At 46.4% G+C, this 144,179-nt stretch overlaps 1 protein-coding gene, 1 long non-coding RNA gene and 1 pseudogene across 2 annotated transcripts; 1 reads left to right on the top strand and 2 right to left on the bottom strand.

Annotated features, from left to right (window-relative positions):
• The first annotated feature begins 23,620 nt into the window (after window positions 1-23,620).
• LOC126524797 (U2 spliceosomal RNA) lies at window positions 23,621-23,802 on the top strand (annotated as a pseudogene).
• A 16,454-nt stretch (window positions 23,803-40,256) lies between these two features.
• LOC126524105 (glutathione S-transferase 1-like) lies at window positions 40,257-116,537 on the bottom strand. Its single transcript, XM_050172466.2, has 6 exons — window positions 116,137-116,537; window positions 110,080-110,165; window positions 108,932-109,144; window positions 91,886-91,944; window positions 59,996-60,137; window positions 40,257-40,491 (listed from the first exon to the last, which is right to left on the bottom strand). The coding sequence occupies exons 1-6, from the start codon at window positions 116,186-116,188 to the stop codon at window positions 40,309-40,311; spliced, it is 735 nt and encodes a 244-aa protein (XP_050028423.2). The 5' UTR covers window positions 116,189-116,537; the 3' UTR covers window positions 40,257-40,308.
• Window positions 116,538-134,779: 18,242 nt separating this feature from the next.
• LOC126524403 (uncharacterized) lies at window positions 134,780-139,261 on the bottom strand. Its single transcript, XR_007597939.3, has 3 exons — window positions 139,106-139,261; window positions 137,558-137,593; window positions 134,780-134,910 (listed from the first exon to the last, which is right to left on the bottom strand). It is a non-coding gene; the product is annotated as an uncharacterized lncRNA (long non-coding RNA).
• Window positions 139,262-144,179: the final 4,918 nt, after the last annotated feature.

The following is a 144,179-nucleotide window of genomic DNA, read 5'->3' as shown; positions in this document are numbered from 1 at the left end:
CGTCGCGACGATTCAATCTGTTTTTTCTCTTCTAAATTCTTTGACCTTTCAATATTATTTCTCGAGTTGTGTCGCACTGTATATTTATCGATGTTCCCAGCGTGCAATTTCTCGCTGCCCCTTTTTTGTAATCCAGTGCATTAATTCATAACACAAACATGACCATATGCCATGCTTTGTTTAAATGTGCTTCTTACCGCTGCCTTTCCACTCCACTGAACTTGCCAGTATCTATAGCATCGACAAGTTCATAGACCAAACCGTCATGACATTAGTCGGGCAGCGGACTCGGGCGAGCGTCTCATTGCGCGTTTTCAGAACATCGCAGACCGGGCGCCGTAGCAGAAATCTTCCTCGCGTCTGTGCTTGCTGCATGCCCGAGTTGTAGCCGATGACTGTTTGCCAGTTTTATGTTTCGCGAGCCAAGCTTCACGCAGCTTCATGTCTTGCGGCTACGTGTGAATAAGGCTGACACCGGCCTCCGTTACGTGCGTCCGGCCCTGCGGCACCGAGCAGTAGCCTACCATGTTGCGCGCCTTCAAAGGCAGCCACTACCTATTGTAGTGCTTTCAAGCGTTGTAAAGGAGACACTCGAAGCGGGAAGATTTCACCACTAAATGAGGACCGCAGCGTACGAGGGAATTTAAACTCGTTTTCAGCTAGCTTCGGCGCTCCCGAAGCAGCCGACGCGGCCGCTATGTCCACGTGATCCCTCCTAGCACGTCACGCCGACGGTGGCGCCAGCTTTTCTAGTGGTGGAGCTCGAGGCCAATAGAGGGGATGGCATCTCGGCTGGCGCAGCGCAACCGACGTAGCGTGACTGACCGCGAACGACGCTCGCCCGCGCGCCGATAACGTCGGACTATAAACGGGCCTTAAAGGCGCTTCTACAGTACGACGTTATGTGCGCGCCTCTTTACTGTGGCGTCAAGATCGCCTAGCAACGTTATCAGCAGTTGCGCTCTGGCCATGCTATGGGTCATGCTATGCTACAGAGGAAGAGCAGCGTGCCCTCCAAAAGCGACGGCGTGAGCAGACGCGGGAATGGGAGCGAAAGCGGCGAGAAGCCGCTGACGCCTAGCACGCGTTCGTAGATGGGCCTGAGCTGTCGCGTAGCTGCCTTCCGTCCAACGAAGAACAGCAGCGTGCCCGTGAAGCTTGCCTTCTCGAATGGAAAGGAGAATGGGCACGGCGGCGGCGGAAGGACACCACCGACAATGAGCGGGCTGCCAAGGCAAAGCGTATGCGCGATGCCCGTCGGGACCCCGAATATCGCGAGGAGGATAGGTTCGGTGTTAAATTCTATACACATGTCAATCTACGAACTACGCGTCATCGGTCGTGTGTAGACTTGACGTCTGCTAAAATATTTTCAGCATCGTCGTTCAGCCCATGGCCGTCTACCATGTGGTGACTGTAAAGCGACGATCACTATGGTAACAAAATAAAATAGGAGACGGTAGTATCACGAAGTCACGTGTAGTGTCTTTATTTAGGCAATATAGTAATCACCATATAATAAATCATTATAGTCATCACTATGCACAGCTTCGTTGGTCATCAACTTTCACAGAGTAGAATGGCACTAAATTCTTTTTTAGTCCTTAACTCGGCCACTGTGCATCGTGTGGACATGACAGTGGTCTACGATAAGGCCTTCTCTGAGTTCCATTGGCTGCTTTGTCGATTTGCTCAACCACACGTTAAGAAGGCAGAACGATGTGGAGGACGAAGGCATCTCCATTCTCCACTTGCTTCCGCAATAATCGTCTCCAGGCATGGCCGGCAGGTAACTCTGTGGCAACGCCCCAAAGTCTACGTTTACTACCCTCCGTTTTTACATCCGAAGTTATCTTAAAAAGTTGTTGGCTACCATATCCGTGCCATACAATTGTCGCACTGGGCGAAGAAGACGATTTGCATGCCCTACATGGCATGGCTCGCGGCAAGAAATATTGAGAAACCTAATGAAATAGTGCTTCATGGGCATATAGTATTTTATTAAGGAAAATCAGTTGTTCACTCCCTGTCAAATTGGATTTAGATCTGGTTATTCAATATGGCACGCGCACGTAGACCTTGAATGTCGCATCAAGATCACCTGGCCCAAAAACAATATGCGGCTTTAGTTACCTTATATATATGTAAAACGTATGACAGTATCGAACAAGCAATTTTAATAAATCGGTTACAGTGCCACGGATTACCAGCTTATATTGTAGCATGGGTGATTTATATTTTTAAGGGCAGGGAATTATATTGCTTTAAAAGTGGCTTTTCTTCTCGTAAACACAAGCAAAGAATAGGTATGCCTCAGGGATCGGTGCTTTCACCAGTATTGTTTAATATTTTACTCAGCAGAATCTCCCTTTATCCAGGAGTCAGTAAGTGCGTACATGCCGACGACATTGCTTTTTTTTTTTAATGGCTAACGACATTTACTACCTTTACCAAATTTTGCAGTCGCATCTAAGACAACAGGAAGGCTGGCTGGATACCGTACACTTAAACTTGAATGCTAATAAGCATGCTACCCTTATTTTTCGCGTTAAGGAATCAGTACACATATAACCTATCGATCACCCAGAAGATATCCCACATGTGGTCACTCAAGTACCTTGGAGTTATTTATAGCGGATTTCGGATCTCTTAACTGGCTGACGCTTGAGTAATATATTGCTAGAAAAGCACCTCGTGTAATGGGCATTTTGCGCAAGTTGAGCAATCGAGGCTCAGATATTCGAAGAAAATTAATATTCATGGTATACAAAATCTACGATCGCCCGGTATTAGAATTTGGCTGTGTCTTATTCGCAGGTGTGCCACCATACAAGCTTCAGCCACTTATTTTATCAGAACGAGAGACACTATGTAGGTGCTTAAATACGTTGCAAATGCGTAATCAACTTGGAAGCAACAATCCAACTAATTTTATGCCGATTTCACCTTCCGACCCTTCAGACTTTCTTAAGACCTTATGAATCGCCATTAAGTTGTCCTCAAATAATTTTGATCTCCGATCGAGAAACATTTTTTCGCGTGCATTGACCCAGGTTTCATACACCACAGGTTATATATGTGGAAACATTACTTGAGCCACTTAATGTACAAATTCGCGATTTCATTCCCAGTAATACTCATTCCAATTCCCTTGAAATTAGGTTCGATGACATTTTCCCAAACCACGCGAAACTAGTTCCCTACGGCATCTGAAACGGCATATTGCAAGACCACGTAAGGACTCTAGAAACAAGCATTATCGTAGCGACAGATACATCGTACTGCGAGAAAAACTCAGGAATCGGAATATTTTGCCGTGCACTCGGCTGCTTGATTGCCTGATTGCGTGCCTGTTTTCTGGCTGAGTTTACAGCAATACTTTTACTTTTACATAAATGAGACCACAAGACTACAACAGCTGTTATTTTTACTGACTGACTCTCTATGTGCTCTTCAATTGTCTCTACAAGTGATTCGCCTATGACAGAACTATTTCACTTGCTAGTTCCTGCGCATATGCAATATCTTCATTTAATTTGGGTATCCGGCCATAAAGATTTGCTTTTTAATGAAACTACCGACACACTAGAAGATACATCACATTTCCGCCCGGTCCTTTATGTTGTACCACTGACAGCTAATTTCACGGGGGCTAGATTTAGGATGCGATCAATTATGAAAACCATATCAAACCCAATTCTTACAGCTTCTCCACGCTATACGCCATGGGCAAAACGCCGACAACGCCGCCTGTCGCCAAGGCTGCTAAGTATAGGAAGGCTCCGGTGAGCACTGTTCACGTCAGGCGTGCTGTCATGTTTGCGCTCTTGTATGGGATTTAAAGCTTCTGTGAGCCTTCAGCGATGTCTTCAAACAACTTCGCATAGTTGGGTGCTCGAAAACGTACAAAAAAAATCGCCAGGCACCCACTTAGTTGCCGGTGCTGCTTCACGAGCAAGAGCGACGGCGGCTGTGGATCGCGGCTGTTCTGCGGAGAAGGTAAGTTATCGCGCTTTGTTTAGAGTGATTACTGTTTTTTTATTTTGTTGCTTTATGTCGTTGCGCCTTTAGTGAATGCTTCCACGTTTAAACTTGGATTAGGTTATTACATTAGAGGGTTTTACGTGCCCAAACCACGATCTGATTATGAGGCACGCAGTAGTGGATGACTCCGAAAATTTCGACCACCTGGGGTGTGTAAGGTGCACCTAAATCTAAGTACATGGGTGTTTTCGCATTTCACCCCCATCGAAATGCGGCTGCCGTGGCCGGGATTCGATCCCGCGACCTCATGTTTGGCAGCCCAACACCGTAGCCATTCATCAACCACGGCGGGTCGTTTAAACTTGGTTGCGTCGTCTACAGTTCAGAGGATACAATAAATATTAGGTGGTTGTTACTGATGAAACGGGATGCCCACCCTCTGCAAAAAAAAAGAGAGAAGATACTTGAAGCCAAGTCAGCGAATGCGGAGCGAAGCTGTGGAGAGAGAGAGAGAGAGAAAGGAAAGGCAGGGACGTTAACCAGAGACGAGTTTCCGGTTTTCTACGCTGCACTTGGACTAGGCATAGAGGGTTTGTAAAGACGACAAAGAGTGAGAGTAGAAAGAAAAAAGCAAGAAATGAAGAAACAAAAAGAATACAGGTTACAGAAAAGGCGTTCCAATCACAGCCGTTCACAAAGGCCGGTCCATCACATGAAGCGCAGTAGCTCTTGCACAGCCTTTTGATGCGATATTGATGCGTGGAGATGTAAAATTCTTTCTTCCGACGGCGGCTGTTGGTCTAACTGGTTCAGCACCACGGAAAACGATTGTTTCTGCATACCGTACTGCGGGCATTGGCATAGAACCGGACGAATGGCGAACATGCCGAAGCTGCGAAGCGGTCATTGTGTTTAGACGCTCTGAACAAAGGGCTCCGTATTAAATATCAGGTGACAGCACCTTCAAGAAAACGTCATGCAATCTCCCATGCATCGCCCGCAATCGGGGTGCTGTTCTGCCTATCGATGGCACTGAAATGCGACCTGCGGCGTAGAACGTTCAGTGTACGCTCGCCTTAGCTATATGCATGCTGACTGTACACTCTGGCGTCTGTGAGCATTAAAGGCTTTTGACAGGGCATTCAACCTCGTTTTCAATGCCTCTTAATATGACATACGCGGTAGTGGGAAGCACCTGAACTTTGAAGTTCCGATGTCTGCAACTAATGCAGATTCACTTTGCCTCAGCTTTGTCATGCATTGTGCTCAATTCTGACACTTTATGTTTCTTTTTTTTTTGGCTTTCTTTACTTGCTAGTGGTGCTAGCGAGTGCTTGTTCTATTTTTGTTTTGCATGAAATGGGCCAATATATATTCAGGTAGCTTCACTGTAGTTGTTGTTGAAATGTCGTCCTGAAATTGCATGAAATGGGTCAATATATATTCAGGTTGCTTCACTGTAGTTGTTTCTGCTTTACAAATGATTTCAATGCCACGCGTGGTTTACAAGAATTATTGAATGTGAGGCTTTGTATTTGCTTTCACACTGTTAATCATGTGTCAACGTACTCTTTTGACTAATTAAAGAGCGCTTCATTGTCTAGTCTGCCTCGGGGCACTATAACAGGATATACATGTGATTCTGTATTTCGGTGCGAGGGGGATACTAGTAAAATTGGCGGTGAGAATGAAAATATCATAAAATATAAAAACAATATCCTCTTGAACGACCATGCAAGCAAATTTTCAGCTATGGCGTTTTCTGATATCTCACTTGCGTGCTGCCGTGAAATCATCGAAACACTCTGCTTGTTTAACGATGGAACATGTGAAATCCATGCTGTGCATGCAGTGGTGAGGTGAAAGCATAAAAACAATCAACCCTTTATTATTGCCGGAGTCGTATATGTGCTATTTTGCACATGCTCATCGCGCTGGTTGCCAAGCTTTACCGTCGCTGTCTTCTGACGTGGCCGCGCCTATGCAAACCATGCATTCGCAGGCGCGACGGCGCTCCATCAACTTACTATAAAAATGCACAGCATGCAAACGAAACAAGTGCGTTCATAAATAACGTTGGTTCACGGACCAACAAGTGAAGCCATTCGCGTCCGAGGCGTTGTAACGAAAGCGGCATATTGGCGATGGCCTCCACTTAGTAGGCATGCTTGTTGATGCTCGTCTGCGGCAAACACTTGGCGCGTAAGGAGACAAAGTCGTCCTAGGCAGCCGTGAAGTCGGACACATGTCCACTACTGTACAGTGGGATTTCCTTGCGCACACTGACACCGCAGAATTAGCTATGTGGGACGCGCACAAGTGGCAAATCGCACGCACATACTTCAGTCGTACCTGCAGTGAAAGCAGGTGTCTCCGGCGCGAGGCCCGGCTGTGGTTCCAACGGCCGCCACTATGCGGCTTTCAGTGGCGCCCCTATATAGGCGCTGCGCATCGCGGATAAGGACCTGGACTTTCCCTGGTGTAGTGAATCATGTAACACAAAGAGTCTTGAAGTCTCTGTCACAAAATTACGTTGCCGCATTCCCTTCCAGAATTTCTATTCACATAGGTCGGGTTTGGCTCCCTCTCCTGTCTTTGTTTTGTAATGATGAATAGACCATTCATCACTTCCTTATATGTTGTGACCGCTTTTCCGCGGCAAGAAAAAGAGTATTCAAAAAACCCTTCCGAAGACTTGGACTGAACTTAATTGAACCTCTTGTTCTTTCGTTTACAGCCTCCGCTTTGGGATTAAGCCACAGAGACGCCTGCCCCGCAGTGCAAAAATTTGTTACACTCCGAAATTTTGTTCTTATTTTCGTGTACTATTAAATTACCTGTTATTCATTCGATGTGGCTTTAGAGATCTTATATTACAAGTAAGTATTCATTATACAGAGCTAAATGCATACATCTTCGGAAAATTATTCATTTTAAATAGGAATAATACATCCCTTTCTTGGCCAATCCCCCATAGTGGGTAGGAGCCACATACGTGAAAGGAAGAAGCAGCAGAAGAAGAAACATAGATTGCGAAGGGTTCGGCGCTGTCGAAGCAATCGGCCGGCGAAAACTCTCGTCTCTTCCCAGGCATGCAATATCTGGGTAAACCAGCGACGTATCACGCACCTGGCCGTGCCGCGACACGTGAGAACGCTATGACAAGTGCTGCTTGGACGTCTCAGCAACGCTTCGACGCCCAAATACGAGTGGTACTGTCGTATGGACACTTTGTGAGAAGCCGTCAGACGCCGGGAGCTGCATCGCGTGTCCTCGACAGCACTACAGCGGCCAAAGCTTATTCGCCGTTCTCCATATGGTTTCTCGTCGGGCTGCTTAGCCATGCCGGGCTGTACCACATGAGCGGGTCATCATACAGAGAACATCATACATCATACCCGGGGCAGCCTCCGTTCCTGGACCAGCAAGACTCAGCCTGCTGCAGTTCAAGCCACAGCGGAGGTAGATTCGAAAGAACGGAAGATGCCAATCACCTGAGAACGCACTCGTCTACTGAGATTAACAGTGCAGATTCGCAAGCATCAGCAGCACGTGCGGCTCGTGGCGCAGCCGGCAATACAAGACTGTCGACTTTAGACCATTTCGTAAAAGGCGACCATGAACCACCGGCGTGGGACTGTCTCGCGACACCGCCGGCGCTACGATCGACGAGCACCAAATGGGACTTCGCCGCATCGCACATTTCTGCGCGCCATAGCGCGCCGCTTGGTCTCAACGCCGACAGCATGCGCATTCCGAGAGGCCGTTGCGATGTGCCGAACCCCGCAGTTGCGTGCAATATAGGAAGTCGCAGCCTCAAGAGTGCAGTCGAGGAATTATCCCAGAGTCAAGCAGAGGCCATCGGATTCTGCCGCTTGAAGTGGGTCAAGTTCGGACCGCCGAGCACACGGTCGTTGCAAGAAATTGAAAAACGAAGATGGAAGGATAACTGCCGTGAAAGCAACAGTTTCCTCGAGTGTACACGATCGTGTTATACTGAGAGCACCCATGGGATCGACCACGGGCCCAATACAGGACGCACGGCAGGATCAGACCTACGACATCTGAGCAGTACACGTCACCAAAACCTCAGTGCCCTGACCGAGATTAAAATCCCGCAGTTGGAACGCGCTAGAAACACTGATTGGTGTTCGTCGGCACTGAAGTTTGGTGACGATCAGCCAGGGCCTGAGTCCCTGGAGGAGAAATTCGCCGCGTGGGAACCATGTCAAGAAGGCAGCTATGCTCTGTCTTCGGCCGGCGAACTTAAGCTGTTTGAACTCGATATGTTCCATCGAAGGCGCGCAAGACGACCGAATGCAGCACCGCGTAAAGCGGCGCACTGTTCTGGGAGAACATCTTCGCGCCCTTGGTCACCGACCAGACCTCCGAAAAGCAAGAAGCTTCTGCCCGTAACAGCTGCCGATTCCAGCACGCACAAAGACCGGCACTGGTTCACGCAATCGTGTGAGAAATCGCCTACGTCGTCTCGGCGCTGTAATCGCGCGACCACAGCTGTCGCTTCGACGTCGAAAGCGGAAGTCCGACCTGCCTCCTGCTCCACTAAGGCCTCCGCTACTAAACACCAAGCTGACAATGCGGTTGTGCACATCGACAAAGCCAAGGTGTCATTAGACATTCCTGGTGTATCGCGTTCGCCTTGTCTGCCAAGAGAAGAACTGCAGCAAGAGCGAGCGCACATTCATAGTATGGTGGGCACGTCCAGAGCTCTTTTTGTAGGGGTGCAAATAAGCTGTATGTCCCCACAGCCCGCTACCGGCACTGCTCGTGGCGAGGACGTCTTGCCTTGTGCTCCAAATCTTTCGTTGTTAGACGGATTGGACGACCTCAACCGGGCGTCCGCAGTAGAACCTCGCCAGATCGTAGGACCGTTGGTGTCTGGAACTGAGGACGACAAGTGGAAGGGACGTGATGCGAGAAGCGATGACGACGGAGAGCAGGAAGCTGCACCCCGAAGGGAAACGAAGCGCCATCACAAGCACGAAAGAAAGAAGTTGGCCAAGCTGAAAAATAGCGGGCACCAGCTGCTCGGGGTACGCAAAATGAAACAGCCTTGCAGACATCGGAGCAGCAGGGATTTATAAATTTTACAGCGGCCTCATTCTTCAATTCCTCTGTGTTCCTTTTTGATGATGTGCAGAATAGGAGCTACGATTTTAATACCGCTGGAAATGCATTCGCTGAGTCTTTGTATGAGGCAGCGTTGTCTCGTGGCCAACCGTGAGCTTTATCAATGTGCTTTAGCAGAATATCAAGTTTCGATCTGTACTCGAGATCATCAAGGCGGCAATTCATCGTCACGTTCAAGTCCATATACGCAGCATTTCTTATACGCATTTCCCCTAAAACTAATTCATTCAATGCAAAATTAATTTTATGAATTTTTTTGGGAACACGAAAACCTTCCAGCGCACGCACTTAAAGGTGTCCTTCAGGATCATCTTTATCAATTTCCGTCTCACTTTGTTATTTCTACGGACACAAAACAAAGTTTAGATAATGCCGGCCTTGGAATCTTATAAAATCAAGTTAACTGGCCTTTTTCTCTCCGCCTCGCTGATTATGCCCCTATATTTCGTGCAGGATTCATGGCTATCAGAAATTTCAGTTAACAGAAATCAAAAATTTAACTACAGCGAGGCTGTCTGTGGTGAGGATCCCGGTATTTCGTCGTGGCGTATTGTCGACAGAAAACTATAATCTATGGCTCATTCTCCCAAATGTATATACCACGGCAAGGCAGAGGCTACAAGCACTAAAAGAAAGAGGCAGTGTACAGTGCACAGATTCTTTGGCATCGTGTATACAACATACAGAACAGCACACGCTTCAATAAAGAACAAGCTCAAAACAAGCATCCGATAATTAACGATAAAGAACTCCTGCGCCTAAAGCAATGCGAAGCACGAAGAGCCCCCGCATCGCGGCATACATTTCCCGGTAAACAGTACTGTTGCCCAAGCTGCCACGGTGACGGTGGCTTGGCAGTAGCATACGAAGCTACAAGGAGTGACGTAGCTGCATTTTTGTACGTAAAAGAAGAAGCCCCGTTGCAGCTTATTTCTGTTGCGACAGTGCTATGGGAAGGTCGCGTGTATTGAGAACTACTGAAGAGCAGCGTGCATAGGAGGTGCGGCGAATTTCTCTTTTCTCTTATTCGCTCTTTGTAGGTGCGCGAAATAATGGCGCAAGCCAAGTCGCAGGTCCTCAAAATATATTAGGCTGATAATTAGGTAAAGTACGTCCGACTTTCGCCACGTGAATAATTTAAACCTAGGTTGCAATGGGCACTTGCACTAGTTGTCGTTCACAGCTTCGCTGTCCAACCGCCTTTACAGAGTGAATTGGAGACACCATCTCCCTACATCTTTTTTGTAACCTGCGCGCTTACTCGGTACAGATTTAAATTATCATGAGCGGTCACACTTGTGGAGTATATTTTCGATTCGAGCCACGGCAATTTGTGTGAAGTCCGCTTCCTCTGGGTCCCCTAACAGAGTAGAATCTTCTTAAATGTATCCACTGACACGCTGACAACGTCGTCACTGTGTGATTGGATCTTGAAAGTTCTTCCTGATTTCGCTTTTATAACAGGAGCTACATTTAGAAGCATTTTATTTATAAATTGTAACCAATCATCCCTACTTTCCTATGATGATTTTCGACATCTAACATTGCCGTGGAACAAGAGCAAATGCCTTTCACGACATTGCGAGATGACATTGCCATGTTTCCGTTCTAGAATTCGCCGCTTAAATTTTTCCCTTCATAGATTTGGTTTATTCATAACTATCCTCTGCTCTTACTGTTAATGAAGCATAAACTATCGACAGTTTCTATTTTGTCGCCAGTTCTCCTCCCTCCCTATAGCGCTTGTCATATTTCCGACTGGTACTCTGGATGCACCCCTTACACCAGCAACGATTTTCTCCTTGTTGTCACTCAATTAGGCACGAGCCACGGGACTATGATTACTGTTCAACACAAGTTGATGGAAGGGTGCGGAAGATTACGCTGCTAGGGTACCGGCTATGGGGCACTTAATGTTTTTTTTTCTAAGTTTATGTATAGGCCCTGTAATGGAGTGTATTGAACAGTTCAGTTGGTAGCGTCTGTTCGTAATCGAGAAGGCAGGTCACGCAGAGCAGGAACAGCTGGTTGCCCGAACGGCTCGCGCTCGTGCTAAGCACTGGCGATCAGGCTGGCCCACTGCTTCCACTGCAGGCACGGAACAGACGATCTGGCTGGCCTTGTCCTTGTGCTCTTCTTCCTCATTACAATTACCCCCGGTGCAAAAGTGGAGCCATCCTGGCGACTTACGACGTGGAGACGAGCGAGTCATAGAATTGTTTCAGGAGGCGAACGTGAACAACATCCCGTCCACGGCGGCGCTTGCCGGATGTCGGTGTAAGCGGCTCTATGACATAGTTGACCGGGCAGGTGCGTTCGACGATGGCGTATGGTCCATCATACTGCGAGAGAAGTTTTGTCGAAAGTCCAGGCGTGGTAGAAGGCACGGACAACAAGACAAGTGTGCCGGGAGCGAAGTTCGGATTCGTAGCGTCGCCATCACAATTGGCTTTTTGTCGTTGTTGGTCGGTGGAAGGGAACTTTAGAGCTAATTGACGGCATTCCTCGGCGTGTCGGGCGACGGCTGAAACGGGAGCACACTCTGACGTGTCTGGTGTATAAGGCAAAACCGTATCGATGGTATGGGAAGGATCGCGACCGTAGAGAAGAAAGTACGGAGAAAATCCTGTAGTACTTTGTGTAGCCGTATTATATGCGTAAGTGACAAATGGGAGGATGATGTCCCAGTTTGTATGCTCCGATCGGAGCATACAACGTACATGGCAAGCATATCACCAAGGGTGTGACTGAAACGCTCCGTAAGCCCGTTAGTTTGAGGATGGTACGCCGTGGTGGTCCGGTGAACTATGCGGCATTGAGCAAGCAGATCTTCAATCATCTGCCACAAAAACACACGGCCTCTATCCCTCAGCAGCTCCCGAGGTGGGCCATGACGAAGAATGAAACGATGGAGCAGAAACGACGCAAGGTCACTGGCGGTCGCTGCAGGTAGAGCAGCGGTTTCAGGATAGCGTGTAAGGTGATCAACTGCGACAATGATCCATCGTTTGCCAGCGGGTGTTAGGTGTAGCGGCCCGTAAAGGTCAATTCCCACACGGTCGAAGGCACGAGCAGGGCACGGAAGCGGCTGTAATAAACCGTGGGCCGGATGAGGCGGAGATTTGCGGCGTTGGCATTGCGGGCACGAGCGGACAAACTTTTGGACAAAAGTAAACATTCCTCGCCAGTAGTAACGTTGCCGCAGGCGCTCATACGTCTTCAAAACGCCTGCGTGTGCACATTATGGGTCAGTATGGAAAGACGAGCACATGTCGGAACGCGAAGTCCTAGGGATAACCAGGAGCCACTTGCGACCATCGGGCTGGTAGTGGCGTCGATACAAGAGGTTATCAAACAGCAAAATGGGCAGCCTGGCGACGCAGGGAGCGGGAGATGGGAGATGCAGGCGAGCCAGAAAGGAGATCCAAAAGAGAGGCCACCCAAGTATCTTTGCGCTGTTCTGATGCGAAGGTGTCGATGTCGACCGAGGATACCGCCTTAATGGTGGAGAGGGAGGCCGTGTCGGCTGGCAGCGGAGAGCGGGACAGAGCGTCAGCGTTAGTGTGCTTGCGACCTGAGCGGTATATGACGTGTATGTCGTATTCTTGAATGCGCAGAGCCCAGCGGGCAAGGCGTCCAGACGGGTCGCTTAAAGAGGATAGCCAACTGAGGGCGTGATGGTCCGTAACCACATTGAAAGGCCTGCCGTATAAATAGGGGCGAAACTTCCCGAGTGCCCAAGCGATGGCCAGGCATTCTTTTTCTGTGACGCTGTAATGGCGTTCCGCTTTGGTCAGCGCACGACTGGCGTAAGCAACGACGTACTCGGAGTAGCCAGACTTGCGCTGCGCAAGGACAGCGCCAAAGCCAATACCACTGGTATCGGTATGCACTTCAGTTGGGGCGGTGTGGTCGTAGTGTCGCAGTATAGGCGGAGACGTCAGGCGACGGCGTAAGGTCACGAACGCGGTGTCGCAAGCAGGAGATCAGGAGGATAGGTCGTTGGCGCCACTTAAGAGTTGTGTCAAAGGTGATATAATTGAGGCTAAATTGCGAACAAAGTGTCTGAAGTAAGAACAGAGGCCGATGAAGGCGCGGAGTTCTTTGAGTGTCTTAAGTTTAGGAAACTCTGCCACAGCGCGAAGTTTTGATAGGTCGGGGCAAATGCCATCTTGTGATACGACGTGACCTAGAATCATGAGCTTGAGCGCGCCGAACTGACACTTTTTCAGGTTCATTTGCAGGCCTACGTTGGTCAAGGACGTCAACACTTGCCTAAGGCAAAGAAGATGCGTGCTGAAATCAGGGGCGAACACAGCGATGTCGTCGAGGTAGCATAAACACGTGCTCCATTTTAGACCGCGCAAGATATTGTCCATCATTCGTTCAAACGTAGCAGGCGCATTGCATAGACCAAATGGCATCACATTAAATTCGTATAAACCATCTGGAGTAATGAATGCAGTTTTAGGGCGATCAACTGCTGACATCGGGACCTGCCAGTAGCCCGAGCGTAAATCCAACGAAGAAAAGAATTCAGTGCTTTGCAAGCTGTCCAGAGCGTCGTCAATGCGTGTTAGAGGATAGACGTCTTTTCGCGCTATCTTATTAAGACGGCGATAATCGAAGCAGAACCGAATAGAACCATCTTTTTTGTGACGAGAACCACCGGTCATGCCCACGGGCTGTTGGAAGGTCGAATGACGCCGCGCTGAAGCATGTCGTCCACGTGCTCATTGATCACCTGACGCTCCTTGGCGGACACGCGGTACGGATGCTGCCGCAATGGCACGTTGGAGCCAGTGTCGATGTGGTGGCTGACGGTTGACGTGTGACCCAGAGTAGGCTGAGCGACATGAAAAGAAGAACGGAACTGGGCAAGAAGGTGAAGGAGCTGGGAGCGCTGCTCGGAAGTAAGGTCATCGGCAATGGAAAGTGGAAGTGCACAGAAGTCAGTGAGCTCTGCATACGAAGCATCCGGCACGTCGGTTATAAACATGTCATCAAGAGGCTGAACATGGCCAAGTGCTTCGCTGCAAAGAGCCGTCAGCGCTGTAGGAAGCGGATTGCAGACAACAATGGTGCTGAGACCGGCTGAAATGTCGTGTTGCGAAAGGGAGGGGAACATCTTTGCGGGTTATGAAGAGTTCCGAAGGAGTGAAGAGGACAGTGCCTTCAGAGACAGCAGCACAGAAGACGGGAACAACGGCAGAAGAGTACGGCGGTATGGCGATGTCTTCCCGAAGGACTAGCTTAGCGGGAAGAGAAGGGGCGCCGACGAGGGGCACGTCACACAGAGGCGATAATTCGGCTTACGAAATAGAGCGTCCCTAAGAGAATGAGGAGGAGGCTTCTGTTGAAACGAGAGCGCTTGCGAGAAAGATGACATTGGGCTCCCCTTCCGATTCTACGCACCGCGTAGGCAGCTAAACTTGGCTAAGATATTCAGAGAACTGTATCCCACCCGAGGACTATGCTATTTCACCAAGCCCGAAGGGCGGTTCAGGGCCCCGTAAAGCTTGCTCAGCTTTGCCCAGGCACGTTGGACCCAGAGAGTGCAGCAGCAGCAGCAGTGAGCGAAGCGATCTTCGTGCTGTCTGTCGCTCGAACGCAAACTTAGTGGCGAGAACACAGCGCATGCAAACCTACGAGCCGTCGGCCCACCAAGACTCTGCCCCCAAAGCAGATCGTTTTGTAGGTAAAGCCCGCGCGACTGCGCGCGGCCCAAGTACAATGACCTGCTCCCTCCCCTCCCCCGCTGTCATGCACGCAAAAGAATACGGTGCGCTTCCTGCCCTTGCGCACGGAAGATTGAGCCGCCATCGTCGGCTCACCGTCGCACGCGTTCACTCGCATAGGCAGCGTACGGAGCGCGAGGGCGGTGTTATTACGATACGAACCCGCTACGTATGCATCTCAAAGGAAACCTGTAGCAACTGCCAGAGGAGGTCAACCCAGCGCGCTTCCGCCTACCTTCCTCCTCTGCGGTGCTTTGACTCGTTCATCCGTTACCACTTCGCTCCACGTTACCTACACATTCCTCTAGGTGGGGCGATTTTTCCGCGCACTCGGTGCACTCATTTGTGCTTTGACCAGCGCGCGATTTACTTCAAATCCAGGCGCCTTCCTCGTTCTCTGGCTTCGCGGCTTCAGACAGACACCGCCGATTTCACAAACTGCCCAGTTAAACTAGCGCGCAAAGTTAAGTTGAAAATATGATTTTCTAATTAAAGTGACCCCGGATCGGTACTACTCACACCCGCTTCAATGTATTTAGGTGGCGGACGTATTTCAGGGCGAGGCCACATGTAACAAACACGTGTAACCAGCACTTCTCTCAAAGGTATAGATTTCGCTATAAACAATTTGGACTACATATTTAAAAGATGATACTATGGGCCCTAGGGAGTGCGCCCATGCGGGAAATGGTTGGGTGCACGACGACATTCCCTATATATAAGGAATGGCGGCCCGGCTCCCTACATCTAGGGAACGTGCCGGCTCAGTTGTTTGCGCAACTTGACCACGCGAAGCAAGGTCTTAGGCTGCGCCGTTCAAGCGCTGATGCTGACCAACCATAAAGAAAGTGAGCATAGTAAGGCCGGATATGCAATCGATTACCGGGGTCCGTGCCCGTTTGCATTCGTTGCGCTCTGGGCCGTATGCGCACAGGTGCCTCACGGCGATGCTGCACATCCCGTGTAAGGCTTCTGACTTCAGCCGTACAGTAGTTTATCAATCGAAACCTACACTCGACGGACATTCCGAGTCTGGTTTAGACCTAAAATTCGCCCACGAATTGCGGGAGTCTCAGTAACATTTGTTCTAACCGAATTAACCTCAACTTGCTTTTGGCGCAGCGACCTTGGTATACCGAACATCCAGAACGAACGTCATTCGGCGTTTCCTTGCGAAAGTTCTTTGATATGGCGTAACGTTTACCACGCGAAATAATTGGATGCGTTTGTTGTTATTGCATTCCATAATAACAACCTTGTGGGAAACGTTCGACGAACTTTTTCAGGCTCGCAGCAAGCCTAGGATATGTGCATTTGACTGAATTATTTGAATTAAATCGGATGTGTCGCCGTTGGTCATGTGCACTGCACAAATTGAGTGCAGATAAGCAAGCACTCAAGTAACACACATTGCTTCACAGCAAAGCTGGCGAGACTAAGTGCCATTCATCAATACAAATATTATTATGCCTTTACACAAAATGTGGCCGTTGTCTCTGCTTGGCCTGCAAAACCACTCTTTCTTTGCGTAAGCCTGCTTCACTGCAGCACAAGTCCTCCACAGAAGGAGGAAAAACGCGAAATCCATTGGAATACGAACATAAGCATATGTAATTCACACTAGTGAAACCATTGCAGGCTGTGGACAGAGCAAATTACTTTAATCTCTTTATTATCTTGTTCTTTGCTGAAATGGCGCAGCCACAGTTCTTTTTTTTTTTCTTGATGGAAATTGTAATGACAATAGGACACATTTTAGCTGGGCCGTGAGCGGAAACGTATTACAATGTGTTTGCTGGGAGAGGCAGCGCACTTGCATTCCCAAAAACCTGCAGAGGTCAGCATTGTTGTCAGATGTAAGCATTATTATCAGCATAGTTGTCAGCAGCCATGACTCTGAGGTTATAACACTTGATCCACCGTGGTATGACAAATTCAGCCAGGTAAGTCACAGTACCAGTTCTTTCACAAACAGCCAGAATGTGACGACAAATAAGCCTCATCCTGGAAGAAGTAGTGTACGTGCACGCGCAAGTTTTCTGTGGAACTACATGCCGCCTGCTACAAGAACTTGAGGCAGTATAAACAGCCGGCTCTAGTCGCTGTATTTCTGAACGTGTTTTTTAGCTTTATCTGCTTCTTTGTAGATTGCACAAAAACATCGGAGTTATCTCCTCGGCACATATGACTTAATATGCTTGGTGCTTCATACGAGCAAAATGTGCATGTTTGCATGAAACATGCACGATGTATGGCTTTTTGCGTTACTGCATTTGACAGCTTCACAACGCCCATCAGAGCCTCGTGCAATTTGTCAGACGATGACAAAATGTGCTTGATGTTGGCATTCTCAGATTCGACTCTTTTGTTGGTGTTGCCGCCTGCAGAGAACACCGTGTCAGAGAGGTGTCTTGCCCACATATTGACGGTGTTTCTAAATGTCGTTGAAAGTACATGACCGTTAGCCTGTCTTAAGTAGTCAGTATATACCTCATCAAATGTCTCTGGAGTTTGCACATACACCATTTCACTTTTTTCCACCAAATGTGCAAACAGTCTGGCAGCTGCTCGGAAAGCCTTCGAGAGAGAGAGAGAGAGAGAGAGAACAACTTTAAGGTTTGTTCGATTCAGAAAAAAGTGCATGGCACCACAAACGAAAAGGTGCAGGGGGTGCCGGCCTGCACCCACTCGCTGCAAGGTTCAAGGGTGCAGTGCACCGCGGCGGCACCTTGCCTTGCACCCCGTTCAATCGAGCACGGGGGTGCAGGGTGCACTGCTGCACCTCGGGGAATCGACGGTCTAGGTGCAGTGCACCGTGAGTAGGTGCAGAAGGTGCAGAGAAACTTGGCTGAATCGAATAGACCTTTAGTGAAAATGCCTGCAGAGTCGGTTAGGCTCCCTCCACGCAGGGAGGACAAGCTTTTACCGCGACGCGGCCACTACGTCAGTCTCGTGCATTGTGCTCCTCGAGGCCTTGGTTCCTTGCTACTTCCGCGGATCCGAGAGGGCCGCCACCCCCTTCCTGGGGGTGCTGCCCCCCTTCTCCTTGGTTTCGCGCGGTCGCTGCCTCTCTAGAGCTGCCGAGACCTGCTGGACGGCCTTGAGTTGTGTCTCTTGGTCATAGCTCCTCGTTGCAGCATCCAGCTGCGGCGGGATCGTCGTCTTCTCGCTGGCTTTTCGCTGATTTGTACTACAGTCCCAAAGGATGTGAGCCGCGGTGGCTCTCTCTTTAGCACAGTCTACACACGTCACTCGCGTGCACGCTCGGACACACGTGCTTAGCTAGCACCGGGGTGAGCAAGGACCCCGTCTGTAATTGCCTGCATAACACTGCCTCCTTCCGGGTAAGCCCCGGGTGAGGTGGCGGCATAGTCTGTCTGTTAAGTCTGTACCACTTCACTATTTCGTTGAAGGTGGGCATCTTGTCCTTGGCGCTGCACCGCGACCATTACTCCGAGTCGGCCGTGCTTGCAGCTGCGCGGTTGGTTAGTCCGCGCGCGGCCGAGTTGGCCGTCTCGTTGTGGTCCATGTTCCCGCGTTCCGACACGTCACTGCCCATGCGGGCCGGAAACCACTTGATCACCACAGCGCTTTTGCGTCCGATGTCTTCGGCCTTGCGCAGTATGCGCGCGGCCTCACTACATACCCTACCCTTGGCGTAGTCCTTCACTGCCGTTCTAGAATCACACAATACTGTAGTGCATCCGGGGTCGGAGACTGTTAAGGCTATGGCCACCTCCGCCCGGTGCGCCTCTCGAGTCCGGACGCTCGCCGCGGTCTTCGTTGCACCCGTCGATGCCCCGACAGCCACCACCGCGTATGCACCGCTGCTCCCTCGATACTCCGCCGCGACCACGTAGACGGCGCCTTCTTCTCTGGCGTGGAGGTCCACGAGAGCCCTGGCCCTCGCCAACCTCCGCTCCTTGTTGTGCTCGCGGTTCACGTTCCTCGGGATCGGACAGACCCTGAGCTCTCTGTTGATGCTATCCGGTATAGGTACGTCTTTCTGCTGCTTGCCTTCCCTCGGCTCGAGGCCAAGGTCCCGCAGTATCTGTCTTCCGGTTCTCGTTTCAGAGAGACGCTCGAGTTGCGCCGTTCTCTGTGCTTCGGATATTTCGTCCAGCGTGTTGTGGACTCCCAGCGCCATGAATTTTTCGGAGCTCGTGCTCCCGAGGAGGCCGAGTGCCGCCTTATACGCCTTGCGTATGGTGGCGTCTATCTTGTTACGTTCGCTCGGTCTCCAGTTGTGGAAGACGGCCACGTACGTTATGTGGCTAACTGCGAAGGATTGAACGAGCCTAGTCAGGCTCTCTTCCTTCATCCCCGCCCTTCTGTTGGACACCCTCTTGATGAGTCTCATTGCCGCGGCCGCTTTGCCCGCGAGCTTGTTGACCGTTTCACCGTTGACTCGGTTTCGCTGGATGAGCAGCCCGAGCACTTCAATCTTCTCGACCTCCGGTATTACTTGTCCTCCCGCTGTCTTGACCGTGATCTTGGACGCTCGTACTTGACTTCCATATTCTTTCTTTTCCTGCCCGCTCCTTTCGGTGGAATGACCAGCAGTTCTGACTTGGCCGGAGAGCAAATGAGTCCAGACCCGCCCAGTTGCTCCTCGGTGGCGTTGACCACTTCTTGTAGCGTTGTCTCGATGTGTCCGTCGCTTCGTCCCGGTACCCATAGCCTAACGTCGTCGGCGTAGATGGTGTGCCGGACTCCCGCTACTCTTTCTAGCCGGTTGGCCACCCCGATCATCACGAGGTTGAAAAGTAGCGCGGAGATCACCGAGCCATGCGGAGTTCCGACGCTGCCCAGCTTCTTCTCTTCGAGCTGCAGGTCTCCCGCGCTGATTTCGGTGGTCCGTTCCGTCAGGAAGTCTTTGATGTACTGGTATGTCCTTCTGCCCATGTTTAGCCTGGATACTTGGGCCAGGATAGCCGAGTGCCTCACTTTATCGAAGGCGCTCTGCAAGTCCAGCCCGAGTATGGCTCTGTTGTCCTTGGTGCCCGTCGTATCGTCGATGATCTCGTTCTTCAGTAAGATCATGGCGTCTTGCGTCCCGAGCTTCTTCCGAAACCCGATGATGGAATTTGGGTAAAGCTCCGATTCTTCCAGGTAACGCTGCCACCTGTTCATGAGAACGTGCTCGAGGACCTTTCCCACGCACGAAGTGAGTGAGATCGGCCTGAGGTTCTCTATGTTGGGCGGCTTGCCAGGCTTGGGGATGAGGAGCGTCTTGGCTGCTTTCCATTGCTTGGGCAGCCTTCCTTCTTGCCAGCTCTTGTTGTAGAAGTTCGTGAGCGTTTTGATGGCCGCTTCGTTGAGGTACTTGAGCGCTCTGTTGGTCACTCGATCGGGACCCGCGGCGGACCTGCCATTGAGATCCTGCAGGGCAACTCTGACTTCTCACGTCTGGATGTCTCGATCTAGCGTCTCGTTCTCGTTGCCTTGGTAATCCGGGTGTCTTTCCGTGGGGGTGGTCGGTAGGTACTTGGCGTCCAAGCGCCCCTTGACCTCTCGTCCTCCCCGTGTTCGCAGATTGCCTTGTGTAGGATCCTGGCCAGGTTGTTGTGTTGGTGGCCCTTGGTCTTGGTTTCGTCGAGGAGGTGCCGCAGCATGTTCCACATCTTGCCCTTGTGCATCTGTCCATCGGCTTCGTTGCAGGCCTCGTTTCACTGTTGGGTGCATAGCACCCTGCAGTGGACCTCGATCTGCCTGTTGAGCTCGGCGATCTTCTTCCTTAGACTTCGGTTGGTTCGTCGCTTCTACCACCTCGTCTTTATGGACTGCTTGGCTTATACCAGGTGGGCCAGCCGACTGTCCACCTTGTGTATCCGTTCGTCCGTCTCCAGCTCTTTGGTGGCTCCTTCCGTCGTCTCAACGACGTTGGCCGCCCATTGCTCGATGTCCGTAAGTCCAGTTGCACCGCGGGTAGCGCCTTTCGAAAGGCGTCCCAGTCAGTAATGCCATGCTTCCTTATGCCGCTGTTGCCTGGGTCTTCGAGCGGTACGACGACCTCCACGATGTAGTGATCGCTGCCCAGCTCTTGGCCCGTGTTTCTCCATTTTGCTTCTCTCGATCCTCCGTCGGTTTTGACGAAGGTAAGGTCCGGAGTGGTGTTTCCCGCTAGGATCGGCACATCGGAAAGCCTTCATGACAAGAAATTTGCGAAGCTGCATGATAGGTCGTCAATGAAACGTTTCTCGTATTGCAACTATTTCTCTAAGGTATTTGTCCTCAATGAGAAACTTAGTGCAAGGTGCGTTTGAATTTTCATGAACAACAGTTTCAAGCGGCTTAGTGACGACATGTTGTTGTTCGGATCCAAAGAAGGCATATGCGACGACATGACTAGAACATGCTCCGTCTTTAAGCATAAACACAAAACAAAGACGCATGTTATGGTGTCTAGGAGTAACATCTCGGGATATCCCTCAAAAATCCTGCGCATATCTGTCTCGTTTGCACGTAGAGAATCTGAAGCTCTTTGTCTTCATCTGTAATCGAAATAACTGTTGCCTTTTTCTTTTCACGGAAGTCGCAGGTCACTTGCATGAGATTTTCTACATCGTTTCCTCTATACTTGGTAGTTTGCATGCTTTGCATGTCGTTCACAGTGATTACTTTTCCTGTAAAACTATTAGGAAAAAGAGAAACAAGGCTTACTCATAATTACATCAAAGATATGAGAATGCTGCTACCTCCGACTTCCTTCGATGAGGCTGAGTCGCACGTTAATCTCAAGCAGTGGCTGCAAAAGCTTGGCTTTATTGTCGTTCAGCTTCCTGCAGTCCGCATGGGAAGCAAACATGTCAGATGTGTGGTCATGATTGTGTTCTAGCATCACACAGGTGTGTTCCAATGTTTGGCTTGCACGCCTGGCATCAATCATTATTCTAGTCGGGCAGTCATTTTTTCATTGTTCTAAAAAAATATATGTGGATCCCTCGAACTGTGGGAATCGATGTAAGCGAAACTTTGTGTGCTGTTTGCTTTGGCTGACGAAAAATAGTGGTGATTGACGGGGAATGTTTAATTACTTCAACGTATAGTACAATGCGAGAGTAGTGACTTGATGTTAAACATTAACTTGCGCGCGTACACCACTGCTGTTGCTATGCGTGGGGCACAGAGCACACAGGGAGACGTCCTTGCTTCGGGCGTTGTTATGCACTATAGTTGATAATCTCGCAGGAGGTTGAGCGTTATCATTGCCTCACATGGCACATCGCATCGTTGCAGAAGTAGTAAACTTCAGTTGAATTATAGAACGCTACGTGCCATAACCACAATCGCATTACGAAGCGCACCGTAGTGGCGGACTCCGGATTAATTTTGACACCCTGATCTTCTTTAACGCCACCCTACATCTAAGTGCATTCGCGCTTTTTTTTTAATTCGCGCTCATCAGAATGCGTCTGTCGGGATCGGGATCAAACACGTGACTTCGAGCAATGCCATAGCCCCATTGCTACCGGGTCGGACACAGAAGATTTGATTTGACGTGCGCTTTGATGCGGGTTTGCTTCTACACGCCCAGCGTTGTTCGCTTGACAAATTTGCAGGGTATTCATCTTTTAGAAATAATGTAAACGTACAGTGCCGTTCGTTGAAATTAAATTTATCCAGCTTGTGCGCAAGCGCTGTCGTGTCTAGCAGTAGCATTTCCTATCATTGTCGCGTCGCTTTCCTCCTCTCCCACCATCACCCCACCTATAGTAACTGCGAGCCAAGGGTGACACGGCTGTTATTCACTCGTTTCTCGACTACGCCGGTTATACCCACTATCTGCTTTCTCCCTTCCTCCTCTCTGCCATTCTATCTAGCTCTCCTCTGGACTTCCACGTTAGAAATAACTTCTCCGATGCGTTTGCGGAGAGGGGGGGGGGGGGCATGTATAATTACAGTTGTCAAGAGGTTGAGGTGGTGATGCCCAGGGAGCTCCAGAGGGCGTTGTGCACATTCGACGTGGTGCAAAGTTCCTGACGAGTTTCTCGCGTCACCTTTCCTCTCTGCCGCCTTCCTGTCATGTATACACACGCTCTGAACCACCCCCAACGCGGTGTGCCAGACAGTAGCAGCAGCAGCAGTGGGAAAGTCGAAGAAAGAGCCAAAGAAAGCTTTGCTTCAAAAATTCGTTGCCATTCCACTCTATGAAGGTGGATGACCAGCGAATCTGTGAATGTGTGTCCCTTAATGGAACACCGTTCATTGCCGTTTGTAAAACGCCGTATGCACATAAATGGCAGGCGAGGCGGGACTAGTCGATCGCCCACGATGTTGAGGCTCGGAAGATGATGAGGCACCGGGGGGTATACATACCCATGGATTGTTGCAAAACACGGCACGACGACTTTAGTAACAAATCACGTCACGTAGAACAGACACGCACCTGACCACACTCCGAGGGCACACATTGCTTCACCGTAGCCAAGACGATCGTGCGCTGATCGGCGTCCCGCAGTGCAGTGGTGTTCATGAGGTCACTCGAAAACTACAAGCGGTCACACGCCAACACAGGCCACACGAAATTAGTTCCCCACAAACTTCCTTTGAAACTTGGCCGTGGCTCCGGTAAAGCGTTCCAAGTTTGCGGGATCGGGTCCACATGGACGGTTCCCATTTCTTTCCGCCTCGCAGTCCAGGCGCGCCACACGTTTCCGGGACTGCCGCCACCGAAGAACGGAAGAAAATTGAAGGAGCTACGCAAGTGCTTGGAACGCCGAAAAGAGAGGGCGGTGCGAAGGTAGACATCGCCGACGCGGGTCAAAGTGTAGTATCTGTTCATATCAGCTTAGTATCTGACATGAGTTTTATTTGGACATAACATTCTAAACATATTTTTCCAAGTTGGCGGAGTGCGCATAGCCTGCTTCACCCCTGCAGCGGGTCGGCCAGGCATTGCACTGTCTTCGTTATTGGCATTCTAAATCTACAAGGCTCTAAAGACGCGCGCAATTTTTTTCCAGAACCCAGCCATATGCACGTTCGTTGTAGAAACATGGTTTTGTTTCACCATGCACACGCTGTCGAAAGTTACAGCACAGGAGACGACTTCGATTAAGGACCCGACTGATCTCCGGTCTGGGCGTATCCCTCCGCGCCTTATTCTGTGGTTACTCTCGTGGTTCCGCGTGAATGTTGCGTGGGCAAACTTTCATTTTATGTCCACATTGACAGGTCCGGAGGCTAGGTGTGCGTTGACAATCTCTACAGACTTTGCAGTCGTTTTGAGGTAAAATGCGTTTGTCCGCAGCTGCAACTTGCGCTAAGCTCTAACAAAGTCGCTATGCGATGAAAATGTTGCTCCACCCTAATCTCCATGCCAACACGTGAGTAAACAGCCACAGAGCGCTGCCACAGAGCGCATGTGACATCAACTGACAAAGAAGCGCTTTCACTGCGGTATTCTAGATGGCGCTAGCTAACACCTACGCCTGCTGAAACAAAAAATATGACGCATTCGGCAAGTGGAAACAGACCCTATATTTTCACAATACCTTGGTAGCGAAATAAAACGAACAACAACAGTGTCACCAATGCGAAAATTGGCGCAGCATCGTCATGCATCCAGTCATTTCCGGCAGGGGCGCAATCAGTAGTACGCATAGCATCATCCTACCTTAAGATATATGTATCAGTGGAATGCGCTTATGCTGATTTTAGCACCCGCTGTGAACTGTAATCATTGTTTTGTATTAATTATTAAATTGTATTAAGGGCACAAATTCCGCATCGGAACACTTTTCTTCGACCTTGCGTCTTGAGCTATTTAGCATTTTGTCCAGGAGACCACGCAGGTGGGAGGAGTTCTGTTACCCTACCAGTAATTCTGCCTTTTGCTCCGGCGCTCTGTGCTCATAGTGCGCAAAACATTAGCTAGGAAGAGACGATTTTCTGCGCTTTTTACGCCACCTGGCACAGCACATTTGACTCGAAGGTACAAGGCGCCGTTCATGCAGCCTTGTAACCGAAAACTTCTTAAGGTACTGGATGCAAGCTACCAGAAAGCGAGCAATAATTGTCTGACCTGTAACTTTTTCAAAGGAAACATCGAGCTAGATCAGGGAGCATGTATTGGTAGAGGCCTCCACGGATTTTTCAATCGTATGAACTGTGTTAGTTCTGCCAGAGCAGAATAGCTTGTTACACACTTGTCTGGATGCGCTCACTTAGGAGACACGAAGCCCATTGCATTTCACACTCTATATAAAGCATAAAACGACTCAACAATGCAGTGGAGAGCATGCCTTTATTTTATACCGTCATTGCATTCCAGCCATTTCAAGCAGCAAGTTTTGTATATAGAGCAAGGGGCGGTAATATATGCCTACAAACTATGGCTGTCATCGCGGTTGAAAAGTTTACCTGCAGCGCTTGTATAGGTATTGCGGCACACGTGGCGCTGTAATTTCTGTTGCGGTGAAGCCTTCTTTAGGGGCACCGTCCAAAATATCTGATGACGTTGCTTACTGCAATTGTTCATAAATTTCGCTATATCCTACAGCTAGTATACTTAGAGACAAGGCCTAAACAAGGAGCGTCCCTGTCCATAATCTGAGCGAGTCATCCTCGTTCTATGAGCGAAATTGCAGAACTGAGAAGCGCCTTCGTCGAAGCTTCCGCCATTGTCATTACTCTACTTGGAGTTGCTTTGGCTGCGAATGCCTCGCATTTGTTGCATTCCAAGGTCGTTGATTTCGTTGTAGTAAGGCAGCGAAGATTTCAGCCGCTCGTAGTAGTCCAGGACGACGGGAAAGCGGTTCAGTTCATAATCGGTGCACTGTAGACAAAACAAAAAGAAGATTAATTCGCTGCCAATCATTCGTGATACAATGCATGCTCGTTAGACTTCATGATATGCGTCCAATCGATGGCGGTTATGATCATGGCACGTGAAGGAGAAGTGTTTTCGGAAGTCATAATTGCTGTATTGCAAAATGGTTATAAAGTGAGTACGAAATGGTGGAAATACCAGGAAAGTCGAAGCGTGCTGACAGTTGCTCGTCCAGCTTTCCTGAGAATACTCCATGCTACAGTAAAATATCAAACAGCACAGCTGTCATGTCGTAAGAAGACGCGCATGCAGCAACCCTTAAGAAACTTGAAGTATGAGTCAAGCCAGACCCACTACATTTTCCATATATGGTCTTAAATGGACATACCAAGCCCGATAAAGCGTCATATATAAGGGTATCAGTGCGCATAGAAGACCACATATGTGAAGGTCTTATGCTGCGTCCAATAAAGCCCTATAGCGAAAATCCTTATACAACACGCCCCCCTCCCCCCCACACACCGGGTATTTCTACGAAAGCTTTGGGTAACATTAAAGGTATTCATTGTAAAAAAAGGAAGGCCTGTTCCTTAGGAGTCATGCCATCAGTGGTGCCGACCACGAGGTGACAAGCAATACGTGCTTTTTTGTCGGTATTAAAAAAGAACGAATTAGTTACGTTTACCTTACCAATGACATTGTTCATACTTATACTTGAGAAAGCCAGCGGGAAAAATTCGCCGACAATTAGGGTACTGGCTAGTGCGACATTTGGCCGATGCTCTGTACGTGTTTTATTTCGCGATATACTGAGGTGAAGAATTACAGAGAGACGTGGGTCAAGCGCGTCGGCTCTTAAATGACTCGTCGAAGGTTCCAGTCGAAGCCGGTGCCGCTTGGCTTCGAGAACGTACTACACAATTCGCGTCACGCATATAATCCGATTACAAAGCAATCGCAACCATGCCAATGTAAACTAGCGCGAACGAGGCTAAACCAAGCAAACCAAACAAGTACGGGCGAAAGCTGTCGCGAGTGAGAGTTTAGACCAGGTACGAGTACGCAGCTAGCGCATATATGGGTCATAAGCTTGCGAACCCGCCGTGGTTGCTTAGTGGCTATGGTGTTGGGCTGGGCTGCTGAGCACGAGATCACGGGATCGAATACCGGCCGCGGCGGCCGCATTTCGATGGGGGTGAAATGTCAGAATACCCGTGTACTTAGATTTAGGTGCATCTTAAGGAAGCCCGGGGGGGGTCGAAATTTCCGGCGTGCTCCACTACGGTGTGTCTCATCATCAGAAAGTAGTTTTGGCACGTTAAACCACATAATTTATTTAGATTTTTATAAGGTTGCCAATACAGCATAATTTGACGCCCTATATAGCAGGAGAACGTCGATAGCCTGTCAAGCAAAACAGAATTTGTGATCGCAGCTCAGCCTATACAGTGTGCGCAGGAACGCGGTTCTCAATGTCAATTACTCACATGGGCCCTAATCATGAGAATAAAAGTTAGAAAAGAATAAGAATCGGTTTGAGTGCATACGGAAGGCATTGCAAAATTCTGCCTGGGAGCTTACCACTTTCACTCAAACCAATGTGTACACTCATTGCATTCTACCGCTGGGACAGAAACTTAGACGTTAACAAGAAACATCAGAGTTACAGGATGGGTGCCAAGGGACGGTAAGGGCAATCGAGGGCAGCAGAAAATTAGGTGGGCTGACGAATCTAGGAAACTTTCAGGCACAGCTTGGAATGAGCTAGCACAAGAAATGGTTGACTGGAGATCGCATGGATAAGGCTTCGTCCTGCTGTGGACATAGATATAGGCTGCTGCTGCTGCTGATGATGATAGTACGTTCCCTTTATTATTTCCTATCTCTAAGCCCCATATCATACATGACGCTGCATAATAATAAGATTTCATTCCGTGGCGTTTTCCTGCTTATTTGTAATCTTGTTTTTCACAATCACCAAGGAGTAACGATGCCGCATTGATGAATTAGAGACACACACACAAAAACACACGCAGAAAGAACAGTCGTCTGTCCGCGGTCCTCAGCTTTAGAAAACTTGCAGTAATTCCTATTTGCCTGAATTAGGAAAAACTTTGAATTTTCTATCTATCTTACTGATCATATTTTCGCCATTACCCTAATTGGGCACACCTTACATGTCAAGTGCAGCTTACAGACACGCATTTCAAAGAATTCACAGTTACTTTAATTCCATTGGCGTAACTTTTCTACAGCACATGTTCTTCCTTCTGTCCTGACTATTATAAACTTAGTAAGCCGTGTCCACATTTTCTAACCGATTATGGGAAACGTCACTGACACGACAAAATACAGTGGCCAGATTTCATCCAGCGTTTTTCTTATTTTCAAACCTGAAAACAAGTTTTTCCGTTTATAGGTAGAGTACAAATAATTTGTATTAAGAAAAAATACATGACATAGACGCACAAAGTAGGGAGGCACACACGAGTGTCGAAGGTGAACTTTGGAAAACTGGTGACCATGTCGCGTATATGTTTCTATTACGTGCAACACTTTTGCTACGAAATGGTCGTGGTCTGTTATTGTTTACTAATACTTTCCCGCTGTTTATATGAAAGAATGGGAAATATCTGTCCATTCTTCTTTAACCCGCTGCGATAGCTTGTGGCTTTGAGCGGCTATGGCATTGCCCTGGTTGCCTCCATCGGTTACCTGGTTGCCTCCATCGTATTTCGATGAACGCGGCATGCGAAAACTCTCGTGTATTCGTATAAGTGCCCGTTAAAGATTCACTGGTAGTCAAAACTATTCCGGCGCCCTACAATGCGACGAGCCTCATAAACAGGTCAGGGTCATGACACGCAAAACGTCAGAATTCAATTTCAGTCCCTGCCCGACGAACATAAACATGTTGCCCGAAAAAAGCTGCTAATTTTCGTTGAAAATTCTTTTTTGCACCACGCATATTTTCGCCTTCCCTTGGCAGTAAAGGCGAAGGTAGGGGAAAAATCGATATAAGAAAATGAAAAAATGATGAAAAGCCAAAACGGCACGATTTCACCGGCTGCTCCCAGGACCACTGGCGCGCACTTTGGAAGGCTTTTTTCCCAACGGGCACGCCGCACTGACGAACGCCGGCTTTTAGCCGTGGATTCTTTTTTCTTATTTGTCCGTGGCCTTTCTCCTTGCCAATAGCGTCTTGTCTCCCAAGGCGAAGAGGAGTTGCAATTTGCTTCTTTCCTTAAAGAGTGGCGCACCCGGCCAGAAGATCCTGTCTCCCGCTACTCTGTTGCCGTTTACAGGCGTGGGAAAGCCACAAAAAGCGGATTTCATTCGTTTTGCTTATGGATCATCGACAAATTCGTTCCAGGTGTCTTTGTGCACTGGGCACTCGATGGCTCCATGTTTTTGCGCTTTGAACCACTGTCCTGTTACGAACGCATTCTGCATATTTCCGTGCTCTATTCAATTCTAGATGCTATACAGTTTTGTGAGCACCGAAAACGGAAGAAATGAAAAATAGACCAGCGAGTGCCCAAATTGGCCTCCTGATCATCTTTATCGGCGAAATTTCACTGACAGGCACAGGGTACATGAAAGGAACGGCTACGTACAATTCAGGTGAGCCTAATTTTGGTTTACTTATTCGCTTCATTATTTCTGACGTGCCAATTGATTCAGTTTGTTATTGCTAAAACGGCTATTCTTTCTTTGATATGGTTATGGGGCATGCTTAGCGGAAGTGAAGTCGCATCGCTCACAAACATTCTGCCACTCAAGGTGTACAATTTTACACATGCGTTCGCATACACCATAACCAAGCAGAGATGACAGCAGGATACATTCAAGGTTCTAAAGTGTCAATGCTGTAAACCTAGAATTCCGGGTGTTTCAACGACGACTGTCTTTCATTATTAGGAACAGCTGATTGGAGAGACAAAAACACTATTTTCGGGAGAATATTCGCCGCACAGGCGGACAGGCAAGAGCCCTCTCTCAATTAACTTATTATCCTTATGAACTGCTTTGTTATGAAAGTTTACAGTCATAGAGTTCCCATATTGAACGTTGGTAGCTAAGCACCAGGCCATAACAAATCGGCTTTCGGAATGGGCGAAAAGCTTTGATTCTGAGAAGAACCCCACGAATAATTCCGACTCATTTTCTCGGCGAAACCGAAGCAGAGTATGTCTGAAGAGAGCGAAATCACACCCTGAAGTTTCGTCACGTGGTGACATGGTCGTATCGTGGCGCGGCGGTTGGAGCACCAAGCTTTTCTAAGCGAGGTGATCTCGGGTGGCGGTGTGCGCTCAGTTTGTTCCCGCCCACGGAAAATTAAAGTGAACAGTCGTCATTGGTGATTGTCGACAGCATATTGACACGTGTACTTATCTTTATCGGGCGACCACGTTTCGCCACCTAACAAATGTAATCGCACAGCGCGGGACGCGCCTGCATGTATCCGAAGTTTCTGGAAAGTTATCGATGCTTCTACCCGGCTGTCTGTTGTCGCCGAACGTTGTGTTATCTGATTTCATCGCGTGACGCGAATGGTGTAGAACATTGTGGAAGGCGCGCGGGTCCGAACGATTAGTCTGGAACATTCGACGACTGCTGAATAAAAGCCGACGCGCTTGCCTCGCTGATCAGATTTTCGACGATCGCCGACTGTGTTCGCCGCTTTCGTTGTGCTATAAGTGTAGCCTGTTTTGTGGGCACAGGTTCGCCCAATAATATCTAGTTTTGCCTTTCGCAGTATTGCCACTGTGTTCTTAACGTCACCACCACGTGACATCTGGTGGAGGTGGTTGTGCGTTCATGTACCGAACGCCCCCGCAAAGCCGCGATCCAAGCCCGAAGCCCGAGGACAGAACCAACATCGCCCAAGACCAGCGTGCTAGCCGCAGACTGCAAGGACTGCCCCCAGAGCACGGACTTCTACCTGAGAGGACAAAGAAGATCGTGGTCAAGACAACCCCAATGGCTGCCCCAGCGTCCCCCGTTATCCTACAACAACCTCGGGACCCACCAACCTTCCATGGAGCAGCGACTGAAGACCCGGAATCATGGCTGGAGACTTACGAACGAATCGCAACATTCAACAACTGGGACTCCGACGAGAAGCTGCGGCATGTCTACTTCGCCTTAGAAGACACCGCCAGAACTTGGTTTGAGAACAGGGAATCGACCTTGACAACGTGGGACCTGTTCCGTACCGGCTTCCTACGCACCTTTACAAGCGTCGTGCGCAAGGAAAGGGCTGAAGCTATGCTGGACGCCCGAGTGCAGCTGCCAAACGAGAACGTCGCCATCTTTACGGAAGAAATGAGCCGTTTGTTCCGCCACGCCGACCCGGATATGGCCGAGGAGAAGAAAGTTCGCTTACTGATGCGTGGTGTAAAGGAAGAACTTTTCGCCGGGATGGTAAGAAGCCCACCGAAGACCGTCGAAGAGTTTCTTCGTGAGGCGACGAACATTGAGAGGACACTCGAGATCCGCAACCGGCAATTCGATCGCCGCGCGAACTATACAAACTACGTCGGGGTTCAATCACTGGCCACCGACGACCTACGCGAGACTATCCGAGCTGTCGTGCGGGAGGAGCTACAAAAGCTGTTCCCATCATCACAGCCTCAAGTGGCTTCGATTGCCGACGCCGTGCGTGAGGAGCTCCAACAAGAACTTCGAGTAGCCCCTGAATCGCCGCAGCCTGAGCCGCAAGCGATGACCTACGCCGCCGTCGCGCGCCGTCAAGGTCCCCCTCCGCGATCGCGCCAGGGCCCTGTCACGCCGCAGTCCCGTCGTCCGCCGCCGCCGCAGCCAGCACGACCACCCGTCGTACAGCGCACCTACGCGAGGAAGACGGACATTTGGCGCGCTCCTGACCACCGCCCGCTCTGCTACCACTGCGGAGAAGCGGGTCACGTCTACCGACGATGTCCATACCGGGAGATGGGACTGCGAGGTTTCGCCGTGAACGCTCCGCGCCCGCAGCAAGGTGAACGCCCCCGGGATATCGCCGACTACCTCGCCGCTACTCAGTGGAGCTCTCGACGACCGTCGCGTTCGCCATCACCGGGCCGCTACCTGTCGCCGCAGCGCCGACCATACACTGGCCCAGCCCGGGGCCGGTCAGCGAGCCCATATCCGGAAAACTAAAGGCAGCAACCGATGGAGGTGCGGTTGCTGTTCGTCGAACTGACGAAGATCCTCCGCCGCCGACGAAGACGCCGATGAAACCATCTCGACGACATAATAACGACACGCCGCCGTCCCGAGGAAGTCAGGAAGCCGAGACTACACCGACGAAAGACGACTTAACGACGCGACGTAACACCTTCAGTTCAACACGACGCAGCCGTGATCCGACGCCAAGACCCAACTGCAACGCAAGACAAAGAACCACCGACCTCGACGGGCTTCTAGACGGCCACGCAGTCACCGCCTTAGTCTACACAGGCGCCGATTACTCAGTCATGAGTGGACACATCGCCGTCCAGTTGAAGAAGGTTAAGACTGCATGGGAATGCCCTGAAATTCGGATCGCTGGAGGACACCTGATTACGCCGACAGGAATGTGCACGGCAAGAATTACCATTCACGACCGGACTTACCCTGTCACCTTCGTTATCCTCCAACAGTGTTCACGAGACGTCATCCTCGGCATGGACTTCCTCAACCAACACGGCGCAGTCATCGACCTGAAGTCGAAGTCAATAACGCTGTCGGAAGATCATGCGATACCGCCGGAGAGCCCTCGTAGTCACCACGCCTTGAGTGTGCTCGAACATCAAGTGAGCATCCCGCCTCGCTCCAGCATTGTTATTTCGGTCGGCACCGAAACACCCACTGACGTAGAAGGCGTCATCGAAGGTGACCAACGTCTACTGCTAGACCGTGAAATTTGCGTCGCAAGAGGGATCGCTCGACTGCACGGAGGAAACACGAAAGTGTTGCTGACAAACTTCAGCCAAGAGTTCAAGCACATCAACAAGGGCACGACGATCGCATACATCGAGGAAATTCTGGAAAACAGTAATGCGTTTGTCCTCTCGGATTCCGCCGCATCTACCCCGACGACCTTAGTTCCCGAGCCAGACTTCGACATAAATCCAAGTCTCCCCGCGATTAAGCAACAACAGCTCAGAAGTCTACTTCGACGATACAAAGAGTGCTTTTCGACGTCATCAAGGATTCGACGAACCCCAGTCGCAAAGCATCGCATAATAACCGAAGAGGGCGCTCGACCTCTCCGCCAGAGCCCATACCGAGTTTCGACGCGAGAACGCGAAGCTATAAGGCACCAAGTCGACGAAATGCTGCGCGACGACATCATCCAGCCGTCCAAAAGCCCCTGGGCATCTCCTGTAGCCTTGGTGAAAAAAAAGGACGGAACCCTGCGTTTCTGCGTCGATTATCGTCGTCTGAACAAGATCACGAAGAAGGACGTATACCCCCTGCCACGGATAGACGACGCACTGGATCGGCTCTGCAACGCTAAATATTTCTCGTCAATGGACCTCAAGTCTGGCTATTGGCAAATAGAAGTCGACGAAAGAGATCGCGAAAAGACGGCCTTCGTCACCCCAGACGGCCTCTACGAGTTCAAGGTTATGCCATTCGGACTGTGCTCGGCGCCTGCAACGTTCCAGCGCGTGATGGACACGGTTTTAGCAGGATTGAAGTGGCAGACCTGTCTCGTTTACTTGGATGACGTCGTCGTCTTCGCCGGAAATTTCGACGATCACCTGAGACGGCTTGCGACAGTACTAGAGGCCATCAAGTCATCAGGGCTCACTCTGAAGCCGGAAAAGTGCCGATTCGGTTACGATGAGCTTTTGTTTCTAGGCCACGTCATCAGCAAATCAGGAGTACGCCCCGACCCACAGAAGACAGCTGCCATCGCAAAGTTCCCGCAGCCAACCGACAAGAAGGCAGTGCGCAGATTCCTTGGCATGTCTGCCTACTATAGGCGCTTTGTCAAGGACTTTTCACGCATCGCGGAGCCGCTAACACATCTAACCAAACGTGATGTCGAGTTCAAGTGGGAAACGCCGCAGGCCAAGGCATTTCAAGAACTCAAACGACGCATGCAGTCGCCGCCGGTACTTGCACACTTCGACGAGGACGCCGATACCGAAATCCACACTGACGCCAGTAGCCTAGGCCTTGGTGCCGTCCTAGTTCAGAGGAAGGACTTTGAACGGGTGATATCGTATGCTAGCCGGTCGCTGTCAAAAGCGGAAAGCAATTATTCTACGACTGAAAAGGAATGCCTCGCCATCATTTGGGCTACAGCTAAATTCCGCCCTTACCTCTATGGCAGGTCATTCAAAGTCGTCAGCGACCACCACGCGTTGTGTTGGCTAGCTAACTTAAAGGACCCTTCAGGACGGCTGGCGCGGTGGAGCCTCAGACTACAAGAATATGACGTCACGGTAATATACAAGTCCGGAAGAAAACACTCCGACGAAACACGACGCGCCCCCATCGATCCCCCGCCGCAAGACGACGAGGACGACGACGCCTTCCTTGGGATAATAAGCGCGGAAGACTTCACTAAACAGCAACGAGCAGACCCGGAGCTAAAAGGCCTCGTCGAGTATTTGGAAGGGAACACCGACGTTGTCCCTAGGGCATTTAAGCGCGGGTTGTCTTCGTTCACGCTACAAAACAACCTGCTCGTGAAGAAGAACTTCTCACCAGTCCGCGCCAGCTACCTTCTTGTTGTACCGTCAGCGCTGCGTCCAGAAATACTGCACGCCCTACACGACGATACAACCGCTGGGCACCTCGGGTTCTCCCGGACGCTGTTGAGAATACAGGAAAGGTATTACTGGCCACGTCTGACCGCCGACGTCACCCGTTACGTCAAGACATGCCGAGACTGTCAACGACGCAAGACACCACCGACAAGGCCAGCAAGATTACTACAGCCGATCGAACCTCCTCGCCGACCATTCCAGCAGATTGGGATGGATTTGTTGGGGCCGTTTCCGATGTCAGCATCCGGGAATAAGTGGATCGTCGTGGCGACGGACTATCTCACCCGCTTTGCTGAAACTAAAGCTCTACCAAAAGGCAGCGCAGCCGAAGTGGCGAAATTTTTCGTCGAGAACATCCTGCTGCGACATGGTGCTCCAGAAGTCCTCATCACCGACAGAGGAACGGCTTTTACAGCAGAGCTCACCCAGGCCATTCTGCAGTATAGCCAGACAAGCCACAGGAGGACAACTGCCTACCATCCGCAGACGAATGGTCTCACGGAACGCCTGAACAAGACCCTCGCCGACATGCTAGCAATGTACGTCGACGTCGAGCACAAGACGTGGGACGCGGTCCTGCCGTATGTAACCTTCGCTTACAACACGGCAGTGCAAGAAACAACACAGATCACACCGTTTAAGCTGGTTTACGGCAGGAAACCCACAACGACGCTCGACGCCATGCTGCCCCAAGTCACTGACGAAGAGAATGTTGACGTCGCTAGCTATCTGCAGCGCGCCGAAGAAGCCCGACAGCTCGCCCGCCTACGGATCAAGAACCAACAGAGGACCGACAGCCGACACTACAACCTCCGACGACGCTTCGTCGAGTACCAGCCCGGCGACCGTGTTTGGGTTTGGACACCGATACGCCGACGAGGTCTGAGTGAGAAACTATTGTGCCGCTATTTCGGACCCTACAAGGTCATTCGACGTATTGGCGCACTGGACTATGAGGTCGTGCCAGACGGAATTTCGCATTCACAGCGGCGCCGCGCACGATCTGAAGTGGTCCACGTGGTGCGTCTGAAACCCTTTTACGGACGCTGACGAACTTCCTTATTTTATTGTTTTCTTTGCTACGGGTGTTTTTCTTTATTACTTTCGTTTGTATGCAGCATCGGGTCGATGCTTTTTAAGGGGGGGTTATTGACACGTGTACTTATCCTTATCGGGCGACCACGTTTCGCCACCTAACAAATGTAATCGCACAGCGCGGGACGCGCCTGCATGTATCCGAAGTTTCTGGAAAGTTATCGATGCTTCTACCCGGCTCTCTGTTGTCGCCGAACGTCGTGTTATCTGATTTCATCGCGTGACGCGAATGGTGTAGAACATTGTGGAAGGCGCGCGGGTCCGAACGATTAGTCTGGAACATTCGACGACTGCTGTATAAAAGCCGATGCGCTTGCCTCGCTGATCAGATTTTCGACGATCGCCGACTGTGTTCGCCGCTTTCGTTGTGCTATAAGTGTAGCCTGTTTTGTGGGCACGGGTTTGCCCAATAAAATCTAGTTTTGCCTTTCGCAGTATTGCCACTGTGTTCTTAACGTCACCACCACGTGACAATATTGACATAGCTATTCACATAGCACATTGACATGGCATTTAGTCACGGACACGTTTCTTCCATTTAGTCTCGCCACGTAGTTTTGATGTGACGTCCCATTGAGGATAAGTTAAGTTACTCACGCACTCGGTTTTGGTTGAGTCGGAGCTCATCCTCGGCAAATTTCTTTAAAGAAGTTTTAATTCGTTTTCGAATCTGACTACTCAGAAGCTGACAAATTACTAGGGATATGCTTTTAGTAAAAGCGGGAAAGCCAAAATGCGTTCGATGAACACAGTATGAGCGCTATTAACTGAAAAGATTTTTTTCAGACAATCGTATATACATATGTGCCGTCACAGTTTTTTCGAACCATGAAAGCATAACAACTCGCCCAGTTCGCCATTTTGCAGTATCCAGGGATGTAAAATCAGCATTGCAAACCTAACGTTCATAACAAAAAGTTTATTACCGAGTCTTAGTTAATTAAGCTGCTAATGATCGCACATGAGTTTTCTTTTGTACGCCCTTGTTGCGGGACTTTTGTCCCACAAAAGGGCTGTCTCAAATACCGTATTTCCCGTATTCGGTCTCAAATCCCGTATTTTAATTATTTAGAGACAGTCCTCGTTGAAACGCGTGGCATTTATTTCTCAACTACTGAGTTGGTGTCTTGAAAGTTAAAAATCAAGCCCACAGCAAATGCTAGACGAAAACTAAGCTCGACGAATTGTCACAACTACATCCTTAGCGCATCCAAAGGTTGTGGCGAATAAAACGGTAGTAAATTGTGGTTTGTGGTTCTTTTTCTGGGTAGTAAATAACCCATTTTTTTCAGGATGCATGCAACACTGTACAGATGTTTACACCTTGTAAGGGTGTTTTCTTGCCGCACTGGTAACACCTTTACCGTTAGTGCCTTACAAAAATTTACAGCGGCCAACAACGGAGCTCTAAGTAGACGTGCGATGACAAAAGACGTGGTTGAGGACTATGTAATAATTCTGACAACCTTAGGTGCACAAAAGTATCCGATAGGACAGTTTCATATCTCTAACTGTGAAATGATCTTCTCGGATATTTCTGTGCGTCCAAGGCTGTCAGAGTGATTACGCAGTTTTCAACTAGTTCTTGTGTCATCGCACGTCTAGTTGGTGCTCCGTTGTGGGCTTCTATGAATTTTTGTAAGGCCCTAGCGGTAAGGGTGCTACCAATGCGATAAGAAAACACCCTTAAGGGTGTAAACATTTTTACAGCCGAAAAACTCCTGAGATACTGCATATTTAAAGAAGACAACAGAACCGTATGGCTTTCATAGAAAGGTGTGGACGCTGCGTTCGGCCACCTGAGCAGCTGTCATCCAGCTAGTGTTAAGAGTAGCTCGGGTGCTCCTATCTAAATACACCTAAAAGGAGAATTCGTTTTTCTCTGCAATCACTGCACCAAATTTGACGAGGTTTGTTGCAAATTGTGACTGCATTTAGTGACTGTGAAATTTACTCACTGCTGGTTTCGAATTTTTTTATTTCAGTCGTGAATTTTTTTATAAAATTGGGCAAAAGTCGGAAATTTTCTGAAAACGAAACTATCAAGTTTGCAACTCTAACTCAGCAATGAAAAACGATATCACAATTCTGGGAACTGTACAGCTCAAGCGGATAAAATTGATATGACACATGAATGTGAAAAAATTTGGTAATATGAAAATGCAGCTTTTGCAGACCGCTTGTGCACAACGTAACGAATTCACGTAAGCTACAAATTTAGATATAGAATTTTTTCTGTTTTGAATGATCTAATGGATGCCTTGTTCTTGATGCAGATACATTAATTTGTAAATTTCCTGCTTCTATTTTTGTAAAACTTTCCAATTTCTGCAAATCTTTTTTAAAATATTCAAGCCCGAAATCGAAGTTCCCCTTTCAGCAGTCACTAGAAATTAACTGTCACTCTCAAATGGAACAAATTTGATTAAACTCGGTCAAGGGGTTATTTCAGAACAACTATTTTGCGTTTTACATGTATTTGAATACGCCGCGTCGGAGTTGGGACCGAGCTAAAGCTTATTCTTAGTACTTTTCCATGGCAAGTAAGCGTCGTTTACATATGCTGTGGATGGTCATTCTTGGCAATGAGCTTCTCCTTTATTTCACTTACAGCACGCACAAATGCTACGCAAACAGGGACAACGTGACTCAGAACAGCATGCCTACGTTTCGATACGTGGACTTACCGCTGTAAGAAGTTATATCCACCTGGTCAAAACGCAGGCCAGCCTTAATGACGCACGTTATCCTTTTTTATGTATTTTTTATACCATAGTATGCGACTCCGTATGTCGGCCCCTTCTTGATCTTTAGATTAGCACAAAGAAAGGTCATCTTGAAGTTCATATAAAGGAGTTACGGTGAAAAAATTAATTTCTGGGTCTTTTCATGTTAGGGGAACGATGCGATCTTAGTCACGACATAGTGGAGGAACACGCGAATATTTTTGACAAACTGGATATCTTTAACGTGCCCCAATGCACGGGACACAGGCGTTTTAGCCCTTCGCGCCATCGAAATGCCGCCGCCGCGGCCCGTATTTAATCTCGCGACCTCGTGCTTAGCAACGCAACACCATAGCCGCTAAGCCACCACGGCTGGTGAAGATAAACTGGTGAGATGTTTGCAAATATCCATGCACGTTCACTAGGGATATAAAGAAACCCTCCAGGAGGATGAATTAAATCTTGATGCAATGATGTCTGGCGGAAATGGTTCGCCCTTTAGTTTCGGCATGTACCAGTAAGATCTTGATGAGGGTTAGTTGTTCATATTTAGAACTTGATGTTGAACAGCGCGAATAAAACAAGGACACGAGGAAACAAGAAACAAGTGCCACAGACAAGCGCTTGCCTGTGGCATTTGGTTCCCCGTGTCCTTGTTTTATTCGCGCTGTTCAACCTGAAGTTCTCCATAAATGTCATTCGCTTTCCAGACAAAAAGCGATAGCACGATCAAGAAGTACTGTTCTGGAGTACTTGCATAGTTCTTGTCATATTACACTTTCGCAGATGTAGGCACATATATGTATTGTACAGATTTGTACTTACCTAAGGCATCACTGTATATAATGATAGATATAGCAGACATGTACGCAAATGTCAAATGAGGTTTGTGTAATATAACTGGCATATGACTCAAACAAATGCACATACCTCACTAGGTATGGCTGGAAAGCTACGACGCCACATATGGCTATAGTATGCGACCATATCTGCGAATTCTTTATGTAGTGAAATCTGTAATAATCTACATAAAACCAAATAGGCAAATTCTTTAACGGAAGCGCGCTTATCAAGCCATGACCTCACTTGTTTCATGTTCGCTGACTGCGAGGCATAACCTCATGGTCCTCTATTCCTGGGTCAACAGATGCGCTGTTCCGCAATTCTGTCAGAATTTTTGGTGTGCAATCAACGGATTTTGTTATGGTGGAGAAATTTAAACCATTAGCTTGTCGCACACCTGCAAGCGGTTAGGAAGTACTCGGAGGATGGGTTTTATCCAATATTGGTATCGACCGTCTCACTGTTCCGGTTATAAAGTTAATTAGTAATCTAATTTTTATATTGAGTTCTTCAATAAATACTTGGAAGCATTTCAAAACATTTAACCTCTGTAGTGGCATAAGTCCCCGCAGGTCGCCTAGTTATGGTATATGTCCTATATTTAACGAATTTCAAACGCATTTTCTGAAACATCTTGTATGTGCCATGCAAGAGTTTTCCTTTTCTGAACTTATCAGGTCTCATGTACTAAAAGCGTGCTCTTTTTCATCTCAGCTTATACATTTTTCTTCTCCCTGCAGGCACACTGTTACAAGGCCATGTCCTGGCAGTTTATTGCAAACAATTTAACACTTTACTGAGAGGCAAGTTTCTTTTGCCCGTAAATAATTTTGTTTTCCTGTTTTTATTCTTTATCGCCAGTGTTTCTTCATTCACAAATGTGCAAACATGCGCTGAGAAAACGAAGCAGTGATAGAGTAACTCAAACGAAGCGCTCAGTCAATCCTGATGCTTATCAAAAAAGAAAAAAAACGGCTTTTAAAGCTACTACAGGAAAGTGTTCAATAACGTTCTCAGGGAATCTTCCGATGGCAGCCAGCTTTTGAAAGTGCGTCTCTCTCTATTTGCTGCTGTCCCGTCGCTAGCGCGCTTCGGGAATACGGGGTTATGAAGTCCACAAACTCTGTGGTAAACTCCGGCCTCTTACGCCTTCACACGTCTTTCTCAAGCATCGGGGCCCCAATTCCATGGCGCTCCTTTAAACCTGGTATGAATAATGGCATGCACTATTATATGCACAAACTCGCCTCAGTGACAGTCAGTGTAGCCAGGATAGAAATATCCGCCAGGGTGACGTCGTCGCCCGACAGAAACTTGTTCTCGCCGAGAAACCCTCCGAGAAGGTCCAACGCACGCACCAGCGGCTTCTCCTGCTCGGAATCCGGCAGTGGTCCACCGAATATCACCGGGTACTGTTGAACAAGCAAGGTAGTTATCGCCACCGATGACGCAGCCGCAATTTGGACATGTTCGAAGTGCGGAATCTGAACCAAGCAAAACTTCACCTGGCTTAGTGAACTTTTTGGTGAACTTAGCTACACTGTTTTCTGTCACTTTACATGAAATTCTATTGTTCCCGTAAACACATAATTTCTGATGTTTATGTAGTTCAACTATCTGTTGCTCTCAGTACACAATGGCGAGATTCATCACACTTTAAAGAACTACGCCTAGATTCATCTTAGGCGCAGACATCTAAACATATTGAAACGTCTATAAAATTGACCATGGATGGTTTTTTAGTGGCGCAAGGGCCAGTTGTGCCAAAAGAGAGCTAGAGCAATTTTTTTAATACTGTGAGATACTGTTATATGAGGCTGTGGCGGTACCATGGCTGTAAATGGGCCTAAAATTACCGCAAGATGCCTAGAAACATTGCAGTAAAGATATGAGCGTGCGACGAGAGCCGTAAAATCTTTAAGATCTGACAGTGGTGGGAGATAAGCAAGATAAGAACAGTACCTGTGAATAATCATGGCATAGTATAAACTGCTGTCTATTTATAAAAGGCTGGAAGTTAGCGCTTCGCTTCACCTGTCGATGCAGGTGCAGTGAGACCAGCGACTATTATAAGGTGATGCCAATCCCTCCCTTCTATGTAAAGGAGAAGGCTGCAAACATGCCATAGTAGTTAGCGGCCGTGTGTAGCTGTAATTCGCAATGTGCCGACTTCATTCAGGAATGCAAACACCGTGCTTATTTTAAAAACATATTTTCCACGGAAGAAAGCAGGGTTTAGTAAATACGGTGCATATAAATTGGGGGAAAATATTGTTTTCTCTGTAGCTCTAAGTGATTGCATTCTATTAGGACATAAATGGAAAATCAGACATCCACCCATTCGTAGCAATTGCTACAAAGGAAACCCAACGGGTTCCTCGAAAGGAAAGCCTCACAGTTGAAGAAAAAATTGGAGGACGCTTAAGCTTCGCGACAACACCGAAGCAAAGGCAAGAGTTTGACTTAGAGTCAAACTCTATTAGGACATTTACTACACAGAGTATTTCTCCACACCTGCTGCAGGTGGGGGGGGGGGCTCTTTTTCAGTTCGAAGGTAAGAACGCGCCCGAAATGTGTGTCGTATTCTCAGTCGGTGGAGTTACCTATTTGCGGCTTTACCGAGTATATTTTATTGTGTGTCCCTTAATCCGCACTTGTTGCCAGTACTCTTGCAGTTCACACGAAGGAAATGTTTTAAATCGAGGACTGGCACGTAACGTTGCTTCCCGCGTCTCCAGAGGGGACGGATGTAGCATTTCGGCAAGCGAAGCGAGCACATTGCCTTCAAAGCATGTATGCCCAAGCACCCAACATACGCGATGTGCGTGTGCTCACAAGTGAACTGTGCAGAAGTGTGGCCGATCGCGTTTTCATATTTAGTACCCTTACAGATAAGCCATATCACACCGGCCTTTTCTGCTTCGTACATCTGTCGTTTCTTTCAAAAGTTGTTACTGCACGGTTGAAGATGCTTCTATCGGTGGGAGGAAATTACGGAACATCATAATAATTGCATACGTCCAGACGTTCAGCGCTGTCGTGAAATGTGGACGCGCCTGAGAGCACTAATGTCATGAATGCAAATTTCCGGCAGCCTTGATTTTCATAATGTGGACATTAGGGTGAAGAGCAAGAATTTCTGGACTTCACGAACTAAATTGCTTTATATTTTGTGATGCAAGCGGCTTACATAGCCAAAAATCTGAGCTGCTTGTTTTTGACTAGTGACTAAGCACAGAGTCTGTTTGTGAAGACACCAGTGGCGTGGTAGATAAATATGTTATAGGTAAGAACTGGATACTACCTTCTTATTAGGTAAACATTTTACGTTTGGTGACAAAAATCAATATGAATTTAAATATAAACACGTAGGACGAGTAGTAACAAGTAAGAAAGTGTCACAGGTATGGTGTTATATAATATTCTGCTATTGGTCACATATTGGACATATTGAGCATATTGGTCACAACCATCCAGCAGCACAAGTGGGAACACTTGTACTATCACAAGCGAAAACAAGTAGATTAGTACCACCATCTCAGCTGGTTTGTCGTGATTACCTTTCCTGCAAGATTCTTGTTTATATTGGATAGGATTCCTACTTTATGAATTAACAGCTTTCACTACATTTACTGCGCTAATAAAGGCACATCACAGATACCAGTACTGAAGGAAGTATATACACGTAGGGAGAGAACTTATGGGTAAGTTAAAAAATAAACAGGTAAAACTATGCCGAACTATTTTCACATTAGAAGATATACCATCGGCAATGAATGCACATTCAGAACATGCAATAAGTGCCCTGTATGGAAGATTGAGATCTGTGATGCCAAAAACCTGTTTGCCTATTAAATATTGACATAAAGAAAAAATTCCAGCCTGTACTGCTGTGTCGGAGGGTAGAATATCAAAGGAGAGGTGCAAAACGGATTTTGCATGTAGTAGTCCTTTATGAATGTGCTACTCAAGTTGTGCCAAGCATAGCTATCTGTGTGCAACGCATTGGACAAGGTACCATATGTATGTCTGACACCTTAAAAATCTTTTCCATTGAACATTCTGAGCTCTAAATGTGAAATGCATGCTGTTTTCAGCTACAAATAGCGTGTATACATATTTGACCTGTACCACAAAGAGCTGATGTGACAAAAACTGTGTACACATTAGTGTTATGTTGCTTTTCGTGGTCTCTTAGTTTACTTAATACAGTTTTGAATTTACAGATTGCTTGACATGTTTATAGCTAAAAACCACAGAAAACTACTTGCATTGTGACTGCGAGGTCACACCACGAGCATTTGTGTGGTATCCTTCCTGTCCATCGACGTGTCATTGCACTATAAATGTAAAATGTCACACCTGCAAAACTAAGCATCCACCCTTAAATTTCAAACGCTTTTTTGAATGCTCAGGAGTTATGCTTATAAGCACATTCTGAGAGCAAATCTACGCCACCTTAATTTAAGCGCAATGCAAAGGGATGTTTGTGCATAGCCAAGTTGTTCTAACATGCCTGCAGGAATACAGCATTGTCCAGTGGAACTGTATAGTGCAGGCATAACAGTGAACGACTAGTAAACAAAGCGGCTGATAATACTAAGCTGACCCATATGTAGCAGCATTATATTATCTAACCCACATACAAAGTTGCAGCCAGTGTACTGAATAACCACAGCTTTGATTTGCCAAGTTATATTACTGCACCCACACAACGCTGAGACAAGTTCTGTACAATGGTGAGCAATGCATCAAGGAATGAAACATTACTTGTGATGTGTGCATGTGAATAGTAGATGCGAATACATACCCAATTGTCCAGTATCCTTACTTTCTTCTGGAACAATCTTACATTTGGCACAGAGGCTGAGCCACCGCGGCCTCTTGACTGCCAATTTCTGTGCCCTCACAGTTCTAAAAGGGATATCATTCATTTGGCTACCCGAATAGTGAATAGGTAATGGAGCACAACAATCTTTCAGTTTTACGCACAACACCTTGTGCATTATTCACAAAACTGCACCTAAGGAACTATTCGCTGGTTTGTTATGCAAATAAATAAATGGGAATGAATGTTTCTTCTCTTTATGTGTGGCCCTGTCTTCCGCCCTATGTGCCTTCATTTCATTGTCATGTGCCTCTTAAAACAGCAACTAATTAAGAAAGACAAACACAAAACTACTAACTACATCAAACTTTTCATACCACAAGAGGTCACTGAACTCACTGCTAAGCTGCACTTGATAATCTCGGTTTGCTTTGAAATAAATACAGGCACTGGCCAGCTGTTTATGTTGTGCTATGCATTTTTCATTTTCCTAAAGTATGGCTGTGCATGAGCTAGCTTGGGTGTTACTGCATAAATTTCTAAATAACATGCAGCCCATGCCCAACTAACTCATATAACCTGAGTAGAGCTTATTTTTTATATGTAGAGCAATCAAAATAGAACACGCATGTATGATGCTGACAGTATCAAACAGTCTCAAGTCGAACATCCTTGTTTGGTGCCATGGGTGAGAGAGGGAGCATGCCTGTCAAGATACTGCTTAATTTTGTGCGCTTTGGTAATGTTTGTACATCATTGAAATGTTAAATTAGGTATGTTAAGTAGTAAGGTGGCAACATATTGGCCATCCAGGCTGGCAAGAAAGAATATAATTGTTCGATTTCACTCAAAATAAGTTTTCTTATCAGCAATGTAAATTATATCCTCCAAATAAGTACTCCCCTTGGAAACATCTCATGAGTATACATATATCTTCATAAGGTCACCGCTATACATACATATTGCTTTAAGCCAGCCATAATGAATTGTACACTGACTGCTTAACCTTCAAATCCTTGCTGCATAAAGTTCACCACTTATGCACAACCTTTTTGCACACGGTGAGAACTTCATTCATCGCTAAGCACATCATTTAAGGTTATGTTTTGTTTGGAAAGTTTACGAGCAGCAAGTATTAAATTTTTAAGGTGCATGTTTCATGCCTCATCTTTGGTGCCTTTATATGTGTAAAAAAAGGAAAAGGCATTCCATGCATCCAGCTGCCTTAAGCACTTTTTTAAAATTGGCAGAGTGAAAAAAGAAAAAAGAAAACCACGAGCAAGCGTATTAGCAAGCTGTGCTCGGAGCTTCACACGCGTGCTCAGTGGTAAAAAGGTGTGTCTTGGCGACTTACGCAAATGCATTCCGCGATAGATGTGCCTGTGTTCCGTATTCTTGCAAGCTGTCACTAGTACTACAGAAACCGCGCCACTGCGCTTCCCGCGACACTATCAGTTTTGCGTGACGCAGAACGCAGCACGTTGGATAATTAGAGAGGTTTTATTCAACCAGCCAAGGCAGCGCGCACTGATAGTAATCATCCGAGAATACGTCGCGTGCTGCGAAGTGATGCGATTGCAATACATCTGTAAAAGGTGGCGCAGATAAGACGACTGTGCAATGTTTCGAAGAAGGATGAGGGTGCCAATGCAACACATACGGCTGCAGAAGAGAATGTGGCAGCCTAGAGTCGCATTTTCACCGTGACGTGGAAACTTGAAATCACATCTGCAAAAATATGCCAGTGTCTTCTGCTGTCAAAGGTAGTTGCCAACCTTGAACACCTTTGCTCCGCCGAACGGTTGCCAGCTGTCAACAGGCCGCGTCGCCCAATAGGAGTGCGCGTGCGATCCGTTCGTGCGGATTGAGCGTGCACTGGATTTTGCGACACCACCCGCCTTTTGGTCGTCCGCACGCGGGCGGGCGAGGATGGAACGGACGGGCGGATTGACCATGGACAGGCCCTTACGGCGACGCCGCCGACGCTCGCCGCAGGAACGGACTATTAATAGTTGCGCTCTAAAAGCTTTGGTGACAACAGCGAACGGATAAAACTATTGATAGCATTCGAGAAACTTCTAATACGTGCAGGTGCATCGTGCGTGGAGGGATAACGTTTAATATTTATTAGCCGGTGAAACGCAGTAACCGAAGAACCGAAGAAATATAAAGAAGTGAACAGACGACGCGCAGTAGACTCGTGCCATCTCGTAGCGAATGTCGCAGGACACGTCCTGCGTGGCACTACGCTTTACTTCTCACGCTCTCCTCCTCGTCCTTTCTTCGCTACGCCGCCTTTCATTCCCCGATACGCTCTGCCTTGCTCTTTTATCTTTCGCTGTTGTACTCGTTCTCTTGGTTATGCCAGCGCTCGTCACAGAAACAGGCGCCTAAACGCTGCCCTGAAGAACAGGGCAGCGAAACACATGCAGTAATCACACAATGACAAGGATGTTTAGGCCCCTGAGAAGTGACCTTCGAGAAGTACACGAAGCTGCAATGTTGTACAATGTTGTACACAGGTGGAGCGACGACTCGTTTCACTAAATAGAGGCTTGGATTGGACTTGTTGTAGAAGCCCCAGTCATTAACCGGGGCCCAAGTGATGGGCAGGATAAATCATCTTTGTAAATATGGCGTTGCCGGTCGATATACAAGTCATCCATGATCTAGGCAATAGCGCATTAGACCTCGACAAATGTTCACTAGGTATTTCCTGTCACTGGCCCAAGTTGCGTTTGAAAATATCCTTAATATATTGGTGGTCTTCAGGCACTTTGCCTTGAAGTATTTAATGTGAGGAATAAGCATCACCTTTCAGTCAAAGTGTACGCCTAGAAATTTGTGCTGGCTAAGTACAGGCAGATGCACTCCATGCAGCTTAATGGCAGGATCCGCAGTTAGGCTCCTCTTCCGAGAGGAAAGCACGCACGAACATTTTTACCGTTGAATCTCAAGCCATTTTCATCTGCCCAATTCCACATTTTGCTAACAGCAACCTTGGCTTGCCTTTCACAGATGGCAAGATTGCAATACTTAAAAGCTATTAGGTCATCATAGACATAAACGGCGTAAGCAATTTTCGGTGATGCGGCAGAAAGCAGCGAATCAATTTTAACAATAAGCAGTGTGCAACTCAGGACACTTCCCTCAGGTACACCAGTTTCCTGGATAAAATGTATTGACAATATGTTTCCAAGTCTAACTCGGAAAGTCTGGTTTGAGAAATACCTTTCTATAAGATTCTGTTATAATTGTTTCTGTTGGGACAAAGTGATGAGCAGTTGACGTGTTTTCTCTAAAGGCACACTGATATGTATCTAGCGCATTTTTATTTTCCAGATAATACAGAAACACTCGATTAATCATTTTTTCGAAACCTTACAGATACGACTGGTGAGCGCTATTGGTCCATAGCTGAATACTAAAGATATGCCCTTTCCTGTCTTTAGGATAGGAATTACGGTAGCTTCATTAGATGCGGAATGTATCTATTACATTCTATTAAAAAGGGGAAGTAATGTCATTTGAGTTTCAGCATTCGGGTATCTCGTGTTATATACAACTATGTCACCTCTAGATGAGCAGTCGCTACAGCTTCTCAGTGCAGCAGTTGTAAGGTTCATTGTCTCCAGCTTTACGACTCAACGGCTTTCTTTCGGCAATAGTATTACATTTCAGATAGGACTCGGATTAGTGTGCGAACTATGTATTCAAACCGTATACAAAGAGCGTCATCTTGGTGTGCCAAGCCATTGATCGTTCACCAAATCAATTGGATCCGATTGTCGGCCTGTAGTATGTGTAATATGTGTAAGGCGCGAGACTGTGCAGCGGTTGTTAAAGGAAAAGAAGAGGAGGACAAAGAGTGCGCGTGTGGAGATGAATCCCGTGCTCAATGGAAGACAATGTGAAAGAGAGTCAGGCACGAGAACACGCGGCGCAAGAACACAAAATAAAATAAAAGGAATCAAATCGAAAAAAAAACCCACGTGGTTCCCAGGGGCCAGTCATCTGTCAAAACTGAACTCCGAAGCTCACTAATCAGGCAAAGACAAATCAGCCAGAGCGGCAGAAAAGCCAGGCGCACTGGTAGAAGAAAGGGAGAGTCCCACGAAGCCACGCAAAGGTAAAGATCGGCAACTGGGCCGGGAGCCGAATACTGGCCGTCGTGTTCCGGACCCGAGCCTGCAGGATTTCACCAGACCGGGCTCTCCTACCAACTCCTTTCCAGGCGTCGCAACTCTACCCGATCACGGACTACTGCCCGAGGCCGGCGAACACCTGCGCCCGCAGGCAGAGCACGAGAAGTCGGGCTGCGGGTCCAAGATTGCGCCCAGTTGACTGTCCAGAGCGGCGCCTTCATCTGCACGTGCTTCCAGGCTGGCAGCGTCACATCCCCAAGCCAGAGCTCCTGCACTCTGGTCGCCCGTCCGTCGGTCAACCACATCGACCTTTTGCGAGGCTAACGTCGCATCTTTCGTCACCTCGCCTCCGCCCCTGCACGTCGAGCAGTTGCGCGCGATCACATTCGTGGTCTGCCCTAACACGCGTGGTGTAGATACTGTTCTAGCTTTGAGTGTAGTAGTTTGTTGGTGCTAATTTTCATTGAGTGTTTAGTTGTTATATATATTTTCGTACATGTTACATTACAAGTGTTGTGTACGTTTTGCAACAAACGGATTTTTCCTTAGTTGCATTGCCAAAGGCTCCGCTTCGGGGAACCATCGGAAACATTGAAGAAAGAAAAGAACCTGCATCACTGGGCCATATAGTTTTCTCAATATCTTCCACACGTTAGTCTCATCCGTGTAAGAATTGATTCCGGAAATAAACCTTTCCCGACTTTCCCTGCATGTTTGCCGTTGTGTGCGCCGCCCTTTTGATTTAATTTGTTTCAACTTTATAAACTTTTATGTAGTTGGCGAACGACACAGTATGCATCAAGCGTTATGTAGATTTTTTGCCCACATTTCTGCATGTGTTGTTCAATCAGGGGATTTGTTTCTTGCTTACGGAACCATTTTGTATCCTGTGTACCGTTGATCGATGCATCAATTATTAGAGCAGGGTCGAATGCGACCATACCATCTAGACTTTATTTATTAGTAGACTTTCGACGTACGTATGTAAGTTCCGGATATTGTTCCGAATCTGCACAATCTAGTTTTCACCGAGGCGGATAAGCATTATGTCTGAATGATTTTGCCGTATTACCGCGCAAGTTTATTATGACTGACTTTCCGCAGTTTTTTCGGCGTCCGGCAACAGCAACGGACTTTTCTAACAAACCCATACGGGTGCAGTACGGCGGCGCAGATGTCAAAATGGGGAACACATTAGAATGCTCGCCGTGAACAATAGCGTGACGTCAAGATTATCGCAGTATATAAGCAGGAGAGCTATCGGCGCTAAAAGCAGCTGCGTTATCGATGGGACAGATATGTATAGTTCGCACACCCGAAGAACAACATGCGTACAAGGAACGCCAGGGGGAACAGCAACGAGAATGTAAACGGCGCCGGCGCAAAACGACCACCGACGAAGAACGTGCCCGCGATGTCGAACGAAAACGAAAACGAAAATCGCGAGGCCGGGCACCCCCGAACGAGCAACGACACCAGACAAGCAACGAAAAAAAAATGAAAACTATGTGAAGATTGAATGGCAGCGAAATCACTTTGCTTTCTGTTTGAGAGCTTTTACTGTCGTCAGCTTTCGCTGCCATTCTATATTCGCAGAGTGGAATGGTTGTCATCTTTTAGAACAACGGGAAAATGATCACTGCCGTACATATTTTCCATTGCCAACCATTCGAAATGTGGTAGCACTGAAGGTGAACCAATTGTTCAATCTACTGCAGAGCACATATTACGTCTAGTGCAATAGAAGTTAGGCTCTTTCTTATGAAGATGCAGGTAACTGTCGACAGCAGGGAATTTTCAAGGCGACCGTTTGCATAGCACATTCAGTCGCCCCAGAGCGTATTGTGGGCCCTAACATCGTCACGCACCATGTACGACTCGGGCAGCTGCGATATTACATTTTCCCTAGGTAATTTTTCCAAATGAAGATCCTTCGATCATGGCCGTGCGTGTCAATAGCAGAGAAAGCCAGGAAACCTTGTTGCAGTAGCTAAAGTCGATAGGTCTTGGCGATTCTGTGTAGACTCGGTGCGAACCTTCAAATGTGCGCCAAACTGCGCCAAATGTGCGCCATTCCGATACACCTTTTCCTAATACAGGGTAGCAAACAAGACATGCGTCGGGCTAACTTCCCTGCCTTTCCTCTCTTTTATTTATCTCTGTCTCTTTCTGTATCTTTCTATCTCAATATACATCTTATTCAATATCTAACCTAGTGAAATATGCACTGACCACACTGTTACGAGCCCATTAAGCACTATCGCGTGGATTTCAGCAGCCTCAAGAGAAGTCTGTGATGTCACATCTTGACATGTGATTGACGTAGCAGATATCACAATGCCACGTGATGATCTGAGAGCACACCACGGCGTTTTCTAAAGCTTACACTTACACAGCCATATTAATTAATGAGAATGCTCTGCGTGCAAAACAAGCTAAACTTATATAGCTTGGTTCTTTTTGTGTGCGTCCGTGCGTACCTGTGTGTGTGTGTGTGTCTGTGTCTGTGTGTGTACCTGTGTACCTGTGTGTGTGTGTGCGTGTGTGTGTGCGTGTGCGTGTGCGTGTGCGTGTGTGTGTGTGTGTGTGTGTGTGTGTGTGTGTGTGTGTGTGTGTGTGTGTGTGTGTGTGTGTGTTTGTGTGTGTTTTAGTTTTTTGGGCCGCTCAAATGAGCCACTCCGCTTACTCCGCTTATCCGTGGCACCCGAGATGGTTTGACGTACCTCGCTGCATTCGCAGGGGCCCTGAAGGCCGCAGGCTTGGAGACCTGTTAGCCCATCCAAGATGCGGGTAGAGCAGCGGCAGCTAATACCACAGAGTGCGCGGAAGTAGCTGCTGCCGGCGCAATATGTGTGATTCGGACAGCTGCAAGAAGCCATTGCGGCGCCGACCTCACGCAAGCCATATAGGCATAAGAAGGTTTCGCTAACGAAAATTGTTTTTGTGCTTCCTTAAATTAAATGTTTTCCTACTTTCAGTGTCATGATTTCGTTCTCTTTTCCACACAGGGCAAGAGCCCGAAGCACGCAATGTCATATCCGTCACTAATGGAACAATTGAGGTCTGATAAGAAATTATCAGCTGCGTGTTCAATAGCACCACATTTTGCGCTGGATATGGGCACACGGCAGTTTCGTTAGCTGTGACCACACATTTGACACTTGAAGCACCTGCCTATTCATACGCGTATCTTTATCTGGCCTGCCTAGACATATTCTGGGTGCAAACTGGAGGCAAAGGTAAAAATTGAATGCTTTATGGGTATTTCCTAGTTGTTGCGCCTTATCTTCCTTCACTGCACATGGACAACTTTCTCTTCTTTCGATCAGTCAAGAAGCTCATTTTCGCTGAGATTCGAAAAGTAATTGTCGGATACCATATCACGACCCGCATTCAAGCAACGGTGTGTGGTTGCGGTTAAAGGAGTATTGCCAAGGGATACATGAGGGTGTTCGACTTGTGATACTCGGTTCTATTTTTTTAACTACTATGAGGAGGACTCCATATGCCCTTTTCATGGCCTTGTAACCTGATCCCATTATGCCCACAAGACAATTCTACACGAGGAAAGGTGAGACTAATCTTGCTGCCATTTCTGGGTATTCACTGGGGATAATAAGCTACCGCGCACAGTTGTCGACGTTCTTTACAGAAAACTGGTGCGTTTGATAGGTATGCCCTCTTTTAGAAAGAGGACGATCGGGGTGGCGGGGAAACGACGTAGAAGCCATAAAGATTGCTTTGATTTCGGTAATGACGCCAGCCGCCCACCACGGAGCCCAACAAGGGGACGCCAGGAGACCCGGAGCGGTCGCAGACGCCGGTTGTACGTACCTACTATAACCCAATATATCGTACCCAATGTTGCATGGTATGCAGCATGTTAACCCTTGCTACCTGGGAAGTTGGAAGTGATAGTAATTGAAGGGCCGAAATGAAAGGTTCAAAGACAAATAGAGACGAAACTTCGAAAGAATATTCATCATCATCATCACCAGCCTAGTTACGCCCACTGCAGGGCAAAGGCCTCTCCCATACTTCTCCAACTACCCCGGTCATGTACTAATTGTGGCCATGTTGTCCCTGCAAACGTCTTAATGTCATCCGCCCACCTAACTTTCTGCCGCCCCCTACTACGCTTCCCTTTCCTTGGAATCCAGTCCGTAACTCTTAATGACCATCGGTTATCTTCCCTCCTCATTACATGTCCGGCCCATGCCCATTTCTTTTTCTTGATATCAACTAACATGTCATTTACCCGCGTTTGTTCCCTCACCCAATCTGCTCTTTTCTTATGCCTTAACGTTACACCTATCATTCTTCTTTCCATAGCTCGTTGCGTCGTCCTCAATTTCAGCAGAACCCTTTTCGTAAGCCTCCAGGTTTCTGCCCCGTAGGTGAGTACTGGTAAGACACAGCTGTTATACACTTTCCTCTTGAGGGATAGTGGCAACCTGCTGTTCATGATTTGAGAATGCCTGCCAAACGCACCCCAGCCCATTCTTATTCTTCTGTTTATTTCAGTCTCATGATCCGGATCCGTGGTCACTACCTGCCCTAAGTAGATGTATTCCCTTACCACTTGCAGTGTCTCGCTACCTATCGTAAACTGCTGTTCTCTGCCGAGACTGTTAAACATTACTTTAGTTTTCTGTAGATTAATTTTCAGACCCACCCTTCTGCTTTGCCTCTCCAGGTCAGTGAGCATGCATTGCAATTAGTCTCCTGAGTTACTAAGCAAGGCAATCTCATCAGCGAATCGCAAGTTGCTAAGGTATTCTCCATCAACTTTTATCCCCAATTCTTCCCACTCCAGGTCTCTGAATACCTCCTGTAAACATGCTGTGAATAGCATTGGAGATATGGTATCTCCCTGTCTGACGCCTTTCTTTATTGGGATTTTGTTGCTTTCTTTGTGGAGGATAACGGTGGCTGTGGAACCGCTATAGATATATTCCAGTATCTTTACATATGGCTCATCTACACCCTGATTCCGTAATGCCTTCATGACTGCTGAGGTTTCGACTGAATCAAATGCTTTTTCGTAATCAATGTAGGCTATATATAAGGGTTGGTTATATTCCGCACATTTCTCTATCACCTGATTGATAGCGTGAATATCGTCTATTGTTGAGTAGCCTTGACGGAATCCTGCCTGGTCCTTTGGTAGACAGAAGTCGAAGGTATTCCTGATTCTATTTGCGATTACCTTAGTAAATACTTTGTAGGAAACGGACAGTAAGCTGATCGGTTTATAATTTTTCAAGTCTTTGGCGTCCCCTTTCTTATGGATTAGGATTATGTTAGCGTTCTTGCAAGATTCCGCTACGTTCGAGGTCATGAGGCATTGTGTATATAGGGCGGCCAATCTTTCTAGGACAGTGTTCCCACCATCCTTCAACAAATCTGCTGTTAACTGATCCTCCCCAGCTGCCTTCCCCCTTTGCATGGCTCCCAAGGCGTTCTTTACCTCTTCCGGTCTTACTTGTGGGATTTCAAGTTCCTCTAGACTATTCTCTCTCACCTTATCGTCGTGGGTGCCACTGGTACTGTATAAATCTCTATAAAACTCTTCAGCCACTTGAACTATCTCATCCATATTAGTAACAATATTGCCGGCTTTGTCTCTTAACGCACACATCTGATTCTTGCCTATTCCTAGTTTCTTCTTCACTGCTTTTAGGCTTCCTCCGTTCCTGAGAGCCTGTTCAATTCTATCCATATTATAGTTCCTTATGTCCGCTGTCTTACGCTTGTTGATTAACTTAGAAAGTTCTGCCAGTTCTATTGTAGCTGTAGGGTTAGTTTCATACAATGGCGTTTCTTGATCAAATCTTTCGTCTCCTGCGATAGCTTACTGGTTTCCTGTTTAACGGCGTTAGCACCGACTTCTATTGCGCACTCCTTAATGATGCCCATAAGATTCTCGTTCATTGCTTCAACACTATGGTCCTCTTCCTGGGTTAAAGCCCAATACCTGTTCTGTAGCTTGATCCGGAATTCCTCTAGTTTCCCTCTTACCGCTAACTCATTGATTGGCTTCTTATGTACCAGTTTCTTCCGTTCCTCCCTCAAGTCAAGGCTAATTCGATTTCTTACCATCCTGTGGTAACTGCAGCGCACCTTGCCGAGCCCGTCTACATCTTGTGTGATGCCAGGGTTCGCGCAGAGTATGAAGTCAATTTCATTTCTAGTCTCCCCATTCGGGCTCCTCCACGTCCACTTTCGGCTAACCCGCTTGTGGGAAAAGGTATTCATTATCCGCATATTCTTCTGTTCTGCAAACTCTACTAGTAACTCTCCTCTGCTATTCCTAGAGCCTATGCCATATTCCCCCACTGACTTGTCTCCGGCATGCTTCTTGCCTACCCTGGCATTGAAATCGCCAATCAGTATACTGTATTTTGTTTTGACTTTACCCATCGCCGATTCCATGTCTTCATAGAAGCTTTCGACTTCCTGGTCATCATGACTAGATGTAGGGGCGTAGACCTGTACAACCTTCATTTTGCACCTCTTATTAAGTTTCACAACGAGACATGCCACCTTCTCGTTAATGCTATAGAATTCCTGTATGTTACCAGATATGTTCTTATTTATCAGGAATCCGACTCCTAGTTCTCGTCTCTCTGCTAAGCCCCGGTAGCACAGGACGTGCCCGCTTTTTAGCACTGTATATGCTTCTTTTGGCCTCCTAACTTCACTGAGCCCTATTATATCCCATTTACTGCCCTTTGATTCCTCCAATAGCACTGCTAGACTCGCCTCACTAGATAACGTTCTAGCGTTAAACGTTCCCAGGTTCATATTCCAATGGCGGCCTGTCCGGAGCCAGGGATTCTTAGCACCCTCTGCAGCGTCGCAGGTCTGACCGCCGCCGTGGTCAGTTGCTTCGCAGCTGCTGGGGACTGAGTGCCTGGGTTTGATTGTTGTGTTCATATAGGAGGTTGTGGCCAAGTACCGCACCAGGGTGGCCAATCCTGCTCTGCTAAGAGAGTGCGTTACCGGTTCTGGTCACCGCGATCAGGCCGCACTCCAGGCCTGTTTGTGCAATTTTCTCAACACACGGTTGTTGTTTTTTATGGTATTTCCGGTGGAGAATTCTGCGGTCCGGGATTTGAATCACGGTCCTCTTGCACGGGAGGCGGATACTGTACCGTCCCCGCAGGAGGTAAATTTAAAAATAAATTGTGGGCTTTTGCGTGACAAAACCACTTTCTGATTATGAGGCACGCCGTAGTGGAGGACTCCGGAAATTTCGACCACCTGGGGTTCTTTAACGTGCACCTAAATTTAAGTACACGGGTGTTTTCGCATTTCGCCCCCATCGAAATGCGGCCGCCGTGGCCGGGATCCGATCCCGCGACCTCGTGCTCAGCAGTCTAACACTGAGCCACTGAGTAACCACGGCGGGTCCCGCAGGAGTTGTACGCCTCATTTAACCTACAGTGGTGCCCTATTTGATCAGTCAAGGTGGACCAATCTGAGCTCGGTTATACCGCGCGGATGGCACTCGGCTAGAGAGCCTGGTATTTGACCTGCACCCGTGTGGCCATACATAATTGAAGATATATATCTGTCTTCTTTTTTTTATTATTTTAGGAAAGTTCCCGTACAGTGATAAAATAAAGGAAAAGACATTAAAAGAAAGAAAAAAAGAAAGAAAAAGGGGGAAAAGTAAGGAACATAACAGGTGATTTGAACTCGTGACCGTTGGATGTTACCCGGAAAGATAGCTCAGTCGGTTGGTTCGTCAGGCCCCAGGCTACTTTCAAGCGCCACAGCTCCTGCTCCGAGCTTCACACTTACGTGGAAAGGGACTGATGTTGTCCGCGATTCCGAGTGGTTGGAAGGCATACTTTCTTGGAAAAATGGCTGCCCGAGGAGAAGAGCGAACTCGAGCGGCTTTCGTGACTAGGAAAACTGCCTTAAAATATTTAGACTTGAGGGAAAGCTTCGTTAACAAACTATAAGATGACAATCAGCACTCGAATACGACGAGAGAAATTATTGAGACGTGGAAAGTTCCCTTGAAATAAATATGGTTTGCGAGACGAATGCTTGTAAGTATTGAACCTCTTAAATGATGAGGGGGAATATGCGCTCACCGAGAGGGCATCGTCCACACGAGACCACCACCAGGCACCTTACTGAGACGTGGAGGGCTCTGCGGCCGGAACAAAGCCTCCCGTCTCCGCCGGCCAAGAGGGGAAAACGCGCTTTCCAATCGCTCAAGGTTGCGCGGACATAGTATAACTCTAGCGTCTAGGAAAAGCTTAACCAGGTGCGATGGCGGCACACATAGCGTGAGAAGCTAGCCGCCAGAATAACTATCTCAAGGACTGCTGCTGACGAGGGCGAAATACCTTCGTGTAATTATAATAACCCTAATAGGACTACTTTCGAAAGAAAAAAAAAGGAAACGGCCCAGAGGGCTATACTACGAGAGCTATGACTGATAATTCTCTCTCTCTCTCTCTCTCTCTCTCTATATATATATATATATATATATATATATATATATATACATATATGTATTCATCTCATCTACGGGATCGCATGCGCGCGCTGTTGCTTTGTCTCTGCGTGTAGTAGTTAACAAAGAATATTACAAATAGACAACTACTTATTTCCTCCGGGTGAACCAGTCAGTCCGGAGGTGCCGCCTACACGAAGGAAACGCCAAAGTGTTGTGTTGCCTCTGCCATGCGGGGCTTAATGGTCCCAGCACCCCGCATCGGCTCCACCCTCAGGTTCCTCCTTTCCCCGGACACGGAGAGCCACGCACAGTTAAGCACGGGAGCGTCCAACCTACATAGTGCAGAGCCAGAAAAGGAGGGTCTCATCGGCCCAATCCCATTAGCGGAACTACAGCGTCCCTTAGCAGAAGCAAAGCCGAATAAAGCGCCAGGACCAGAACAAATTACGACAACACAGCTCCGCAATTGCAGAAGCCGATCATGCATTCTTACTTCAGCAAATTAACAATGCATGGGACACGGACAGCTTGCCAGAAGAGTGGAAGACAGCCAGCATCATTTTCATTCCGAAGCCTGACAAGCCCCAAGCCATAGCGAATCTGCGTTCAATATCGTTAACATCATGCGTCGGTAAGCTAATGGAACGCATCGTGCTTAACAGACTTCTTAGTCACCTTGAGCAATCCCAACACCTACCCCATAATTTGATTGGATACAGACATCACTTATCTACTCAAGACGTTCTGCTGCAGCTACACGAAGAAATCACGAAAGAAACAAGCAGCGCTCAGCTTAAAGCTATTCTTGCCATCGACCTCAAGAAAGCATTTGACTATCTTAACCACGATGATAAGCTGCAAAAGCTCGAAGCTACTGGCTGCGGAACCAAGCTTTATAACTATATCAGGGACTTCTTACGGAGTCGCACGTACACACTACGAGTAGGCGACATCACCTCACAACAGTATCCCCATCCGCAGAGAGGTATCCCGCAGGGTTCCGTGATCTCGCCTACACTCTTTAATCTTGCGATGTGCGTAGTCCATAGAGCGCTACGAGACATCCCCGACATCAAATATGCGATCTACGCAGACGATATCACCATCTGGATCAACACGGGTTCGCCAGGACATATCCAAGAAACTCTCCAACAGGCTATGAACAGGGTGCATGAGGCTGCTCAAACTATTGGCCTTAGATGTGCGCCGGAAAAATCTGAGTTGCTACTGGTCCATCAAAAAAGATGGAAACCGCCCACCATACAAATTGTAAACGAAGGCGTGCCGATTTCCCAACCAAAATGTATTTAGGTACTCGGTCTCCATATCCAGAAAGATTGAGGTCCCGCGGCGACGGTGCATCACCTGCTCAGGCAAGGAGAACAGGTGCTGCACATGATGCGTAGTGTCTCCAACCAAGCAAATGGAGTGAAGGAGGCTGATATGCTTCAACTAAGAAACGCATTAATTATGTCACGCCTGCGCTATCATCTGGCCTACACCAATCTCTGTCAGCAAGATACCAATCGCCTTGATGCGCTCATCCGGAGGGTGACAAAGCTGGCCATCGGCATCCTGTTTAGCACCAGCACTAAGCTCCTCCTTGACATCGGTTGCCATAACATGATGGCGAAACTAGTCAGCATTCATCGTCGTCGCCAAGAACTGCGTTTGCAGCGCACGTGTAAAGGCACGCACATCCTCCATAGCATCTGTCATCATCCACAAGCTGCGGCACTTGTGAACACGCGTCCACTACACCCGAAACAACGCGAACTCCTAACCATAGCTCGCCACGCCACATGAATCCAGAATGAGGCAAGGAGAGGCGACGACAGCGAGTTGCCTGCTTCAAGAGGTACACGGCAAGACACCCTGACGGCATATACTTCTACGCTGATGCTAGCGTTGGTGCACGGGGTTCCGTTATAGCAGTCGTGAATAACGGCCTCCAAACTGTACATACAGATTTACTCCCAGAGACAGATCCGACCTGAGCGCAACTGACAGCCATCGCAACCGCGATCAAACACATGCCCCCTAGTGACTTAGCCTATCAAAGAATCATATTTACCGACTCCGTGGCGGCTTGCAGGAAATTGTTGCACAACGATCTCCCGGCCCATATTTCGACATTCATTCAAGAGCACCTTCAAGGTTCTTTAGAAATCATCTGGATACCTGGTCATGACAGGCTGCCGGGAAATGAAAGAGCTAATCAGTTCGCCTGCGAGACTTTGAACCAGGCACCCTGCATTCGGCGACCAGCCCAGACGAAAAGGTGGGCTCCCCTGCTTCTGCGGCCATATCAAGAGGCAAGGCGCAAGTTCCCCAACCCCAGCAAAGTGCTCACCCGTGGAAAGGGTGTACTGATTCATCAGGCACAGACTGAAACACTCCCCACACCAGCGTGAATGCACCTCCTCCGCGGCCTCTTACCTGAAGATCCCCCATCCTGCCGATACTGTGGCGAACACCCGAACACATCCCATATGCTCTGGTCCTGTGGACCACCCACACCTCGACAGCCTGCCCCTACAAATCTTTCCCGTAAACCCCATGCCGGGTGGCTGACAGAAGCAGCCAGCGCCGACGACCAACGGTACCTTGTGGCGTTTATCAGTGCTGCGCTGAAGAATGCCGCAAGTGAGGCTCTGGACTGAGGGCCTTTCCACCACACCACCCAACATGAAAATAAAGTTTTTTTTCTCTCTCTCTCTCTCCAACCTACATGCGCTGAGGTACGTGGTGTCGCAAGACACCAAACGCCTGCTTATCGACGCCACTGGGGGGTCAATAAAAATTATCGCGTTATACAACGTCCTATCATCTACTATGTGGACTCCTTCCAGCAAAAAAAGAAAGAAATATAAAAACAGGTTGACGATACAACTACATGTTATATAATGGACATGCGTTGTACGAAAGTAAGGATACCCGGTTTTGCGGCTTAGCGACAATGGCATTCTGTTGCTGCGCTTGAGGTTGCCGATTGCATTTCTTGGCACAACAGCAGGACTTAGTTCCTTGAAAATGTGCATCTTAAGCGGATAGTTTTGATCTCTACTATTCACCCTCTGTGGGCAGGGAATGACAAGTGGCACGTGAGGTGGGTCACCTATGTTGTAGGACGGTGATGTAGGTGTAACATTTAGTTCAACTGTGGACGGAACCAGAAACATGCATCTCTCGCTTGTCCACATTTCAGTACCACGTCCTTATAGGCAAAGCTACATCGTAGTTTTCTTCTTTTGTCTTCACGTACAGAAGCGAATCACACGACATAGACAGCAAACGTACGGCCATGCCGTATGCCGTACGGCTATAGATACCCGCGTTGCTTAGTACGCACTGCAGTGTTTCTCAGTGTGACGCTCTTAACACAAACTTTAGCCCTGCTCAAAAAACACCTTATTTACGAACAGTGTACGAATGAAAATATTTACGTAGTATCAAATCCTCACCAGTATTTTATGGCATGCATCGAAGAGGGTACCCATGTCGAAGTAAAGGAGACGCTCCACTGAAGCTCTAGAGCGCGGATCGGTTGGGTACAAGGGGCTGTGAGGTACGTACCGGTTCACCAGGTACGTCAATACTGCACGACTGCAAAACAAGAGCAGATGGTAAGCAAAAAAAAATGAAGGAAACGAGAAATGAGTGCAACGGCACGAAAGTGACATAAATAAGATTGAGATATTATGGTTCCCTTATTTATCCGTGCCTGTGTGCAACATCCTTGGTGATTTAATATTGAAGAATAAGTAATAGAGTTAAAAGACCACTGTATTTGAGCTTTAATTTTGTATTGAGCAAACAACTCGGCGAAAGAAATATATTCCATTCAATAGGCGTGTTAATCAGTTAATAAAGCTGTACGATTGAGACGGTGAATTTAGCTTTACCTTGGGCACAAGTTAATAATTTGCGGACAATTACTTTTTGAATCTAATCAATGAAAGCGAAATTCACATCCACCTGTATGTAAAAGCAAGCTACAAAGACGACCCCACACGGGTTTTTCATAAACAAAGCAGCGTAGTTGAAGTGAAATTTGTCCTGGTCCGGGATTAGAACCCGGTACCAATACCTCTCCGGGGATGTCGCTCTGTCATCTGCGCTAACGAGGAGGCTAGGTGATCGCAACGCGAAGGCGAATTTATGAACAACTCGAACCACGAGGACACTGATTATGGCAAATCAGGCTTGAGGAATTCCGCAAGGTGGACGAAGGTTCATGAATTGAAAAATTAACATCCCCCCGTATGTAACACCAAACTACCAAAGAAACCCACAAGCCTTTGTCAGAAACAAAGTTACGTAGTTAAACTATTCAACATCAAGAAAAAATCAGCTAAACAAAATTTGCTAAGGATATAATAATGAAGGATTTCATTTATTAGTCATAACAGGGGTGCATGCTCTATTGTCGCACATTATGTAATCTTCGTAATTCATATGCATCTTTTACCATAAAACGAATAGCATGATTATTGCTGATGCACGGAATAAAACTGGCTACCGAAGGTAGGTCAGACACAGCAGCAAGGAATATCAAATGGTAATAACGGTGCGATTTGTTCAGTTTCAATTAAGAATGATTTCTGCGTTATGAATGTCAGAACGTAAGTCTATAAATTGAGTTCACTGAAACAACGCTAGCTGGGATGTGTACAGTATTTATTTATTTGTACGGTACTGCTAGCCTCTAGATGAGACTGTAAGCAGGAGTACGTGACATAAAAACAGAACGAAGTGTCCATGCATTAAAACGTCAAGACACAACAAGCGTCTTAGAGAAATCGAGAAGTTAGGGAATACACAGAATGATGCAACCAGGCGACCAAGAGCACCGTGAATATTATTGAAAAATGTACTTGAACCAATAGGCAATCATATACTACAGATACCACCGAGAACACGATAATAAGGAACTGTTGTCGACATGATATTTTGTCAAAAAAGTATTACGTCAGCGTACATCACTATGAATGAGGTATACTAATTATCGATCTATATGAGTCCCAAGATAGCGCTTTGAGCAATCTGCTCTCGCTTTTGCTTTGACTGATGCAATTACAATCCCGATTCTGGTTTTCCCACAGGCCGTGATTGTAGTTTTGCCTACACTCTTAGGCAAAGTTACACCCTTCGGCTTGCCCCTTCTGCCACACAACAATAATCGTTATCTGCCTTGATGCGTTTCCTTTCTTTAACGCTGCGAGCCCGGAACTTTCCAGTAACGAACGGCACGCGCGTTATCAGAAGGGGCACTCCAAAGGGTGTAAACTGTTCTATGCTGATAACGCGCATGCCGTTCGTTACTGGAAAGTACCGGGCTCGCAGCGTTAAACAAAGGAAACGCATCAAGGCAGATAACGATTATTGTTGTGTGGCAGAAGGGGCAAGCCAAAGGGTGTAACTTTGCCTAAGAGTGTAAGAGTGTAGGGAACCACCCCACTGACGCCGCACAAGCCGCACGCTCGTACTTGCGGTGTTGTGCAGCGTCTCACTCACCGCATCTGCAAGCTGTCCTAAAGTCTCAACACTCTTAAACGTTAAAAAATGGCGTACTTAGTCTATTATCGAATAATCGTAGAAAAATTTGCATATTTGGCTAGTTTCCATGTTGTTTTTGTTTAACGATGTGAGCATGGATACTTCGTGAGCAGGGAGCAACCTTGCGCATCGCTGCGACGGAAATCGCGCGGCCGCAGACGCATCTGAAAGCTGTCAACGAAAATCGCTCTGCGACGTGCGCGGCAGAACGATTTTTTTCGCCCCATTCGCGCCGTGTGAAACAGTCTTTTCTCGGGCGCGTCAAGGGTGTGCCTCTGCTTTCGGGCATTATCTTTCTATCCTCCGTCGAATGCGAACAAAGCACACGTGGAGCATTCTTGCACCTACGCTTTCCTTCAATCGAATGCGTTAAAATACAACAAATAAAATAACAAAGAATTTATTTCTTATGGTATCTGTTTTTCGTTTTGAATACTATATATTTCAGTTGAAATACGGAGCTCGAACAAATTAATAAATATTGCACTTTGATTTCCGCGAGTCGCAACCATGACGCGAAAGCTTACAAGGAGGGAATTCTACGCGCAAGGGAATTCATACGGGGAGCAGTCGCCAGGGGCGCTGCAGTGCTATTCTCTATAAAGTCAGTCATGAAATAATCTCACCATTCTCCGTTTATTAGTGGAATGGTAACGCAGTGGCTTGGCTTGGCTGTTCACCGCCGTCGCTTAGCTGAGAATATTAAGGTAGCCGTTTCACCGGCTGAAAACGGCGATCTATGGCTAGAGACGGGAGTAACTGCTGTCGTTGCAAAATGGCGGTACGGTACGTGTTCTAGGGTCCGTAGTGCCGCAGCACAGTGAAAATGTGCCAATTTATCTGTGTGCGCGAAGCCCCAGCGATGAATTGTGAATAAGAGGGTGTTGCGCTGAGACGTAAGTCATTGCTTGTACTCGCTTCCCCAGTGAAAGCGCCTCTGTGCGCATGTACGCAGTATTTTAGTGTGTTTTGTACTCCACGGTGCTTGCGGATCGCCTCTGCTAGAGCTAACAGCGATCGCAGCTGGATATCGTAACGACACCGCAGTAATCGCATCTTTTGCAGCTGAGAGCTCTTGTGCGCAGTTATTAAAGGGAAGCTGAAAGGTTTTCCAGAAAGAATGAGTGAACATCTGTACAGGCGCTCCCAGAATAATTCGGAACGCAACACACGCACCCGTTCGCCGGCGGTGCGCGCCCGTCGAAAAAGTAGTACCGTGGCCTGCGCGTGCGCGGTCTCCCTAGCGGGCAAGGTTGGCTCCCTAGTGCATCTAGTTTGTGTTGCGTTGCTCCAAAACGGTCGCCCTAGGTGCCCCTTAACGGCTGCGCCGGTGGTGTCTGTGACAAGCTGTGTCTGCGCATGCACTCGCGTTGGAGCATAAGCGCTCGTGTCTGCATGTTCGGGTGCTTGGGCGCCTTTTTTTTCATTCTTGCGTGGGCCGTATTTATCATTTGCTCAAAATATTTCAGGTAGGCGACCGTGACTAGCGCTGATGCAACCGTGATGATATCGGTGGCTCGATTGAGGAAGAGATACGAACACATTGAAACAATGACAGTTACGAGAATTCTGCCCTATTCCAATCGGGGTAACATGCCGAAAAGAGTGCCGATGAATGTGCGGAGAAATACAATTAAGCTCAGTTCCGAAGGTATACCTCAACGTGAGATATGCCGCCTCACAGGAAAGTCTATAAGTGCGGTCAACCGAATAATCCAAGCATACAGGGCCGACTTAAAGATGCAGCACGATCGGGATGACACCGATGCACGTCGGAAGAGTTCGACCTTCTCATTGTTGCTGCAGCCGTTGCCCATCGTTTTCAGAGCACCCGCCAGATCAAGACAGCCCTCAACCTGCAAGCCAGTGAGCAAACAATTGGAAGGCGCATACGAGAGGCTGGTCTTCGTGGATTTGTCGCGGCGCAAAAGCCACACCTTACGGAGCGCCAAAAACGCCGGCGCCTTGAGTTTGGCAGGGCATATGAGCGCTGGACGACTGTAGAATGGAAGGAAGTCATATTCTCGGATGAATCGACATTTTCATCCAGATGGGATCAAGAGCGCCGCGTATGGAGACCATACAACTGCAGGTATTTTCCTTTTCTTTCTGATCTTTTAAGCACAAATTCCTGGACCCATAAAAGGCATTTCATCTGAAAAGACCAATATCTGTTGCCTTCTTTTTGCGTAGATACGAGCCTGGGTATGTTTCCGAGATCTACAGCAGCGGCCGGTCTGCTCTCAACGTTTGGTGAGCAATAAGCAAAGAGGGCCTCGGTCCGCTAATCCGACTGTCCCCATCGTTCACAGCCGAAGCTTACTGCGAAATTCTGGACTACCACCTATTGCCATATACGCTCTGGACGGGCCATTTAAAGATGGCTGCTACTTGTTCCAACAAGACCTGAGCCCGGTGCGCACCGCCAGAGCTGTGGAAGAACTTCTTCAAGAACGTGGTGCTCGCGTTCTTAACTGGCCTCCGAAAGGTGCAAACTTCGATGTTATGGAGGATGCGTGGGGCACGATGAAGGAACGTTTATGCAAGCTGAATCTGGAAGGGGCCAGTGCCGACGAACTCTGGCTCGCCATAACGCGCAAGTGGAAGCGCCTTGGAGAGAGGAGGGACTTCGTAGATGCGCTCTACGAGTCAATTCCACGCCGCCTACAAGCTGCGCTTCGCGAGGACGGCGCATTCGCGACGTATTGATAGCGGAACATGCCACCGGCTTTAGACGAAACAGAGTTACGTTTGTGTTCTGTAGAAAAAAATAAACCCAGTGTTCTTCCTGTTATTTAAATTTACTATGTTCCCCTTATAATGCTTTTTTTTTGTATTCAGTTCACATAGCCTACCCTTGATAATCATTGTATATGCCCTCTGAACAAAAGAAAATGAGTATGAAAATGAGTATCTAGGCCAACAAACGCCGACACGCGATCAATACGTAAGGATACTCGCTACCAATGGTCGATTTTCCGTGATTGATTGGCGCACAATACATGTGAACCACGTAACGGGGTGCGCCAATAAATGACTGGAGTCATGAAGAGTTCATTAGAGTGCCCTTTGCATGACGTGACTTCCTGTGCGTGAAATTGGCCTTGATGAACGTGCAGCGTTATTTCATTTTGTAAACTCTTTTATTGCCACTATCGCAGACACACCCGTTAAAAGGGGTCACGTAATAGTGGAAATTGTCTTCGTATTACGAAGCTAGTAGTAACACGGATCGGGAGATAATTTAATAAGAACTAATACTTCGCAAGACAGGCCAGCACGGTCGAAAAATAAGGCAGCGATGCCGTTGTAAGCAAGCCGCCTCACTATAGCACGTAACGACGTAAGGCATTGCTATCTCCCCGACGGGATCCAGACCATGACGAGAATACGCTGCAAGGAATCCACAAGCCTTTATTTATAGATTACGGTGCATGCTCTGCTACAGACATTCATTCGCCCAGCCCCCCTTGCACAATGCTAAAGGGCACCTAGCGCTACCTTCTTGGAGCAAGGCAACGCCAATCTAGATGCACTAGGGAGCGAAACTTGCTCGCTAGGGAGAACGCGCATGCGCAGATCTTGCCCGTATTTATCCGCCGGCGCGCTCCGCCGACGAGCAGCGGCGTGTCCGGCGTTCCGAATTATCCTGGGAGCACCTGTACATAATGGTTTTAAAGCCTCCGAATTCGAATATCGTATCGAAATTGAGCGAAAGAAAGCGCAAATATATTTTATTTCGACGAAAAGTGCAGCAGCGGACACGCAAAGCTCACGCGTCTCGTTTCCGCCTGTGATTGGTCGGGCGCCTCGTGACGTCAACAGTAGTAACCGACCGCTGCCGCTACACATGAAGCGCGGTGCCAGGTAGTTTGGTGCTGTTTTGCTGAGACGGTAATGGAAAATTTAGAGAGACTGCGTTTTTCTGAGGAATTCGGCGTTGCTCCCTACATGTACGAGCCGATTGCGAAAAGCCGGCCTATCGAAGAAGCAAACGATGCTGGTGCGAGCAGTGCTTTCGACGCGAACGAAAGCAAAGTCTTGGGATCTCCTCGTGTTGGAAATGCTCTTTGGTGAGTATGTTTTTTGCAAAGCGATCTAGTGATCTTGCCGATCTTTCGCCGATCTAGTGAGCTCGTTTCCCGTCAAACAACTGTAGTGTTGTGTTCCTGCATGCCTCCTCGTGGAACGTAAGCGGGGATGCGATCGTCGGCATTTGTGCGCTGTCCAAAGCTGTCGGCAATCCACAAAGACGGTTTAAACGCGTGAAAAGCTTCCCGGTTCATGCAGTACGTGTAGCGACCTTCATCTGTTGACTACCACGTTGACTACCACGCACGTTGACTACCACTCTACATGCACGCAGACGCACCAACAAAGGAATGCAGGGTCGATCGCAGCAGATTACGATGGCACGCACGCAGAAACAAGCGCGGTCAGGCGCGGTCGCGGACGCTGCGAAGGAACGAAACACTAGAGTTGACTTCACAACACCGCGGTTTCCGGTCTCCGCTCGCATCGTCAGCGTCAGCAGCAGCGCGCGGCATTCGACGGGGGGCGGAGCTACAGCGCAATTTCAACCGACGATTACGTCGCTCCTAATTGAAAAAGAAACCCAAATTTTACCTACATGGTTTATAAGGTTCCCGCATCCGTATATGAGCGTCTTATTGAATTCCACAGACTCTTCAGCTTCCCTTTAAATGAGACTTCGAACGGGGAAAGGCGTTGCAACTGTTTAGTGCGCAGTGCTTGTGACGCAGAAATGCCATCGGACTGGGTCTGGAAAAGCCAGCGATTCTCTCCGCTGACCGTGTTTGGGACAGTGCGGCTCCAATACGTCGCCGATGACTGAGCAGCCATCTCAAACGAGAGCTGTGATACATTGTCGCTCGAGAACACTACGCACTCCTCAGCACTGTCGTCCACCACGGCGCATCGACGCCGCTCGAGCAGCTACAGTGACGTGCCGATAATCATTTGCTCTGCCCTACGTCGTCAGCATGCAGGCAATGAAATTGTGTTGTTGGACCATCACAGCCGAAGAAGATATAAGCATAAGCCAGCAACAGCTGACGCTTTGTTTTACAGTGAAGCTGTTTAAGTGGACCCTGTGCCGTCGTTGTTGGACTTCGCTAAAGAGGGATCACATGACCTAGCGAGAGAGGAAAAGAAGAGCTCAACAGGCGGACGGGGCTCGGAGTGACCCCTTTGCCCCTTTCAGAATGATATCTTATACACGAATCTTATGCAGTTGTCACACGGTGCGTTTTCGGCGATCGAGCGAGATCGGGATCAAATTTATTGTCAATTGATTCCGTCCTGGTCCGAAAGAAACAAATCTTATGCTGGCACTTTGCGGCCAACGAACAGTGCAAAGCTATTGAAACAAGATACCAGGAGCGCGTGGCCGGCGCCACTCCTTGCGCCAGCAAAAACTGCCGGAGATCACGTCAGTCGTGAAACCAATCCACCCAATCGTTAAAACAATTGCAGCGCCCGCATCTCCAGTGGTGGGCCTTGCGCCCAGTACACGGAGCTTCGTATGAGTGGTTCCGCACATTCCATCCCAGATACAACCATGGGAAGATCACGGGTAGGGCGTTCTCCTGACGAAGTAGCTGCCTTCCGCGAACGTTAGCGAGAGTTGGCTCCTGAACGGGCTCGTCGTCGTAGGGCCTGCCTCACGCACAAAGAAACACTGGGAGAACCGCAAAAAAAGCACTCCTAAATTATGCTCACCACACGAAGCACGCAAAAGTAAAATTAGGGCAAAATGGTGAAACAAAATATTTAACATACATACTGCTTGCGAGTTTGACTTGTATGGTGTAACACTCGGTGTAACTACCACAGCTTCGCTGTTCGACCATGTTCATGGAATGGAAGAGGTGGTAATCCTTTTTTTATACTGGTGCTTCTGTACTTGCGCACTGTCATCGGTGCACAACGAACCGTTGACAGTGCGTTGTGCGTGTGTTATCCCGGCGGTCAAAATATTCCTCTTATCTCAGCACCACGTCGCAGTTGCCAAAAAAAAAAGTTAGGCGTGGTCCAACTGTGGTGGGTCGAGGAGAAGGAGGAGGAGGATAGAACTTTATTATTGCAGAAACCGTTGCGTGGTTTATTCCTGGATGGTTCCCTCTGAGAGGGCTCCACTGGCGATCGCGGCTCGCCGGGCCTGGTCGAGGGTCGCCGGTTGGCTTCCCAGGTCCAGTTCGGAGAGTCTCGCCGCCCAAGGCCAAGCAGTGAGTGTGTGTGTTGTGACTCGTGGCGAAATTGCGTCGCCCGGCTGGTCGGTGCATTCGTGTGTTATGTGCGCGAGTGTGGCTCTGCGGTTGCTACACCAGGGACATGTCCGGGACGTATATCTGTCTGAGCAGATTGCGTGTGGACGAAAAAAGTGTGGGTATGTGTTCGTTTGCAGGCGGCGCCAGTTCCTTGCCTGCAGTTTACAGAGAGCTTTATGTGGGGGAGCGTATTGTGTTCTTTCGAGGCGTTGGTCCTGTAGTATTTGTTGACTTGTGGTTAATAACTCGTGAGTCGCTCGTCGGTCTGTCGGGGGCTGAAGAACGGTGTGGTCTGCCGCTCGGCTAGTGAGAACTCGAGCTGCTCAGTCCGCATCTTCGTTGCCCCGCAGACCTTCATACCCGGGGCATCAGACGATACCGTGGGTCCATTGTAGTGAGTGGCCCAGGATTCGAATGGCTTGTATAGGGAGTGTTCCATTCATGCATAAATGACAAGCCGCTCGTGAGTCCGTAAGGACGCGGGCGGACTTTCCCTTGCTCTCGCCGTCGTGAAATGCGACAGCGATCACTGCTGCTTCTGCCGCTACGCTGCATGTGGCGCGGATGGAGGCAGAGGCTACCAGGCTCCCCTGAGTGACGACACGAGTGTTTATTTGGGCCCACGACGTGGTGACGAGGGATACGGGCTTGCGTCCGTCTAGTATGTATCTGGGTCTCTCAAACAATGTTTGTGCAACATGCGGGCACGTGCTGCTCTTCTCTCTTGACTGTGGGTGGGGTGCATGTTCTTGTGGATAGGGTCTACTACAATGTTCTCTCTAATGTTGTTAGGCAGGAGTTGTGTTTCCTCTTTGCAGTACCGCGCACACAAGAGTTACATGCCTCGCACGGGGCGTGACCGATGGTTTTGGTTTACAAGCGAACTGGTGTGAAACTCGCCCGATCGTGAGCCCCCCTCCCCCGAGTTGCACGCAGGAACACGGTGCCGGCAGCAGCAGCTCGTGACATCGCATCCAGCAGCAGCAATTGTCAATATGACTGTCAAGACCCGTTCACCTACATGACCGACGTAGAGTTTCGGCGTCATTTTCGCCATTACAAAGCGTCAGTGCGCCAGCTGTGGGACGAGTTAGGCGAACACCCTTGTCTGCGGAGACAGCATGGCGGGCCAATTACGCTTTCCGTCCACAGATTAGTGTGAGAGGATTGCGGAGGAAGAGTTCGTGCGATCGCTTCGGCTCGCTCCGGCTCCAAGCGCTGTGCGCCCGCCGCGCCCCAAACGCTAGGTTCGGCAGCGACATCGTAGTACTGGGGCACCTGCAAGGACCAGGGGTTCAACCCGTATCAACCAGCCTCCGAATGCGAAGTGGTCACATTATATTGGAAGACTCAGAAAAGACGCCGGGCTGCCTTCCAGTGCAACAGGTACCCAAAGCAGCTGTCTCAGTTTCACGGAACCGCTGCAAGCACGCGCAGAGAGGCGAAGGAAGTTACTTCGCCAGCACGGACTGCCGCGGTCGCCCGAACATCCATTTCGCCAGGCAGCAAGTCATTTGGCTCACGTACTGCGTGAGCAAAAGCGTAGACGTGTGGCTGTTGAAAGAGATGACCGGCGACTTGTTTCCTCTGTCGGAACCCGCCATCGCCGACCGGAGAAACTACGCCCGTGTGGTCGTGAAGAACGAGCTCATGGCGCGACCTCCACTTCGTGTCCCCGGGAAGATACTGCAAATTGACGAGTGACTTCTTTGCGGCAAGTAAAAGTATCATCGAGGCCGCTTGAGAATGGGCGACAACGTTCCGCTAAGCCACCAAAATTACGGCGGTATTGCAGATCGCGAGCAATAAGTCTTCGGCATGGTCAGTGCGACCATAGAGGAGCTGCGACTTGTTAAGGTCGACCAACGATACGCGGCGACGCTAGGCTCTATTACTGATGTCAACGTTCAACCGGCCCCTTCACAGTGATGAATAGGCCGCACACATGTGTATCCCATATTTATTGGATGCTAACCAGACGAGCCTCAATATGCATTGGGAGACAGTGAACCACTCCGTGAACTTGGTGGGCCCCACTCTTGGAAGCTCAAAAGCAAGAAATAGAAGTTATTGCCAAAAATTGAAGCGCCACCTCTTCAGCCGCGTGCAGGTTAAGTGCAGCGCTACTGGAGTCAAACTTGACATGGATGTGCTGGCAGGCAATTAACAGCCACGTGGGCTGCAAAGACTCTTACATGCGTTTGTTCTAAGCCATGGATCGCTAGGGGTGCCATTGCTCGGCGCTACCCCGTATGAAGGTGTACAAATTGTAAAAGCGAATAAAGCATAGTTTTCTGACCCTTTTCATGTACGAGTGTACCAGTGTGTTTGTACGGCATTGCGGGGTGCTTACGCTGTGAGCGCGCGACAAACCACTTCTGCGCAGGCGACGCTTACTTCGCCTCGCAGCCTTGCTTTAGTGCGAGCAACGAGCGATCTGCTGGAAGCCCTGTGCGAATACCAGGCGCACACCAATTTGCGCTAGGCGAGCACCATAGCGAGCCGCGCCAATCCAATCTAGCGGAAAGAGGAAAAGGGGCGTTTGCTCGTGGTGTAACGCGAAATGTAATAAATTACATATTAATCTAATACGTGTTCAGTGGACAGCCTGTAAAAATTAAAATGCTGATAAACCACATTAAAGTTAGTAATATTATCGTAGTAAATGTATTTATATTATAACTGCTTGTGCAAGTAATACACTGTGTGGAACGACAAATAAGTGAAAGAAGGCTCCGATCATGCACCGACGGTTTGATAACGTGGGCTCCAGTTTGTCGACCCCCCATAAGGCAACGCCCAAGGAATGACAGCCATCCAAAGTGAATCTAGATAAATCAATGAAATTGGAGGCGCGCCGAGGGACAAACTTTGTCTTGGCACCATGAGTACTTTCATCTTGGGGCGTCACAGAGCGCGAGAAGATGGCGAGTTTTGCCAAACTCAGCGCATCCTGCATAGCACTTTATCCGACACAAAGCTATGGTAAAATGTTATCAAAACACCACTGCTACTAAGAACTTTGTGGCCGTGCCTATCAAAGCTTTGTTCTTTTGAAGTTTCTGCAGTCATGTTGCGTATTTGTGCTCGCGACAGTACGTGCATTACGAAAGACGGAAGCCAATACAGAGCATCACGGGTACAGTAACAGCCACGGCGGCAGTTTGACGGAAATCAATCTCGCATACTTCCTGGTAACCACACATGCTCCCGAATAGCAGTTGCCTACTGAATCGCAAGAAAAATTGTCTAGCTTTATTATTTCTCATTCATCTATGTTTTTCAAGCTTAAGAGACGCAGAATATGAAGCATATACTTGGTTTACGACAGCTTGCTTGCTTCTTTCGTTTTCTGCTGAAGCGCGAGTGATCTGTGAAGTATGCGGCTTGTGCTTTTTTGTGATCTTAACCGATCCAGTGCCGAATCCTACTCGCGCTACAAATGTGGGAATATTTTGTGACAGCACCTTTTCCAATGGGACATTATCATCATCATCATCATCATCAGCCTGATTACGCCCACTGCAGGGCAAAGGCCTCTCCCATACTTCTCCAACTACCCCGGTCATGTACTAATTGTGGCCATGTTGACCCTCCAAACTTCCTAATCTCATCTGCCCACCTAACTTTCTGTCGCCCCCTGCTACGCTTCCCTTCCCTCGGAATCCAGTCCGTAACCCTTAATGACCATCGGTTATCTTCCCTCCTCATTACATGTCCTGCCCATGCCCATTTCTTTTTCTTGATTTCAACTAAGATGTCATTAACGCGCGTTTGTTCCCTCACCCAATCTGCTCTTTTCTTATCCCTTAACGTTACACCTATCATTTTTCTTTCCATAGCTCGTTGCGTCGTCCTCAATTTAAGTAGCACCCAATTATGACATTATGCTTAGCCCCAATTATGGGACATTATGCTTAGCCCCAATTATGGTTCAACTTTTTCGTGAGCACGATGGTTTCGGACTGATCTCGCTCACAGTCGGGTGTCCGACATAGTGGACCTACAGATCACACCCAGTAGTCTTATATATTTAATAGGTCATTCATAGCGCGCATTTAATATTAGTTAAGACATGTCTTTATCTAAGTATAATGTCTACGAAACTCTTCACTGCATAAAATTTGAAAGAAACATTGCGATTTTATCTAGTAATCCCTTAAAGAGCTTTGAGAAGGTTATGATGCTCATTCAATTTGAGGAACTTTTTTTCGTGTGACATTTTTCCGTTGCTGCGTTGGAAGTGCAGTTCCTTTATCTTGTACAGAGCAATATGTGGTAGCAATATTTGGAAGTATGTTCTTGAAGAAATGAGAAAACCTCTAGCGAGTTGTCATGTCGTGCACTAAACCGAGAGTATCGAGAACGAGCTCGCGGCAAGCCTCTAATGATCAGTGCTGCGGGTCAGCGCCGCCCCTGATGACAAAAAGAGGGGAAGGCTGTCCTAATTACCAGAATGCAATGGTCCTCCGCCCCATTTCGCCTTACCAGACAAGCGTCTTTTTTTTTTCCAGTCGCTAGAAACACGAAGAAAGGAGCTGCTGTTTCCTAGCCCACTAAAAATAATCCGACTGGGGAGTTTCCACCGAGCAGAGGGCTTGAAACCTGATAATGCATGTGCCTTGTGCGAGGTCTTCGTAGGGCGCTACCAGACTGGTGGCGATTAGAGCACTTTCCGGTTCGTGGTTGGAGTGCTTTTTCTCGGAATAAGAAAACCCGTTCATTTACATTACAATTGCCTGTGATGGCTTAAGTTTCCGAAAGCACAGATAGCGTGGATGTGCAAAGTTTTGAGCACAGGCTCAATTATTTGTTTCTATTGGTGGGCTTGATTACGCTTACAGCTCCCCACACTCCATTTCCTCGCCAAACCCCGCGGACCGAAATCCATACCTAAAGATATTGGCCGCAGGCTCTCCTAGCAGAGCACTGATGCATTACATTCGTACTAAAATAAAAGCAGACAGTAAACGGAGATTATTAGAAGCTACACCAGTACATGTGTTTGACGACAACGGCGGGCTTACCCGCACGGAAGAGGTTTTCTTGAATAAGGTTATGGCCAACGCTGCATACACACCACACATACTTGAGAAATGGCACCAACCCAGACAAGCTACGATTGCGAAGACTTACACCCGATGTACACATTGCCAGGAGTCATGCAGAGCAGACTTGCAACACCTCATTTGGAGCTGTGCAGCTTTTTCACAAGGGAGATCCAACATTCAGCATCTACTACACGGAGACATTAGAACACTAGGAATTGCAATACAAACTAACCCGGAAACACAGAAAGCCATTGCGACATATGGCAGACAAAGTGGCCTGTTTCGAGTAGTGTAGAAGGGGTCGATCAGCCCATGTGAGAGCGGCGGACCTGAACATGCACCTGAGCCTGCATAAAGCGGAAGATCCCAGACTGAGATGAAGTGTTTCAGCCAACAGTCTGGGTACCCACATTCCCTTCCCTCCTAATCCCCATCAGCGGCCTAGAGCCGTCCCCTTCCTTAAAATAAAGGCTTTATTCATTCATTGACCCTGCAGAGGGGCAGCAGAGCATTGAAACGGCAGGGCGTGTACTGTCTCACTGGCAAACAAAAAGCATTCTGAGGATGTTTTTATTTGGGAAGGGGGGCCAAACCAAGGTCTCTGCTTCGGAGTAACTTTTTTTGAGTTGTTTGGAATATTTTTGCTCCGATTTGCCGCAAGACCTTTCTTTGCCTTTCAATTAGCGATTTTATTTTCTCAGTACCCAGTAACGGTAAGACTAAGGGATATTTTTTATCCCTATAATGTTTCTTTAAACGTTAACATATCGCCTTTAGTGATGTTATCCACTTATGGATAACATCGCACAGATTACACTGAGTAAAGGCGCTATATGTCCTACACCCAAAACAGGCAATGTGCTGGGCACTAAAAAGCCTATATGTATTCATTTTTCTCTAATACATCGTAGCAGCATAGCTTAGCTTAAGTGCGGGAAAGCATCGCAGGTATGACCTGCGATGCTTTAGGACCTTGTCATAAGGCGGTCGTTCCCTTATGACAAGGTCCTAATCTCATAAGTAAATGACACGCCTAACTGTAAAGCATATTAGTTTTGTGGAAGCGTGAACCACCTCTAAAAGAGCAATATAGAAAATTATTGATGTTTCAAAATTATTTCGAATAGTCCGATGCGCCTTACATATTCGTCCTACGGGCTATCGTTTCTCATTTCGCGTCTGCAGAGTGTTTACAAGTTGAGTAACGTTTCACTTCGTTAACGCGGGTAACGCACAAGCGTATGGTTGCTATTCCCTTTTTTTTGTGCACTGCACGTAGAATGTTTTAAAAAGGGTTTGATTTTGTTTAAGTCTGGCAGTTTTCTTCATAGCTTATTTTATATTTCGCATCTTTTATGTCAGTTTATCTATTTTTTATAAAGTGTAAAGTGCCATTAGGAAAGATGGGCATAGCCAATATTCTAATCGACATCAAGAGAAAACAATGTAGCTAGGCAGGTCATGTAAATGGGCTGGTTAGATAACCATTGGACAATGAGGGTTATATAATGGATACCAAGAGAAGGGAAACACAGTCGTGGACAGCAGAAGACTCGGTGTAGTGATGAAATTAGGAAATTTGTGGGCGCTACTCGGAATCGGTTGGCGCAGGACAGGGGTTATTGGAGATCGCAGGGAGAGGCCTTCGTCCTGCAGTGGACATAAAACATGACGATGATGACAGTGAGGAAAGATGGCAAGGCACTGTACGAAATGTACAGTATTTATTATTCCAAGCAATTTCGTAATGCACTATTCATGCTATTCCTTTTTCCATTCTTTCTCTTCTGGAAACTTTTGGCCACACCAAGCCCGCGCCTCTTGCCGGACTAGTTCAGCTCGGGCCCAGCACTTGGCGACGAGTTCGGGGTCGATGGACTCACCCTCGGCCAGCCCCTGCTTGCTTCGCTGCTCCGTCTTTCTCGCTCGGCCTCTCCATCACGAGAGGAACCCCGTACGTCCAGAGTTTACACAGAACCCGTAGAAAGTGCCACAGGAGGTCAACAGAAATCCCCTCAGCCTACCCTCCTCCACCGCGGCTCCTCGCCTTCTTTCTTTTTCCCCCGCTTTGCTCAATGTAGGGTTCGTAATATCAATGAACGAATAATTGATCAAGAGTATCCCGCAACACGATTTATCTTCAATGTCCACCTATCATTTAATAGACTTAAGTGTTTGTCCTTCTTCGATTAATCGCTTTGGAGAATCTGACAGGAGTTCCGCAAAATTTTTGAGACCGTACTAGAATGTCGGCGTACGAACAGTGATCATGCAGCTGTGATAGGCCGACTCTCGACTGTTCTTCCGAGTCCCGAGTGATGATGAGTGGTGCGCCTGCCCTCTCTTCTCCCACACCGCACACGCCACCGCACCACCCGAAGCCTGAGGCTTGAAATGTCCTCGCAATTCGAGGCATACTATGGCAACCCAGTCGTTGACTATTGTGCCACTCCCAGTCCGCTAAAGACGTGGCACAGCCTTTGCGCCGGTTTGCAGCATGCATGTTGACATAGCAATGGAATTCCTGCCGATTCCAGCAAACCTCTAGCTTCAGAGCGTCTACTCTCGCATGTGGGTTGTGCAGCCATTCAAAGGAGGTGTCGGTTTCACCCAAACATCACAGCCAATTGACATTCTTTCGTTCTGTAGAAGAGAACATGTGCCTCAAGATCCTAAACCAGTAATTTCTTTTCCCCCGTGCATATTGCAGTTTCTCGCATAGTACAGTGAAGCTGTGTATAGTTACGCCGCGGCGGTAGTCAATGTCCGCCCATCTACGCGTCGCGTCGACAAGAACAAATTTTCATCTCCAGTTTCTCGCGAATGCTCTGTAGCTCTTAACCTCACGCAAGTACCTTGAAAAAAATTATACGGAGATTAACCACTAAGATGAGTATATCATTGTGCTGGGTTTCAGTTACTTGTTCTTTATTATTTAGTTCACAGTGAAGTTGCAAACCTTAGAGAATTCCCGCCTGCTGTCGATACATGGCAGCCTACGGAGGGAGCACGATTAGAGAAAGCGGCTGTAACTCTTGTTTTGTCAAAACTATCCCGAAAAAAACTATAAGACAATTAGCCGCTAAGACGACGCTAACATACGCCGAGTTTCATCTACTTTTCATAATTATGCAGCTCACAATGATGTTGTAAATATTGCGGAATTGCCATCTGCTGTCAATATATGGGCTTCCACGGGATGGAAAAGGACAGCCCCGGTGTTTTCCGCTAGAGTAATACTCTAGTCCAAGTTTCATTCAGCTCATTAATCAGGCAGTATACTCAATCGCAAATTACAGAAAAAACATTCATTGTTTCGTGCCCTCCTTTGACAGCGCCCCGGTCAACGCATATTGTCGCTCACGTCGAGGCTCGTTTTAACGGCCACCGGCGTCCTATACACGCTGTTACCACCAGTGGGCGTTGCGTCAAGTGGTTACTTCATAGTCGCCTAGGCGACCTAATAATAATAAAAATATTAATAAAGAAAACAGTGTGTCCGTCAAGGTGTGGTGCATTTATTACCGATCACAGTAAATCAACAAAATAAGATAGAAATGTGAAATCTTCCCCAAATGAATGGAAATCTCTCCAAGTTTCACACATGTTCAGTGCATTTCGATGTCGCCTCAGTTTGTCGCTCTACACACATCTCAACGATATTCATGTTCTTCCAACACACGATTAAGGACATCAGCTGTAACAGAGCGAATAAGGTCAGTGATTATCTGTTTTAAATTATTAAGGTCGTTGATACGTTCACTGAACACATGTTGCTTCACATATCCCCACAAGTAAAAGTCTAATGGCGTCAGATCCGGGGATCGTGGTGGCCATGACTTGACGTGACCCCTACCTATCCACCTCTGGGGAAATGCTCTATCCAGAAACTCACGAAAAATGCTGGTGTAGTGTGGAGGAGCGCCGCCATGTTGAAACATGACTCCTTTTGGAAATTGTGGCACTGAATATAATTCTAACACGTTATGATTGTTGTTTGACGTCACAGTGGGTTCCGCAAAAAAAAATGGGCCTATCCTTTTATCATGCGTAAGGCCACATCACACCTTCACCTTTGGAGTGTTATGTTCTTGAAGAAAAGACAGCGCTACAAAGACGCGGACTAAAAGAAGAACATGTACGAGGGACAGGCGCTAACTTCCAACTAAATGCTTATTTGAATAAACAGGGTTTCTATAGATAGAAACACGAATAGTACCACCGTGACCATCACGACCTCTCTGTCGCGCCACAAAAGCAAACTCTTTTCCGGCAAGTGCCACTGACGGGCAGCTAATGCACGTGCCCTCGGTCCTGTGCACGTGCCATGTAAAATGCTTCTAATATTAGATTATATTGTCACGTCGTAGTGACAGTAAAGAACAACACAGTGTCGAAATTGTGAGTTACAAATGCAACTCTTTATCGGACGGACGTGTGCCTACAAAAACAGGTAACATTCAAGCACAAGGATAACGGCGAGCGGAGTCGGCAATCGTCGATAACCTGACCTGTGGGTCAAGCTCGCTGGCTTTTATGCACCACTCGCCGAACGTTCCAGTGTAATCGCTGGTGCCTGCGGGGCTCCCAGAAAGCACTAAACAATGCGCATCACGCGTACAATCAGATTTCGAAAACCTTTGGTGACAACAGCCAACGGATAAATCTATCGATAACATTAAAAAACTGTTGCTACGTGCAGGCGCGTCGTGCGTCGAGGGATAACATGTGACATTTCTTAGACGGTGAAAAGCAGTGCCCAAAGAAAGCTACAGGAGTGAACAGGGTACGCGCCGTACTCTGGCGCCATCTCGTAGCGATAGTCGCAAAACATGTCTTGCACGGCACGACGATTTTTTGCTCACGTTTTTGTCATGCCATCCTCCTGCGCGTTACGCCTCATCGTTCCTGGGAACCATGCTCCTCCGCTTTCGTCCTCACGCTCTTTTCGCTATCACCGCCTTCTTCCCCGCTGCGCTCCGCGTTGCTCTTTCATCCTTCGCTGTTGTACTCGTTCGCTCGGTAACGCCGACGCTCACTGCAGAATTGAAGGAGGACAATGTACTGACGCTCGTCCAGGCCTTCTTGACGTCGCGCGTCGTTTACGCGGCGCCGTACCTCAAGTTACTGAAGAAAGACAGGGACCAGTTGAACGTCATTATACGAAAGGCAACCAAGATGGCGCTGGGCATTCCGAAGCATTCTTCGACCGACAAGCTTCTCGGCATGGCCAAGCACAACGTCGTCGAAGAGTTAATAGAAGCTCATCTGTCTAATCAAAGAGTTCGACTCAGTCAGACGTCGGCGGGACGTCGCGTTCTTGCCAAGTTGGGCTGGCAAGAGGCAGAGCGGAAGGAAACGGGGCCGTTACCCAGGTTGTGGGCGCATAAAATCCACAGTAATCCACTGCCTAGAAACATGAGGTCGGGTCGTAACGACGGCCGCAGAGCGGCTCGTATAGCAGCCTTGACGGAGACTTTGGGTGAAGTAGTAGAAGAGGAAGAGGGGGTCACTCTCTTCACAGACGCTTCGTTACCCAAGTTTTCATCGAAAGCAACGCTGGCAGTTACGACGCGAGATGTGCTCGTAACCTGCGCCTCCATCAAGACGTTTTTTCCAGAGGTGGCAGAAGAGGCCGCGATAGCGCTAGCACTCGCGCAGCCCAAGGTGGGAAGAATTGTCACCGACTCGCAAAAGGCGTATAACAACTACAGGAAGGGGTGGGTGTCTCTTGCGGCACTAGATATTCTCCAAAGTAAACGCGACGTACCTGAAAGGAAAGTTGAGTTGATATGGACACCGGCTCACTCTGGGCTGGAGGGCAACGAACTTGCCCACCAGTTCGCCCGAGAGATGGAACACCGGGTTGAGGAAGGTGAGCCACAGTCCATATTTAGTTACAGAGACATTGCGAACCATTATAAGACGGAGAGGCGCCGTTACCCCGATCCTCACAGATCGCTTAGCAGAGAAGAGCAAGCGATATACAGGCAAATGCAGGCAGGATCCTTCCCGCACCCGTACCTTCAAAATAATATGTACCCGGAAAGGTACGACGAGGATTGTAACTTCTGCAATACTCAGTTAGGCACGCTCCAACACGTCATTGGAGTATGCGATTTCATCAAGGCGATCCCCCCACCTCTTAACTGCCCCGCTACCCTACCCCATCCCTCATCCACCCTTACCGAGCGATGTGAGACCTTGCTAACCAGCACCGCCCTGGAAGACCAGCTCGTCCAGATCTCCAGGGGCCAGGCGGCTAGGGAAGCATATGGGTCCCGTGAAGAGGGAACCACGTCCATCGACGGCGTCTAAGAAGATGTCGAGCTCGGCTCAATAAAGTTGTTTCTCTCTCTCTCTCACCGCAGAAACCGGCGCCTAAGAGCTGCGCTCTGATAAACGTGCGGCATTGTTACTTACGTATTGGTTGAGGCGCGGGTGCGCCTGCAGTGAGGTTCAGCGTACTGAGACGTGTGCATCGTTTGTGTAACAGTGACCGCTTTTAATCGGCTAACCACTGTTACAATGTTATCGCTCGAAGTAAGATGCGCCTTCGTGTGCTGGATATTTCTCGTACGTCGCCAATTCTATAGCGAAAGAAGCTTTGTCTAATTATATTGCATGTGCGAAACAAATTGTGGTGTACATTGTTGAGCATATGCGAGCACGAGCGATTACGCGCAAACGTACGATGCTTGACATATCAATATCCAGCGAGTCTTGTTCGAAGATCGCACTTCGACGATCTACGACTGGTCGCGCCCCTTTCGTTGCACTTTAAATGTCGCACGTTTTTCTTGGCACATCTTGCAAAATGAAGAGTTAGTTTTCGTTCCAGTGTTGCGACAATTTCTTTAACGTCACTGTGCATCATGAGATTACATGCATATGAATTCAAATGAAGAGCCCCACGATTGCATAGAAATATTGTTGAGGCCTACAACTCTGAATTCTCATTGCAAGATAAAAAAGTGCGCTTTCTCAATTCTGGCACGAAATTTGTGGCATATGACATGACGCACGTGAGAAGTGCCTCGAAGGGCTGAGTTGCACGGTACAAGCAGGCTTGGTTGCTGTTCGGGCATTCTAGGCGTGCGCATGGTCTAATGGCACATCACTGCGCTGGTGTGTTCAAAGAACCGGGCTCAAAAGCAACCATAGAAAGCATTTTTTTAGCAGAGCCATGCGATTGCGGCTGAATAGGCAAACAACAATGTGGTCGAAGTAGGCTAACGATGCTAGTCGCATTTTAAGCATGAAGTGCTTTTATGTACCGCCGTCGGCGACATTCAAGAGCCATTTATTCTACCCCAGTTCAAGAGCCATTGAATCAAATTTCATAGCCGTTATCCGGGCACTAGACGACAAGGGAGAGAGAGCAAAATGAGGTGATTAGGGCAACCAGTCTAAATTATGAAAATGCGGTCTCTGCCACCCTCCCCCCGCTATGTACAAGACCGCATTGCATACGCTGTTTAGTGCCAAGACAAATTACAAAAATGTTGCTTCCGCTGTCTTCCTATTCTTCGTTTACACTATCATTCAAGCTGTAACTTCTAGTACGGTGAAGTTTAATTTGTCATTTCCAATAGCGACGTTCAAAAGGCAGATACAGGGCATCATACACTTGCTTGTAATCGTTTGGCGCCAAAAAAAGCGTGCACTCCGCGTCGCGGGTCTTGCGCCGCCTAGAGAGATGGCGCCAAGCTGCGTGGTCAATCCAGCAGCGTCGGGCGCAATGCGGATGATTGGCCAAGAAGAGACTAGCAAGGGAGTTCAGTTCAAAAGAGGTTCATTTTGGCTCAGTAAGCTTTCAGGCTTGCGTCGCATCGTGGCCGCATGCATTTCTGCATCGTTCTTTATTTGAATGAGGTCGCCATCGCAAATGCTTAAGCCGAGCAACGCAGCCCAATGAAAGCTGAAGTAGGAAGCGTTTTCCGGAAACCGATTGTTTAGCGAATTATACGCCAAAGCGTAAGACTGCTCAACTGTGCCCACAACGCCAGGATTATGCAGCCGCTCACGAATGTGACTGCACAACCATGGACCGCGGCCACTTACCTAAGGGCGCACATTTGCAGCCGACCACTTCTACGCGACAAGAAGAAACAGTAGCGACAGACAATCAGCGCGCTCAACTGATGGAAGAAGAAAAGCGGTTGAAGGCGGTGGCACCACGCCATATGGACGCAGTTGTTTCCTGTCACTCTCTCTGACAAGAAACAATTGTGTCCATTCGGGCCAGTGCACACTATTGTGTGGTGCGGCGTGGCGCGGTGGAATGTGCCGTTGTGAACATGTAATATACGAATTTTATTATAGTGGCCAGTATCATCTGCAACCAGTCTGCGTTGCCGGTAGCGTTTTCATGCTTGCATCTACTCTCGATTACAGGAAGGCCAGCATTTTTTACATTCTGTATTAGAGCTGTCGTTCCCGGATATACACTGCATGGCGTTCAACGCAAGGAGCGTGCACGTCATGCATTGTATTTGTGCGCCTTTTACTAGGCTTATCAAACGCGAGCTTGGGCAAGAATAATCCATGAAATGCAGATATTTCCTGGGAGACATTACTGTGCTGAATATGTAGAATACGTCAAGGCAGCCACCCAAATATAAGAGGTGATAAGAGTACAAAGTCTGAAGTTGTAGAGTAGGTTTGACGCACGTTAGGTTGGAGACTTACTTGGCTGAAGGCTTACAAAAGAATCGCCATATTCAACAGCTGGTACTCTAATAACAAGCTGCGGAATCCATACTTTGCCTTAGAAGACGCCGCCATAGCTTGGTTTGAGAACCGATAATCGACGCTGACAACATGGGACTTGTTCCACATTGGCTTCTTCACAAGTGTCGTGCGCAAAGAAAGGGCTGAAGATCTGCTAAAAGCCCGAGTGCAACTTTCCAACGAGAGCATCGTAATCTTCACGGATGAGATGACTCGTCTGTTCACCACACGCTGACCCCCCGACATGCCAGATCGGAAAAAAGTTCGCTTCTTGATGAGCAAGAGCTCTTCGCCTGATTGATACGCAACCCGCCCATGACTGTTGCTGAATTTGTTTCCGAAGCCACAACCATTCAGAAGACGCTCGATATGCGCACAAGGCATTATAACCGCCGAAATTACACCGATTTTCAAGCACTCGGTACTGGCGGCATGCGATAAACCATCAGAGCGGTCGTTCGCGAGAAACTGCAGAAGCTGTTTCCAAGCTGGCAGCCTCAAATGGTTTCAATCGCCGACAACATCAAGGAAGGGGTCCAGCGATCACTTGGCATTACTGAAGTGCAACCGCCATCGCCACAACTCCAGCCGGAAGCGATGAAATAAGCCGCCGTAGCCCGCCGCCAGATTGCCCCTCCGCGCCCGCGCCAGGGCCCCATGACACTGCGATTGCTTCGTCAGACGCCGCCGCCACCACCAGCTCGCACACCCGTCAGCCAGCGAAACTACTCAAGACCGACGTCTGGCGCGCTCCTCACCGCCGAACACTCTGCTACCGCTGCGAAGAAGCGGGTCACGACGGCCGCCAATGACCATACCGGGAGATGGGCCTGCTAGGGGGCACCGTTAACGTGCCGCAATCCACAACTAGGCAAACGGCCTCGCGGTATCACCGACAACCTCGCTGCCACTAAGTGGAGCCATCGACGAGCGTCCAGTTCGTCGTCACGAGACCGCTACCTGTCTCCCCACCGACGACCATGCACTGGCCCAGCTTGGGGCCGGTCTGCGAGCCAATATCCGGAAAACCAAAAGCAGCAACAGATGGAGGTGCCGTTGCTGTTCGTCTAACTGACGAAGATTATCCGCCACCGACAAACACGCCGATAAGACTATCTCGACGACATACCAACGACGCAAAGACTGCTTTTCGACGTCATCGAGGATTCGACAAACACCAGTAGCAAATCATCGCATAATAACCGAAGAGTGTGCTCGCCAGAGCCCTTACCGAGTTTCGACTCGAGAACGTGAAGCTATAAGGCAAAAAGCCGCCAAAATGCTGCGCAACGACATCATCCAGCCGTCGAAAAGCCCGTGAGTATCTCTTGTAGTCTTGGTACAGAAAAAGGGCGGAACCCTACGTTTCTGCGTCGATTATAGCCGATTGAACAAGATTACGAAGAAACACATACCCCATTTTACGGATAGAGGACGTATTGGATCAGATCTGCAACACCATATACATCTCGTCGATGTATGTCACAAGTGGCTATAGCGGAAATAGAAGTCGACGAGCGGCATCGCAAAAGGACTGCCTTCATCGCGCCAGAGGGCCGCTATTTCGTGGTCATGCCATTCGGACTGTGCTCGGCGCCTGCAATGTTGCAGCGCGTGATGCACACGGTGTTAGCAGGGTTGAAGTGGCAGACCTGTCTCGTCCCCTTGGATGACGTCGTCGTTTCTTTCTGCAAGTTTCGACAGGCAACTGAGACGCCTTAAAACAGCACTAAAGGCAATCATGTTTTCCTGACTCACTTTGAAACTGGAAAAATGTGACTTTGCTTACGAGGAGCTGCTTTTCCTAAGTCACGTCATCAGCAGGTCTGGACTACGCAATGACCCGCAGAAGACAGCTATCATCGCAAAGTGCCAGCAGCCCGTCGACAAGGAGGCAGTGCGCAGATTCCTTAGCATGTGCGCCTACTACAGGCGCTTTGTCAAGGACTTTTCACGCAATGCTGCGCCGCTGACACATCTAACTAAATGTAATGTCGAGTTCAAGTGGGAAACCCCGCAAGTCAACGCATTTCAAGAACTCAAACGACGCATGCAGTCGCTACCGGTACTTGCGCACTTCGAAAAAGACGGCGTCACACAAATCCACACTGACGCCAGTAGCCTAGCTTTCGGTGCCGTACTAGTCTAGAGCAAATATTTACTTGAACGGGCGATAGCTTACGCTAGCCCGTCGCTGTCAAGAACGGAAGGTAATTACAACCGAAACGGAATGCTTTGCCATGATAGGGTCTACAGCAAACGTTCCCCTTACCTATATCGCAGACCATTCAGAGTCGTAAGCGACCATCACGCCTTGTGCTGGCTAGCGACCTTAAAGAACCCTTTAGGACGCCTGGCACGGTGGAGCCTCTGACTGCAAGAATATGACATCAGTGTAATTTACAAGTCCGGTCGAAAAGAATCCCACGCCGACTGCCTGTATCGCGCGCCTCTGGACCCGCCTCCCAAAGATGACTGATATGATTAACCTGTCGGGAGTGACAGGCGTTCAGGCAGGCTTCCCCACGTTGACATGATTGCCCTCTTCTCCGAATCGACGACACTCTTTTCCCCGAGCTGACACCAAAGGGTACAAGACAAACCAAAAAGGCGAAACGGCGCCCACTCCGTTCTCCGAGCTGACACAAAAGGTTGCAAGGTAAACCAAAAAGCACGAAGGCGCCCCTCCCCGCTCCCGCTATCCACAAGGTAACACAAAAGGGTGGACGGCGAAAAGCACTGCTACTCCACAGGTTCCGGAAAACGACGGCAACGACGACAGGACTGCGCTACAAGGCCGTGCGGGCCCACGTGTTAGGAATACCGCTTGAGATTCAGAGGAGAGTCACATCCATCTACCAATGTAGTGAATACAATCTTTTCCACTCATTTTCATGCTTGCTCTGCCCGACTTCGTCATCGTGTCCTGATTCCTGCGGTGAAGACCTACCTTACCCGGTCGAGATTATATCAACTGGTAGGCAGCACACGGATACTCCACCCTTCATCCTGACTTCAGCAGAATGATGAGCGCCTGAACTTCTTTGAGAATTTGTCAAGTTTTATCTCGTGTGTTTTCTAAAACTGCAAATTAGTTTTCGTATGTGCATGCTCCTGTTGAAAGCTTCCTCACGTCATGGCGGAGTAAGAAATTCCTCGTTCGGCATTAGCCATGGGATTTAAGCAAACGGAAAAAGCCAGAATTGTTATTACTATGTGAAGAGCTGGGAATTGAGGTCGGGAAAAGTCAGAGAAAGCTGCACCTTTTTGAGGTGATTGAGAAGTGCGGGGCTCATGAAGACGGAATTTCAGAAGCATGGAAAGAGATCGAGAACCGAGCTGCGAAAGCTGACCATAAAGCTGCAGAGGAAAGTCAAAGAGCACCACAAGAAAGGCAAAAAGATTAACAAAACGCGTCAGAGGAAAGGGAAAGAGCTGCAGAGGAAAGTCAAAGAGATGATGAAAGGGCAACTGCAGAAAGGGAGGAACGAGAGCAGCAGAGAGCTGCAGAAAGACAGGCACAAGTGCATACTAAAGCTGCAGAAAGAGAGGAATGAGAGCACCAGAAAGCTGCAGAAGAAAGAGAAAGAACTCACGAACTAAAGCTAAAGGAACTAGACGTACAGCGGAATCTGGCCATGCAATCTGCAAATAACATCTCAATAAATGAAAAACGTTCAGGTGAAGCAGGAGTAAAAATATGGGATCTCATGCCGTCGTACAAGGTAAACGATGACATGTGATTATTTCTAGTTACTTTTGAAAGAACGTGCGAGAAAAACAGGTTGGCTCTAGAAGGTTGCTCACAACATATTCCGACTGTTCTTCCTGGCAAAGCAACGGAAATAATTGCAAGGGTAACGAGAGACGACGCATATGACTATCAGGAAGCTAAAGCTGCGTTGCTAAGGAAATATCCAATTTCAGTGGAGGCTTTCCGTCGTCGTTTTCGTGAAGCACCTAGAACCCCGGGCGAACCTTTTCAAGATTTCACTTACAGGCTGAAAGCCAATTTAATTGAGTGGCTAAAAGGGGAAGACGCGTTAGGTTGTGATGACGAGGTCATTGAGTTAGCCTGCTTAGAGCAGCTCTGTGGCTCCTTGAGCGACAACATGCGCCTGTGGATTCAAGATAGGTCGGGCGAAAAGGACTTGGAACGTACTGCAGTACTAGCAGATGAATTCGCGGCACGTCGCGAATCCTATAAAACGCGGGTCAAGCCATTCACTAAATTCAGTAAAGAATAAAAAAGGCCGCCCTTTCACAACGAGAAATCTGAAGGTGGGACCAAAGACCGATATTTCAGGAGAGAATAACACCGCAGTAAAAGACGAAAGAAAAACAGAAAATGTGTTTGAGGCTGGAAAATTGATCGTCTGTTTCCGTTGCCAGGAGCCTGGACACCTGTCAATCGGCTATAGGAAGCCTAGAATTGCTTTTTTTTTTTCTTTGGCGACGGACGGCGATGACAACTTGGTCCTCTTAGAACCCTACACTCGCGGCCTAGCAGTACATGGTACTTAGGGACTCAGCTGCGACAATGGACACTGTCCACCCTGTGTTTGTGAAGCCTGAGGATTTTACCAGGGAATATGCGTGGATCCGGCAGGTGGCCAAGAAGAATGGTATTTGCCTGCCCATAGCAGCGTAAAGATTGAAGGGCCGTTTGGATTATTGCTAACTGAAGCAGCAGTATCGCCAAATCTGTCGAAACACTATCCCTACTTATTTTCAAGTTACTCGGAAGTGATGATGAAAAAGAAGGGGCCGAGTTTCGGCGACCCTATGGTCTAAGCTCTCACGCATTGCAAGGCTCGAGAGATCGCGGCAGAGAAAATCACGGCAACGAAGACAAATATATGCCTAATGACATAGACGCTCAAGAAGCACAGCCCCTATCTAGTGAAATCAGTGAAAAAGGCGCTAGCAAGGAGACATCCGGGTCAGTAGGAAAATACCACAGCAAGGGCTACCCGACAAATGCGAGACTAATTTGGCACTTAGACATTGCGAAAGCTGTTCAGATTCACTGAAAGTGGTTGAAGGAATCGCGACGGAAGAAGGGAGTGATTTCGTCGCCAAAGTAGAAACAAGGACTATCCCGCAGGTGGTTCCTTGGGGAGACGAGACACGTTTAAACACTCCCAAAAGGTTCAAGGAGGTGCTGAAAAACTCTCTCGTAACTCCGCACTTGGGCGACTTTCCAGAATCCTCAGAAGGAGATTATAATGTCATTGCGATCTAACAGGGCAGGAACCCGACGCTCGGGAACTTGAAAGCCGCATTAGGCGGCCGCCTGGTATGGCAAAAATTAGTTAAACAGCGCAAGAACAAGCGAGCCAAGTATTCGACACACCACAGCTAGTAAGACAAGTGTACAGGCCATCACGCAGAACTTCAAAGGGCTCGTTGTGGCAGGTGAGAAAACGAAGGCGTCACGTAACAACAAATCAGAACGCGTCTCCGCGAGTAGGAGTGCGGCTGAAAGGTTCAACCGGGCGGATATATGCGTGTGCAAACAGGACCAGTGAGGCTGTCATTGCACAAGAATGCGCCGAGAGAGTGAGGGAAAAAGGAGGCTCATTTTCGAGTAACAAAGGCAAACCGCGGGCACACAAAGTGGCAGACGACGACAGAGGGCAGCGTATACCCGGCGCTCTTTGATGCCTTCAGCGACGCCCGAAAGCTTTTAGACAACGATCCAATGAAGTTCGCATTATTCGTTCATAATTTTCAACTTAGGCGCATCGATAAGTTTCTGGTTTCTTGTAAAGGTCCCCTTTTCGTCTTTGCTTTTCTTCGAAAGCTTTTTGTTTGTCCATGTTGAGTTTGTGATTAACGCTATTGCTAGGTAGTCTCTAAACAAACATGGCTTTCATGACAATCATGACCCCGAAAAGCACTACTACTCCACAGGCTCCGGAAGAAGAGGACGATGACGACAGGACCGCCAGTGGTTATTTAAGGCCGTGCGGGCCCACGTGTTAAAGATACCGCTCGAGACTCAGGTGAGAGCCACATCCATGTACCAATGAAGTGAATACAATCCTTTGCACTCTTTTTCATCCTCGCTCTGCCCGGCTTTGTCGTCTGTTCTTGATTCCTGCGGTGAAGACCGACCTCACACGGTCTAGATTATATCATGACCAAGACGACGACGTTTCTTTAGCAACAATAAGCACAGACGACTTTACCGAGCAGCAGCCAGCGGACCCCGAGCTAAGAAGCCTTTCTGAGTACTTGGAAGGCAGGACCGACTTTGTCCGGAGGATATTTAGGCATAGATTGTTTTCGTTCTTCTTGAGAAATGACGTCCTGGTGAAGAAGAACTTCTCCCAAGCCCGTGCAAACTTCCTCCTCCTTGCGACTGGAGCACTCCGTTCAGAAGCCATGCAGGCCTTGCATGACGATCACACAGCCCGGCACCTCGGGTTTTCCCTTACACTTTCAAGAATACAATAGAAGTGTTACTGGCCGCACCTGACCGCCGACGTCGCCCATCATGTCAAGGCTTGCCGTGACTGCCAACGACGCAAAGCACCACCTATGAGGCCATCGCGATTACTACAGCCGATCGAGCCACCTTGCCGACCATTTCACCAAATCGGGATGGATTTGTTGCGAACTATTGCGATGGGAACATCTGGAAACAAGTGGATTGTCGTGGCGACGGTCTACCCCCCCGCTTCGCTGAAAGAAAAGCTATGCGGAAAGGTAGTGCAGCGTAAGGGGCAAAATTCTTCGCTGAGAGCATCCTGCTGTGACATGTGGCCGCAGAAGTCGTCATCACCGACAGAGGAACGGCCTTTACAATGGAGCTCGCCCAAACCATTCTGCAATACAGCCAGACAAGCCACAGGAGGACAACTGCCTACCACCCGCAGACGAACGGTCGGCATTGAACGCAAGACGTGGGATGCTAGTTTGCGGAAGGAACCTGACGCCGACTCTCGACGCTATGCTGCCGTACGTCACCGACGAAGAAACTGTCGACGTCACCGCCTATCTCTAGCGCGCCAAAGACGCGCGACAGCTCGCCCACCTTCGCATCAATAACCAGCACAGGACCGGCAGCCGACACTATATTCTTCAACGACGCTACGTGGAATACCAGCCCGCCTATTGCGTTGCGGTTTGGACCCCGATACGCCGAGGACTCAGTGAGACACTATGGCGGCGCTCTTTCGGACTCTACAAGATCATCCGACGTATTAGCGCATTGGACTATGAGGTCGTGCGAGACGGCATTTCGCAATCACAGTGGCGCCGTGCCGATCAGAAGTGGTCCATGGGGTGCGTCTTAAGCCCTTTTACGCACGCTGACGAATTTTGTTATTTTGTTGTTTGGTTACTCCGGGTGCATTTGTTTATTAATTTCCTTTGTTTGCAGCATCAGGACGATGATTTGTAAGAGGGGGGTATTAACACGTGTACTCGTTTATCTTTATCGGGTGACCAAGTGTCACCGCCTAACAAATGTTATCGCACAGCACAGGACGCGCCTGCATGTATCAGATGTTTCTCGAATGTCATCAATGGTTCAGTACGCTGTCTGTTGTCACCGAACCTTGGGCAATCTGATTTCATGTATGCGCCACACGAATGGCGTAGAACCATCTGAAAGACTCGCGTGCACCAGCGAATACGCTGGAACCTTCGCTGACGGGCGTGTAAAAGCCGACGCGCTTGACCTGCAGATCAGATTTCGATGACCGCCGACTATGTTCGCTGCTATCGTTGTGCATTAAATGTAGCCTGTTTTTTGTGGGCACAGGTTCACCCAATAAACGTTAGTTTCGTCACTCAAAGTATTTCTACTGTGTTCTTTACCGTCACAACTTCGTGACAATATCCTCTGTTATTGTTCTTGGTACAGCTCCCAGAGAGTCGCTCGGGATGGCGTTGACACGCCTTGACGACCAAGCTCTTTCTGAACAGGCATTCTTGGAGTGGCGACTGATGTGGTCTTCCCACAAGACGGCGACGAATATGTTATTGAAGTTCCTCCGGTCAATAAACCTGTTTGAATGACTGTGACGCTACCGCGTGCCCTTATGTGTGCGTGTGTTTTTTTTTTCTGTCTCTCTATATGTGTGGGCATCTCTTTGTTACATTTTTATCTCCTATTACCTCTCGCCCAGTGCAGAGTAGCAAACTTGATATCTATCTTCAAGTTAGCCTACCTGCCTTCCGCATCATATTTAATTCTCTTTCTCTCTTCCTAGTGATCCCAAAATTTGCAGCTATCGAACCTAATTCTTGAGGCAATACAACCCGCGCAGTCATCTACGAGCTAGTATAACAGAATTGCGTGGTATGCTTATAGTAAGTAAAATTAGGTACTGCTACCTATGTTTTGTTTGTTGTTAAAGACAGGGGACGGTTGTTTCACCTCACAGAAAAGTGAATTTTCGAACTAGCTGATGGAAGTTTAGGACATTATGCTGGTACACATCACCAAATGTGATTGTACATGTTATTTGCGACACAGTGCTGGTGTGACTAAAGGCTTGTCGTATGCAGTGTTCTAATATAAAGATGACCGCCACAAGAAAACGTTTTGCAAACGAGTACGGTTACAGTACAAGAAAAGATGAACTTTTCGTGGTCACTGAACAGATCAATTTGTTAAAAGAACATTAAAAAATTATGGCGTTTCGCGTGCCAAGTCTACGGTCTGATCGGGAGGCACGCCGGGAATGCTCACCACCTGCGGTTCTTTAAGGTACACCGAAATCTAAGAGCACGGGTGTTTTCGCATTCCGCGCCCTTCGAAATGTGCCCGCCGCGGCCGGGATTTGATCCCGTGAACTCATGCTTAGGAGCCCAACGCCATAGCCACTAAGCAATCACGGTGGGTGATTAAAAAGAAAGAAACGTAAAGCCCGTTCACAGGTGATATGAGTTCATGTCATACAACTCATGATGCCTTAAATATTTATTTTTTTTTCTGACCTTAATGGCTTCTTGGCAAACTCTCGTCGATCACCTGGCAACACACTCACCACATGAAACAATTATTCAGTAGCCAGTCGCTTATCGCTTAAGGCAACAGAACCTCGAAAGGGAACACCAGATTCCCCATTTAGGGGCTTTAAATTTTTCTATGCTAAAGCAAACATCCATTGGCAGAATGCCTCAACACAAGAATTACGCCACTTGGCAAATAACGGTGACTGGTTTTATTATGATCTTTATTAGTGTCGCTGTTTGTCCAGGTATCAAGTGTAGTTTTCATAATGAGGCTGTGTAAACTTAAGAGATAAAAAAAGATGGCAAGCTTAAAGTGTCAATACGCTATGAATTTGCAAAGACTGCGATTTCTTTACATACTGTTCTTTGCGCTACGTGGAGTGAATTCCTCAGTACAGCAAACAAATGAAACAGCGGCGTGTGCGTGCAGACTCGATAAAACAAGCGTGCATTGCTAAAATGGACGACGCACGCTTGTGCCATGTTGTCAAGGTCACTTGTACTGACAGCTTTCATCACCAACAATTTTGTTTCGGGACGCACTAATACTGGCATTCCATGGAAATGCCAATGAAGCACACTTTCTAGGCACGATTACCAATGTCGCTTTAGGATCAGCTAAAGTTTCCTGTTTAGCAGCAAAATGACCCAACAGTTGCCCGAAGCATACCAGCTTTTAACAAAGAAATATTTACAACGATGCCCAGTTACGCGAAGTAATTTGTACACAAAATCAGAAGTCACTTGCCTTTCCCAAAGGACAAAGCCATCGTCGACCAGCGTCGGCAAGACGGACTGAGGATTGATCTGGACAATGAGAGAAAAACCAGTGGCTTATCACTACAAATGCATTAAACGTATGTGTTGAAAGCAGTATGAACGTACCGTCATGACTCGGTGCTTATAGCACCGGGCATGTACGCATGTAGCTTGAACCGAAAGGCGTTTGATCCAGAAAGCGGCCATGCCTTTTGATTTTGGTGCACTTCAATGCAACCGCACGTATTCAATATAAATGTAGAGCCTTATGGCTCCACTATGACACCCTGTTTTCCCAATTGTTGCTTTTATGCCACAAGGCTAATCAGTAAACAAAATAAATGACGAACTCATTGTGGTGCAACTTGCATTCGACTTTTATACTGTTATGTTCATGCGCGTATAGGACTGTGCTGTTGATTTCTGACCGTATGAAGTGATTTCTTTGCATTTTCCTACATAATGTTATAGTTGTTTCCGCTATGCGAAAAGGAGTAGCCGTCACCATTATAAGGTGACTACGTCTCTTTCTTTTATTTTCATTTCAATAAAAAACGAGTCATTTAATCTGTTAAGAGCACGTAGTTAAGATCAGTGTTACCGGCTTTGCCTCCTTCATTTAAATTCACATTTTGAAGTAATTGTTCCAAAGAAATTACAAGCTTTTCCACAAGCTAACTGGTGCGTTTTCTTAGTCAAAATGCAATAACATCTGCTGGTGACGCCTTCACTTAGCTAGTGCTAATGCCAAAATAGTGTGCGGCTGATTTTAGAGCAAAAAATATCAGCAACGCAGTCTAACGCAGCATCACTACAGGAAGTTACTAGCATATGAAAGTCGCAGCTTCACAGCGTCTTGCGCTATAAGCACTTCTTATTGCGCATTATATGAATTTGCATGGCACAGTGAGCATTTTCCTCTGGATTTATTGAGGGCAAGAACAAGGAGAGGTGGGTGCATTGTGGAATGCGCATAGGCGTAATTACCAGGGGGGGAGGAGGCAAGGAGGTCACATGCCCCCCCCCCCCTTATCAGAAGTGGAAGGGCGAAGTATCCCTGACCATTTGCCCCCCTCCCCCGCCCTCTTTTGGAAGCAGGCACTTTTGGCTGCAGCTGAAAAATAGAACAGCTGAGGCAAAATTTTCTTTGTGAATGCATCCACGTACATAAAGCATTTATTCATTACATATGCCCTCTGTTGGTAGGGATGATCGCCTTTTATGCCTCGCTGCTAAGAGCTGTAGAAGACGACGGACGGGGTACGTTATACACGCTGGCATTGCGGAGAAGGCCGGCGCTATGCAGTTCCGGCCATAAACAATTTCACGTTTCTCTTGTGGCATCACGCCCACTTTTTTTGAGACCACCTAATCATATTTGAAAGCTCAAAACTAACTTTCTGTGTTCAACCTAAGTTCGACGGATTATAAAGTGTAATAATATACTGCGTGGAACGATGGCGGGTCTTACGGCATGAATGTGTTGAACAATCAAATACCAAAACCATTATATACATATACAGGGTGTCCCAGCTAACTTGGACTAAGATTTTGAAAACACTCTATGCGTTCTTCAGAAAAGAACTCACATGGATGTTGTTAGCGTTTATGTAATCTTACAGTACCATTTTTCCTCGTCTTTTTTTGAGTAATTTAGCAAATTAACTTTCTAAATATAGCTTGAAACGTTCAGGCGTCAATAGGAAAGTTGTGAAGCTCCACAAATATTGTCCAACTCAGCCACTTCCAACGAGATAGACTAAGCGTAGCCGTTTTTATTAGGGAGAAATGAAACCGAGCACAGTTTAAAAAATACCACGTGACAGCACGCTCGTGGGACCGAATGCGCCATAATTACAGCCCTCTCAAACGTGCTTTCTAAAAACATCGCTGGCTTCGCGCCTTTCGTTAACCACGACAGAGCTTCGCGTTCTGCTTGCTTCCGAGATAAACGCCAGTGGGTTCGGGTGGCAGTTGAAATAGAGCACGGCTCCAGTTTCTGCGGCGTTAATTGCACTCTCACGCCAGCAGAATGCATGCGGAGGAAAAATGACAAGCTCATGAGTTCGAATTTGGCAGCAAGACCCCAACAAGCAAACACGCAGTATAACAAGCTTGATAAAGCCATATGAATTACGCTGGTTGTCACAAAAAGGAAGAATTATAAACTGACGCGGAAGGTTGCTTTTTAGCTTCCTGTCCATACCTTGTCGGCAGAGAACCACGTAGTACAAAAGTTTCACACAGATGGCTCTCTTCAAGGATAGAGGTTGCAGATATTTATTCGCTGTGCTGTCTGTCTAAAGAATGGGTTCAAACAAGTCGCCCTCTGCCATAATGCAGTAATCGCACCTTTTGAGCACGTTCTATGTAGCTTTTTTGATGACGCAAGACGGTATCGCGCTGCAGGCATCAGGAATCTCTGCCTTTAGCGCTTCTGGTGTAGTTCTAGGTTTGCGGTACACTCGGTCTTTCACATGCCCCCGCAAGAAGAAGTCAAGAGGTGTCAAGTCCTGTGACCTTGGAGGCCATGCCACTAGTCCATGCCACCCGAGCCACTGGCGTTTGAAGGCTTCGTCAAGCCAGGCTGCGGCAAGGATGCTGCTGTGAGGTGGTGTACCGTCGTGCTGATACCACGTTCGCTTTAAAAACCCAAAAGGAAGATCACAGCGAAAATCTTCGACTCAGCCTTCCAAGATGTCGTTCACGTACGGTTTAGCAGTGAGCACGATGCCAAAAAATATGGGGCCAAAGATACTCCGTCAAAGATACCGCACCACACGCTGAATGACCATTGGTACTGGTGTATGGTCTACGCGACCTAATGCGCGTTCGTATCGCTCCAATAATGCGCATTATGGATGTTCACTTGAGAATTTCTGTACAAGGTCGCCTCATCTGTCTAGAGCACTTCGTCAACAAAATCCGGTATTTCATCCTATTCACAAGGATCATTTTCAGAAATCAGGGTGCTATTGAAAGTCTTTCTTGCAGCAGTTGATGCAGTTTGAGGTGATACGGGTGCATTTCAGCCTTCATAATAACTCTTGACACTGAAGACTTTGAAATGCCGACCTCGCCACTCACATCACGCACGCTGGAATGAGGGTTTGCAGTCATGAAAGCCAAAATGTCTCCTTCGGACTCTTCACTGATGATGCCCTTTCTGTACCGCCTCTTCTTGAAGCTGCCTGTTTCTTTCAGCGTCAAGTCATCCTCATCATCATCATCATCATCAGCCTGGTTACGCCCACTGCAGGGCAAAGGCCTCTCCCATACTTCTCCAACAACCCTGGTCATGTACTAATTGTAGTCATGTCGTCCCTGCAAACTTCTTAATCTCAACCGCCCACCTAACTTTCTGCCGCCCCCTGCTACGCTGCCCTTCCCTTGGAATCCAGTCCGTAACCCTTAATGACCATCGGATATCTTCCCTCCTCATTACATGTCCTGCCCATGCCCATTTCTTTTTCTTGATTTTAACTAAGGTGTCATTAACTAGCGTTTGTTCCCTCACCCAATCTACTCTTTTCTTATCCCTTAACGTTACACCTATCATTCCTCTTTCCATAGCTCGTTGCGTCGTCCTCAATTTGAGTAGAACCCTTTTCGTAAGCCTCCAGGTTTCTGCCCCGTAGGTGAGTACTGGTAAGACACAGCTATTAAACACTTTTCTCTTGAGGGATAATGGCAACCTGCTGTTCATGATCTGAGAATGCCTGCCAAACGCACCCCAGCACATTCTTATTCTTGTGATTATTTCCGTCTCATGATCCGGATCTGCCGTCACTACCTGCCCTAAGTAGATGTATTCCCTTACCACTTCCAGTGCCTCGCTACCTATTGTAAATTGCTGTTCTCTTCCGAGACTGTTAAACATTACTTTAGTTTTCTGCAGATTAATTTTGAGACCCTCTCCTCTGCTTTGCCTCTCCAGGTCAGTGAGCATGCACTGCAATTGGTCCCCTGAGTTACTAAGCAAGGCAATATCATCAGCGAATCGCAACTTACTAAGGTATTCTCCATTAACTTTTATCCCCAATTCTTCCCCATCCAGGTCTCTGAATACCTCCTGTAAACACGCTGTGAATAGCATAGGAGAGATTGTATCTCCCTGCCTGACACCTTTCTTTATTGGGATTTTGTTGCTTTCTTTATGGAGGACTACGGTGGCTGTGGAGCCGCTATAGATATCTTTCAGTATTTTTACATACGGCTCATCTACACCCTGATTCCGTAATGCCTCCATGACTGCTGAGGTTTCGACAGAATCAAACGCTTTCTCGTAATCAATGAAAGCTATTTATAAGGGTTGGTTATGTTCCGCACATTTCTCTGTCACCTGATTGATAGTGCTAATATGGTCTATTGTTGAGTACCCTTTACGGAATCCTGCCTGGTCCTTTGCTTCACAGAAGCCTAAGGTGTTCCTGATTCTATTTGCTATTACCTTAGTAAATAGCTTGTAGGCAACTGACAGTAAGCTGATCGGTCTATAATTTTTCAAGTCTTCGGCGTCCCCTTTCTTATGGATTAGGATTATGTTAGCGTTCTTCCAGGATTCCGGTACGCTCGAGGTCATGAGGCATTGCGTATACAGGGTGGCCAGTTTCTCTAGAACAATCTGCCCACCATCCTTCAACAAATCTGCTGTTACCTGATCCTCCCCAGCTGCCTTCCCCCTTTGCATATCTCCCAAGGCTTTCTTTACTTCTTCCGGCGTTACGTGTGGGATTTCGAATTCCTCTAGACTATTTTCTCTTCCATTATCGTCGTGCGTGCCACTGGTACTGTATAAATCTCTATAGAACTCCTCAGCCAGTTGGACTATCTCATCCATATTAGTAATGAGATTGCCGGCTTTGTCTCTTAACGCATACATCTGAGTCTTGCCAATTCCTAGTTTCTTCTTCACTGCTTTTAGGCTTCCTCCGTTCCTCAGAGCATGTTCAATTCTATCCATATTATACTTCCTTATGTCAGCTGTCTTACGCTTGTTGATTAACTTCGAATGTTCTGCCAGTTCTATTCGAGCTGTAGGGTTAGAGGCTTTCATACGTTGGCGTTTCTTGATCAGATCTTTCGTCTCCTGCGATACTTTACTGGTATCCTGCCTAACGAAGTGACCACTGACTTCCATTGCACACTCCTTAATGATGCCCGCAAGATTGTCGTTCATTGCTTCAACACTTAGGTCCTCTTCCTGAGTTAAAGCCGAATACCTGTTCTGTAGCTTCATCTCCTCATAATTGTATTCGCGCTAGGTCTTCCCCCACATTGCCGATTTCAGTATAGCTTGGCAGCTTTCCCCTTGTTGTCCCGTGCCGCTCGCAAGGCTAAGACCATGTTCGCCTTCTGCTCGCTTCAGTACGGCATGCTTTAGGCTCTGCAAACAAATTCTTCGAAACGGCTGCGCGGCACCACGGTAATAGGCAGTCGAGCTCACATGCACCTAGCCGCTGGCACAGCTTGGAAGAAAAGCGGCGTTGTAACAACTGATGCCCTCTCTCGCCCAGATTTCAAATGTATGATGCATGTATTGTTGTATTTTTTCTATTCCGCGCCGACATGAACGATAGAACGAAATTGCTCTTCTCGTCATACCGGAATAAACGGCTGATGACGGCGCGTTCCTTGGTGACAGGCGCGAGTGGCTGCTGACAAAGCGCCTTTTTGGAGCACCGTCGCCAGACGCTCTCGGTAATTTTCGAGCCGAGCAAAGGTTGAAGCCCTTTCTCGTAAATGAAGGGAAGGCGCCGGCGCTGGCAATATTTTTACAAATCACTCATGAGAACGCTGTAATCGCGGTGCATTCGGGCGCACAGAGCGCGCTGTCAAGTGGCATTTTCGTTTACTCCGCGGGCTTTCGTGTTTCCCGAATAAGAACAGCCACGCTGTCTATCTCGTTGGAAGTAACTGGGTTGGGCAATATTTGTGAAGCTGCACAACTTTCCCATTGACGTCTGAACGTTTCAAGCTATACTTATATAGTTAATTTATTTTGGCTAATTGTTCAAAAAATACATGCAAAAAAATTGTACTGTGTGTTTAAATAAACGCTAACAACATCCACGCTATTTCTGTCGCGAAGAAGGCATAGGCTTTTCAAAATCTTGGGCCAAGTTAGCTGGGACACCCTGTCGATATATATATATATATATATATTGAATGAACGAATGACTGAATGAGAAGGAAAGGGGTGCACTGAAGGGCCCGGTTTTTATTGCCCGTAACATGAGAACCCAACCAACAAAGACACCAAAGACAACATAGAGGAAATTACTTGTACTTGCTAATTGAATTAAGAAAACGATAAATTAATGCCATTGAAACGTCAGAGCATCGTGCGTGTAATGTGAAAACGTGGAATCGTTCCCCACCTGTGGCAAGTAGCTTTTTATTCCACTTTCATTGCCATTCATTTATTATTTTATATATATATATATATGCGTGTGTGTGTGTGTGTGTGTGTGTGTGTGTGTGTGTGTGTGTGTGTGTGTGTGTGTGTGTGTGTGTGTGTGTGTGTGTGCGTGTGTGTGTGTGTGTTTGTGTGTGTGTGTGTTTAGAGAGAGCGAGATTGTGTTCGCAATTAAGCTTTATGGTTTTCTTAAAATTAGGCACATCGAGGCACGCGAAAACCACCTGAGCAAATAACTTCCGTGGTTAGGGGGACACAAGGTGAGGTTATAATTATCGCTGTCAGCAGCCCAATTAACTAAAATTTAATAATTTATTTTTTGTTGAACGCAGTAAGTGGGTACGCTTGTATTGCAAAGTTAGGGGCAGTCGTCTTTCTACACAGTATCAGTTGGAAGGATTCTTCTGGCGTATCTATGCCCCAAGATATGCGACTCCAAATTTTTTTTTTACGTTCGCATGATTACGCACATAGAGAGTTACGATAGCGCAAAGCTCCTTCCTGATGTGATGCGGCTGTTGCGTGCATCACTGAGTAATGATGGGCAGCCTGTAAAGATGGCGGAGGAGCTGCTACCCTTAGGAGCTGTAAGGAGCTGCCATGCGGAGATAATGGCGCGAGTGGAGAAGCTGGAGGCCAGTGTGCGTGCGGGATGGTGACTAGACGAGCGCGCATGGTCCTTGCCTGGGCTACGAAAATAAAGTGACTGCCGATTTCCAGACACTCTAACTTTTATTGATATCAAGAGCAACAACTGCACGGCACGCCGCGTTGGCATATCTTGGGCGCTATAAAGTAAAGCTATCCGAAAATTTTCTATTCCACTTCTGCAATCAGCCGTCCGTGATGGGTCAAAACGTTTTTAGACGACCTCCACTTCACTTGTCTGTCACACGACGTCACGAAAACCGCGACAGCTTCCCATATTATATGACTTGTACACACTGATTATACATGATTTGACCGAACAAAACAAAAATAGTTATTTCTGATTCAACACCTTTTCGCTGTTAGACCTTGGCTATCGGTCAAAAGTTTTCGGGCCGCATCAACTTCCCCTGCTTGTCACGCGACGTCCCTAAATTCGAAAGCTTATCACGTGAAAGTGACGCGTACGCGTTAAAGATGCATTAATATTCCGAACAAAACAGAATTCTTTTCTGAATAGCCACAAACTGCCCCGTTCCGAAAGGAATAAAAGATTGCTGCCGCCTATCGCTTGGGCAACTGGCATCTGTCGGAGATCATGGGTTTATCTGCGTATAATAAACTTCTTGCGTTGCCGTGTAACGTTTCCGAGCACGTTCGGCACGTTTACGACCTCGCTCTGGCAACTCTTCTTTGCTGAGGACGCGTTCTCCCGAAAAAAAAAGTCTCCCGAAAAAAAAAAAAAAGCGCTCGGACGCGCGCTGCTGCAAGCCGTCGTGCCGTGTACCGCATTGAAACTCTACTGGTAGCTCGACGTCGGTGTGGGGCCGAAAACGTGCGTAGCGTAAGACTGCAACTCCACTTTAAAAGAGAAAGCGGCCGAGTTGTCCGGACTGCACCGTGAGCCAGATAGTTGGTGCCTTTCATGAATGGCTCGTTAATTTAACGAAAAGCCCGTGCGTCACACTTCCGTGAGAGTTAAGTACATCACGTTGCTGACGAAGTCTTTTTGCAGCGTTGGTCCTCACTTGCTCGTAGGCGCGGCAACACTTGGTCCATACGAGACCGACAAGACGCTCACTCCAATGATTGACCAACTATTATGCGTCACTGAAACCTTTTTATCATACCAGGTCGACAACGACGCAAGCGACGAGCGCGAGTTGCATTGCGACAGGCTTTCTTCTGGAAGGCACCGGCAAAATCAGCGTGGCGACCATCGTTCGACCGAACCCCGCGCGATAGGCGGTCGAACCGACAGCACAATAGCGACAACGACTTCGCTTGTATACATAATTAGTCGTGCTCAAAATGAGTCAAGCACGCCTACCAAGTTGAAATGCATAAGCTTTAACCCTCTCAAGCCGTGCCCACGAAGTTTATAGCCAATGTCGATCCTGTTCAGCGAAGGTCAACCTGGCGCCGTCGAGTTCGTGCACTCGCTACAGGCGGAACTGAACTGAAACGTGAGCAGTTAGGCCGAACGAAACTGCTTTTATAGTTCAATTCTGGACTTAGCGATTTGAAATCAGCTACACTTAACTTTGCACGGCGCGTACACAATAAGCGGTAAGCGGCGACACAGCACTGTGCCAACGTCTGTACGTCACCGTACCTGTAGGCTGTCGGCCGCATTCGCTACGTATATGTGGGCCTCTACGTGTTGCTTTGCCGACACATTTCTAAATTTCAGAGATGCACTGTTTGCATCTGCGTCAAGCGGTAAACAAGAGACGGTCTTTCGGTATACAGCAGCATAAACAACCACCTCGCTCATTTATACCAACACCGTGTAGGCGATAGCATCCGCGCGTTTTCGTGAGAAAATAACATGGCCTACAAGTGAGCACTTATTCGAGCACAGTTTTCTCTAATAATGCTCTATGGCACGCTAAAACTGTAAGTATGATGGAGATATAGAAAAGCGAGAATGTGTTAACAGCCCGTAATATATGTATCTCGATCACAGTTGCCGTTGTTTAAATGGTTTGGCCGTCATATTGACTCGTCTCAGGGTGTAACAACATGACATATATGCGCATATATGTATGTTTTGCTACATTTTGACACTATTTCATATCAGCGATGGGCCTTCTCCAATATATGAGATGATAACAACGACCTGCGGCTGTAAATGTCGATGTCGATTAATAAATCCGACGCAGAAGGCTACGCTCGAACACTTTGTGAATATGCTAAACGTCTAAATAATATGTAAAAAGAATACAGAAAGTGATGTCCAAGTGCAGAAATCAGTGACAAATTCCAAGGCAGCCGGGCCGCCAAACGTAACTCGGCGTGCCTTTATCGGCCGCACTGTTTGCAGAACAGCGCACTCAGGCCTGCTCACCCAGTAGTCATTGAGTGCTACATAGCTTCAGGAACGACATGCTGTCCCGAAGAAGCCATTAATAATGATTCGTGATCCACGAAACGCACATCGACGCGCACTCAACGTGGCCGCAGGTGCACAAATCAACCGGCGAAAGCCCCGGGTCTCTTCCAAAACGTTTTCAGCGGCGTGCGACAGAGGGCAGCACAGGAAAATGAAAGAGGCGGATTACAGTTGTCAAGAAACTAATTTGGAGACGCTAAGAGAGCTTCAGAGGCATCGTGCACTTTCGACCCGGTGGGGTCCAAACGAGTCTGCCACGTCGCCTTTCCGCTCTGACTCGCTCCTGTCCTGTATACACAAGCCCTGAACTCCCCCCCCCCCCCCCCCCCTACCTCGATGCGGTGTGCCGACAGCGTGTACCGCCTGTGGCAGCAGCCTCAGCAGCAGGAGCAACAGCAGCAGTGGGAAAGTCGAAGGAAGAGGCAAAAAAAGCTTCGTTTATAAAAAACGAGGACTCGGAGGCGTAAGAAACGGAAAGAGGCGGCACAGGCATGCAGCACGGCCTTCGATTCATTTCCTCTGTTCAAGGGCTTGTCTACCAAATTCCGAACGTCTGTGGAAAATTGTATGTAGGCAAGACTGGGCATCTGTTTGAACATCCGGCTTAGAGAGGATCTTAGCTCTTTAAAAGGTGCTTCTAATTTGGCGCTACACTTCGAGCATTACGGATTCAGACCTATCAGAAAGCGCGATAGTGCAATATGAATGCAGACCTATCTAGAAAGCGCGACAGTCTTTCCGCCATAGAGGTCAATTGACTAGGGAGCTGGCTTAAACATTTTTATATCGAGAAGCAAGGCGCCACGTGCGTGAGCCAACATTCGGTGCATTTTCTTGATGATTAAATGGCGTAATTTAATACTATATGAAAGTGTAGAGGCAGCTGCCTAGTTTGTTGTCATGGTAGTCATACTTTTTAGTGATTGTTTACTTATATATGTGCCTGCTGTATTCAATTTATAATTTAGAGTGATAGTTGGTGCACAGGTTTTTGCTTGCTTTTCGTCTGTTTGATGCGGGATGTTTAGATCGCTGTGATAAGAACAGTATATGTTACATGGGCGTTTCTCAATAAATGTTGCTTTGAAGTCAGCGCATGTGACGTCAACGTTTTCTGGCATCGCCCTTTTTGAGCGCTGTTTTCAATTACCGTACAACTTTATTGACTCGCACCAAATTCCGCTCTTATACGAGTTTTTAGCACAGATGTATGAGCGCGGTGCTGTTTTGGAAGCTCAGGACAGAAGCCAGTCGTACTTTTATTTTTAGTATTGTGTGGCATGGGGGGGAAGGCCTGCCTTGTCAACTAAAGTGGACGTTGCTGAAAGTGTACACAAAGAAAGCTCGACTTTAAGCAATACAAGTGTTTAGATACAATGCATGATACCAAAGCAGAAGCTCTCAAATAGTATAAAGTGCAGCTATTAGGCGTTCGTTCCTGCGTTTATTGTTGGCGTCCCTCGGCCACCTTCCTCGGCGTAACCGAGCGAACGAGAACATCGAAGGATGAAGAGCAAACGCACAGCGCAGCGGGGGAGGAAAGACAGCGATTGCGAAGAGAGCGCGAGGAGGAAAGCGTAGGAGGAGGGTATGGCGTAAACCCAAGAAGAAAAGCGTAGGGAGGCACAAGATGGGCTCTGCGGGGACGACCGCTACGAGATGGCGCCAGACTATCGCACCGACGTCTGTTCCCCGATGGCATGCGGCGTGCGCGTCCACCCATATCATATATGGAAAGAAAGCGTTGCTTGAGCGGAGGTCTGTCTGCGGCGGCTGCTGTGAATAGCGCTCACGCGTTTCCCACGCCCTTCCTCTCGTGATATGCAAATTAGCGAGGCAATCGTTCCACACTTCGCTCCGTTTGCAATGTACCACACGAGACACATTGTCTGCGCCAGTCAATATATCACGCAATGAAAACACGTAGAGAGCTGAGCTCAAATTTCGCATTAGAGAGTGTAGTAATCATCGCCGATTTTTTTTTCTTTTTGAGCTGTCGTACATGGTGCTAGGCTCTATTTCGTCATTCATGACCGGTCCCAAGTACTAACGGTAGTTTTGTCTATGGCATACGTGCCCGAAATGCCGAAACGCAGTTGGAACAGCGGCAATTCTGACATCATATTTTAACTCTATGTCGCACAGAACGCGAGCACCAAACAGAAAGGAGAAGGACTCGGAGGCAGCATGATGTGACCACCGCAAATAGTAGTCATACACATACACACAGAAGGCTCATGGGGAATGGGCCCTCACCACATTACGCGCAAGTGGTAATTTCTTGGCGGTCGGCGTGCGGAGTGTGCGGGAGCGAATACACCTGAGAGCACGTGACGAGGGCAGATTTTGACGAAGGGGACACTAAGAGCTACTGAGTACCGAACAATGTCTCTGAAAGGCCCGGCAACCGTAAAGGGCTTACTTCCCGAAAGTCGTCACGCATATAGGCCCCGGATATAAAATGGTGGTGCGGCGTCAGAGGAAGCTGGCTAGCCTAGGCTAGCTGTTTCGCGTCATGCTCCTTGATAGCGTCTTGATATTTCTACTTTATTTTTGCTTCTATATAGTGCGGCCCAGGTGTGGGCCATTGCGGGAATGTTGTAAAGCAAGTGCACAAAACTGGCGCCATTGGATTTCCCCTCCTACAAGGCACGAAAAAGTGCACGCGAAATCTACATTGCCGAAGTTTAACCGAACTACGTTTTACGAGAGCACTGTCGAAAATGCAGCTCACCTCGTTGTTATCGAGTTGCACTAGACACTGATAATTTGGAAAGTCTGGTCACTCCGCAAAAAACAACAGCAACACCACTCATTGCCACAAGCGTAGATGAGCCGAACCACCAGTGCCATGATGTCAATCACCCACAGTGAACGCCATCCATCGCCACTTCCGCACCAAAGAAAGAGCGCTGGAGAGACCAATCAAGGGAGGGGTCGAGGAAAAGTTTAAGGGTAACGGTAGCTGAGGCGACAAAACCTACCAAACTTGAGAACCTTGAAAGGCGTCGATATCGCTCGATTTTCGCAACACCCCAGGCTTCGGCACTCTGGCGTCCCGATTTTTCTTACCTTTCTCACACAGCATACAGTCCTCACTTGTGTCCAGAAGTATGGCGCTTCGCAGCGCGCTTTCCCTCCCTTCCCTTCCAAACCTGACTTCAGCATGCCAAGGAAACGCGAATAGCAGGCAAACACAAAGCATGGAGATACATGGACGGCATCGAAGCGTGGCGCGATGAGTGTGGACTTCGTGGCGCTAACTTGAGTCGTCGGTGCTGCAATAACACAGACGCAAAACTGCGCGCGCGGTGGGCATGCAGGAGGGTGTGCGCGAGGGAGGCTGGGGGTTTTGCAGGTGTAGCGCGAAGCTGGATGGGTGCGTGTATCATTGCTCGATCTTTCTTTTTCGATTTTCATACACTTGGGGCAAGGTACGCTGTGCGCCTTGCTAAAGCATGTTGCCTTGATACGGTCGCAGCCGTCGCGGCGACTTTAGCAATATTCGTTTTTTAGGTCAGCAAAATAAACAAAACTCGCTCAGACTAAGAAATATATGTTTTTGATTTTAGCTCCTGAGAGTCAGTCCAGTTGCGGCAAAATTCTGCTAAATAAGGCTCGCTCGGTCGCAGATTCACCAAACTTCTCAGCAGAGCTCACACGGACTTAAAACTCCACCGAAACTGCGCTCCGTCGAGGTCACTCGGTATCAAACTCAGCAACCTACTCAGCCGAGCTCACACAGACATAAAACTCGAGCGAAACTGCGTTAAGTCGGACTCACTTGGACAAAGACTCACAAAGAACGTACTCACTCAGGCTCACATCGGCTTAGACTCACGGGACTGTCTGGGTCGTAGTGAGTCGTCTCATGAGTGAGCTTGTCAGCCTATGAATGTCATACGAGTGCATTAGAGTGTGATCTCATAAATGGCGCAATGCCTGCAGTCGCATACAGCTGCTTAACACATTGTAGCAGTGCCTTCCTATTGAATCGTCAGCGCATGTGAAAATTCCGCTGTACTGGATTTATGCTACAGTGTCTCTTTGACAACAGCATGATCAGAACCGTCTGACACAGCGTTTACTCGTACAGGTTAATGTAACATTTTTAGAAGTTATTTTGCGTGTTGCTTTGACGAAACCACGGGGACTACGAAATACCGATTTCTCTGTGTGTTTGAGGCCTCAAACTCAGCTCCCTAGCGCTTGTATCTAAATGAATGAAAACGTGCGTGAGGACAGCAAGAAGGAATCTGTTGCAAAATCCCGCGCATAGAGAGAACAGTTACGTCAGCAACTTCGTTGCGAATATGAAAGTTTCAGAACTACTGGGGTTTAACGCCTCATATCTGCACACTGGGGTGATGAGGGATGCCATAGCGGAGAGTACCGACAAGGAGTTTGACTTCAGGGTCCTTTAAACTGCACTCAATTTCGCGAGCGTTTTCGCATACGAATCTAAGAGAATGCGGCGGCGAAGCCGCGTTCACATCCTCGACATCGGGGTCAGTGGCGCAACGCCATAATTGATATGAGCTATCGCGGTGGGTGAATGTGGAGATCCAAGTCAGTGACACTTCACAAGGTACGGAGTGACCGAGAAAGCGTATTACAACTAGCTTGCTCATCCAATCATAGCGCGTGAACCGAGGAGCCAGCATAGAAGACGCATACACAGAGCTTACATACGAATAATAAAATATTTCAGAAAACAGATGTTCACGTACTCAAAATGCGCATATTGAGCTCTGCGTAAGTTTCTACTGTCTGCGATTCTCGTTTTACGTGCCGTGATTTGATTATCAAGTAATCAACTGGCCTACGTTTTCGCCATCTTGACGCCATCGAATCCATGTGTCTTGTGTCTTACACGCCGACATGATTGATTACAAGCACGCACGAGAGCGCCGCAATCTAGGCGTAAAAAAGTTTAGTGAGGTCGTTTCTTTTTGTTCATGTATTGGGATTTCTCAACATCCCTCCCACCCCCTGCCCAGAAATAAAGAAAAAATTAAACGCGCAAACTACTTCAGGGAAACAATGAAATCACAAGTTTCCTAGCACTATTACTTGAGGTGGTTTAACGTAGCAAAGAAGAGAACAGCAGTTTACGACAGGTAGCGAGGCACTGGAAGTGATAAGGGAATGCATCTACTTAGGGCAGGTAGTGACCGCGGATCCAGATCATGAGACTGAAATAATCAGAAGAATAAGAATGGGCTGGAGTGCATTTGCCAGGCATTCTCAGATCACGAACAGCAGGTTGCCATTATCCCTCATTAGAAAAGTGTATAACAGCTGTGTCTTACCAATAATCACCTACGGGGTAGAAACCTGAAGGCTTACGAAAAGCGTTCAACTTAAATTGAGCTACGCAACGAGCTATGGAAAGAAGAATGACCGGTGTAACGTTAAGGGGGGATAAGAGGAGAGCACATTGGGTGAGGGAACAAACGCGAGTTATTGACATCTTAGTTGAAATCAAGAAAACGAAATGGGCATGGGCAGGGTATGTAATGAGGAGGGAAGATAACCGATGGTCATTGAGGGTGACAGACTGGATTCCAAGAGAAGGGAAGCGTAGCAGGGGGCGACAGAAAGTTAGGTGGACGGATGAGATTAAAAAGTTTGCAGGGACTACATGGCCACAATTAGCATATGACCGGGGTAGTGGAGAATGGGAGAGGCCCTTGCCCTGCAGTGGGCGTAGCCAGGCTGCTGCTCCTGATGATGATGAACGTGGCAAAGTAACGTGAAGGTTCTAAAGGCACTCGTCCTGTCTTTGTGCCCTCCGCTCTCTGTGATTTTGATCTTAGACAATTCATTATTGTTCGACGTGCAACGACTGGCTCAACAGCAAATACCGCTAATAGAAGTGGAGGACCACACCCTAATTTCGACCTCTCGGGTTCCTCTAATCTCCACTTCCTCAAAAAAAAGAAGGAAATTCTTTTTTTTTTCTTCATTCCGCCAAGAGAGCGCAGTCAACGCTATAGGGCATTAAACACGCCACCTTGTACAGAGCACCATAACGCCATAACGACTGAGCCGCCGTGGCGTGCGCTTTTGAACACTATTGATTTTAGGATATGAATGGTGCTAGAAAATGAACATTGCATATTAGAGTTGATGTATAATTCCATTTTGTACAATTGATGACACAAAATCTTAATGTTTGAAGACGACTGGGAATATCACATACGGGGGTCATATACGTCTAGCTATGCTCTACCCTGGCCTGATTAGAGTTTTGAAAAACTGTTCAGGCGTAACTACACAACAAATGCACAACATTGTGACTTAGAATCAGGCGCACTACAGTTCTGTACCGGCTAAACAATGCAGTCTTCTTACTCGTACCTGCTAACTCTATCGAATTTTTTGCGAATTTTGCGGACTTTATGTGAATTCACCATATCACGAAGGCCTCAAGGTTTACAAAGCATAAATTCTCTTCGCATAGAAGGTTCGGCCGTTGGACCCAGAATATTCATTCACCATACTTGTCGCACTGAGAGGATGTAAGAACTGTAGTTGCTTTGAGCAAATTTCTACACATGCTCCAGAAGCAGGCGTACCTGGCAACACAATATATATCACCGAAAAAAGTCAATGTGATCTAAAACCATGCAATCCTTGTTAAAATTTGCAATGCAAAAGTTTGTAGTTTCTTTGTTATGCGTCTGCAGGTAAATCATATTTAAGAAAGTGATTATAATGACAGCAGCACACAGGGGACAGCGACACAAAGAAAAAGGGGTACACAGGACCACAGCGCTTGTCCTGTTTGTTTCGTTTCCTCTGCGTCACCGTACCTTCTGCGCCGCCGTCATAATAAATTTCAGCCAACTCGGGCAAATTTGCACCTTATCTTTAACTAAAAGTGAGTATGTATCATTGGAGAGTCATGTGCTCAGGATAAGCTGTTTAGATTGCGTGCGATTTCCCCGTCCTTTCGGTGCCGTATCCGGGGAATTCTGCGAATTTCAAAGTTGACAAGTTGGCCGCAATGCTCCCACAAACGACAATGGAAACCTTTTCTCGGGTGTTCCTTCTCGCGAAATGTCACCCAGATTCCGGGATGCAGATGAAACGGGTCCTAGAATAAACCAGTCAGTGTGTTTTGCTAATACTCAGCTATCTCTCGGACAATTTTTTTTAACCACGCTGGCTGAGCGTCTGCTCAAATACGGTGGACTGGAGAAGTGTTTCCAAGCAAGCCCTTACCGTATGAAGTGCCGAGGCAAGCTTTGAAAAGAAACCTTTTCCGGCAGCCGTGACCCACAGCCTTCGTCCAACTGTCATTATCGGGGACACACTTCAAGTGCAAGCAAATATCTGCGTGCCAGTATTGTGCTGGTATCAGTTTAGCGTATAAGTTTATCATATGCTCACGATTATAGTTAAAGAAGTAATGTTTTGAATACTACGCACTGTTCTGCATTATAATAAAGTATCGAGTAGTCGATCAACATTGTTTCGGCTTGTCTCAAGCCTTCATTTGCAGGAGTGTTCAAAGAAATGAACACTTTGATTGGCACAGCCCTTGTTGTGTATGAGCGCTGACCCACCTTTCTAAACTGGGGCGTCATGTGCTCGCCAGCCATGAAGTTGACAGGGATGAGGTTCAGGCTGAGATTGAGGTGCCTGGCCACCATGCGCACAGCGCGGCACGGTGGGCTGGCGTCCATGTGGTAGAGCTCCATGGGCACTGGGTTGTTTGCGAAGCCTACGGGGGCCCCTAGCTTGTCTTGCTTCAGCGGGTGCACCTTACTTTGGGCCTTCTGAAACGCGAAGGCACAGCAAAACGGAAGTACAAATGGGCGAGGCAACCCAGTAAAGGACGAGAAAGAACATAGAATCTGGCTACCGTAAGTGTCGCATAAGACGTCGGCTGCAAACCGTAGACAATAGCAGCAACACTGAAAGGGAACTTGATAGACCGAGTGTTCGACGGCCGAACTTTAGAGAAAGTTTGTACAGACTGACTCTTACGAACACAGAAAGCGTACAGAGACCGCAAAAAACGTAGACGTATATAAAAAATTCACTCGCACTGTCACTTTAGGAAAGCAGAAAGTCAGAATTTGTTTAATGTTTATCCGGTCTACGTCCTGATTTTCTCGTTTTCTTTCGCTGTTTCCATGCCAACGGCATAACCCAACTAGCCCAACGTTGTACTCTTCTGCAGTTAATATTTATAAAACTTTCAAAGCTAGCTTTAACTTGCACAGCTAATGCCATACTTATTCTACGGGAGGGGAATAATACCTCTTGCTTGGCGTGACCTATGCGCCAGAAAACGCCCGGTACTACAGAATACACTCCGGTAACCTTCAGCGGCGTAGTAACCTGTTTCATGCACTACAGAATAACAATGCGAAGTAGCCAACAGAAACGGGCTTCACCTTATAAGGGCACCTCCTACATGCTAGCATGATGTAGACGCGAATGTCAGCGAAAGTGAGACTAGCCATCCTGAAGACTTGAATCTGGTAACTGATCGGACATCTGTTTGGCAATTCTTGACCACCATTAGCCTTGTAATGTGCCTTTTCTACACAGCTTCTGCTTTATCTCGCGCTGCTACGGTGACTACAAGCACATCTGTATGGCGTGCGAAAGTTTGCTCCTGAGTCGCTTATCGTTAACAACACAGGTCGCAAAATTTCTTTTTCTACGTGCCGCAGCTCGATTGTAAAATCTTCCATGAACTCACGTGCGCTGTCGAGCTGGAACAGCAGCTGCACCACATCTGACGGCGCACTTGGGCTCGAATGTCCGAGAAGTTCCTGGATTTTTGTACTGATACAGTTAAAGAAATGCACCAAATTATTTAGGCAGGCTTCTGTAGTATATCTTGTCTAAATGATAAGCGTACGTGCGCTACTTGGTAATTATACATAAACGCAGCTCGAAACAATTCCCCCAAAACGGATAAATGAACTTTACAAAGCACACAAATTACTCTGCAACGCGTCTAATGGCGCACTAGCCCCTTCACACGGACATTGCACCGCTCAATGAGTACCACTCTTCAATCAAGTTGTATTACCGGGATTCGCTATTAGCTTTTGGAATGTCATTACAGCTTGCTCGTTCAAGTAGAGGAGCGCATCGCTTCCCTTTTCTTTTTTTTTCTTCTTTTAGTGGGTGCCGAGAACAGCTTCGCACCAGAAGCTGGACGAGCATTAAAAGGATTGCTGGGAGAGGCATTTAGAGGAATTTGAAGTGGTCAATTTTATTTCAGCATTTCTTTTTACAAACAGAAGAATGCTAGTACAAGCACAAAAAGCAGCTACGCTGCAGCTTGACTTGGTGCTTGCCCCATTACTTGGCAGAAACAAGAAACAGAAAATACATTTGAGTGAAAAAAAGATTACAGATTTCAAATGGTCATGTAAAAGTACGGGAAAAAAGACACAAAGCACATCATATAAAAAACTCAGAAATCTGTAGCGACTGCTCTGTTATGGTATGTCAATGAAGAATATATAATGAACAGTAGCCGACAGAACAGCAGTCTACAGAAAACGCTAAGCGACGTAAAATAATTAGAAACCTCTCTACAAGAAAACTGAACAAAAGTACAACATAAATATTTCAATTCGATGTAGTAGTCTAATCATACAGTTAACGAACAGTCTGTATGTATTTAGGAGCACCAGCGATTTAGCAGAAAAGTTTTCCATTTTTCTCGGGTTAAGTTATCTATGTCGATATTGTCTTTTTCCAGGTCACCTAAAAGGGTAGTTATGCACGATTTTAACCTGTTTCTTCCATTACATGTTCTTGAAAAGGGAGTCAGCCAAGTGCTTCTATTTCTGAGCGCATAGGGTATGTCGGATGGTTTTGTTAAGGTGCATAAAGCAAGAAAGGTGGTTTCGTTTTGCTTAAGACTGTTCTTGTATTTTAATAGTAAAGTCATACAATACTTGAAATGCAAGTCTGCAATATTTTAGAAAAGGATCCTTTGTATGCGCATCGTGTACTACATTCGCTATATGACGCAGTGCCCTTTTCTGTAGAGTACACATTTTCTGAATGTTCCTCCATGAAGTAGTTCCCCATATAAGAGTACAGTAGTTAATGTGAGTTGCAAAGAGAGCGTTATAAAGCAATAATTTAATCTTGTCCGTCAGGACATGACGAAGCCTAGAAAGCACACCGAACGCTCGTGACAGACTTGCACATACACGCTGTACATGAGCATCCCAGCTTAAGTGTTCGGTGAAGATAACTCCTAGTGTTTTAACCTCACTCACAACAGCTATTTTTTCACTCCCTAGGTTCAGATCAAGCGAATGGTTAACTGTTTTTTGACAAGGTGTGAATAAAACTGATTTTATTTTTTTGGTATGAATGTCAAGTTAATTTGCTATACTCCAGGCGTGCATTTTTTGAAGTGTTGAGTTTGCTAAGCGAGAGAGCTCCTGAACATCGTGTGCTTGGACGAGTATGCTTGAGTCATCGGCAAAAATAACGAACTGCGCATAGTTACTAACTCTTACGATATCATTTATATATAGGTTAAATAAGATCGGCCCTAATATGGTACCCTGGGGTACTCCTGCAACAATATCTTCTAAAGAGGAAAGGTGATTCGTGATTGCTACTGCTTGCTACTGCTTTAACTATGATTGTAAAAGAGAAAGAGGTAGGCCACGAAACCCATAGTATTCTAATTTAGAAAACAAGGTTCGATGACTTATTTTATCGAAAGCCTTGGAGAAGTCCACAAAGATGCCTAGCGTAAATTTTTTTCCTTCAAAACCCTGTAATATTACCTCTTTCTGCGTTAGCAAAACGAGGTCTGTGGATGCACGGGCGGTATCTTGCGGTGATATAAGAGACTGTTTTTCGCAGAACGAGACGATTCTTTTACCAGTTACCTTTTCCAAACCCTTAGAAAAAACTGGGAGAACAGAAACGGGTGAATATTTTGAAAAATAGTTTTTGTCCCCGCTCTTTTATAAAACTGCTACTTTCGCCTGCTGCTATTTTTCAGGAAAAATGCCCGTAGGAAGAGAAATGGTATATATGTGGTTAAGCACGTGCACAAGAAAGTCAAGTACATATTTTATTGGCCGTATCTGAAGACCATCAATATCTCGAGCTTTACTGTTCTTTAGGTTTGAGAATATGGAATACATTTCCTCAGGTGTAGTCGGAAAAATAAATGCGGAGTGTATGTTAGGTTCATTTAAAAAGCTCATAGCTGCATTGCTGTGGACGCCTGACACTAAATTAGTAAAGTATGTATTAAATTGGTGAGCTAGCTCCCGGACTTTCATAAGCCTATTATCGGATGTAAGCTGTAGTTCATTGAACTGACTACTACGATTCAAGAGCTTGTTAAGTTCGCGCCATAAAGATTCCCCTCGGCCGGCACATCGTAAAAGAAAGTTTTCGTAATATACATTTTTTGTACTGCGCAAACATTTTGTTACATAATTTCTAAAATTTTTAAACGAGGCCAGGTCAGTAGGATCCCGTGTGTGCATGAATTTTGAATACATTCCATTCTTTTTTTTGTATTAAATCCATGCATTCAAGTGTAAGCCATGGCTTCCTGATTTTCTTAGGCTTACTTATCGTTCTAGGTCTAAACAAGTTGTCATACGCTTCTTTAAAAATTTCCATAAAGATTACATATGCCTCGTCAGTATCTGTGCATTGAAATCCTGGTGTCCAATCCATGTTTTCTATTTTATGACGAAATATATCCAGTGTTTTTGTGTTACTATCTTGAATGATAAATGTATCGGGATTATCTGTTTCGTTTCTTTGTAATTCATTTTGTTTGCAAAACATAAATGTGGGCAAGTGATCACTCACATCTGCGGCAATGACGCCCGACGCAATGTTACTGTCTGTGTAATTGGTTATAAACAAGTCCAAAAGGGTTTCAGAAACGCTACTAATGCGCGTGGGTTCTGATATGACGTTCATGCAGTCAAACGAGGTAAGTAACAGTTGTAACTCACGGGAATGAGATGTAGGTTGTAGAACATTGGATTTTGCAGTCACCACCTATTACCAAGTTTAGCTTATTAGAAGAGGAAAAATCGAGCAGTTTTTCTAGGAAACCAATAAACGTCCCAATATTTCCATCAGGAGGGCGGTAGACAGCTGCAAAAAGATATTTTCCGCATTGCACAGCTAGTGTTTCATAATCATCGGTAATGCTAGAAAAGTCACTAATAATTGAACATGAGAGTTTAGGGGATACAAGTTGCGCTAGGCCCCCACCTTGACGGTGCTTTCTATTTAAATATAACGTGTTAAAACCAGGTAAATGCAACACGTCCATATCATAAACGTACCAAGTTTCTGTTATCATGATCACATGAAAATCTACGTAGAATGAAGAAAGAAGCGCTGTTAGGATGTCATGTTTGTTTACTGCGGATTGCGCATTACATTACAGTGTTACATGGCATGAGCGGAGCGTAGTCGGCTATTTCCCGCACTTAAATACTGATTTAAGCATTGGGCAGACCTGTACTACTTCGAACCCGAAAGCCGTTGCTATGCGCACATCTTGTAAAGCTGATAGCGACAGAATACGCCCGACGTGTGAGCTAAGCTTAGGAACTTCTGGCATTCCGAAGATGAGCACAATTCCAGTGCCATATTTCGTCGTTTCTGTAGGAAGGGCGCAAGCGTCTGTTTGCACGGTAAGCCACTGACGAATTGAAGACTGCGATATCTCGCTGGCTACTTCGCTTCCGTTGTCACAGCAGGCTGCTTTCGTGTCATTACCTTCCGATAGCACGATGTTCTGAAGTATATACTATACAAGACTGGGCGTTCACAACGCTAACCTACCTATGAGCGCGTTTTAGCCAAAGCTTCCAAGCACGCAATACTGCAATATTTGCTGCAAGGTATCCTAAATTCTTACGCTCTCGGCAAAAGTAACCTCCGCAGGTCCATGAAAACCGCCTATTGCTGCTATGCTTCGACGCAATGGCACACTTTGCCGATAAGTTACGTTCAATCCTGTCAGTGGCCCTTTCATTGTGAGCTTCATATTGACGTACAATTAATGTCTTACACAGTCTGTTGTTCAATCGTAGCCATAGCTAGCCAAAGTTTCGCCATCTCGCGGATTTGCGTGATGATGATTGGGCCACATGCGTACACCGAACCGATCTGCTGTGGGGCGGAGCATAAACACTTATGTGTTAAGAGGCATTTGAAATAAAACCGCGCACTACATTCATACTTTCTTTTCTTGCAAACAAAAGATAGCCTCCCAGTGGGCAGCCTTGAGCGAGAGAATGCATAATTCATTGCATTAACCACGAAAAATTGTTTTGAGGAAGCGCAAAATTTACCCACGTTGTTTATGGAGGCAGCAACGGAGCCTTGAGCGACTCGGATGGTAAAAGTGAGATCCTCAGTGCCTGTGTCTCAAAACCAAAGTCCACAAAACTGATCATAAGACTCCGAGACTTACAGTGTGCGCCTGTGCCAACCGTTTTGGTACCCAAAAACGTTTTTGTTGGAGGAGGGCGCCCTGAACGTTTCTTGAGAGAGGCACGTCGCCCGTCCCAGACTGTGGAAAGACCGCAACGCAGCCGCTAATGGTCTCTCTTGATCGATAAACGCCATTTCATTGTTGGCAACATCTGGAGCAACAGCGTTGTCGATTGATAGCACAATCAGGTCGCTAATTGTTTCTGCCGGCCTTCTAGGCGCACCCGAATGTAACGATCTGCGCTGTTAGTTCCGTTAAGTTTACTTTTTTTCTGCACCTCAAGTTCGGAGGATAACTAATTCACCGGCAATGTTACGCTGTAAATATAAAGACGGGCTGGGGATAGCATCAACGCTTGTACGATGGCTGCTCCACTCTGTCGCTGCTATAAAACAGCATGGAAACCAAAATGATTAAGTTCGAGCAGGCGATGGTGAAACTAGACGCTTACGGTTGGCCGCGAAATTTTGAGCGTTGTGGGTATTACGGAAGTTGCGTCGTAAAGGGCATTGTTGAAAGCGAAATATAACAAACACATCGGCTAGCTATGCGTCACCGATATTGTAGTGACGGGAAGCCGGAAATTACCCGAGAAGGCGGTCTTAATTTATATCATTCTCTCACTGGTGTTAACTCGTACTAGAATTGTTGATGTCCATATCTCTTCTGCAGTCACAGTGCGCTTGTACTCCCAAATCCTTTACTGGCCCCTTGCAATGTCAGAAAAAATTATCTGCGTGAAAAAAAAAGACCAACACATGGACACAAAGGACGGGAGTAAACGTCATGCTAGTGTGTTCTTATGTGGCTGTGTTTTATTTTTTCACGTAGGCATCTATGGTAAAATGCATGCACCAAATTGCCTACCAGCGAATACCATCGATCATGTTCAGCATCACTTAGAATAACAGCCAATGGGTCATGTGACGTTCTTTGGTTATTAAAGTATGGCAGCCTCTCAGTCTTCAATATAGATGCCGTACTGTAATATCAGATTGCGCCATTTCTGAAATTCTGCCTGCGAAGAATTGTATGTACCATATCGTCCGTAAAGATAGTAATGAAATGGCATTGTATTTCTCGCTTAGCCATTTCTGCAGGAATTGAAAACTGCTACCGCAGAAAAACTTGACCTAAATCACGATGTACTATCGTCGTATAGACGTGCAATAATGGCACGGTATATAGCGCGGCTTTAGACGTCGTTTCGCTTACATTGAAAAAACTAAAATTGACTTGGCGAGTTTGCCTTTCAGAATATGGGGTTATGTTATTGCAAGAGGAACATACCGTTTTTTTGTATTTCCCATAGTTTTGTTGATAATTGACATTCTTTTTGCATTCTTCCTTGATGTGGGCCGATGAAAAAGTTGCTGGAGCACCTTGACTATCCCATCGGCTCCTGCAGTGCGTGACAGTAACCGGCAAGCGCAAGCGGGAAAAAAAAGACACAAAAATTATTAATGGCATGCTAAAGTTGTGTGATTACTAGCATGACATAAAAGAAGCAAAAAAATAAAGGTAAACATGCAGGCACAGGCGAAATTTAGTCGTGTATGAAAGCAGGCCCTTATGAGGACGCGAAATATTCATGAACGTTTGGACCTGATGGTGCACAGCTGTCCAGGGTCACAGAACACCCGCCATGATGCCAAAGAGTTTCAAGAACTCATCCAGTGAACAGACGTAGCTGTTTGTCGTGGTATGCCATGTGAGATTAGGATTTATTTACTCATTCGCCTATTTATTTCCATGTGAACGCCACTCCCAACAGGAACCTCAGCAAGAATTGGAACACATATTGCATTCGAAAGGCGTGAGCATAAAAAATGCGTGGTCTATTGCAAAACAACATCATAGTGAAAAAACCAGGTTTATTAGCTCCGTGGCGCGAATGCATGCAGATGACCAATGCATCTAATGCATTCTAGGTAAATCTAAGGGTACATACACATATATATCCACAACATGTATGTAAAAGACCAATCATCAAATATTCTAACTACACTGATTGATAAAGTGAGAACTACTGACCGTAAAAAGCGTGTTTCTTTTAAAAGCTGCACCAGCCCAACGTGAACCAATCCACTTTCAGAGAACAGGAATCAAGGCAATTATTGAACGTTAATGTGAACAACGGTGTTAGGGACAAGATATTGCCTATGTACTCAGACTGAATTCAGGAGACCGGGAAGTTTTTACAAAATGCAGCTGCGTGGCTTGTCTGGCGATCTCCCTCAACGTGCCAGCAGGCGAAGGGAAGTAGAAACATATAGTCTAATCGAAAGGTATTTGCCATACAAATCGTATTCGACTTCAGAATTAACTATTAACACTTTGACGGTCAATGACGTAAATATACGGCACCGCGAATGAACTCCAAAGTGGTCGATGCCGTATACTTACGGCGCCATCTGTACATTTAAAAAGCGCATGAATTTCCTAATTTTTTTTCTTTTCTGGCATGTGCTGCCACTATGTGGGGACACAGGGGATGTTTTCCGCGCGCCTCCCTCTCAGACTTTTCGTTGCATGGTTTGTTTTAGCGCTAGTTTGCTCCCTGCGCGTCTATATACTACCGCTCGCGCATTGGCGCACGCGTGGGCTGGCAGCGGCTTGGGTTTTGTTCCGTGGGCGGTTTCGGCTTCTTGCGCTTGCGAAACTGATGGCTATCTCATTACTAATCGCTCAAAAGGCGACCGCTTGATTCTCGTTCGTTTAGTGCTCACAGAGGTGTGCATAGGAAGGATGGCGCCGTGCATGCGTTTCCGTTGCATTTTTATTGTGAAAGCAATACTGCTCGAGGTTTCCGCTCTTGGCCGTCGTCCCGGAGAATCCACCATTGACCTTTAGCGTGACCTATGTGTGACGTCATACCAGCTGTGGAAAAGCGGGGCCCCAACTCGGCTCGTCGCGATCGTCCCAGCGAATCCTCCATGCTGCAGCTGCGTGCCGCTGCCGCGAGGGGCGCTCGCTGTACGTGACGTCATGCCAGCTGTGGAAAAGCACCCCCCCTCCCCCCAACTCGACTCGTCGCGATCGTCCCAGTGAATCCTCCACGCGGCGCTGCCGTGGGGGAGGCGCTCGCTCTACGTGACGTCATGCCAGCTGTGGAAAAGGGGCCCCCCAACTCGGTTCGTCGCAGTCGTTCCAGCGAATCCTCCACGGTATGTCGGATGATGTGTTTAAGGGTGAAGCTGCAACGATGTGCTGCAGCTAAGAAGCGGTGGCGTGCGGAAGAAACGGATGAAGAGCAGGAACAACGTTTAGCTAAACGGCGTGCATATTCTGCAGCAAGCGAATGCGTTCAACATCTCTGGATCTCGGTGTATCTACTAGTATCATGCATGCTCTCGACGCTGACGCGACTTTTGCGACACTTGATCGTTCGACAGCAAGCCTTATGGATGCTTCAAATGGCGACGAGACTGCATCTACACGTTCGATGAGCAGTATGGAACTCTACAACCTGAACAGAAGATTGCTTTCGCAATCCACTAGGCTTAGGCAAGCTAAGCCTCTGCATATTTCTTTCTTTTTTTGAGACCCGTGAAACCTAATTGCCTCTGGTTGGCGATAAGATGAAGATAAGCGGAAGTTTCTCACACATTTTGCTTTTTTGACGGGCACACAATCACACAGTTCTCTTGAGTGCGCGCACCTACAAAGTTCGATTACGCTATGGATGTGCATATTAGTGTAAGAGCAGGAACATTTGGGTCTTGCGAAATATTCTAGTGTGCGCATTTTCAAAGGCTTCAAGTACAACAATCGATACAATTTTCAATTCTTAAAGGTTTATTTCCTTTTTTATTGTTGTTATTCATGAATGAAGAGTGCATATATACCAACGCAAAATATTTTTTTCTCATTCTACAGTCACCCTAGAAAAATTACGGAAAATGTTTTTCGAAATAACTCCCTCCTTAAGAAGAATTGGAATCTTCAATAAGAAAATCGACCCTGGGCGGTCGCATCTGGCAAAAAAAAAATTGACCCTCAAAGGGTTAAAAATATTGAATAATCGTTTTCATTAGAATGCATCGAATAATAGCACTTTTGAAATCTCGAAGGTGAGGGATCGATGCAAGTGCGGACTCTTATTCCGAATGACTGTGCTGCTCGAGTCCAGGCGTATCAGCTGCGAAGAGGCGCACCAGTTCCCGAGAGAATTAATACACGGGTGCTAATCAGTTCTGCTCAACAAACTCCTGTCATTCAATATAACAGCCCCGTTTTGGAACAGCCTGTAAAGCTGCAAATTTGGTTCAGGCAAAGAAAACATTTTTTGACAGTTTCACCATGTCTGCACGACGGCAACCCATAAAAACTGGGTGTCCAATGTGGTACCGCACTTATCTTCTTCAACAAACACAGCAGATCTACAAATATCTCTACGTGTATTTGAGGCATGCCGCTCCTTTGAATGCTGCGTTATTATCCTTGTTATGGTGCACCGGATAACCGAAAGCAGCCGCTTATAATACAGAGGCTGCTTAGTTTAGCGGACGTACAATTGGGAATGGCATTATATTTAGGTATGAATTATAAGATAAGCGTAATGTGTTTTTCTAAGAAATCAGACCAGAGAATAATGTCTTTCACTTACACCCCTAGAAAAAAAGCCAATGGTCGCAGCTACCTTCCTTTTTTGTTTTTGGTTTTAAACTAAACATATTCTAGCGTTTTACAGCTGGCGATATGCTAATGAGGCACCCTGTTCAGTTCTCACCACCTGGGGTTCTGTAACGTGCACCTAAACAGAAATACGCGAGTGTTTTTTCATTTCGTTCCCTGGAATTCCGCGGCCTAGTTTGAACCCCTGAGCTAGAGTTCAACAGCGCAACGCCATTTCCAGCATGCAGCCACTAATTAGGCGATCGCGCCGATTTATTTTATTTTTATTTTTACAGCGAAGGTGTTAAGGCCTACTTACCCCACTATCGTGTCCGCATGTGGAAAGAGACGCGGCGGAGGTGCATTTCGCCATTTAGAGGCCCACATACACAACTTCGCTGGTCATCCTTCTTCACAGCTTGGAATGGCACTGAGTTTTGTTTGGTCGTGGTTTTTAAGCATGGACTGGACAAAAAATTTCACACGGCTTACGAACCAAACAGTGCGGATTGCAATAAAAGAACCCATGCCAAATACTCCACGTTCTGTTACGCTAGGAAGACGGAAACACGAGTTGAATGTTGCACTGCAGTCTTTTTTTTTCTGCAAGAGTACTTCCCGTAAGTCTGAGTACAGGGCACCGGATGGGGCCGATATGTTTTATTTGTTTGAAGCGGCAAGCAGGAAGCTTGCATGTGTTTTTCGTATGCGTTACGCAAGACGTACTGATGAAAAACTACATGCGCTAAAATACCCATGGGAGATGCATGCTGCTCGAATAACAAGAACAATATTTGTTCTCCAAAGGGAACGCTACAATAACATAGTAGAATGAAAGCCGACACTGCGGCCGCAACACGTGCAGTCACCGAGAGCATTAAGAATAAATAAAGTGAAATGAAGAAGGGAAAGAAAGGCATCTTTTCGTAATGCATAAACACATGTCATATCCAATAATGAATACCATTTGAGCCATCTGATCGTAAGCAGCAGCACGCGAAACAGTACGAACGACGCCGCCAAGCAGAATCGTCAGCAGTTTCCAACGGCGCAACTTTGATGCGGCCTAATCAATTTCGATTGCAGCGCCGCCACAGTAGTTTCCGTAGTCGCGCGCCTCACTGCAAAGCATGCACCGCCCCCAGCCGCTCGTCCCACTGAACCGTATTCTAGTACACTCTAGCCGCGGTCGTGTGAAACACAACCGCCATTTTCAACAACTGACAGCAGCGCTGTGCCGCGGGGCTGCGGGCAAATAAGTCTGGGCCGGTCCAAGAAGGGTCCAAGGCTGGAAATTGATATTAGGAATCGTTTACAGCCGTAATCTGTCTCAAAAATTAGGGGCAAGGACTTCCTCCTTCACGTTCGTATATCATGGAATAAATGATCATTTCTGACTCACTTGCGTTATTGAGATATGTTGTCCCGAGAATTCTTTCTGATATTCCATGTACTCTCAGAGTAATCCTCTACTGTAGAAACATCTTAATATTTTAGCTTTGTACAACATTGCAGTACCTGTGACTTTCATAGGTGGACCAGGAATCCTACCTTTACCGGCCGCAATTTTCCACGTTGCTTTCGTCCGATTCTGTTCGTTACTTCGATAGAACACACTTGGTCAGGTCATTAACAGCTCTATTGATTAAGTCGTCTGTAGTGTCGTTCTCTTGAATTACAAGGTCAGTGCGCCTACTAAGGCCTCCAAAGTTCATCAGCTTGTTTTGATAAGCTTTTACTGCCAAATTACACGCATGTACAAACGTAAATCTTTATTCGATGTCGTCACGCCATTCTTGACTATTTTTACCTTCAAGTAACTGCGACAATCGTTGGGCGGTGATGGGCCTGCATAACTATTGTCACTGCATAGTATCAAAGAAGACGAGATGTCTTAGTCTCACGGGAAAGGCGAAGTACACATAGGGATAGCGTTGTATAGAGAGCTACATGAAGTAAGGTTCATAAGTTCATCGACCGTATATATTGCGTCGAACATTCACTAACTAATTGAATTCCAAATCATGTTGTCCGCTCTCAGGCAAGCATGATCCCATTTCGCTCGGTCACCGCGAGCTCTCGCTGTCACAGCGCTGGCGTGGTGAAAAAAATCCAGCAGAATCCATTAATGCTGATTATCTAAACAAGTTTCTAATATGTTTTCAACCCTGTCAATTACCCGTGCAAGGTATCGATCATTGAAGTTCGTCCCAGCAACCCGAAGGCATATGAAGACGCCATGCCCAAAATATAGCTGGCCTTTTGATGAATAAGGCACGGTGTAGTGGGGTCTAATACCTTTCGACACGTTAAATCAATCATTTGTAGTGTGTAAATCAAGCGCTCTGTCCTGTGCTCTTTACTGACTCGTCCTGCGTCGCACTTTTTCTGTTTTTCATACTGTGAGTCATCATCATCATAATCATCAACAGTGTACTTTATGTCCACTGACGGACGATGGCCTCTTCCTGCGATCTCCAATTACCCCTGTCCTGCGCCAACCGATTCAAACTAGCGCCTGCGGAATTCTTAATTTCATCACCCCACCTGTTCTTCTACACTCCTTGACTGCGCTTCTCTTCTCTTGGCACCCATTTTCTCAACCCTAAGGGCCACCGGTTATCCAACCTACGCATTACATGATATGCCCAGCTCCATTTTTTTCTCCTAATGTCAATAAAAACATCGGCTACCCCTGTTTCTCTCTGACCCACACCACTCTCTTCCTGTCTTACGCCTAGCATTCTTCGTTCCATCACTCTGTGCGCATTTGTTAACTTACTTTCAAGCTTCTTTTTCAGTCTCCAAGCTTCAGCCCCATATATCAGCACCGGTAGAATGCATTGGTTGCACACCTTTCTGTTTAATTGTAGTGGTATGCTTCCAGTCAGGATCTGACAATGTTTAGCCAATTCTATCCAATGCATTTTTATTCTTGTGTAAATTTCCTTCTCGCGATCAGAGTCCCTTGTGAGTAATTCGCGTAGGTAAACGTACTTCTTCACAGACTGTAGAGGCTGACTGATGATCCCGAACTCTTGTTCCCTTGCCCGGCTATTGATTATTATCTTTGTCTTCTGAATATTATTATTCAACATCACTCTCATACTCTCCCTGTTCAGGTCCTCAATCCTTTGTTGTAACTCGTGTCCTGTGTTGCTGAACAGGACAATGTCATCTGCAAATCTAAGGTTGCTGAGATATTCGCCACTGATCGTTACTCCTATGCCTTCCCAGTTTAATAGCTTAAGTACTTCTTCCGAACATGCGGTGAATAGCATTGCAGAGATTGTGTCTTCTTGTCTCTCCCTTTTCTGTATAGGTATCTTCGTACTTTTCTTGTGGAGAATTAAGGTAGCTGTGGAATCTCTGCAGATACTTTCCAAGATATCTACGTAACAGTCCTGCACTGCTTGCCTACGTAATGCCTCTATGACTGCTGTTATCTCGACTGAATGAAATCACTTTTCGTAATCTATGAAAGCCATATAGAGAGGCTGACTGTACTCTGCTGATTTCTCTATTACCTGATTGATGACATGGATGTTATTCATTGTAGAGTATCGATTCCTGAAACTTGCCTGTTCCCTTGGTTGACTAGAGTACAGTGTTCTACTCAATCTATTGGAAATTATCTAAGGGCATATTTTATATGATATTGAAAGTAAGCTAATGCGCCTATTGTTTTTTCAATTCATAACGTCTCCACTTTTGTCGATTAGTATAATGTTGGCATTCTTCCAGTTCACTGGGACCCTTGAAGTTCATAAGCAGTTCGTATAAAAGACCGCCAGGTTTTCAAGCATTATATCTCCACCATCTTTGATTAAATGGACTGGTAGTCCATCTTCTGCCTCTTTTAGCCATTTCATGTCTTGCAAGGCCCTTCTAACTTCATCGCTAGTTATAGAAGGAGCCTCTCTAACTTGTTCACTACTACTTTGAATGGAGCTTTCGTGGCTGCTTTGAGTACTGTACAGGTCAGTATAGAATTCAACCGCTGCCTATGCTGTATCTTCGAGATTGCTGATGATATTACCCTGTCTATCTTTCAGTGCATACATCTTGGTTTGTCCGATGCCTAGTTTCCTTCTGACAGTTTTCAGGCTGCGTCCATATTTTACTGCTTCCTCCGTCTTTCTCAAGTTATAATTTTCAATATCCCTTATTTCCTCCTTGTTTATTAGTTTTGACAATTCCGCGAATTCTATCTTCTTTCCTGAGTTTGACACTTTTGTTCTTTGTCGTTTCTTTATTAGGTCGTTTGTTACTTGTGAGAGCTTACCTACTGACTGCCTTGGGGCCTTACCTCCCAATTCAATTGGTGCGTCTGAAGCCAGCCTAGTTATGGTTTCATGCATTGCCTCTATGTCATCTTCAGCTCTGTCCTGGGGCTCCAAATTTGTTTGAAAGTGCCAACCTGACTGCTTTTACCCTTACTCCGTCTAAGTTGGCCTGTTTCTTCTTGACCAATTTTACCCTTTCTCTCTTCAAATTGATGTGAATCCTAGCCCTCAATAACCTATGATCACTGCACTTTACCCTACCTTACACATCTACGTCCTGCACTATGCTGGGATTGATAGAAAATATGAAATCAATTTCATTTCTTTTCTCACCATTAGGGCTTTTCTAGGCCAACTTTTTGCTCCAACGCTTCCTGAAGAAGGTGTCCATTATTCGCAGTTTATTCCCTTCCGCGAATTGTACCAACATGCCTCCTCGAGTGTTCCTCGAATCCACGCCGTACTTGCGAGTTGCTTGTTCACCAGCCTGATTTTTCCCCACTCTTATCGCACGAACAGTTTATACGGAACATCACTGCGACGCCGATGACGGAAATCGGCCTAGATTGTCTATGTAATTTCTATCGCAATAAAAAAAGAAGGAAAGAGATCTACGGGACTGGATCCTTTACAAGCATAGCTAGGGGTAAAGGTATATATAGACGAGTTTCGCAAAAATCCCGTTGGCGCAGCCACGCTGAATCATGTGGCGACGCGTCCACTGTTTGCCACAGCTGCCTTCTTGTTTGCAAAGAATGTGCATGACACCCGGTGCGGTTCAGCAAATTTCTATTTCGGCGGATATCAGGGTCGGTGACTGGGTGAATAACACAAATCTTTGGCCACAGCTTCAGAGGACATGTAAGTGCTTTCTGAGCTCATTACGCCTTGTGAGAACGGCTCGAGCAGTGTATGCAGTGTATGCTTGGAATAAAAGCAGTGTTATAAATTAACTTCAAACCGTCCAAACTTATTGCTTAGGAATTAAATCAGAATCAGTGTATTAATTGTTGGTCTTTATTTGGCAAATACTTTAAAGCAGCAGCTTCTCACGTTTCTAACTCCGTAAAGTTTCTCGGTGCGGTCACTATCTGATCGTATATTTTAAGCCTTATCGCTCGCGGATATGGTTCGTTGTGATAGATTTGTTCTTTCTACGTACATTGCTTGGAACGTAGATGTTCTGTAATTTCTAATATCTTTTACGAAAGACGTATTATCGCAAGAAACTCGCTTACTGTGTGGATCGCCTCGAAGCGTTGAACTTGGAACATTCCGGTGTTGTGGGTATGGTCGCTGTCATCAATGCTTCGGCGCATTGATTCAAATATGCGCCCATTAGCATAAGTTTGATTAGTTGGCGACAGAGTGGGCGTATGTTTGCGTGTGAGTTTGGGTGGATGCTAACAGATAACGTGCGTGAAACTTACGTAGTCAGGAAGCGGTGCTACTCCTTTTGTCACTTTGTGAGGAACGACACTCACTCTGCCCGACATTCCGTGGTTGAAGTCCTTTCTTTGGAAGTTAGCAATACAATGCTGGCGAATGAGTGAATTTCTGCATCCTTGGGCAAAGCCATACATTTCGGACGGCGGGAAACACAGGCAGCCTTTATGTAGCAGCAGTCCATGTACTTGGTCAAACAGATTCACTCCATTTGTTATGACGCCAGTCACTATTTTTTTCAGCCGACTACGGCACAAGTCTTCCATCTACCGCTCCACATTTTGCAGTGTGAATGGAACACAGTGTGTCAGCGAACACCCCGTTGTATTTCCAGCAGCTGATTCCACACAAGGAGGGAAGAAGCTGTAATGGTCTCGTATTCGTGCGCTTTCGGTGAGGCAACAGCTGGCGCTGCCGAAAGCGCCATCTCCGTTCACCGGAGTAAGCGGCTCCGCGAAGAGGGTCTATCCCTTAGAAAAACTTTTTTATAGAAAGCCTATGGACATTTGTCTTTGAAGTCTATACACTGTCTATAGAGATTTCTTTAGACTAATCTATAGACAGTCTATAGACTTATGGTCATACACTTTTTATAGACTACTCTATAAAAAGTCTGAGTCTATAGACTGTTTATACCCTTACAAAAAAAATTGTTGAAAGGTTATTGACGTATCATTGTTCAACGTCAACAAATGCCCTTGAAAGATCATCGAGGAATTGTTGAAACATCATTGAGGAAATTGTTGACAAGTGTTGATAATTGGCCCGCGACATTCACTCAAAACATCATTGTGGCCTCTCAATTTGAAAGATCATTGGCATATCGTTGAAACTATGGTGTACTTCAATGCTGAAAACCCATTGAAGCATTGTTGAAGATGTGTTGTTTGTCAATGTTGAAACTCAATTGACGTATTGTTGAAATGTGTTGTTTGTCAATGTTGAAAGCCCATTGAAGCATTGTTGAAGCTCAAAATTGAAAGCCCATTGAGGTATTGTTGAAATGTGTTGTTTGTCAATGTTGAAAGCCCATTGAAGCATTGTTGAAGATGTGTTCAGCATCAAAATTGAAAGCCCATTGACGTATTGTTGAAATCTGTTGTTCGTCAATATTGAAAGCCCATGGAAGAATTGTTGCAGATCTGTTGAACATCAACACAAATTATGTTGAAATCCCTTTATGCCCCACTGGGTATTTAGCAGTTTAAACCTGCACTTACCTTAAAATACTGCTGAGCTATGTTGCATATAATTACCTTTGATGTCACGTTGGTATGTTTGCTGTGAGAGGATAGGGATAAAATTTAAATACAGCCGTTTTGTATCGCAGGCCTCTGTCACCCTGGGCTCAAAACATGCTCCTAGATTGCCTGTAATAAAACATATTGCAAAACTGCTAGCAGTACTGTTATGCCACTTTTTTCAATTGTCAGAGTGAATGGTCCTCCACAAAACCAAGAGTGCTGAACTGATGCAGACAAAAACCATTTTTCTAGGTGAACTGTTTATTTGTAACCAAACATCTGTGTAAATGTACAACCATTTGTAGTTTGAAAACATCAGAAACTTCTTAAAAACTATTGTACAGTACAAACTTCCTGCAGCTTGACACCATAACAAAATTGAATACTGAAGGTGTAGTATGTGTGGCCCTCAAGTAAAACACATTTCCCAAAAGAAATAAATTAAAAAAATAAATACCTAAATAAATAAATGTAGAAGCAGACTGACATGACTGTCAATAAGAACACTCAAAAAAGGTACTTGCTTTCTCTATTAGGGAGCCAGTGGTACTATTACCATGGCACGATTTGCTTGAGCCTACAGCACTCAAATGAGACCTGATATGCAGGGTGGTTATCTTTAAGTTTCATGGAATTTATTAAACACGGACTGTTGCAGCTAACAAAATTCTAGATACAGAGTGCCAAACATTACTTGCATGAGAAATCAAGACACCATAGTCAGCTGATTAAGAAAAACTCAGTTCCTAATAAAGTTTTTACGAATTGTAGATGGTAATCTTACAAGGTGTATGCACTAAGAACGAACTTCCAGAATGACACCAGTAACGAGACACATGCCATCAAACTGGCTGTAGAAATGCACTGCTGTAGCACTTTTTTGTTAACAAAACGCACTGTTATGCATTGAAGCACAAAAGTAACCGGAATGCTTATGTATTTCTCTCACATTTATGAAAAAATCTCGCAACTGGTGTCATCCTGGAAATTAATTTCAAGTGAATATGTCTTTCAACCTCACTGGCTACAATTTGCAAACTGAAATATGTGCCGTGATGTTTAAGTGAATTAATAAATTTATGAGAATCAGTTTAATGTTTCCATTTCTTGTGCTAGTAATGTCCACCTCTGAATAATCCAGCTCAAGAACAAAAATTATGCTACCTGGCACAGACAACTTCAAAAAAATCTGTAAAACTGAAAAAGGACCACTGTACAATCCTTATTTGTTGGTTGAATGGTGTGTGCCAATTTCAGTAAACCTTGCATACTTCTGAAATATGGCAATCACAATAAGTGATGCTTATGGGAGCAGTTTATTATGCTGCATTGCTGTTGCATGATACAGTTGCGTTTTCTGCCATGATAACGTTCCTGCGCAGGTCATTCCATATCAAGCGACTTATTCATATTAACTACTTCAGATTTTTATATGAAAAAAAAATATTAGTGATGTGCTGGAATAAAACAAAGTTACTCCTTTTGTGAGTTCAATTTTATTCACTGTCACAAAAAAATAACGAAGGAATTCAGAAAAAGATATGGTTTCATGCAAACATAAAAGGCACATCATTGCCATTACCGGAGATTTTTTGTTGCATTTTAAATTTAAGCCGACTTATACCTATTAATTTTTACTCATGTATTTTAGATAGCAATAAACCATGTTTACAAAGCTATGTAAAATGCAGTTTTTACTGAACTCTAACAATGGCACAGATGCACTTGCAGGTGTGCGATTCCATGCCGAATCGACCAGTGTTTTTTTGACACCACACATATAGCTGAAACATTGCCATGTGTTTACTAGAATTCAAAACTCGTTACCCACTTTTATTAATTTTTGCCAGATATTTTGTAGCATTTTGGTGACAGTTTAGTTCTCCTGCTCAGCTGAGCTAGAGGACATCAATCAACATTCTTTTTCAAATGCACATTGTATTGATCGAGGCCTTCAAATGGTGTGCGTGGAAATACGGTGAAGTGATGCAACTGCCAAAATAGCCAATTTTTCAAATATTTGAACACTTCAATTGCTTTTGGCACCGGCAAAAATGAGTCAAATTGCAATCCGTTAAGATTTTTTTTCGTAACGAAAAATTCACAGAACTTAAATACAGAATGGTAGCCCAAGTGACATAGCATAGCAAAAAAATATGTGCAGCTTTGAAGGTTCAGCTGATCGCCTGTAAAAAAAAAACAAATTCTAATCTTTTGCAAGAAGCTTCATGTTGAAGGAAAAAACAGCTTTCGTAGTTGGCCAATACATATGTGATACATTATTGGATAGCTCTACATGTCTGCTATGCATGTGTGAAGTTAAAGAAGGCATTACTTTTAAATGCGAGAAATTCTTTTTTGAAATTTTGTCAGCACCGACTTTTCTCGGATGTGCGCACAGCTTGCCGGCTGGGAATGCACACGACAAAGCTGGCTTTGTCTCCACACAGATGACAGAGAAGCGGTGTTAGGGTCTGCATTTTATTGCCAAGGGCCACATGCTCTAACGCAACGAGGCTTGTGTTTGGTGTGGGCCAGGTAAACCATACAGCCATTGCACATAAACTATCAATACGAGGTCTGTTAGAAAAGTATCTGACCTTTGGCTGAAGAAAAAAAAAAACTGGCATAACTGGAGCGTTGCAAACCTAATCACCCTCAAAGTAGTCTCCTTGGGACTCCAGTCACTTCTCCCAGCAGTGCTGCCATTGTTAGAAGCATTCCGAGAAGGCCTCTTTCCGAACGGAGTTTAGCTCAGCTGTCGTTGCAGTCATAATGTCTTCTCTTGTCTGAAATCGCGATTCTTTCAATGGCCTCTTGATTTTGGGAAACAGCCAGAAGTCGCAGGCGGCCACATCAGGAGAGTAAGGAGCCTGTCGAACTACAGGAGTCTGGTTATTCGCCAAAAAAGTCTGAATCAAGTGCGAGAAAAGCATTGTCGTCATGGATGCGCCAATTTCCTGTTGACAACTTCGGTATCTTGCGCCACACAGCATCACATATGCCATGGAGGACATCCCTGTAGTAGTCTTTAGTGATTGTTTGACCCTGTGGTGCGTACCCGTGGTGTACCACACTGCGGGAGTCAAAGAAAGCAGTCAGCAACACTTTAACGTTGATGCGCACTTAGCGGTCTTTGGTTGGTGACGTGGAATGCTTCCACTGTAAAGACTGGGATTTGGTTTCTGGGTCGTAAACATACCCCCAAGACTTGTCACCAGTGATTATGGTGTTCATGAAGTTGGGGTCACTGTTTGTGGAATCCAGCATGTCTGTCTGTGAGACTTCAACACGAAGTTGCTTTAGCTCCACCATGAGCAGTTTGGGAACGAATTTCGGTGCAACTCTCTTCATGGCCAAATCTTCAGTGATAATGGAATGTGGATAAAATGCACTGATGCCCACCTCTTCCACAATTTCTTGGATAGTCACACGACAGTCCCGCATCACCACGGGGTTCACTTCGGCAATGACCTGGTCATTTCGGCATGTTGATGGCCGACTGGAGCGTGGCTCGCTCTCCACCGATGCGTGGCCGTCTTTAAACTGGTTGTACCACTCCTTAATCTGTGTGCTGCTCATAGCATAGTCACCAAAAGCAGTCTGAATCTTCGAAATGGTTTCCACTTGGCTGTCGCCCAGTTTCTGGCAAAATTTGATGCAGTAGCACTGCTCCAGTCACTCCGCCATTTTCCTTGCAATAAAAAACCGACGAGAGCACTGTGTACTACCTCATTCAAATGCTGCGTCCCAGCAAGTCATGCTATTGGCAGGCAGGAAAAAATTCGTGCATGCGCACAAAGGTTCAAGGGCGGCTGATGAAAACGCACTTGTTACATATTCATCAGGTGTTCGCAAAAAAAGGTCAAATACTTTTCTAACAGACCTCGTACGTATTAAATACGTGAGGGAATTCTGCAGTGCTAAAAGATATGGTTCGTGCAGTTTACAAAAAGAAATATCAGCTATTATGTAGACAGTAAATCCAGAAAGAGCGCTGATATTGTTTATACAAAGCATTTTAAAGGGCACGTCGCAGTGCAATGCAACATAGAGGGAGCAGGACACTTTGTGCCCTGCTCCCTGAAGCCCAATGACGATGCAAGTAGAAAACACCTTCATAATTAGGACTGAAAACCTACATGAGTACGAACAAATTCTTGTGGTGTTGTTTGCTACCACTGTTTCAGAGCCGGAACATGCTCATCTATAAAAGTCATATGTGCCATGTTTAGTCTGATGTGGTCAGACACCATTGGCAACCACTTCTTGCGTTCATGTTAAAAAAATACGAATTGAGACTGCAGCTGCAGCGCTAGACGTCACCTGCCTTCGCAATGATAAAAAAGGCAGTCAGTTTGTTGAATAGTTCTTGTGGCTAATTATATTAACAATATTTCCTTACTAGATGACATGGCTTCATATATTTATGCTATATTCATGCTGTATGTGTGATCCACAAATCAACATTATAAAAAATAATTTATCGCACTTAAACAATAATACCTTTTTGTTACTTGTCACATGTATAGCAGGCATGTAGGGCTCTGTAACGATGGGCGACATATACTTTTGTGCCAACCACCAAAGCTAATATTTTTACCTTCAACACGAAGCTTTTTGCAAAAAATTTGAACTTTACAGTTTTTTAGCTGATCAACTGAACCTCCAAGGCTTGAAATATTTTGCAGCTAGCCCAAGTCAACCAGTCTGATTTTATATTTATTTTGTGCCTTCTGTATTTCCCTACGTTAGAAGAAAATTCAAACTTTGCAAATTTTGGCACTCACACCACTTCAGTCTCTTGACATGAACACCATCTGAATATTTGGATCATACAATTTCCCTTTCAGAAGAAACGTGTATCAGTGCCTTCTAGCTTAGCTGGGCAAGAACAATAAATTTTTGCCAAAGTTCATAAAAATTTTTGCGAAGGAAAATAAATGGGGAGCAAGAGTTTGGAGCTTCAACTATATCTGTGATGGTCAAAAAAACTTTGGTTGGTTGCCCTGGAATGACTCAAGTGTATGTACGAAAGCAAATTTTCTCATTGTACCTACTCAAAATCAAGCAAACTTGAAATGGTTTGCCATAATGGAACAGTTCTTGACAAAATTGGATGGTTTGGCATGAAATGGCTTAAGATACTTAAAAAATATATTAATAAGGAAACACTTTCCTTACTAGAACCATATCAAAAACTAACATAAAAATGTAGTGAACTATAACAAAGCACAGCACTTGTATTCTGGATTGAGCAATCAAATGTGGACTTCTCAGGAGACTAGCATAATTAACATAAATAAAATTAACATAAACATGTGAAGGCATAGAAAGGCACAACATTTGTAAGCTCATTTGAGAAATCCAAATTGGGCCCTTCAGGAGACTAACACAGAACATAAAAATGTCGAGAGTTACAAAAGCACAACACTTGTGTTTTGGTTTGAGCTGTCCAACTTGGGCTCTTGAGAGGTTATTGGTCCCATGCGAGAAGCGAGGCCACAGTTCTTTACATAGGACATGTTGGAACCAGGCAATTTGCGACACGTGAAGCCTGCAAAAACAAGAAGCCAGAACAAGTTTTAAAAAGCAACTTCCACATGCAAAAGAATGGCATGCAATCTGCCCTCGTTATAACGAAATTGATTTATGTATTTGTGTTGCTTTAGTTCAACTTTCCACGGGTACAGCTTTACAGCATGACCATTTAAATTTATTCAGTGCGGCACAGGACTCCACTAAGTGTCAAATGCAGGAAAGGGCAAAGAGGAACAAAACACTGCAGCAAAATAACTTTATGAATATCCTACGTCAAAGATGTGAGCTTTGCTTGCTGAGAAACGAAATGGTGAAACAAATTCATGTCGTTCATAAATAAACCTGAACTGACAACTAAAATTATTTCTTGTAACTTTCATAATTAAAATTTGCTGCACTTCACTGTGCTTTTCCATGCTCCAAATACAATACTGTCATGTCACTACAACTGAGTGTAGCTTCATTTGATGTTAGGTTTCCTGAGTTCACATGCAATCGGAATGTACTTCTTGCCTTACAATGACTTAAGACTTTCTACATTAAAGAAGACACTGCTTACAGTGAAGTATGTTTTCTGCCTCGACGACTGAATTACTGTTCTAATGAGGATTCCGTGTAGTGCACCAAGCTGCTTAGCATGACACATGCAGAATGTGAGAGACGAAGAAATGCCGTCTTTTAAGAGCCATATGCGATAGGACTGACTTCTTTAACCCTTTTAGGGTTCACTGCCGTACATCTGTGGCTGTGATGGAACGTTCTGAAAAAAATTTGCCTTGTCAGAACAAAGTGTTGCCTAGCATCCCTGTGGAGGTGCTGCAACCTTCTGAGACTTCTAGAAAATATTCTTATAGTGCTGTCGCTCCATGGGTTTCTCCAAAACTGATTTTTCACCTAGCTCCTTGGTGTCTGTCATTGCAGTAATTTAGGAGTGTTGCCACAAGTTTTTTGTAAGTTTCATTACACAAAAAAATTATGCTGCTTTATCCTGCATAAAAAAATAAAACATGTAAAACTGCAAATACTGAAATGGTATTGCCACTTTATTGTTATTTAAAAATATTATTTACCAGTTTATTTTCTCGGAATGTCACTCTGAAGAACTTAAATCTGCAATAAAAATATTAAGGGTGCGCGAAAAGTGATTTTTGAGACTGAACCAAATAATGCTAGAAGCAAATCAAATAATGGATAGTTTCTGAATAATGAACAGCTGATATCACAATTAATGTAAGATGAGGCTCACATCCTAGTATTATTAAAGTTAGCAAGTTTCTGTCATTGTTATGTTATGAAAAGCTGTTTATTAAAAGCACAAATGGAGCAGCAGAAAGTTTCTTCACATGCACAGGACTCTTCAGTAAGCATAAATGATTGCTGTACAGCCTCTAAAGTACAGCTACTGAAGTAACGTAGCCTGGTCTGCTATTACAAGTTGTTACGTTTTATGTCTACACTATGTTATTGGAGGTGAAAATTTACCGTACTTTGGCTCAAATTTCATGTTTTATTGGTGTTTCGAAATATTAGAATACTCGCATTTACAAATAGTGACCATTCAAAGACTAAATTGAATAGGACGCTATTCAATTCGAAAGTTTTGAGCATTTGCGCACCACAAAAAATATATAACTCCTAAATTGGAGAGGCATATTTCTCCCCAAAATGTGATCCTCAACGGGCTAAACAAGAGCGACAGAAAAGCCCATTCATCTTTTTGATTAATTTAAGCCCATAATCTACTTGGCAATGGTTCATAATAACCCTGTTAACAGGTAGGTGAAGTAAGGAAGCAGGAATCAATTCTAACAATTTCAGAATGGGAGTAGTGGACATGTCCGATGGTCTGCAAGAAGCTTTATACATTAGGCCCCAAGAGCCTATTCTCAATTTATTGAAGTATATGGGGAAAAGCCACATAAATATTTTTTTCATATCTTAGAATACACAAATATTTTTTTCATATCTTAGAATACAAAGTGATAAAGTGTGCGTTAATAAATACGAGTCATAGGTTAAGTGCTTAGAATGAGTAAGCGCCCACTAAACGTAGTACTGTTGACAGCAATGCTTGCAACTCTGTCCCTGTTGTTTCTTTGATTGAAACAACCAAAAGAAAATTGCCACACCACTCAGGTTCCCTCTGCTAAAAGGCTGCTGTCTGGCATCACATGGACCTCCTTCAATATGGGAGCAACCTTAATTCGATGTGGTCTGTTAAAATTGGTGAAACTACTGTTTCACATCTCAGAACCTGGAGAGCTGTTTTGACTTCTGCAATTTGGTGAACATGCTCCTGCTCGAGCTGAGCAGTAACCACACTTGAGCATACCTTCTCCGCAATTCGCGTATTAGAATAACATTTTCAGGCTAACTAAACATGTCCTCCATGCCAATAGATTTGGAGCGTGCTTCACAGACAACTATTCCTTGCAATGACAGCCAAGTAACACTGCTAATGCGCAAATGCAGCTCATTTTATGTGGTGGAGCCACTAAAAACTTTCAGCAGTGAAGGCAGCTTTTAAGTTTTAGAAGCATTTGAGTATGGCGGCATTACGCACTTAAGATCGTACGAACAGTCATTCCAAATAGTAGGCTATTGTCGCATACAACTGCACACACGGGCTACTTGAAAGTCGTTTGTTATGCCAATGGCAAGTTCATAATTTTAGAAAAAAAATGTGAATGTAAAAATGCAACCAGGAAGGATATATGGTACTTGCCTATAACAGCACTGACCCTGGTGGGGTCAAGAGCCTTTTTTGCCCCTTGGTGTTATTTCCAAAGCCTAAATGGCCCATGAGCTCCTCCTCTGTGAACACATGGTGAAGCAAGGCCCTTGCAAACTTTCCTGGTCCACCATGGCAGGCCATGGTAAACTGTGCCAGGATAACCTTCTCAATGTGCACTCCTTCAACCTATGTGAACCTGCATGTTTAAGTAAATGTTAGCAAAACAGTTTTAAGCCTTTCAAGCACATTCATACAACAGCCCTACAGCAAATAAATTACAAAAGTACCTGTTGCAAATCTAGATTGCTAAACTTGACTTCTTACAACCTTTTTATGCTGTCTGGACGCCACATGTTTCAGAAAAACAATCCAGCACAAACAAGAATAATAAACCAAAGTATCCAAACATCTAGTACTTGAAAAAGGGGAGTACCAGCGAAACACAAATGACACGCACACAAGGAAACGGCATTAGACAGGGACGGACGTTGGGACGGACCAGCGTCCGTCCCTGTCTAACGCCTTTTACGTGTGTGCGCGTCCTTTGTTTTGCTGGTACCCCCCCCTTTTCAATTTCATCACGCACCAACTGGCCCAAGAGCTTGCGCTAATGCACATCTAGTACTATTTATTGTGATTACCATTCTTAGGATACTTCATATTTTCAGGTGTTTGTCTCTATTTTCCCATCTATCTGTGTCAATAGGTAGTCCATGGTCTAATGGGGAGATTGGGCTGCTATGTTAAGGGAAGAGTTCAAAATCAACCGTTGGAACAGCTTGGGTGACTGGGTATGCGACCCTGGGCATATGCCACTTTTCAATGAATCTCCTTCCCGCTATCTTGGGCAACTGCTGCTGCTTGTGTTGGCAAGCAGCATTAGGATCTCAAAGAGGGACATGATTGTCGATCATTACTAAGATTACCACTACACGTCACGTTAGCTTGCTGTGCTAAAGTAATATGTGAGATTCCACTCCACTGTATGAAATGTACATAAGCTGCAAGGACAGTATGTACCAACCACCACCTCAATTAAATTAATCGACTCGCAAAGCACAGGCTGCACAAGATCACGGAGTGAACTCAGAAGTTTGTGGACAGTCAGTTGATGTCCATGTCAGGGACCTCAAGGGAAACTCAGTCATTTTCTCGATGTGCATCATCGTGCCGTCATACATTGTATTACAATTCTGTCTGTCTCGTTGTACCACCGTTCTAATAGTCGTCACGTATCACCACAATTCAAAATATAAATAGACACTTATATCTACTGTTTATTTAATCTTTATGGAGAATACTTTGAGCATGAGTTTTTGCAAAGATCATGAATTCTACAGCTTAAAGGAGCACTAAAGCAAAATTAAATTAATTAAATTCTGGCGTTTTAAGTGGCAAAACGACAATCTGATGTTTAGGCACGCCTTAGTGGGGAACTCTGGACTAATTTTTACCAAATCAGGCTGCGAGGTACCTGGGCAGTTTTGTATTTCACCTCCATCAAAATGCAGCTGTTTGATCCTGTGACCTCGTGCTTAGCGGAGCTGTGCCAACACCCCTAAGCAACTACGGCATGAAAGCACTAAAGAGAAAAATTATTTTAGATGTATCTGCACATGACCTTCCTACAATTCAAGAGATTCACTCATACCGTGACAAGAGGCTGAGTAAACTGTAAAAGCAGCAAGAGGAAAGATTGGTGGCAGTGCTGCCTTGAAGTTACCACACCCGCTTGCTGTGACGTCATGGATTTTGATGATGTCTGTTGAGGTGTAGCAATTTTTTTTACAAATAAAGATGTTCTTCATCGTATTCCAAAAAACCAAAATAAAAAGCGTCAGGAACTTTTACAGAACCAATACAGCCCAAGTTTGAAAAAATACTTGGAATCCATGATGTGACAATGAGGTGTCAGCACAAAGATTTTGGGGCGATACGCAGAAAATTGAACTTTGAGCTTTATTTTCTCTAATAATCAAACAACTACCAAGAAAGTTACAGAAGTAGTTATTTAAGACGATGCTTTATTTTAAATTCATTTAAGGTGTCATTAGTGTCCCCTTAATACAAAACAAGGAATGCACTTGGCTGCGTAATAGGTTAACATGCATCACTGGTTCTCATTAAGGTAGGATTATCAGTATAGCAAAGGGCATGCACTGGCTGCTCCAGAGGGGAGCCCTTCCACTTCCCCTCAACCTCCCAATTTCCAATTTCTTTATGAGCAGTGATGCAATTTCTGTATCTTAACGAGACATAATGCCAAGGAGATTAAAAATGCCATGCTGGCTACAGCATGTGGTGACCGGCACTTCACACCGTCCAGCTCGGCATCAATCTTTTTGGAATTTGGCCCTTGAAATGCAGAAAGCCCCGATCGCTGCTCGTTCTTCAGCCAACTTTCTCAAAGGGTGCTGCTGTTCTGGTTTGATACCTCTAGCTGTGCACTGCTGTATGACATAGGTCATAATACCTTCGTTCTGGTAAAACTAGAAAGATGTGCACTCATGCAGACCACTAATGTCCACACTAAGTTTCTGAACGCCCCTCTCATATCAGGCATATACACTGAAAAAGGCACATACTGCGTTTAATATGTTCACAAGTGACAATGAAATTCACTCCCAGTCCCGGTGCAGTTGCAAAGTCTTTAAGCTGAGTGCTTAAAGGCACCATGTCTCCTAATGAAGGCACTCTGCACCAATTGATCACTGGAGCAAATGCGTTGCAGTTGCATCAGCAATGTTGTTGTTTTTTCTGCTTCCTGCAATACATTTTCACGGTATCACTGTATTTGATCATCGTGACGCTACAGAATGGATGGCCAAAGAATTCACTTTTACCGTTCCAGCTGGGGCCTCTCCCAGCTCATTTTGAATCTGAAAAAAGATGTCACTATTAAAACGTGAAGCCACGATGCAGCAAAAGCGACAATCAAAAGAGCTACATGGACCATTAGGCTGACATAAATGGACGGATACAAATGACTAGTCATTGAATACACTAAAGTGTGGCCGCTCTTGCCAATGGCAGTGTGAGCTTGTCAAAAAATTTATTTCACATTCCTCTAGTTACTTTAAACATTATTTCCACGCATCTACTTAACTGTTATGGCCACATATTAAAGGCAGCTCCTTCATATAAAACCAGTGTTACATTCTTTTACTCCCCGTCTACCTGATGCTACTGAAGTTTTGCTTACTCTTAAAGAAAGAATTTCACAGAACTGCTCTTTCGACAAAGCATTATTCCAAGCTTGTGGCAAAGCGTCGTGATTTAGTTCACAACGATGCGCTCCCCTTTCAATCTGTTCACTCTATAGTGCTCTGATTCAAAGCAAAAATTGCTTTTCGACATAACTAGCTACTTCTATGGTCACAAGAAACAATGCTAATTATTGATGTTTATGTTGCCGATAACGTATACATGCCGCCTCGAAACACAGTGGGACGACAACGCTGATATGCCAGGCATCTCGTTCCTTTAGTGATTTTAAAACTATTGTTAAATCAGTTATTGAAGTGCGAAAAGCTGCAATTTCACGAAATTACATTATTTTGAATGTTGTAGGACCTGGAGTGCCATGAAATCTGCCTTTCCGTGAATGCAAAGAGCGCCTACGCGAAGCCGTTTGGGCGAAGCACTCGATGGCGACGAACGGAGATGAAAAAATAAAGTTGAATGCGCGCGACCTGGGGGAAAACAAAACGCACGCGGTTGGCAAGGCGTATAACTCGATGATTTCGCAGCACTCTGTGGCATCACCCCTATTGTATCTCACGTATCGCATGTACACCCTTGAAATTCTTTATTATCATTGCGCGGCAGCCTCCTCTGTGTTTTCCGATCGCGCGAACATCGGCCGCACGGCGTGTCAGATAGTGGCCTTGAAGCACCGCGGAGTCACTCGATCCTGAAGGGAACAGCGCAACAGAATACACTTTCGCCAATCCCACCGCACCCCCCCCCCCCCTTTTGCTGAAAGCTCGCTCACACGCCTTGTACTAGCGTGGCGCAAACGAAATATCTTCGATTACAGTACAGATCGGATGGTTTCACGTCGCATTGTTTTGCGCTCATTAATAAGGCTAACTCAATCGGTGCTCGAACACCGTATCAGAAATCATGGCGTACAACATGCCCTGTTTTAGGTGGCACCACATAGCTGCCTTACGTCTACACAAGCGTAAAGTTAACCCAGGACAAAACTCCGCGTTATCTACCACAAATCTAGTGCTGTACAACCCATTCTCGCAACGGAAGGATAGTACTAGGAATGAAAACTAGAAAAGAGGCGCGCGGAAGACACGCACAAGCGCTGAAATCATTTCCCCGCTTCCGTTCACCGCGTCGCAATGGACGAACAAGGGGAATTCGAAACACTCACTCACCCTTGATGTCGCTGAGTCGGAGGCGATCATGGCGATCTTCGAGGCAACAAGTCCATAAAAAGCGAGCAACACGCAGGAATATTCCAAAGATGTCACAGCGAAGCACACAAAGAACACAGACAACGCAGGAAACTCTCAAGCTAACGGCTTGCACGAACTCGCCGGAATGCGCCAAGCATCAACAGCGCAAACGCGCAATCATACATGTACACTCATACAAATACACGCTTATATTATCATAAATTGTACCATTGGAGAACAAATTATGTAATTTCATGTTATTACTGAACAATTGTTGCGATTTGCAAGTGTATAAAAGTTTTTTGCTTCGCTTTTTTGATAAACTACTTTCTTTAGCGCAGTAACGCAGTGCACCGGCCGAAGCTAATGGCATGCGCTGGAAAAGGCGCCAAATTCAAACGTCACAAACGCCGCGCTAATTTGTGCGCGCACAGTTTTCGTCGTTTGGATTTAAAAAAAAAAAAGTAATGCGTGCCGCAACCATGCGAACTGAACTATTGACCAGAAAAGTACAGAAACGTCGCTGTTTGTGCTTCTTATTTCGACGTCATGGCAAACTGCGGGCGGTCTGTCGCCCCATTCTTTAAACATTTGTGCGTGTGCTCCTGCGCTGTGCGATTTGTCACCGATAACGTATAGCAGCGCAGATTGTGCTTGGTGGCCGAGCAGATTCCGAACACATTCGCCAGCACCCCGTCTAGGTCACAGAAAAGAATTTGGCCTCCATGTGAAATATGAGCACCATGTCGTACATATCGGCCAAGCTTTTCGTTTCGTTCTGTATAGCGCGCTAACGGGTAAGCGAAACGCACTCTGTAAAAACGATGTTCACTCCTTTCTCCGCCGCACCCACCGTGGTGGCATAGTGGCTGAGCTGTTGCTCTACCAACCCGAGTGCTTGGGATCTAATGCCGGCCGCGGCGGCTGCATTTCGATTGGGGTGAAATGCAAAAACGACCGTGTACTGTGCGTTCGGTGCAGGTTAAAGGACCCCAGATGGCAAAAATAAATATGACGTTTCTTACTACGGTGCGGCTCATAATCAAAGCGTGGTTTTGGCACGTCAAACCCCAGACTTGAATTTTGTTAACGTTCTCCGCCACCTTGACCATATTTAACATGGAGGCATGCAATGCCGTTTCCTAACACACAGCCAGGGCACTGGCCCCTTATAAAGGACGCCGATGGAAATGCAGGATGCGTCCAATCATCGGTTGTTTGTCACTGCTTGTAGGGACGTTTGTCTTCTGAAACTGCATATATATATATATATATATATATATATATATATATATATATATATATGCAGGGTGTTTCTGCTAACTTTAGGCCGAGTGTAAACTCTATGACGACGCGACTAAATGCATGTTGCTCCCTTTGGTATGTAGCGTGTCGCACTATTTGTGTATTTTTGCTTAATTAGCTAATTAGTCAAGCATAATTAACCAACTTCTGAAGCAAGGAAGTTAGGAAAGAAATTCCAATTAGAAAGTTGCAGAGCTGTTCGCAACACGTCCGAATAAACAGTTTCTGTCTTTCTATCTGTTAAGTATTATTGTTTTTCAGCTTACTGCGGATGCTCGCGAAATAGAAAAAGCACCACGTGACATATGCCCGCCTGCGAGTCGTGATTGCACTGCTCCTAAGCCTTCTGCGCACAAACGAAAACATACCATTTAACCGGTGTGAACACCCGTCTGCTTATCGCCATCATGAACCGCAGCGAGGGAAGCACGTCGCTGGCGTCAATACCACAGCCAACGCCTTCGTCACTGCCCTGTCGCTTTTTAAGCGGCAACACACCCTGCTCGATGGTATGCTCGTTTGGGAGCGCTGCAAGCACGGCGCGCAAGCGGATATGTCAGGTGATATTTTTTCTATTTCACGGGCATCCGCAGTAAGCTGAAAAACACTAACACTTAATAGATAGAAAGTGAGAAATTGCCTAATAGGACGTTTTGCAAAGTGCTCTAGCGCTTTCTAATTAGAATTTTTTGCCTAACTTTGTTCCTTCAGAATGGCTAATTTTCTTGACTAATTAACTACTTAGGAAAAATACAAGAACAGCGTGACACGTACAAGAGTGAGCAACATGCATTTGGTCGCATCGTCTTATGGTGCATCGGCATATTTTTAAACTCTGAGTAAAGTTAGCTGAAACACGTGTATATACGTTTATGGTTCAAGTAACGTGAAACAACACCCTGTATATATGCAATGGTGATCAAGTGATCAGTAAAGCAACCTATATGTGCAAAAGACGCACACATACATATGTGCGTGTGTTTTTCACATGTACTTCGAAACTCAATATTGCTCGTGACTCAATTTTATTCAACAATAAGTTAACAGCATTTAGTCAACGACTTTATTGTTGGAAACTACTCAACAATGGTTCAATAGTCAAACTATTCAACAATATATCAAGAGAATTTAGTCAACGACTTTATTGTTGAAAACTACTCAATATTGGCTCAATAATACTCAATACGATTCAACAATGTATCAACAGAATTTAGTCAACGACTTTATTGTTGGAAACTACTCAACAATGGCTCAATAATACTCAATACTATTCAACAATATATCAAGAGAATTTAGTCAACGACTTTATTGTTGAAAACTGCTCAACAATAGCTCAATAATACTCAATACTGTTCAACAATATACCAACAGAATTTAGTCAACAACTTTTTTGTTGTGAACTGCCCAACAACTTTACTGTTGAATTATTGCCTGTGGTTTCAATAATTGTTGAGGTATTGTTGAAAGGCTATTGAGTCAACAATTCGTCAACAATATGCCAACAACTTTTCAACAGTCATTTTCATAAGGGTATACTGTCTATAAACTGTCTAAAGATTAATGAAAATTCATGTTTGTAGGCAATTGTTTGCAGCATGGCTACAGACATGTGCATAAGCTTGTAGTTCTACTTTTGCGGACTGAAGTCTATAGATTGTCTATAGACAGTCTATAGACTTATGGCCATACACTTTTTATCGAGTAGTCTATCAAAAGTCTCAGTCTATAGACTGTCTATAGATCAATGAATATTCCCGTTTGTAGACAAATGTCCGCAGAATGTTTATAGACAAAAGTGTATAGGGTTATACAGTTCTATTTTTGTAGACTGAAGTCTATAGAATGTCTACAAACAAATCGCTATGTACTATCAATAGACATTTGTCTATAGAGATATTATACACTTCAGTCTACAAAACTAGAACTATATATAGAGTTTTACTTTTGCAGACTGAAGTCTATGGACTATAGACAAATGTCTATAGATAGTCTATAGACATTATATAGACTTTAGTCTACAAAAACAGAAGTTTATAATCCTTTACAATTTTTTCTGTGACATTCTGAAGACATTTATCAACAAACATGCATTTTCATTATTCTACAGACAGTCTATAGACACAGACATTTTATAGACAAGTCTACAAAGAGTGTATGAGGTTATAAGTCCATAGCTATCTGCAAGTTAGTTTACATTTTTGTTTTCATGTGGTAGCAGAAATTTCGAATGTATTTATGAATGTGCGCCTGTTGCTTTTACTCTGTACTTCCGCATTAACGTTAGTAGATTAACAATGCTCTTGAACCAGCTGTACTTTCATATATGTTGCTTAAACAGAAAGGATTGAGTGCTGAATTATGCAGTCCAAAAAAGAAAACAAATGCATCGGCAATTAATTAACTGTTTTTATTGCACGATATAATAGATGAATTTTTTAAAATGCATATCCTATGCTATTATGGAAAGAGACTAAATATTTACACTACTTCCCGTTGGCAAGCATGGTTGCGAGACTGGCCTTGGGTCATTAGACCCAAAGGCGCTGCAGGTGTATGCTACAAATAAGTAGATGCAGCAATGTGAGGCAAAAATGACAAGTCTGTATTCTTTGCATGTTCATTAAGCAGCTTAATATATTTGCTCAAACCATCTAAGTCAATACTTAATGCGGTTTACCTATGACTAATGGCTGCTTGTCAATACAGATCAGTACCTTTATACAATGTTTTATTTAATGGTATGGTACACAATTAAACAGTCACAACTGCTGCACGTGCCAGCAACAGTATGTTCCCTTTTATTACAAGTTCATATACGATGCATTAATGTACTTATCCCAAATGATCTCTATATTTATTCTTGAAACGTTGCCCAGTTGGACTGTCTGTACATTTTTTTGGCTGGTAGTTAAGTATGCCCGTGCATAGGGATATGCTCAGAAGACGTAACTGGAGTATTCACAGTATCATGCCAAAGATTGTAATTTATTTTGCTTAATACACATTTAAATGTCTTCCTCATACTCTTAAATGAATGGGTCATTGGCAATAACTTCAGCAGAAGGCAGATGGATTGATTGTATTGATATGGTCACTTAGTTTCTGACAGGTAATGAGGCCTCTTGCGCATGCTAACAGGTTTCCAAGTTAGATATACCACATGAGCACCCGAAATACCACGCCAGCACTTTGTGTCATTGCACGCCAGATATGCACCTCCTAGGAAACAGAACTGATACTATAGTTCGAATGAACTCTATCACAGTAGATCATTTAAGGTGCTTTCAAAGCTGAAAATTTTTTCTAGGGTTTCGAGTTTCAGGACATTTAGTTAACTAAAAAAAGGTAAATTCAGTAAGAAATGCCATGTCAGTATGGTTGACTTTCATTTTCTTTTTCAATAAATGGGCCAGTTTCCCTCAACATTTTATGAGGCGAAACGTTTTAAAAACATATTGACCAAAGAGATTCTCTGGAAACTGTATAACATATAACAAGGCAGCATACAGATGTGGTCATATTAAAATTTCCCGATCTTTTTCCAAGCCTTCCTTGGCTGTTTTCATGAAAATTTTCTGCCTCTCTATGACGCCCGCAGCGTAAGTACAATAAAGAATATTGTGGTTTAAAGCTTGCCATGTACTGCCAGTCCATAATATTTAAATAAAAGGAATAACGTGTCAGTCACTTGACATGCAGTATTAGATTCAACTGACTTAATCACTTGTTTAATAAAGCTGACAAGGGC

This window comes from Dermacentor andersoni, chromosome 3, assembly GCF_023375885.2.
Source record: "Dermacentor andersoni chromosome 3, qqDerAnde1_hic_scaffold, whole genome shotgun sequence".
NCBI lineage: Eukaryota > Metazoa > Arthropoda > Arachnida > Ixodida > Ixodidae > Dermacentor > Dermacentor andersoni.
The sequence above is the reverse complement of the archived record's forward strand: the minus strand, read 5'-3'. Positions and strand labels throughout refer to the sequence as shown.

What these genes read in the sequence shown, in the direction of transcription:
- LOC126524105 (XM_050172466.2), bottom strand. Translation starts at nt 116,188, where the DNA reads ATGCAAAAAGAATGTCAATTATCAACAAAACTATGGGAAATACAAAAA. An exon ending in GTTCCAGCTCGACAGCGCAC is followed by an intron (nt 109,145 to 110,079) that starts GTGAGTTCATGG and finishes TTCGCGTTTCAG; the next exon opens with AAGGCCCAAAGTAAGGTGCA. An exon ending in TGACGCCCCAGTTTAGAAAG is followed by an intron (nt 91,945 to 108,931) that starts GTGGGTCAGCGC and finishes CTCATTGTCCAG; the next exon opens with ATCAATCCTCAGTCCGTCTT.